This window comes from Melopsittacus undulatus, chromosome Z (assembly GCF_012275295.1).
Source record: "Melopsittacus undulatus isolate bMelUnd1 chromosome Z, bMelUnd1.mat.Z, whole genome shotgun sequence".
Classification (NCBI taxonomy): Eukaryota; Metazoa; Chordata; class Aves; order Psittaciformes; family Psittaculidae; genus Melopsittacus; species Melopsittacus undulatus.
The window spans coordinates 87,950,379-88,094,557 of record NC_047557.1 but is presented as its reverse complement, the minus strand read 5'-3'; the positions used below and the strand labels follow the sequence as shown (position 1 = coordinate 88,094,557).

Below are 144,179 nucleotides of genomic sequence, written 5' to 3'. Positions count from 1 at the left end.
TCTATTTTATGACAATGTTGGTATAACATTCCCAGCTAGGAGCATGGTCTTGAGATCATTTATTCCATTCTCTGGGACATGAGGACTATATATGTGAATAAGCCTCTGCAGGATGAGGCTACATTCCTGGAAGCTTAACGAGACTTTGGGATGAGGGGGCTGAGAAAATGGAGAGCTACCACTTTGCCAAGGCTTGCTTTTGGAGACATTTTTCTGCAGTGCTGCTTAAATCTGTACTATCTGAACTGTGATAGCAATAACGTGTGGCTCAGAAAGATAAATAGCTAGGCCCTAATGTAGCTAAGCCTGGACACTCCAACTGAAAACAAGGAGCAGTATATGTTTCATTCATTACAAATTAATAACCTTAAGCTTAAGGTCAACATTTTCTGTATATAAATAAATACTGATTGGATGTAGCAACAAGGTAGCAATCCTAACTGCAGAAATCACAGAAATTACCACCTTTGTTTTTCCCCAAGATTAGTGCTGACACTGTGTACATTAAAGCACATCCATGACTTCATGCTAGCTGCCATCCACCACATGAGTGCCTGTGAGTGCCTAGAGGCTGCTCTGTGTGCTTCCCAGCTGCCTGCTCTGAAATCACAAGCTCCAGGAAAAGCATGGGGTGATTGTACAAATCATTAGGTTTGACTGTTACTTTTCCTCTGCCTTCTGAGCTTTTTAACTATAAAGGAAATCACTAAATTGACTAAATATCCCTACTGAGATGCCTCTAGGTGGAGTGATTTAAGCTAGAAAGGTCACTGTAGTTGCTCTGTACTCACAGATTTTGAGTCTACAATGCAATGTAGATGTTACTGTCTCAAAGTCTTCTGTCTTAAGAGGGCTATCACTACCCTAGATATCTTTCCTCACTGTTTGCCTGCTCCTCTTTTGGGCTTGTGTTATACAAGCTAATTCTCTTCCCTTCTCTTCTCCTAAAAAGTTCTGTGTATGGGAGGACTCAGGACATACAGTGTTGTGGCTTACAAGGTAAGCTTACATGAAGCCTTATGGAGTGAAAGCAGCAGAGCTTCAAGCCGTGGATGATATGGTGAAAGCTGTGTCTTTAGTAGAGGCAGAATATTTTTCATGTGCAACTGAGGCATTTTTATCCTAAATCTCTAGAGGAATAAAAAAGCAAGGTGACCATATCCTTTGTAAGTGGAAAAAAAGTCATAATGCATTCAAATTTATATCTGTATATATGAAGAAATGTTTAAGAACCATTTTAGGTCATGAAACTGTGTTGGAGGTGTTTGTCCAGTCCGCACACTGTGAAATTCACTATAGTGCCAAATGTCTTCTCAAAAAGAATTTGTATAAAAGATTTGTATATCATTTTAGTCTCTTGTTAAGGTCACCTTTTTGTACTTCAGAGGGGGAGAGGTGTTTCAGTTAAAATGCAAATGCTTTTGCAGGGTGAAAGGTGTATTTCTAAAAGAACAGTATGCTTACTAAAAAAATCAGTGAAATTGATCAGCAATAAAGTAGAAAAACCTTTCGTGTTTCGAGTGCAACTCAGATTTTGATGTTTGCCTAAAAAAGCGTCTATACAACACCTGTTCTTCATTTGTCAGCACCTGGTCAGCAAGACTTCAAAGCTGTTTCTACCTCTGTCTCGCTCTCTCTCTTGCTCTGAATGTAGTTCATCGTATTCTGAACACAGGCCTATGTTTGCTTTACATTGCTTTGTATTAATGTACACAATTTTCATACTTCAGTCTACAGTATGCAAAGATGTATGATATAAAGACTTTGTGAGATTCACCCTGAAAGGTAAGACATTTCTCATAGAAGAGATGGAATTTGTAAGTCTCCAGGACAGAGTATTTCCAAACAACTGAGCTTACATGGCCTGTAGTTTTCTCCTCCACTGGAGCAGTATCCTTTACAAATTACTTTGAGAAGTGGGTTGTACTATGTTTTCTGTAAGGGATTTTTTTCAATTTCTTAATCCACTGCACCTCAGACAGACAATCAGTTTGACTATTATTCAGTTTAATTATTATTCAGTTGCAGAGTAAACCAGCCATTGGTTTAATCTGCAACATCAGGCATGTTAAAAAAGTACCACTGATGATGGAAAAGACAAGGTGATTGAGCTAGAAATCCCATGACTAAACAGCTTACTCCATTTGTTAGACTTATCTTTTTTTAATTGAAATATGTTGAAAACATTGCCTTTATAAGGGAAACTGGTACAGTGTAAACACATTCTGCTGGACAAGTTCAGTTATGTTTGCCAGCCTTTAGAAAAGGCTGTATAGTAAACCCCTTCATCTCTTTGGCTTTTATCTTCGGTTGTGAGGATGTGAACTTCAGGCTCCCCCTCAAAGCCAGACAGAGAAGAGACTGTTTTTTGAAGAAATTCAGGACTGTTTCCCTTATTTTAACAGTGTTTCTTAACTATTGTTATCATACTACAGTCATGTATTATATATTCATCAATAGCTTGTGAAAAAACATGCCTTGTGATGCTTCCTCTAGGTGTTCATTTCACATTGACCTGTCTACTTTTTATCCATTTTTCTTGCCTTTTACAGCAACCGTGCCACTAGACATTCTGAGATATGTAAAGAATATTCGCACTATAGTTGAACTCTTGACACTGGTGTTTAGAGACTAGCTTAAGCTTTGTTCTTCTCACTTCTTACAGAGCTTAAACTACAGTATGTGATATTTTAAATATGGTCCCTGAGCCAAGTTTTTTCCTCCTTAGACGATGCGTTAGGCATCAGCTCTCACCCGTCATTTGATGGGATTGATAATGTGCCAAGTCTTGAAGTCTTGACTCAGTTCTTACTCCAGCAAGACTCCCAAGGAAATCAATGGAAGTTTTGCCTGATTAAATACTTCTGGATTGCTCTCTAAAACACTTGGGTTATTTATATCAGGCATATTTGGAAAAATCCAACATTTTAGCCCCTGTAAAATAGAATTATCAAAATCTTAACTGATGGAGGCCCTTGTGAAGGCAAAATACCCAGGGGCATTCTTGCTGGCAGTGGAACACTGCCTATGTTTGAAAACCAAACAAAAACAACGCCAAAGTCTAACAGGACAATGCATTATCTATAATACAGTTAAACTTACCTGCAATATCCACTTACGGGCAACATGAGATGACAGTGTCTTCTTCCACTTTAAGATGATTGATCAATTATTTGTGTTATTCAGGGTTGTTTTGAAGCTAAAAAATTGGCTTGAGATATATATATATAATGTTACTTCATTTTGTGAAAATTAGGATAACTGTGCAATAGATTAATACAGAAAGAAGTATTGTAGATAAGTAAACATTTCATTGCAATTTCAGTTAATACCACATAAATATTTCAGGATTAATGTAATCACCAAAAATAAACAGAAATTAACTATAATGATCAGCCTTTAATGCATGAGTATCATCCAACTCTTATTTTATAAACATGCTTAGGTTTTCATGAAACTTGGCATGCCTTATGTCATACAATACATGTTGCTTTTAAAATAATACATGATTTTCATCTGAAAAAAAGAAGCAATTTGGGGGGTATAAGAAAAAGTAATGTGTATACATTCTCTATCATTCTGCCAGGATTAAATCTAGTTATTTTGAGACACATGCAACTTTCATTTATTGGTGAAAGCAAAGGAAGTGAAACAAAGTTTTCAGACAGAGTAAGAAGTAACACCACATGAACCAAAATTCAATGTAATTTTTTTGTTATTTTGCTAAATCTGTGGGACATTGTGGAGCCTGAGAATTCCATTCTGTATCACATACATCTGTATATAGTATAAGCAGTCAGGCCCTGCAGTTCCATGGGATGATATGCATCTTTGTTGTGTCTTCATTTGGAGCTGGATTACATCCTTGGGAGGTAGTTATACTGGTCCCACAATAGAGCACACTTTCCTGCAATGTAGATGCAGCTTATTTGAAATCATAGAATCATAGAATAGTTAGGATTGGAAAGGACCTCAAGATCATCTAGTTCCAACCCACTGCCATGCCCAGGGACACCTCACACTAACCCATATCACCCAAGGCTTCATCCAACCTGGTCTTGAACACTGCCAGGGATGGAGCATTCACTACCTCCCTGGGCAACCCATTCCAGTACCTCACCACCCTAACAGGAAAGAATTTCTTCCTTACATCCAGTCTAAACCTCTGCTGTTTAAGTTTCAACCCGTTACCCCTTGTCCTATCACTACAGTCCCTAATGAATAGTCCCTCACCAGCATCCCTGTAGGCCCCCTTCAGATACTGGAAGGCTGCTATGAGGTCTCCACGCAGCCTTCTCTTCTCCAGGCTGAACAGCCTCAACTTTCTCAGCCTGTCTTCATATGGGAGGTGCTCCAGTCCCCTGATCATCCTCGTGGCCCTCCTCTGGACTTGTTCTAACAGTACCATGTCCTTTTTATGTTGAGAGCACCAGAACTGCACACAATACTCCAAGTGAGGTCTCACGAGAGCAGTGTAGAGGGGCAGGATCACCTCCTTTGACCTGCTGGTCACGAAATAGCTCTGACTGTGCAAATCAAGATCAGGTCGTGATTCTTTCTATTGCCTAGAGAGATGTTTCAAAGAAGTAGAGCTTGGCATATCATATTTCTCCAAAGTTTTCCTCCAGCTGTCCAGAAGCTGCACTGTGAGACTGTGGGATTATGTTTACACTATCTTCACTGACATGAAGAGTGTTAAAGTCTACTGAACCCTATGACACATGCTTTCTTTCCCAATATCTATTATCCCAGCTGCACTTTTGACTTAGAACATTCACCTATTCAGGAAGAGTTGGCTTGTGTTATCTCTTGGCAGACTATTTTGTAGCAGGTATGGTTTGCTTGTGTCCCTGTAGTCCATCCAGACTTCTGGACAATAGCTTGGACCTATGCTGAAACACCAGGCATGCTTCACAACTATAGTCACTGTTTCCTTCTCTGGTATCTGCCTTTTATTTTCCTTTCTTTTACTGTCAAACAAAGCTTATGATCTTAGAACTGATTTACTATTGCTGTATAACTTCCACAGACAATACTTTTTCTTGTGCCTCCCACAAGTACAGAGTTTGGGCTGAAATAGGCTGTTACCATGGGCATGAGGTTTTCAGAATGAAAGTGGGGGGGGTGTGCAAAGTCTTGAAAATGCATCTAAACAAGTCAGCAGAGCTGTCTTTGTACCCATGCTCTGTGAGAGAGCATACGAAGTGTAACGGCAAAAAAGCCTTTCGGGGGAGGAATTCTTTAGGAGGGGAGCTGCAGAGTACAAGATGCAACAGGGCTAGGCAAGAGCCAGACTTCTGCCTGCAAAACTTTGTTCCCTGTCCCTGCAAAAGCAAGTTGAGAGAGAAGTTGCCTCCAGTCACCTCACAGCTGTGTTTGGAACCAGACTGTGCTGCAGCTTTTGAATGCTTCTTGCTTTAGTTCCTTTACGGCCCATTAGCAAGGGGAAGGACATATGCAATAGCAATGACAAATCTAGGGAGCTGTCATCTGGTCAACTGTTCTCCAGACCCTTATGCACAAAAAGAGTAGTCCTGAGGCCTCTAAAACCACGAGCATGATTGTACCATGAAATATGAACAAAGCTACCTTCTTTGAAGCAGGGTGATGTATTTTAAAGTTTTAATTCTAATTTTTGTCACTAATTTATTCATCTTTATTCTTTCCAATCTAATACCTCTGGAAATCCCCCTGCTTCCACAGGGCCTGTGGATGCTCGTCACAGGCTATCATCACTCCCTGCTAAACCAGAAAAAGTTAAAAAGCTTTATGCGACTTCCATTCTCTGAAGTTCTTGGAGTGAGTCTGTTTTATCTTCTCTGCCTTTCAGTACATATGATCTTTTGGCAGGAACTGTTGGCCTGATTCTGATCTCATCTGGTGTGTAAATCAGAACAAAGCCCCGTGATTTCAGTGAGATATTGAAGCAAACTCCCTGGCACAGTGTATGGCATTATATACTGTCAAGAATTCCATTTGGCTTCCCAACAAAACAGAATTCTTGACCAAGTTCAGCTTATACAAAGTGCAGTGTACTACTACAAAGGGAGTCAAATAAATAGAACGACTCAATACTGAAACAAAAGTGGAGGTAGGGATCACAGTGTGAGAAAGGCATTTATTGGAAAGTCCATGAGAGGAGAGGAAAGTAAAAAGCAGGATAAAATTCAGTTCAGCACAGGCATGAACAGTTAATATAGACTCATTCTCCTGGACAGATTTCCATCCATCAGGCTGAATGGAGGGCATCCATGGGAGTTAAAGTGAGCATAAGTAAAAGCATAATTTAAATAAGAGTGATTTTCAATTTTAAGGTTCAGTGTTCTGGCCAGCAGTGACTTTGGCAGGAATACATACAGCTTTTTGAAGTGACAGTATTTAGCTTTTAGTTTTGGACTGACATATTAATGAGTCTCTTGACAACATCTTTGGAATTTGCCTTTGATCTTAAAAGTGGGCAAGGAATTGTCTTTTAGGGGAAAAAATCTATTTCCAAATTTCTTTCTTTGCATTTTTGTAGTCAGTGCTTATGTACATATTTAGATTTACCAGCCAACCTATAATACATTATGATAGGTATATTGCTGTTAATCCTGGGTGAACTGACCTATTTTGGAGTGTCTTCACATGAGAAATTGCACCACTGGAAGTCTAGTGGCGAAATTTCAGTGGGATAGTTCTGATGGTAAACTATTATGCAGAGAAATTCTCAAAGGATGCTAACGTTTGCTATCTCAACAATTTCCCTGAACTGGAAAGTTTGAAAACATCCTGGAGATTGTTGCCACTAAAGTTGCATAAATGAGCTAGCAAAGCTGTGCTTCTTAGTCTCGCTTGCTTTCAGTACAGTATTGCTAAATCTGAGAGAGCTTGGTTTGTTTCCCTTCAAGTGAATGAAACACTTTTACATAATTTATAATTCAACTATAGCACTTACCACTACAGAATTTGGTGGAAACAAAGTAGGTTCAAGAAAGGATTAAACCTATGCCTAATTAAGCACCACTATGGGACTGCAGACTCTAATTCAAGGAGTTCCTAAATTTCCACTCTTTTGAATCAGGAAAGATAATGGAGATAGCCTTGTGTGTGCCTCATTCTTCCCTTTCGTGCCTCATTCTTCCCTTAATAGCTTTAGTGTTTAGAAACATGATACTGATTCTTAGTTTGACAAAGAGCTGCAGATCCTACACTTCTAATTCTCATGAGACTCTTCCTGGAGATGCAGAGTGAAAAGTTGGGAAGCAGTGGTCATTGGCTTCACCAAAGGAAATTCTGAACAGGCATATGGGTAAAAAAGCGTACAGGGTTTGGACTAGGTGACCTCTAGTATCCCTTTCTAATCTAGATTATTAAATAATTCTGTGTTTATAAAATTCAAAGGAACTTGGCAATATGCCCAAATCACTGCTATTGTAGGAAACGTCCCCTTTCTGTCTCTTCAGTTTCTTTCACAAGTTGGTCAAATTCCTTCTTCAAAATAATTGGTAGGGTCAGTATTAAAAATATGTCTTTGCAGCTTCAGCTTCTGTGCACTGCTCTTTTCCTCTTCAGGGTTAGGACCAGTCAAATCCAGTGATTTAAATGGCAGTTACATCTCATTGTTTTCCTCTTCACTTACAACTGAGCACCAGAGATCATGAATCTAGAGCTAGTGTCCTTTGACACACACAGCTGGGGATTCCCTGACTGAGGTGACTTCTCTCTTCCCTCTAGTAACAGTTTATGACAGTGTGTCAACAGAAATTTCTATTTGCCAAAATTAGACTTCAGTAAGCCTACTAGAAAGAGATTAGGGCATTTTCATCAGCTCCTTGCTTTGCCTCTTCATAAATATTAAAACTAAATTCATTTTCTGTTCATTGTACCTTCTGTTCCCAGACTACCAAATCGAGGATGCTCTTCTGCCTGCAGTTCCCCCGTCACAGTACTCACTCTTACCTCATTAAACAGCTGTATGAACTCTGTTCTACTTTGCTGATAGAGAAGCCTTAAGCTACTCAAGAGTCTGCAAAAGTGCAAACATCCAAACACGTGCATGTCCATGGGGAAAAAGCATCAAGAAAACAGTTATTTTTTTTCCATTATTAGTTTTAAACCTGCGCTATGATTTGCAGAATCCAAAATGTTATACATGTCACATACATTTCATGCTTTTCAGTATTTCCCATACTTTTAAAGAATAATTTATACTCATTAGTTCCCTTAGTATTATTCAGCCCTGAAATATTTTACTTTAGGAAAAATAAAAAATATTAAAGAGTCAGTATTTCAGCATGAAATGTAGGTGTATTACAGGGGTGTCCACTTGAATGAATGTTTAATTTAAATATAATCTAAATGTTAGAAATGTTTTTCTTTTACTTGACTCACCACCTTATTACAGATCATAAAACAGAGAAACGCATTTGTGGTACTTTAGTTTAGAAAATTGTTATTTTGAAAGTCTTAGTTCTTGCAATCTGTACTGCAAGTCACAAGAACAATGCAATCAGTCATAAGTTTTTACACGTGCCTTATCCTCTTGCTGATTTCTGGTTGATTTAATACTCTTCCAGATGATCAGCTGATCCCTTTGTCTATTATCTCATTTCCCAAGAGAAAAGAAGTGACCCCCACAATGTCCACTCTCTGCAGTCCAGCTGTGACAGAGCTCCCTGCCTGTGGCATGCTGCACTTCTCTCTCACAGCAATTTGCCTTTACAGGAATTTCTTTCATAACCAAGAACAACCACAAGAGAACAGAGTGTGGCTCTCCCCTGTGGGTATGGAGCCACTATTTTTGTTTTGATTTGTTGTTTGGGTGGGTTGTTTTTTTTCTTTGTGTCAGTGTCTTACATATTTGGCCTTGTCAACTATGTTTACTCCAGAGTAGGAAAAAAGAAGCTGGTCAGGAAATGAAATGACACAGGGTTGAGCAGTTGCTCCTTGTATCATCCTTTAAATGGGGTATCAGTTCATATTCACAGAGCTGAAACCTGATATACCTGTATTAGAGGTAGGAGGAGAGCTTTTGATTTGAAGTGTATGTTCTTCATATCTAATTATTTCTTAATGATATTCATCTTGAGATTTGAAGAGGAAGGTCAAATTGGAGATTTATAGATGGCTTTAAGCTTTGTGCTTGCTCTGCTCATTCACCATGTGATGCACCTTTCCAGTATCAGTGAAGTTCTGAGCTGTTCCAGAGCCTAGGGTGTGTACTCCAGTTTTCCCTGTTCTGCCCTCATTTCAGAGTGTACTGGCATTTCTGCTGCCTTTGCCTCTTTGAAGTGTAGAAGTTGGTAAGCCAAAGTAGGCTCTGGAGAGTGAGGGACATAAGAATGAAAAAATACTGCTCCAAAAAGATCATCTTAATGTTGTGTCCTAGTGTTAAAATTCATGTAGATAGCTGTCAGTGTATGCAGAGCAGGAGCTAAATCTGTTTATGTGCTGTGTAACATCGCAGGGGAGCCTTTTGATTTACTGAGCAGCTTTGTCTAGATTTGTAGCTGCTTCTTTGCATGCTTAATATTATCTTTACAGTTCTAAGAACAGATAAGCTGTTCTGACCCTCAGCAGGATCATCATCTTAACAGCTATTATACTGATTATTTTTTAATAGAAAAAATGCACTCACATTTCTGCATTAAAATCAGGATTATTTTCAAGATACAAACACCCTCAGAAGAACCTTCAGAGTGAGTAGAGCTTTTCCCATTTTGTTATCTTTATATCACCAAATATAATCTAACAATAAGTATATTTGCTCTGATCATCCTCTAAACATCAGTTATTATTCCCCCATAATCATGGGCTCTCCTTGGCTGGGTGCCCTACAGGCTTGTCTAGAGTATTAGTGTTTTGTGGGTATCAGTATTTTGCATACTTGCAAGATTGCTTTCAAGCTCAGTGAGTGTCCAGCAATTATAACTGGATAATTTGTGTTTTTATGGAAACATCTATCTGGTAAATACTTCAGTTAAGCATGACTGACTAATTTCCAAGCACCCATTTAGTGACCTACTTGAGGAATTAATCCTCTTATAAACTATAGATCTATTCTGTTATGAGTAGTAATTGCCACCTGATCACAAGCTAACAGTTTCTATTTCTTCAATATCCGTACTTTTGTATGTGACTACTGTTAAATATCTGAATTTCAAACAGCATTACTGCCTTGATGCTGCTAATGTGCTTCATCCTGTGCAAGTTATATGTGAACCTAGTAGAGTATCTTCCTTAACCTTAATGCATTTTAGGCTCTTAACTGGCTTAGGCAACGCAACTTTAACAATCTCTTCCACATAAATTCAGCATTTGTTTAGATTTTCTTCCTGAATAAGACCATAACACAGTCAATTGAGATTATCTTACAATACAGTCCTTCAGTGCAGGGGACTGCTCCTTATTATATACCTGACTTTCTTTTCTTTTCCATCATGCTCTGTCACAAGATGAGCCTGATGTTCATGTATTGTTAGCTGTGGCTATTTGGAATAATATGTATTTGAGGAATATAGGAACTGTAAGCAGGGAAAGATGGCACAGTGGCAGGAATGGATTTTGTGTGGATACTCTGAGCGGTGTGAAAAAACTGTGTCAGGGCCTAATTATGCTTATGTGTGGACCTACAGATTCAGATCTCTGAATCACTGTTGTTGTTTCATGTAGCTAACACCTTTTGGAAGGGTTTGAAAATAAGAAGGAAATGGAGATGACTCGACTGAAAAGCAGATACTGGAGGTGTTAGTCCATAGGTCCCTTGATAAAAGCCCTATATGTAGAACTTTTTAATGTCTGAGCAGTGTGAATGCATGTCTTAAAGACAAAAAAGTGTTAATGTGTCCTAGAAGTGTTTGTTCTAGATCTGGGACAAGCAAATCAGGGACACTTCCACTCTGCTCTGTTTTGGAAGTTCAGGATTGAAATCTGTTTTTCTTTCTTATTTGTGAAAGGAGGCCATACCTTGTATTTGCTGCAGTTTAGTAATCATGTAATCTTTGGTTAGTAATCACATAATATGATGAACAAACAGCTTCAAAAGAGATAGAGTGAAATATGCATTGTTGGTTGTTTAAAAAAACTTATGATTGGGTCTTTAGTAAGACTAAAGGCTTCATTGTTAAAACTAACACACAATATAAATGTTTGTCAGCTTGCCAGCTTCAGCAGACCTTTAACAGCAACAGCTTGAACCTGGGTATTTCAGTCTCTTAAAAGGACCAGGAGTAATTCATACCTCCATATCCTGCACCTTTATTTCAATTTGAAATTCAGGGATTTCCATCTGTGATGGAAAAAGCATTAACCAGGATTATCTGAAGATGAACTGCATATTGAAGTGCTCCATTTACCAGATGATTTCACTGCGGCATACTGTTCTGATACAGCATCCCTCTTAGGTAAGTATTTTAACACTCTACGGGCTGTTTGTTCTTGAAAGAACAAATCTATTGTTCCAGTCAATGAAGTGGAAACTTTTTCAGTTGTGAAAATTTCAGGTGTACTCATGCTTTTTGATGAGCCAATTCCTTCAGGTGTATTTATCCTAGATATTAACAGGAGTCAGCAGAGGCACAAGGGGTCATCTGATTTTTGTTGTATGTAGTTTTCTTTGGATGACTTTACCTGGTAATTGCCCTGTTTCAGATAGCATTTGCTGTTAATTTTTCAACCTAGTGATAACGGACAAAGCATTATTGCCATCCTTATATGTGAGTCTGTTTGTGGTTTAAATCTATAAAGCTACGGCAGCAGTGCATGGCTTCTCCAGATCACAAAACTGCTGTCCTGAAAATTCAAGTAGAAATGCCCTACTGATCTAACATGTGTTGCCAGGTGGTACAGTACTATGGAACATAAACATTACCTCTACTAAAGCACCACTCTGAATTCTGTTGAGTGCTCCCCCTCCATCACTAGACTCTGTGTTCAATCTGTAAAATCTTTGACTTGTGGGTAGCCTAAAAAAGGGCAGTCTTTGTGTGTGCATTTGTACGTATGTGTACATGGAAGGGATGAATGAAAAATGAAAACCGCCAAATCACAGTTCACTGACCACTGAAAGGGTTTTTCTTTCTTTTACAACCTATGCTGAAGTTTACACATACTGCCAAACTCACAGATAAGGCTTCAAAGCTCTGTGTTATCTATGATCAGTCTGGGGGACTTGGATCAGATGATTTTTTCATACTACCAGGTTTAATGATATCATTTAATGTTTCAGTTGTTCCCATTTACTCTTTTTTTCTACCAACTGAACTGATTACTTTTGCTAATTGCAGAAAAAGAACTCAAAATACTTCAGATTTCCTCTTTCCCTAAACACAAATCAGGCTCTGAGTTGTGCTGCATCAGCTCACAGCAATCAGTTGGTATCTTTTTCAGCTCCAGTTGACTTCCTGTTCAGTGGGCTGACAAAAACAAAAGATTCAAGTTCTATGGGCAAATCCACAACTTCATGGAATGACTGTTACTTCTTTTTCCCCTTGATCTTGATCTGCAGGTCCAGAGGCATCTGAGTGTGTATGAACTGGTTCATTGCCTGCTTATCTTGGAGGACCTTACAAGTACTTGAATATGCCAATAATAGAAGTTTCCTAAGTCCTTTGCCAGTTCAGGTGGGGTCTTTTCCTTCCCTCCTGACTCCTACCTCTTAGTTGTGCTGTGGCCAGCTGTGTCCTGTGCTGGCTGGTTCAAATGTGTCTGAGTCCTGGTCCTGGGTTGGAATGACTCTGGTTTTTGGAGGGGAAGAATTTTTGCGACATTATTGGTGCTACATCAGAGTAGCTCGCTGCTAAAAATCTCTTGCCCTTTCTGACCATCTTGTGAGCCATTTTGTTGGAGTTTGACATTGAACTGAAAAAAATGCCAGAACTTGCACTTTGGCTTAGCAGGAATAACAACCTGAAATATCTGTGCTTATACTTGAGATCTTATTGTGAACAACATTAATCCCTTTTTCACCTAAGGGGCTTGCCATTTTAGTCTGTTTCTTTTAGTAGGAGAAGTTGACTATGGAGTGAAATATTTCTCTGGGACAAATCTGTTTAGTTACAAAGAATACGCACTGGGCCTTGTTTGCCTGAGAGCAGATGGGATTAACAACAGGACTCGGAGATCCAAGCCTTTGTACAGCCAGCCCTCTACTCTAAAACTCTTTTTTTAAACTCTCCTCAGATCATGTCACCTCTGTTTGCTTTGGGTTTCTTTTTGCTGCCTTCCTTTGTTCTTTCACTGCTTCTTTTTTGTCTCAAAGATGCAGCACAAAAATCCAGCACAAACCCTTCTCTCACTGCATTTTCTCATTGAACCCCAATTCAGTTTCTGTCTGCAAGGATCAGTTCATTCCCAAGTTTTTCCAGGGCTTCTTTTCTTTCAACTGTCACTTAACCAAAGAAAAACTAATGGAAATTATCTCACACTCAGTAGAATGACTTGTTTGGTGCCAACCAGAGTATTTTGAAACAAGAGCTCTCCATTGATGTTCACTAGAGCAAACGGCCAACAAATGAAGTCACAATTCTGTAGGCATATGCTGGAAGTTGGTGCTTGTCTACAGAAACATACCCATTTATGAATTAACTGTGATTTTGGTCTTATTGTAACTAAAGTTATAGATATATGGAGGGGAAAGCAGAATGACTGCCTCACTTCACTTTAGTATTATGGTGCATTGCTTTTGTTCATCTACCCAAGAAAAGTCTTACCTCAGAAAAGTACACCTAAGAAATTGAGTTGGGAGTGACTTACTCTTGACTGTATGTTTTTTGGCTGGCTTTTAATGTTTGGGGAAGAAGGTGAGGAGAATGTTCTTAACAGAGAATGTTGTGTCAAAGATTATGTCATACCTTTTTCTGTCCTCTGAATTGCAAGTACAAAGTGAGAATGGGCATTGGGTTATCAGCTGCAGTGGTAGAAAAGAAGTTCTGTGACTGTTCAGCTGGCAAGTTCTGGTCATCTCTAGCAAAATTACCATCTAATCAAGACACCTGGTCTGTACCCTTTCTGGTTTTTAATAATAATTTAAAATAAATTTTGATGGTTTTTATCCTAGAGAAAATAGCAGATTACACAGAAGTAGTGCATCAAACACAAGGCTGTACATGAAGACGTATTTTTAAAGGTTCTTCTGGGAAAGAAAGAATCTCTGGAGATATAATCAGGAAGGTTTCTGTAGCACAATAGAACTCTAATATTTTAATGGTTATGATAATATTTCACTTTACTTCTCAGTATGAGCAGTGCTTGCCTTTCCCTCAGGGTAGGGCATTCGCTTATTTTTGTGGTCTAGAGCTGGAGCTGGTAGCTGCCAGGCAACCTCCTTGTAACTGACCAAACATAGGCTGCCTCATGTTCAAATAGTAGATTTTTATTTCATCAGTTATAACTGGGTCTATTATAAATGCTCTTCCTGAAGAGCTGGTAGGAAGGCCAGAGCCCTACTCATGGCAATTTGGAAGTGCTGAGGGTCTTAGTAATCACAAATTTTAAAAAAGTATACTCCAAAGAGGAACATGTTTAGTGAGCAAAAGTGACAATGAAAGGTTTAACTGTGAGGACCATCAAGAAATATATTTTTGGTTCTCAAGTAAAATCAGTGGAAGCTGAAAAAAGAAAGAATTCTAGGGCACAATTCTATCTCTTCCAGGTTTATGCTGACATTATTTTCTACATTCTTGATCTTTCTATAGTACTAAAAAAAAAAAAAGAGAAGTCCGTTAAAATGTTTTGGTGTTTTACCCCAAAAAAGAGGAATCTTTTCACAAAAACTGCTGAACAATAAAATTCCAGCCAGCATAATTTATTATTTTACATATATGTAGCTGTGGCTTAGGATGGTCATGTGTTCAGAATGCATGATGTTTCTGATGAAGCCCTAGAGTTTTCAAGGATCTTCAATTATTCATAAAAAAAGGAAAAGTAAATTTTTTTTTTCTCCCAGGTGTTTTGTTGCTACTGAAAAATCAATCTGGGAAACAGCAAGCACATGACTTGGGAAAGAGGGAATCTTTCAAACAGTTTAAGGTTTTGAAGGTTCATCATGATATACCAAAGGGGTGCTATCTGAAATGTGCCATGAGCAAGAGAACAGATTTTGATGGTCCCTATGATTATTTATTTTCTCCCTGAACTCTTAGTGCAATTTGTCACTCAACACTACTTCCCCTAAACTCTTATGTTCTCAGTAAACATATTTTGGATAGCAGTATGTCTCTGGCAATCAGTGTGTACTAAAAAAATCTGTCAAATTGGTTGAAGAAAGCCCTTATTTAAATATAAATTTTGTGAGGCACCACTAAAACCTCAGTCTGTCCAATAACACCAAAGCACACAAACTTAACCCAGTGCTGCTTTGGAAGGCCTTTGAATGAGAACGTTCAAATTCCAAATCATAATGGGGCTCATTGTCTTTCACCTTGTCAGTAAAGTGATTGAAATCTACATGGGTCAATAAAAAACCACAAGGTAAATATGTTCAAGAACACAATCCTGTCATCTAGCATTCATGTGACATCCAAACATCAGAAGTACCTGTCTCTCTGCTCCTTGAGAGACAGTTCAGAGTTTATCACTATTTCAGACCTTTGTGAAAACAGCCATAAATACATGCATTTGGGTGACAACCATAAATATATGAAATGCATTGCATACTTTAAAGTCTGTAGAGTTCAGCCCCGGGAAAAGAAAAATAACATATAAAGAGTTTATAGAAGTGTAAGAGCAAGGGAAGGAATTTGTTGTGAAAGTGAAATTCTCAACTCCATAAATGTCTGACCATTTAAAACTAGGGGAATCGCTATAAGTGCTTCATACTTCCCAATGTATCCATTCTCATGTTAGATGATGTCTGTAGGTCTTTGTACTCATTGTGGCGAATTGCCAGAAACAGCAATACTTTAGCTACTCCTTATTAAGAAAAGTATCTGAGGAAAATTTCTGAGAACTAGGCTTTCAAATGTATTTCTTCCACATTTTCATGTTCTTAAAAAAAGAATGTTTATTGCCACCAAAGGATCTTCAGCACAAATATTTCCAGGCTTGAAAGCAAGAATGGAAAGTATTGTTTACTGATAATTTGTAAAGTTTTGTGTGAATTTTAGAGCACATTTTATGTATAGAAAAAGTGCACATCTGCCAGCAGAATAAGGGCTCGTGTCTGAACTGCCAACAGCAATACACTGCGCATGTATCAGGAAGGGTTTGTCAACTGCTCCCTTCTTTTAATTTGCACGGTTAGTGCTGTGAGGTTTATGCAAGGCAGCTCTCAGGGGAGGGGACTGAATGTTCTTTGAAGTCCTTTGTGGTGGCTGTCTAATCTGGAGAAGAGGATTACTTTCTTTCTGCCAGAAGCACATGACAGTTTGGTAATTAATGAGCATCATAAAGTTCTCTTTTTCTATTAGATACCCATTAGTAAACCTGGGATGGTTGTCATTTTGGACAAAACCATGCATATCCTCATTTTATCCCAACATCAAAGGGGATCTCCTACTGTCTGATGCTGAATGCTCTAATTGTGTTTGTGTTCGGTAGAGTTGGTGCAGAAGGCATCTGAAACAAGTCTTGGCATAAACTCTAGGTCCTGTGATTGGACACACAGCCTGAGCCTTCCCAGAGCTAACAGCTTAAAGGAGTGGTGGGTTTCTATTATTTTAAACATACTGCTCTCTTCCTCTCCTGTCTGTCTGTTTATGCAATTTGTTTTCCTTTGAGAATACAGGAATTAACATACTTTCCACATCCATATCATGCTGAAAAAAAAAGGAAAGCACTGTGTTGGGCTATTTCCTTTTCCCCTTTTGATATAGTATTACAAAAAGTCTTTCTTTAGGATTTAAGAGCATTTCAGGTATTAAAGCTCTCTTGGGTTGTCTTTTTCACATTATTCTGAAAGTACAGAATGGTTTCCTGCTCTTTATATTTGCCTCTTTTATACTGAAACAGTTGAAAAGTCCTAGTCTGTGGACTTTTTCTTTTTGAGAAAATGTCACCCTTTTTTCCAAAGGGTCCAGTTTCTGAATGCAGTGTAGTTTCTTCAACTGCATTTAATCTCCTTTAGAAATAAGAAGAATGGCTAAGCAGCCTGTTTTATATATTCTGAATTTAAGATTTTTTTGAAGGCCAGATACTCATCCTATACTCTAAATCTATGCCTAATACAGACAGAAAAGAACTCACGAATATGCCTTTTCTGTAAGTGAGGTCAGATGAGAAAGCTCCACTGTAATGAAATGTGATGCATTCAAAGGGACAGTACACTTATAAAGCCAAAAGAGGAATACATGTATTTGAGATTCTTTTTGGTTTGTTTCCTCTTTTATTATCTTTTTAATATGGTTATGTCTGTATTATTTGTAGTATCTGATGGGGACAAAGTTCTTGTTCAGAGTTAGTTTGGATGCTGTATGTTGTGACTGATAACTCAGTATTAGCAAAGTATTATTAACTTTCCCACCTCATGAGGAAAAATTCCTGGCGTTCTAACAAAGCAACTGTAAACATTTCCATAAAATAAAGGCAAACTGGCTCTAGCTAGCCAAAATGTTTAGCACAATCGGAGGCACCCTGCAGTCTGTGTGGAAAGGAAGCTGGCAAAACCAAGATATTCTTCCTTTATAGTGAAACTGGAATAGAGAGACTGAAATGCTTCTGAAATGAAAATGTACTATCCTCACTAAAATCACAGAATCATAGAACATAGAATAGTTAGGGTTGGAAAGGACCTTAAGATCACCGAGTTCCAACCCCCCTGCCATGGGCAGGGACACCTCCCACTAAACCATACCACCCAAGGCTCTGTTCAACCTGCCCTTGAACACCATCAGGGAATCACTGGGAAGATAAACTTAGGTAAATGAAGAGGCAGATGAAACAGAATTGGATTTTTTTTTTCCGGTCAGATTATATCTTAAATCTTTAAAATATGATAAAGTAAGTATAATTATTATATTTGTTATAGCTAGGGCCTGGACTTTCAATCATGATTTTCTGAGTCATCTTTGCCCTTTAGGAGATGAAAGGGATGAGTAATACCATTGAAGATACAAAACCACTTGTAAATATAATCCCTGTATTTTCTCATGTTTCAAATTGGAGCTGATCAGAAAATTATGGAACAACTTTTCATTGCAAAATGGCAATCCATAGAAATGTTTCACTTTTGACCATTTTGAGCATTAAAAATATTAGAGCAGGCTATTTGAATAGACTTGAAACAGAAGTTCTTTATATTTTTTGAATAAAACATTTTGACCTTTTAAAGTAGTTTTTTAGCTCATTGTTTAAAATTAAGAAGACAAACTGCTTTGTAATAGCCTAAAAATCACAATGATCAGTTTGAACACCAAAAGAACATTTAAAAAAATATGAAAATCTCAAGAGGTTTTTTTCTTCTTTCTGATAAAATAAATATTTACGGAATTTCCTACAAAGTAGAAAATCTGCTTTCTGCTGCACAGCTCTGGTTCCAGCTGTATAAGCTTGACAAAGGCTTGGGCCACTGTAGCAGTATTTAAACTTTCACTCTTTTTTTTGTAATATTTGCTTAAAATAAATGCACGGAATCACATCTAAATTCTTTTAATTGCTAAAGTGAAAATTAGGATGGCTGGGGTGTTTCATGGTTCTTGAAAAATTAGTCTCCTGACAGTCTGTGCACGAAAGACCATTCCATGTTCTGAGATTGGTACCTTAAAGTTATAACTGCCTCTAAGCATGAATTCCAGGTATGTTCCACAGCGTAGCCTCTAGCAACCCACATCAACATCAGGATGGTGGTGGGAAATCCAAAGCCCACCAGGGTCTGAATCTGGCAAGGGATGTGAAGGGCAACAGAAAGGACTTCTGCAAGTGTATCAGCAAGGAAAATGTGGGTCTGCTGAATGAGGAGGTAGACCTGGTGACAGAAGACACAGAGAAGGCTAAGGTGTCCTCTTTGGATTGGTTTCTACTGGTAAGACAAATCTTCAACAATTCCTAGTTCCGGAGTCCAGTAAGAAAGTCTGAAGTAATGATGTTATCCTCAGTGGAAGATGGCAGGGTTAAGCAACATTTAAATAAAATTGATATACACAAGTCCATGGGAGCTGATGGGATGCACTCACAAAGAAGCTGGCTGATATCACTGTAAGGCCACTGAATATTGAGCCACATTTATCCTTAAAAGGTCATGGCTACTGGGGGAAGTTCCTGAGGACTAAAATAGAGCAAATGTCACTCTCATCTCCAAGGAGGGCAAAAAGCAGGATCTGAGAAATTACAGGCCAGTCACCTTCACCTTGATCCCAGAGAAGATAGTGGAACAAATAATCCTGGAAACCATCTCCAACCATGCTACAGACAAAAGATGACCAGGAGTGGTCAGCACTGATTTATGAAAGGGGGAAATAATCCCTGACAAACCTGGTAGCCTTCTGTAATGGGTGGATGTTGCGGCAGGTATTGTTTATCTTGACCTCAGTAAAACTTTCTACACTAATATAAGATCCTTACTGACAAACTGATGAACAGTCTAGGTGAGTAGACAGGGATGTGGACTGAAAACTGGCTGAACTGCTCAGTCTTGTGATCAGCAGTACAAAGTCCAGCTGGAGGCCAGTCATCACTGGGATATGCAAGGAACCTATACAGGAGCCAAATACAGTTTATCATCTGCATTAATGACCAGGATGAGGCTATGTTATCTTTTAGGTTGTTAATCCTGTTTGATATGATTTAAGACTGATATGTTTAAACTTCTTAGCTATTTGCCCAGGTGCCATAATTCTGAGTATAACTTCTAATTGTGTGAAAGATTAGCTATTAAAATATAAGGCTTTGTAGTAAAGAGAATATGGAATTTATGAACAAAAGTTACATTATCCATCTCATTGGTTTGTGCTACAGAAAAGAATTTGTGGAAAACCATAGAGTATTCAAGAATAATCAGCAGGGTAGAGCTGAAACATATTCTTTTTCCATAGAGATTTATGCTGATTTTTGGAATTTTAAATCCAGTTTTATTAATGCCTTCCCACTCTCAGTAGGAAATAATCAGAACATATAAGGAAACTGTCTTATGGAACAAGATTTTATTTTAATAATGTGGATATTATTGTACAGCTACTCAGACATAAAAAGGATGAAATCCACCTCATGGGTATCTTGAAATCAGTACGGAGTCTCCAGACCAGCTCAGTGGCTCAGTTGAACTCGGTGCAGGAATGGGGGCAATATTAATTGAACTTCTTCAGTTGGTCTCAAATGCTCATGCTATGGTAGATAGTTTAAGAATTACTGTGAAGGATGCTCATCTCTGAAAGTGACCAAAACCAGATGCCTGGGGAAGAACATAATAATAGAGTTAACATATCATGATACTTCCACTCAGTCATATCTCAGTCTCTAGCAAGTTGTAATTCAGGGGATTCTTGAATTTAAATGGTTTCTATGTATTTAGAAACTCAGTTGATCTCCCTTGTGTTGCTTTGCCCAATCTTTCCTTGAGCCTATCTATGTAAGCTAGGGTACTCCTACTGTTCAGTTGGGTGGGAATATCAGAGGACTAGAGGTGACATAGCTGTTCTTTCATGTATTTTGTCTGCTGCAGTTTGATAGGAATGGTTAGTCAGGTTGCTGGACAGTGCTGTTCCTGTCTGCACAAGAGGGCTGTTTAGAGAAGACCCTAATATCAGAGCAATTAGAAAGGATCTTATGGATGCAGTATTTTTTATACTACTTAAACTTTCTATGGTGACATTCTTAAACCTTGCAGAAACACAAAAACCACCTAAAACATTTCATAACAGCCACAAGTACGTGTACACGAATTGGTGTAACACATGTAACTTACACATTGTCTGTCTTTTGTGTTATAGCAAAGGTGTGATCTCTTAGGCTTTTACCTACGCTCACTTGAGCCTTGTTCAGCTTAGTAGCAGTTTACTCCCTCTGATCTCCTAAAGGTTTTGCAGTGTGCAGTATGCAGGATATTATTTTTTTTTTGTGTTAACCCCCCCCCCCCCCCCACCTCTTTCTTGAAGACCAGAGAAAAAGAAACCTTAAGTCTTACACTATGTACAGGGAGTGGAATGCCTCTCACCCAACTTTAACTGCCTACAGGATTTTCACTTGATTTAGTTACATAGTCTCCTCTTGTAGCCAAAGGAGGGGAACAGCAATTTCATCTGACCTACTATATTAAGATGAAACAAATCATGTCCTAATAGGTACTTTTAGAAAACATTTCATCTCAACTTTATACAGATATATAAAATAGGTCATAAGGGCCTCATATTTCTCTCAATTTACTGTACAGAGAGATGAATTCTACCTGTTTTCAGAAATTTGTATTTTTTTAAATCTTAATGTTGTTGAATACATAAGAGACTGGGTTATTATTGCATGAAGACAGTATTAGATTCAGTGATCTTGCCCACAGTCCTATAACTGCCTCAAAATACTGAAAGAGTTCTATAGGGAAAGGGACCCTTAAGACATGGCAAAGAAGTGCCACTGGTGAGGGCAACAAGTAAGGCTGAGAGGAAGCACAGGGTGTGTGATTAATGTGCCAGAGGTTTTTCACTTATCTGACCTTCTGCTGACAGGACAGAAGCAAAAGAAAAAGCCTGCTATGATGTACCCAGTCTTTGCAGGATGCTGGCTGAATTGCTGGTTAGACATAGTTTGGCACTTGTTCAAAACCACCACAGCAAAATTACTGAATGCCAGGAGAAGAACTGGGGGCTTGTTAGGTTTATGCAAATCCCAGAATTCCTGTAGCTTCTGTCATGTATTTGAAAATACACAATGCAAAAGGACACAGAGTGTGGAACACAGCAGCAAAGTGGATCTCCATGGGTTATCTTCATTCAAACTAGTGCTGCCTGTCAGTATGCAATAATTTTGTCATTAATGCCATAAAAAAATGTTGCAGACATATGGTGAAAAGGCCACCTATACAGCACACAAGATCAATGTGCAATGTGCTGGGTAGATGTAAACTCTTGTAACACTGACAGTTAATGATAAAAAACCCCCAACAAAACAGAGAAGTATAAATTAAGTGTTCAAAGAGTTTATTTGGTCATCTCTTATCTATACATCTTCCAGGACTCCTGAAGTTTCCTTGTAGGAACAATGATTACTTTGATTTGAAGCTCATTTAAGATAGTGGCTCTCTTTCAGTCAGTCTTCTGGTTTCATTGGATGCATCTTGTAAGAAAAACCTGAGTTTTGAAAATAAAGATGCTTTTCACAGCAATGTTTCGAGAATACAGGTAAATAATAAAGGCCATTTAAATCAAGCTGTTTGTGTTGTGCAGGTTGCACCAATGTAGTTGAACTGCTCTAATGATTTCTGTTCTTGCAAGGAATTTGTTGCACACAGGGCTCAGTCTGGGTCCATCACATGGGGTGGGTGTCTGTGATGCTAGGCAATGCTAAGGATTTCTCTCCTTCTGCTGCATGCCTCTATCTTCTAAGGTGACTTGCCTGAAACAAGTCTATTGCTAATTCAGCTTTAATAGGCTGCACAAACTGAGCACTGTGCCAGGCCCATGCTTTGTGTGCCCCTTGGATGAAGTTACAGAGAGCCTTAGTTAATGGTTTGGCTCTTTTCTGTTCAAGCTGAGTTTTGTGTTGTTCATCACCAAGACTGTCTCTTGGCTATGGGCAGCCAGGGTCTGTTCTGTGTCTGCTGGAGCAGAAATACACAGCCTAAAATGAAGAATGGCTCCTCACCTCTATCAGTTGCTGCCTCACAAGCTTTGCATCAACACCATTCCTTAGTGTGCACAGAGTATCTGTAGGGAAAATCAGTAGAAGTAAAGAATTCCACATGAAAGCAACTTAAAAATAGACCTAAAGGTTTATTTTGCCATATCTTAATGTTCAGAAGACAGCATTTTTTTTACAGCCAAGTTTATTTTAGAATGACAAATGACAAACTTGTGACAAGTTACTGGTGCCAGACTTGTACAGTGACGTAGTGGGCCAGGTGTATTTTTTTCAGAGTGAAGTTTTCTTTCGCAGGATGATTTGGGTACAAGTGAGTTTTCCAAAACATTTTGGAAGTGTTATAATTCACATGCAGCTTACAAGATAGCTTTACTAACATTTTTCACCCTTTTTTAGATCTCTCTTAAGTTAAACACTTCTTACACTTATTTACTTGTGAGCACAGCACCAATCCTGCTTACTATAGCAACAGAGCTTCAACAAACTTTATGCTTATTTTAAAAAAACACGCAAAACTAATATACAAATGCTGTACTGAACCAAAGCACATTGAATTCAAGCCTTTCACGCTTCATGAGAGTTTTGCAAAGGCTATCATAGTGAACATCAGACCTGGATGTCCATCAGACTTTAGTTTCAAATCTGCTGGTTCCAGAGATGGAAACTAAATACAAAACATAGGTGCAGATCCTGATTCTTACATTATCTTTCCAAGCTTTGTCAACATGTGATAATATAACTAAGTGTATAAGACTTCACCAGGCCACAGCTGTAAATAACAGGACAGCTATTTCAAGCTGTCTTTCTCTCTCCTTCCTCCACTCCTCACTGTGGGTTGCCACTTCATGAGAAGTGACTTTACATCAGCAGCTTGCTCCAAGTGCAAGGTCTGACTGGTCTTATTCTGTTCACATGCCAATTATTTTTTCCAGACCCTTTTCTTAGAAATAAAAGCAAGTTACAAAATGAAAAATGAAAACAAAAATCCAGCTTCTTGTAGCTTAAAAAGCCTCCACAACACTGAGCAAGCAGCAGTAGAGTGGAGGAGCTAGGCTGCCTTACCTGACAGCCGCCATTTGCTTTAATGCAAGACACATTTCTCTTGTCCACATGCACTGCGTAGCCTCTAGAACAGATATGAAAAGTAATAAGGAATTGTGTGATTGAATGGTGACCCTCAGTGCCATGCTTTGATCAGACCTATGCTGCCCATGTTGTCAGCTGTCAGGAGTGGGACTCTCTTCAGTCATCAAAGCATTTAGCTGAGTTTACAGTCGGCTGTTTACATTACTGGCCAGTACTTTACTCTGCTGAATACAGCTTACTATTCTACCACCCCTGCGATGAGTATTCTTTTCGGCAGCGGCAGTCCTCACAGCCTTGGAACATTGTTTTTGGACACAAACATACACTAGTTATTAGAACACAAGATCAAAGGAGGTGTCCCACTGTCTTCCTTTCAATGCTTCCATTGTGTTTGTATGCTGAAGCCTGCTAGAGACTTAGAACCAGAGAAGGGGGGGAAGGGGGGAGGAAACCTTTGTACAAAGGTACTTGTCACTGAGAGAAGCCCATAAAAGATGATGTGAAAAAAGACACCAGGTGGAGTATAAACCACCATTATTGTTAAGAAATGCAAATAAAAATCCTCTTCTATATTAAAACTTTCTTGTAATTTCTTAGATGCTAAAGGAAAGGTTCTGATTACTGAAGTAATGGCACTACTTTTTACTTTGCCTCTTTCCTTTTTATATCTAGCACACTGTACACAATATTGGCAAAAGTTATTTTTCCTCTTTCTCTGCATATTGTTCTAGTTGTTAGAAAATTTCTTCTCAGCAAAATATTCACTGGAAAAAACCTCAGAAAAATCCCAATTAAAAATATCTCAAAGATTGCTTACTTTTTTTTATGAAGGACATCCCCAGTTTTTCAGATTTGTAAATAAACTGCAAGGTCATTTTATTTGGATAGGAACTGTGTTTTCCTTGGGGAAACTTTGACAGGAAAAAATCATAGAATCATAGAATAGTTAGGGTTGGAAAGGACCTCAAGATCATCAAGTTCCAAGCCCCCTGCCATGGGTGGGGACACCTCACACTAAACCATATCACCCAAGGCTCTGTCCAACCTGGCCTTGAACATTGCCAGGGATGGAGCATTCACAACTTCCTTGGGCAACCCATTCCAGTACCTCACCATCCTCACAGTAAAGAATTTCTTCCTTATATCCAATCTAAACTTACCCTGTTTAAGTTTTAAACCATTATCCCTTGTCCTGTCACTACGGTTCCTAATGAATAGTCCCTCCCCAGCATCCCTATAGCCCCCCTTCAGGTACTGGAAAGCTGCTATAAGGTCCTCATAATTCTGTCTGATCTTTTAATTCTTTCTGGTGGATGTGCAGTCAGATTCCAAGCAGATAAATTGTAGATCCAACATCTACTCAAATTTACTGAAAAAGACAGTTGCTTATAAATTTCTGGGAAAACTCTGACCCTTCTTCCTTGGTTATAGAAATACATGGTAGAAAGAGTGTCTTTCTTGGGTTTAGGCACCATCTGTTGTTTTTTTCACCTTTCCACTTTGATGATGAGCTGAAGCCTGGATTATTGTGCTCTCTATGAGAACTCCTTTGGGAGAGGAGCTGCTAGACACAACAGGTGACAACTGGCAGTTCACAACAACAAAGCTTTTCTAACAGAGAAGTCTTGCAGCTGCACCAACACACAGGCCTTCACTGAAGGCAGTTGCTAATGTGGACTTTCAGAGTAGTAAGTGGTGAGAACAAAGATTAACCTGTCCTCCTACATCTTCATCATTGTGGATTCTTCCATTATAAGACTTTTTAGATTCATTTTCCTGTGAAATGTAATACAGCCTAAGCAGGAGTATTTTAATGGAGGCAGCATGGAGGACATCTAGCTGTCTCCTGGCGGTTGTGGTGGGAAGCAAGGAATCTGTGGAATCAGCACTTGTCACCCTAAACTACCAACTCTTAAACCCAACAGCTATCTCTTTGTGATGAGGTTTCTTGTTTTTGAAGAGAGGTGAAACAGAAAATACTTTAATGATGGAAACTAGGTCCACTAGAGTATGGAAATATAGAGTTTTAACAGTCCAGGACTATGAAGTTTGCTAAGGTTTTCTCCAGCAGATCATCACAGGCTTTAAGAAGCAAAGGGGTAATCTTGAAGAAGACCTGGAAAAAATTTCTCATGGTACCTGAGCATGTGCAATATCTGGCATGCTTGCACAGCAGGACAAGGGATGTAGTGAATGTGCTCATTTGTGATAGACATCTTTCTGCTGCACAGGCACTGTTTGAACTTGCTGATAAGTTTTTCTTCCCCTCTAGGGTCAGGGCAGTTGCTGACATCCCCAGTAAACCCCCCAAAACCAACAATAAAAACAACAAAGAAAGCCTGCAAAGCGAGTAGGTTTGGAGTTGAAAGGATGCCACAGTACAGACTCATGCCAAAGCTTTGAGGCAATAAGCCAAGGCTGCAAAGTTGCTAAAGCTAGTGGGTGCTGACATGCCAGACTGCAAATATGCCTGAGGCAAAAATTGCTGAAAAAACTGCCAAGACCATAGGTACCAAAGAAAAAGACCCAAGAGCTGAAAGTGTCTCATGACAGGCATCCCATTTGCATGCATTGGGAGTGAAAGATGAAAGCACTTATATGGTCACCAAACCAAAATTTAAATGTTATTAAAAGGATCGGTTATACGTGTAAGAGCAGGATTGTGACCCCAAATGCAGGGTAGCAATTGAAGCAATTGTTAAAAAGTTATCATTGCTGTGGGCAATTCCTTATTGATGGAGTAAAAGGGAATTGATTAGAAAGCAGCTGAAATGGAGGCTGAATGTGGTTTGTGACCCTCTGAGATTTTGAGAGGGATGTGGTTCAACATCCTCTATCAGCTAGATCTTGGAAAACTTCAGAGCTTAAATGTATTTCAGGTTGTCTCTGACAATGGTGCTGAGAGCACCAGAGCATCTCTGAAAACATGCAATTATATGTGTTTCCTTTCACAACAGAGCAGCCTTTTCTTAAAACACTTTTGTAAAATCTAGACATAGATTGTTTGCTGTAGAGGAGGAGCAGTACAGTTTGCATTTCACTGCCCCTGTGTGCACTGTTTTTTGAGAATTACATAGGAGTTTTTTTCCACTTTAAAAAGCACAGTTCATCCCTCACTTCTGCTGGTGGTGGTCTAGCATGACCTGCATGCCCCTTCCAGGTGGACAAGAACACCCATGTGAGACCTTAGGAGGCCTATCCCAGACTTTTCTGATCTTCAGCTGGATGGGCATATGGCAGGAGAGGGGAAGAAAAGAAAGGAGATAAAGCTGAAAAATGAGAAAGCAGTTTTCTGCCACTTACCCATTACCCACACAGGGAAACAAGTGTGATTCTTTCTTCCATTGTGCCTATTTGCCCTCCTCCCTTTACTCCTACACACAGGACACAGCAGCCTGGTAGAAAGGATGTAACACTGATGCCTTGTCCTGGGCACTAAGCATAGCCCCTCTCTGCCTTGGGCACTAGTGGTTCTGCCACATGGCTGGTGTGCTGTGCAGGCCTGGTCATTCTCCATCTATACAGATTTTTGAATGTGCATAGTGGGGAGGTGAATCCCATCAGCTATTTATGCGCTTGCCACAACAGGCTACATTTGTAGGTCTGTGTCTTATGTGATCTCTGACTACATCTACCACTCTAAAGGCAGGTCCACCATTAGTGTTTAGTGTAGTGTGGTGTTTCTATACTGGCATCTAAACAACCGGTTTTAGCACCCGTGTTTTCACACATCTTGTTACTGTGTTTGGTTGTCTTTAGGTACATGTTGAATTGCACCTTTTCAATGCTCTCTGACTTCATCATACACTAGGCTAGTACGTATTTTTGCCTGATGTTCTACAGCTAATATGCAAACACAGAATCAAACATGGGTTGGTTTGGCTTATATGACCTCATAGGAGTACTCAGCTCTGTCTGGACATCAGAACAGCCTTCATTACACACAGGGTTCCTGTCAATCTAATGGATAATCTAATGATATGACTCTTGCTATTGCCAGGTATTGTCATTAATTTTACTATGCTATTGAATATTGAAAATTAATTCCCAGAGTGGTCTTATTCACTTGTTCTTTGGCTAGGATACATTTATGTCCTATCATCAACTAGTTTATAGTATATCAAGGTTCAAAAGGCTTTTTCATCCTCTGAAAATGTAGAGTGTAGTCAGCACTAATGAAAGGGCAATGAATAATACTGTACGTCATGGCTTTCACTGGGGTCACTGGGTTGAATTAGAGACCCTTTAACCATTAGCTCAGTTTTATGAATGGTGTACTTTACCCTGATATTTGACTAGACGTCACTACTTAACACACTTCTGGCTCCATGGAAGGGAAAAAAAAAAGGCTTTGTGTCCCCTGAGGTCCATGTAGTTTTGGGGATCATTATAATTCTACTGAGTCACATCCTGAGGTCCCTGATCAGTTGCCATATCATGCTAAATCCTCCTGAAATCAACTGAAAACCATGCTAAGAATCTCAGGATTTGGCCCTTCATTAGTAGCTAAAACTCTCTCCCAGAGAAACAAATAGCTGCCATTGTGATTCCTACTCACCATAATGTAGCCGGCCTGTATTTGTGTAACTCCTAAGCCAAAGCATTGCAACCCTGAATCCCATCGTATGCAGTCAGTCACTGACATTTGTGCTTCTTTAGCCAGTTCGCATCTCCTGTGCAAATCTTGGTTTGCAGGGGACGTCACTGGCTGTAATTAAAAAGGGCTTGCTTTAAACTCTAACAAATGTTGCATATGGGCAAGCAGAGCTGCACAACAGGGACTGTGTTACAAATGCAAGTCCCTTCATCTCTGTAATGGGGACACAAGTGGACCTCTGTAATCTGTTGTGAAAGCGAGGGCTTCTTCTCCCAGGCACTGGTTCAGAGCTGCTGAACTCATGACATTCCTAAGACCTCATTCTGTTCCCAAGAGCTGAATGATGGGGGCACCACTTCACGAAATCAGTTAATAAATCCATACCATTGGGGGGCACTTCCTCTATGGTGTTCTCTCTCATAAACAGTGAAGATAAGTGATATCCCAAATAAAACCTTTGCCAAAGAAGTTGAAAAAGGGTAAGCTGAGGAGAAAATAAAATAGGTATTACAATTTCAAACTTCTTCATATGCGTAAGAGAGATTTTACAAGTTTTCACAGCCTAGGTGAGGATCATGCCCCAAGGAGTCTGCTTCATCTAAATTTCTTTCTTCCCTTCTTTCTCCCCAAAACAAGAGGCAATCTTCAAAGGAACAAATATGCCACTTTAAATACACAACATAAAAATGGGCCAAATAAATTATTAAAATACATTTAAAAGGAGATTCACAAAATACTCATGTGATTAGCTCTTTGACAAGCAATCGATGCTGTTGCAATGACTGCATTTCACAACACAAGTGTTTTCTTTGCTAGACAGATAAATAGTTGAAATAATGCGAGAAACGACTTTGCAGTCATCCAAAGACCAATTTGGCTTTAAATGGTTCATTTAACGGCTTTGGACTGGCTGTGCTGCACAGTCGCTCCATACCCGCCCTTCACCACAGCCATGTGCTTTGGAATTCCTTCTAAAACTGAGCTCCAAGCCTCACCCTCCTCTCCCCGTCCCAATTCCCTGCAGAAGTGTTACTACATATGCTTTGAATCTTTCTTTCAGATGCGCTCCCAAGTCTAACTCCTTCCTCCCTGCGCTTGAAACATATGGATTTGAAAGCACAGATGTGTTCTTGAAGTTTCTGGACCAGGCCCATCTGGGTCAATCCCTGTATAGTTTGACTAGTAGCTTCTTCAGGAAAATTCTCAGAAGCCTTCAGTTTTTTCTTGTTCTGACTCTACTATACACTGCCTTTTATCTCTTCTAGTTGAACTATAAGGATCTCGAGGGAGATATGATTTTCATAAACAGAAACATAATGACCAGCCAGAGGAAGAAATAAAATGCTTAATGACTGTGAGAATTGTCTTTATGAAACAGCAAATTTCCGTTTAGTTTATTCTATATGTAAAAAATATATCATCCATAGACTGGAGGAGAAAGAGAGGTTATTTTAAGATATTGTTATTATTATTGTTATCATTGATGATGATTGATCATCACCATCATCACTGTCATCGTGGTTTAAACCCGAGCAAGAAAATTAACTTTATCCCACCTGAAACCAGGCCACTTATTATTACAATGCTGATAGAGATTTTGTCCCACTGCTGCCAGCACTGTGAGTCACAGAGAAAGGGTTCTGGATCTGACCCCCAGAACTCCGTTTTGGCATTAACAGGGACAGAGTGGGGTCCCTTCTGTGCACAGGGGTGCCCGTAAAACACAGTTTGAGGACTAAATCAACCGCACAACTGCTTTACCGGACATGCCCGTTTCCTTCGCGGTCCAGATAATGCTAAAGAGAGACTCGAGAGGGTCAGGAGCACCCGGGCACCGCGTCCCAGTGCCCAGGGTGACGGGGCCGGATCGTGAGCAGCGAGAGAGCCCTGCTCCCTCCTGCACCCCGCCGGGCGAGCGGCGCCTGCGAGCCAGAGCCTGCACCGGGGGGGAACCGCTCTGCACCGAGCAGTGCCAGCTGCCCGCGGGGCTTCCACGGGAGTCCGCGGAGGGCGGCGCTGCACCGGACAGGACCCGGGCCGCTAGAGGAGAGCGCGGTGCGGGGACAGCTCGGCTCACTGTGTGCACCCCGCCGAGCTGCGCGGGGAGCAGAGCGGGCCGGCCCAGCCGCCCGTGCCTGGCTGGAAGTGAAACGCGCCCCGGCTGCTCCTTTTTCATTTATTTTCTTTTTTCTTTCTTTCTTTCATTATTTTTTTTTTTTTTTTTTTTTTTTTTTAGGCTCCAGAAGGCTCCCTCGCTCCTTTCATCTGCCGCCGCGGCCCAATGGGAAGGCGGAGGCTGCCTGCAAGTGGTCTAATCTCAATGAGGTGTCAATCATGTTCCCCGGTGGGTGAAGTAAGGTCTTTTGTAACCGCCTCTGTCTTTGGGAAAGAGAGGAGAGAGGAGGAAGACTGGAGCGGAGCGGGGGACGTCGGACCGTGCTGCAGGAGAGGAGCTCAGCTCTGATCTCGCGTATGCTGAGCAGGGGCAGCGGAGCACATGGATTTCTAAACACGTTGGGATTTTATAGATCTACAAAAAAAACCAAGAAGCCAACCTGACCCTACTGAAAACAGTCAAATGAATCGTAATTGCAGATCAATGCAGAGAGATGGGGAAACTTCACTCGAAACATGGTTAGTTCCTTTCACTTGCTGCTTCCTTAGCCCCTTCCCCTCTTTCGGATTTTACTCGGTTTGTTGCTGTGATTTTATACTGGTGTCTAATGATCTTCCTTTATTATTTTCCCCACACACTTTCCTCCGGATCTGCCTAGCTGCCGTTTGTAAACCCCGAGAAAGTCCAGAAGGTAGGGATGGTTCCTTACTGCTCTTAACTTTGAACGTGTTCCCCTGCTCTGGGTGCCTGCCCCCGGCCCCCTGCCCTGTCCCCTCAACTTTCCGCCGCGGTTTGCGCGCTCCTGCCCCGGCTCCGGGGGATGCCGGTGGCCGCGGGGGCCGGGCGGGCTCTGCGGGCGGCTCAGCGGCGGCATTGTCTCCTCTTTCCTAGGTGATAGTTTTGCGGTGAACGCCTCTCTGGCTCGCAGAGGGCTGGAGGACTGGATGGTGAAGCAGAAATACTCCGGGGGCAGCAGCAGCAGCGGAGGCAGCAGCTCGGGACTCCAGCAAGGCTGCCAGCACCGGGCTGTGTGCAGGCTCTCCAGCTCCAGGGTATGTCAGCTTCCTTGCTGCCCCCACCCCCCCCGTCCCTCCTTTTTGAAACGGGGAAAACCAAAACCTCTTTCTACATCCCTCTCTCCCTCCCAGGGGTCGGTTGTGCAAAGGCAGGGTTTGCTCTGCCCCAGTGCTGCTCCAGAGGGCTGCACTGTGGGTGGCTTCCTTCAGTCCTTTGATGAAGTTAGGAGGTGCAGAGCAAACTTGATGTTGGCACAAAAGCAGAGAACCTGTCTGCACTACGATTAGAACAAACTCCTTCACAAACAGGAACAGAGAATATCTGGGCAAAGCCCAACACCCTGCCAGTGTGCGCAAGCTTGTGCACCCTGACTGCTGTACAAGTTCGGCTGTGACATTTTGGCAGAGGAATTCTGGAAAGGAGAAGTCCCCGAAGACTGTATTGTTATTTATTTGCTCTTTGCTAATAATGGGGGGCAGGCTTTCTCCATAAGAGTCATTGCACATGTTGCTTGTCCTGGCAGTTAGCACACTGGCCACCCTTCCTCTTGCCTCTGGTCTTTCCGTGTAAAGTTGAGCTGGAGGAAATGTTGAAGTTGCTTTTTCTTTCTTTTTTTTTTTTTTCCTTTTCTTCCCTTCTTAATGTTGTCTCTTTAAACAAGAAGGCATGATGGGAGGTAAACAGGCTTAACAGTTCTTAGATATGGTCCTCATAGTGTTTCAGAGTATGATCCAGAGCTTATTGATGTTTACTGAAAGACTTCCATTGACTTCTGAGGGCTTTGAATCAAGCCCTGAAAGCTTCATCAGTGGAAAAGTAACCTGAGAGATGGGGAGATTGGAATCTGTGCTTCCCAGCAAGGAATGTGGCTCTGAAAGCACAAGCAGAGCCTGGCCACCAAACCTCCTGCAGGCTCTTTGCTTTTTGTTAGCCACCAGTTTTATTGTCAGAAGCCTGGACATTCCATGTCTCAGGAAAAACTATCTCGCAAGTGGAGAATACTTCATTATATTGGGTGTTAAAGTGTGTAGAAGATGCTTATGGGAAAAGATAATGATGACTTATTAGATTCCACCAGTATTGTACTTAGGGGAGGATAAGTTGTTTGGAAAGAAGTAAGACCGAGGTGGGGGTGGGGGGGAGGTGGGCAAGGTATTGATGCAAGTGTTTGTTTGATGAGCATAATCACTTCATGTGCAACTTGCAGGTGTGGTTGAAGTGTTTTTTGTTGTGCTTTACTTGGAGACAATGTGTCCAAAGAATGAAGGTCTCATCAACAGTGGTACATAGATCTGTGATACACATACAAAGAGTGAAACCATGTGCTTTTAATTCGTTCCATTATCCCCATTTTAGTAAGTCAAGCTTTTTAGATATGTTCTACCTTTCAAATACACATTTTCTACAAAAGAAGCTCTACTCACCAAACTAAATATGGGTTTAAAATGCAAGAGTTAAAGTCAAAAAATTCTGACTTTAGCTTTGTGAAACACATTTTCTTCCACAAATACGGTTTGTTTTCTGACAAGAAGGTAAAACCCCCAGCTTTGTCAGAGATACCTTTTTATTCACAAAGATTCAGGTTTCATTTCTATGTGGTGTGCTCTGCTGGAGAGACAGTATTTCTCTTCTTAAGGTGTCCTTTTACTCATGATAGCTCAGCAATTAGCGATCCATTAACTAAAAATTAGTCTACAGTTTTAGTACATTATAATAATGTAAATAGGTTTAAGTATGTTTAAAAGCAGTGTTCCCATGAGTCTTTTTACTGTCATCCTGATAGAGCTGTTGCTGAATGTTTGAAAATACAAATTTATTGCCTAATATGTTGGGTAGTATCTGCATGCATATATTGCTTACTAATTGACTTAGTTTAATTGTCATCCTGTCACAGGCACAGTGTGACAGCTACATTAAAGTTCCTCTAAAATATGCTATTTTTCTAATATGGAAGGGTGCATTTCTAGTCCTACATTGGAACCAGATGTGCCATATGTACAGTCTTTTTGACAAGGATTATGGAGTCTCAGCTATTTGCTGTGAGATTGCATGACTGTTTCTCTTCTGAGATCTCTTTGATCTCTTGTATAATTATACCAAGATAGAAAGAGAATTGTAGCCTAACCTCTTGGCTCTTTGTTCACCCCAAGATGCAGCAATAGCAGTCACTTGTAATGGTTAGTCACTTGGGATTGTGTGGGACAGTTGTGTATTCCCCAGTAATGTAGTACTGGTACATTTGAATTGACCAAGGGCTCTAACTACTTCAAAACTCTTCCTAAAATGTTCAATAAGCTATCAGGGCTCTGTGAAATGGTGAAGTTTTATTGTGTCACAGCTGAAACTTTGTCTTCTCATTAAATTTTTAGCCCTGACATAAGTCCTAATTGTTAATCTTGTGACTTACAGCAGAAAGAGTCAGATCAAACACTGATGAAAATATCTGCATTCAGAGAAACATCCAGTGAGTTTTAAAAAAATAATGGTCCAAGAAATAAATTCCTCCTAGGAATCCTTAACCAGAGTTTTGTTGATGGTGGTTTTATTGAATCTTATCTGCTAAAATCCAGCGTACAGGTTCAAACACCTGTTTTTATTGGTTTTGTTTTTGTTTTTTTTTTATTTTTTTGTTAGTTTTTTTGTTATTTTTTTTAGTAGAAGAGAGTATTCAGTTTCTTTCAAATCTGAAACTTAAAAGATTTGAATAATTTTGACTAGAATGTGATAGTCAAATTTGACTTATGCTGCTCTGTATAAGCCAAAAATTCTGTTTTGGTTCTAGAGGAATTCTGTTTTCCTCAAGAACACAGACACTGAATCATTTTGCTGAAGTTAGTCATCCAGTGGATATGACAATGAAGCTCAGGGAGATTCATGTAGCATTTTACAAGAGGAGTGAGTGACTAATACAGGAAAGCAAAAACATTTCATTTGTTCTCCTCTCTAGAAAAATTGAATTTACGATAGTCATGGAGGGGAAGTCTTTACATCAGCTCACTCAAGGGGTGTTTAACACAAGGAGGGCTTAAGAATACACCACCTTTTTTGCTCCTGAACTGAAGTTTTGAGAGTTTCTTGGCCAAAACACTTCCCTCAGTTGACGTGTTTTTCATGTTTTGTCCCATCCATCCATGTCTCTTGCTTCCAATTCGCTGGAAGAACAATTAGTGTCAGTCTATAGCCAAATGCATCAGGCATCTGAGAATGTTCTCATAGTATGTTGGGGGAATGCATGAGCCAGGGGAAAGGGAGTGTATCTGGAATACACGCTTCTGGTGCATACACAACTTTCTCTTCTAGGCTGAGCTCAGCTCAGCTCATTAAACCATTGCCACCCGCCCAGCAGGGGCTGCTGTGCTCTAAGGGTTTTAATTACTGTGGAGGCTGAGGATTGGGCTGTAGCCTTCCACATCAGGCAGAACTAAAGAAAAAGGGAATTCTGCTGCATCCATGAAAAGTATGAGCTCCAGAGTCATCTTCTAGTTTCAAAGCTAATTGAAACCACTGGGGCTGTAAATCTGTTATAGCAATTGAATACACTTCTTTTGCTGCTTTATGAATGAGTTAACTTGTGCCCAGCAAGGTTTTCTGACCCTGTGGATTACCCTGTATAATTCTTAAGTTTAATTTTATTTTGTACGTTTATGTTTGCAAACTATTTTTGGAGTTGAACATTGTTTGTAAGTATTCATGTATTTATTTATTTAACTGTGAAGTAGCTCTATGCTGAAAATATTAAATATGACATTTGCTTAGTTCAATTTACTTTTATCTTCAAAGCCATAAAAATTCACTGGTTTCTTGTGCGTCTCTTTGAGATCTGTGCTTGAAATTGGAAAAAAATGTCATATTCTTAATTAAATTTCAAAACAGCTCATGGTGAGCCAAGTTGAAAGTAATAATTTTAGGTAAAATAGAAGAGACTTTAGCTTACCACTTCTGCTGGGCTCTTCAGTGCTAGTGATTCTCATGTTCAACCCTAATTGATATTAATTAAAGTTGAGTATCTGGTCTGGGAATAATACAGTATGAAATATTGAGGCACACCACTACTTCAGAGGTGGGGCTTGTTCTCCATTTGTTCTGTGCCTGTAACTGCCAGTGACATTAATGGACATTCCTTGCACGGCTGAGAGGAGACTACACCAGTGTCAACTTCACTGCTTCTGTAGCACAATCATTCTTCAATTTAAAAAGGAGAAGAAAAAAAGCACTTCCCAACCCCCACTGTTAAATACCATGTGTGTGTGCATATAAAAATACATAGTCTTATGGAAGACACAGCTGGGTAAGTCATTCATCCAAAATGAATACAACAAACAGGAAATAGACTTTTTAGTGGGATGTATATACTGTGGCTTAAAGGCTGTTGAAGTGGAAGACTTCATTCTAGCAGTACTTTGGGGTCATCTCTTAGGTAGATGACATTTGAAAGACTGCCTTCTCACTGATATGGTGACAAGAGCAATTAAAATTGCCCTGGGTGCTGTCTTGTTTGACTGCTTGAAGTAATCTCTTAAACTGAAATATTTTCAAGTACATTAATGTCAATATTGTATGGATAATTATTTGCATTGACTTTCAGGATTAAAATAAACAAGAGACTCAGCAGAGCTAGATCTTGGTATGACTAAACTAGTATGCTGATGCACAAAATATTGTATATGTCGTTTAGAATGAAATGGCCCAACTTAATATTGAAAGAGAGAGAAACAGAATCTTATTTAGTATTGAAATTTGGTGCCAACAAACCAAGATAATTTAATTAGTGGTGGAAATAGTGTATCTTGACAGCTCTGGTTTGGGAAAATTATAATATGACTATTAACAATCAAAGAGTCTCTGCAAGTATTAGTGCCATGGTGATGAGATTAGTGAATTGGCCAATGCTATAGCAGAAAGCTAGATTCCAAGGGAATTATCCTTGAATGATACCAGTTGGTGCAATTAAAAGCCACAATTCAGTTGCCATATGGAAAGTGTTAGGCATCCTTACATGGTTTCAAAACTATGTGCCAGAGGTTAAACTGACATATGAAGAAAAGCATAAATTAAATATTTTGTGTTATGAAATTAGAAGTTGACTTTGCTTGAGCCATATGGAGGAGGTGGATGGAAGACAGTCTGTGTTTCATCAGGGCTTATTTGATAGGTGTTTCAGATTTAATGTGGTGTACTTTTAATTTGGCATGTTGGTTGGAAAGCTGAATGGCCTGTGAAGTTTCTGCAAACAAACTCATTAAAGTAACTTCTTTTTTTTTTTTTTTGGGGGGGGGGGTGGGGGGGGTGGAAGTGTTGATCTCTACCAACCCTCTTACTCCCATCCCATTACTTAGGTTGATGTTTGAAAGAAGGACACATGTTCTGTGTAGTAGCTGAGTGAAGTTCTCTAAACAGTACAAGCTCTGTCTTGGACTTCTCACAGTCCCTGTTGTAGTGAAACCTTAATTCTTCTGAATGAGGAGGGCTTGGTTATGGAGTATATTTTCATGTGTGAAGTGGGATGAAAAGTAACAACAGTATGTTCTTTAATGACTTGAATGTAAATAATGTAACTAGCTAACTAATGTAACACTGAAAGTTTGGTTGTAACAAAAATGGGAAATTTGTAGCACATGATTGTTGACTTATGGGAATATTCTTATAGCAGCATTCATTAACAGAAGGTTTTTCTGTAGATTTCCTGAGATCTGTAATAAGACCCAGGAGAAGCTATGTAAGTGGCTATTTGTAGACACCCTTCAGAAGATCTTAGTTGACTTTTATGGTTTCTTTTGAATGGGGTTATATACAGAGGAAAGAGAAGTCTCTTGAGTAGTCTCTTGAGTATTGAAACATTGTAAGAGTTAGTTTTTCCAAAGTTGAGGAAATAATTGTTTGTTGATGATATTTAAATCAAAATGGAGCGTTGCTCCCCATGCTGCAGATGTTGCCCTTTATAGAAATCGTTAGGATGGATTTTGCTTCATGAACGTCAACATCAAAACCTGGTTGGAAAGTGATAGATGTTGAAACACACAAAGTATTTGAAATATTTTTTTTGTAACTAAACCACTTTTCTAGTTAATACACCAGTTACTTTGAATGCTTTGGAGTTTTCAGACTGTGGTATTTATAGATATCTTAATGGAAAATGAGGTATAGTTTTAGTTCAAAAAATTACTGTGAAGAAATGGGCAAATAGACTTTCTCTGTGAATTTATTTAGTCATATCTGCCAACACTGGCAGCAAAACTAAGCTTGTATTTACTCCTACAGAGTAACTACAGCTATGGGAGACTGAGTTGGACTGTATTCCACTCAAGAGTTATTAACCAAGTTCCAAATGCAAAGTCTTCATTGTGTCTGATTTCTGAGCCAGCAAAGCATGTTTGTGTTGGAATATCTCATGACATTTGTCTTGCAGTGGTGGAACGCCAGTGGTGTTAGCTGTGGTGAAAGGGCTGTGCTGGCACAGATATTTTTACTTCTGCGTAATCTAAGAGAGAGGGGAAATGACTTGTGTAGGTTCAGCTATTGCTATTCTCGTTGTTCTCTAAGAGGTACTGCTGTACAGTGCATTTGCTTTTTGTAAACTTCTGGATATAGTGTCATCAGAGCAATATAGCAGATATTCTGTCTGGGAATTTGCAGAATAGTGATGACAGAACATGCAAGACATCCTTTTTCGAGCTGGAAAGTCCTGTACAGTTAGTGTCTTCCAAATAGACTGCTGTCACATAACAGCATGTCTACTGCTTAAGAAGGGCCAGACCATTTGTTTGCCATGGCAGTTGGCATTCCCACAGGCTTATATCTGCAAATATGTGTTCAGCCAGGTTCCTTAATAGGTGTGTGTCTCATATGATCTGGTGTGTGCCCATTGGATGTGAGAAATACTTTGGTTTAATCATACAGAATCTGTTGGAGAAAGGCAGTGATGATGCATTGTCTTGTTGGGAAGTCCTGTAACAGCTGTGAAACTGAGTACCACTGGGTTTGTGTGGTGTGGCCTATTGTATGTTACAGGGCAATAAGTGCTGCTATTGTTTTAGTCTGTAAAGCTTTTGGAGGAATAAATCCTTAAAATATGCTCAAAAGACCCTACCACACCAAACCCTCCAGGGATAACGGAAGACTCCCTGGTTACCTGGTTCAGACAAAAATCCTTGCCAAATGCATGAGCAGTAGTTGTACCTTAAATCTGAAGCTGTTGTTATTAATATTTAATACTTGGGAACAAGACTTATCAGACAAGCACTTTTTCTGTTTTTTGTCAAAGCTCTGATAGTTTGTTAATTTGCTCCAATAACTCTTCTCGATCTGAATATTCAGTGGAACTCTGAAGCTCATAAAGCTGAGTGTGAGAAGGCTTATACCTTAAATAATGTCACTTACCAGTCTTGCTTTTGGTCTTAATGGGTTTGGTTATAAATGCAGGCTCAGTGGCACTGGTCCCTTATGCAGTAAGAATCTCTTGAGAATCCTTGCTTAAAATGTGGGAAGAGATCAGTTATGTTTTGAGCAAAATTTGCAGCAGAGATCTCTTAAAGTGCCTTGAATTTTCAGCCACATATCCTTGGACTTCAAGCTAACAAATGCAGGCAGACTGTATGTTGCTTTAGCTCAGAGATGGTTTAGCATGTGGACAGAACAGTCTGTGCACTGTCCATCTAGAGAAATACTTTGTGTTTTGTGATTAAGGTGGAATTGAATGCATTTGAGGGCATTACTGTGGTACCTTTAAAGGGATTAAACATATTGAGGTTCCTATTAAAGTGCAATGTTTTGATTCAAGATCTGTGAAAGAAAATCATGCATGGGTGTTTGATCTTGGGGTGCAGCCGTACATGCTGTGAGGCATAAAGTAAGGGGATAGACTCAGTAGGGAAGTGACAGAACAAAGTACTGTCTTGCAGGAGAAATGGGATTTGGGAGCAGGCTTGGATCTTTTGATCCATACTCTGATATGAAAGATGAGTGGTACGGAGGTGACAGATTCGTCTTTGGGGAAGAAGCAGAATGGTGGGTAGTGTGTTGTATTGCCCTCAGAGGTAGTTTGCCATCTGATTCCCAAAAGGTTTGATAGTGGTAGGTAAGAACTAAGCTGTTTCTTGTCCTGTCTTAAAAATCTTTTACTATTCCAGGATAGTTAGTTTCAAGAGAGTTAGACAAAGAAGGTGGCATGTAAAGCGAAGCCTTACGCATTAAATGCATATAAAGAACAGATGCCTGGTTGGGGGAATGGGGGTTTTGTTTGTACATAGTGCACCAGTCCTGAGCCCACAGAATAACAAGCAGTCTCTGTATTGTATGAGATGCTGTGGTTAAGCCTGTATCAGTGTTTCTCTAATAACTACCATTTGAAACAATAAATAATCATTTTGCTTGTGATCTTTCAAAATCTGTGTTCACGTAGCATACGTGTGTATATACTACAGACACTCTTTCCCCTATAAAGAGAGAACATCATAGTCTAGCAAACAGAGTATCTGTCATTCCAGCTGAGCAAAGGTCCAAGGCAATAACCCAAAATATTCTGGAAGAAATTCTAAAAAGCATTGAAGAAATCAATCGTCTGATCCTAGAGGAAGGTCTTTGATGTAATCCTGGTAAGTTTATACTGGGAGCCTGCCTATTTCTTTATGGTCAGCCCTAGACTTTCTCTATGAAAAGTGGATCAAATAATTTCATATGCTTCTGCTTCAGAAAAAGATGGTTGATAGTTTCTAAAGCATACACACTGTTTAAATGTAGATTGTGGCTTTTAGCCGAAGCCCAGGTGGGGAGGAAAGGCTTTTCAAAACAAGTACTTACAGGAAAATAAATAACACTTTGATATTTTTCTCATGGAAAAACTGTGCCTCATTTAGCCATCCCGAATATTTAATTTTATGTTGAGGGTAAACTTCATAGGTTATCTCAGTTAAAGACATTTTTATTTATGCAAAGCTTATGTGCAAGGTCTTGTTCCTGATGTGTATGTAAAAGGAGTTCTTCAGAATGCTATAAGTTACTTTTAAAGGTGTGTGTATATATATATATATATATATATATGTATGTATATATATATATATATAACAATGTCCAGTTATGTGAGTCTGGTTTTATCATCTTGAAAAATTCTGCAATATTTCCCTGTTGTAGTTTGATGCAAATGTCCTTTTGTAACACAGGGGAAGCTTTTCATTGCTTTCAGTGGTTTTGTACTGGGTTCTCTGCCACATCAGTGGAAGATGAGGGAAGGTTCAAGTGGTGAGTATAAGAGTCTTTTTATCTAGCAGCTACATTGCTGATGGAATGGCAGTGTGTTTTCCTCTACAGATGCAGTTTATCTGATCATTTTATGACAGGTTCACAAAAGTTTTTCCCAGTTGTAGTGCCACTTAAATTCCCATTTGTAATTAGTGATGTAATTTTGCAGATAGGTTTATGAAGCATATTTTGAGAGAGGTTGTTCCCACAGCAGTACCCATTAAAATACCACATTTTTATTGTATGAAGGTGTTTTTTATCTAATTAGGTTGGTTTGTTAAAGTATTGCACCACAGTCTCATTCTTTTTTTCTTTAAAGCTGTTTTTAATTGTTTATTTACGACCAGTAGGAAGCATACAAAATCTTTAACTTTAGCCTAATGCATAGCATAAAGAAGTAAATGATCTCCTCCTGCCTAAGCTATTGTACAGGGCTTTTCTTTGAAAGGAAGCCGTTCATGGATTAAAACATCATGACGTGTAACAGAACAGAAAAAATACCAACCAGCAATCAGCATTTAGAAAGGAAGTATTGTATCCATTGATACTATGTGGACTTTGTTGGAATTTGGTCATCAGCCTTACCATGGCACACTTTTCCACATGTGCTGTTTGATTTTTTTATTTAATTTAAAAAAAAATAGAACAAAATCAAGTTTTGTGAGAACTGTGATAAAAGTCAAAGGTAAGGCACACTGAAGTAACTCTGTGTCCTTGGAGGTCCCTAGGAGAGCCCAGCTAGACTAAGCACTGCCTGTGCTTAGTCAATGAACATACATTTGCTGTTTAAATACAGAAGAAACCTCCACTAAACCAATTTATCCTTAACCTTATGGCCACTTCTGGTTTTCCCCATTTTGGAAAGACAGAAACCAAAGGCTCTGCAGTGAGAAGCCTCCTAGATTTGCCAGTAAATGAATAACAGACCGTGTGCAATGTCCTGTGGGAGTAGCAAAAGGATTGTGATGTCCTTTATTAGCTCAGCGACAGTAATCAGACCCTCCTTGGTGTGTTTCTGATGATGACACTGACAGTTCTGGTCTCCTCAAAAAATGACGAGAATTTCACCACCACTGGGAAAAATAGGAAAGCTTGTCGAATGCAGCGGGACAGAATGGTTGGACAAGAAAAGTTCTAATGTCATGTATTTAGGGCTATGTTTTTAGCAAGGAAAGAGTCCTGGCCTACTGTATAGTCAGAAGCTCTATCCAAAGACAGGGTGAGGCTTCCTTCTTCCACACTTTTAGTAGGCATGGGGTCTGGTCAAAAGCTATTGTTAAATGCCAAAATCCAGTAGTATCAGGCATGGATAACCAGTTCTGCCTTCAGTTAGAAATAGGCACAGAGACTCTTTTCTGAGAGGCGTGCCAGTCTGAGACATATGCCAGATCAAGGGTAGGATTTGGCTTTGAATTGTGTTGGCACAACTTACTGATGCCAGCGGGCTGGGTGCTAATAGCTAACAGCAGAACTGGGCGGAGGGAAGTAGATCAGCTGAAAAAGCAGTCTCATCTGCCTGTAATTAGGGTGTGGGGGGGCGTGGGGGGGAGGGGGAAAGTGTGTGCTGCCCAGACTTAGCCATCCACAGGCAAGAGCCTTTCTTGTGGTGGTGGTGACTAACAGCGAGTATTTTATGTCGTACCCAGCTGCACACCAAAGTATATTGTGAGTTTTGTGCCATACTGGCTTGCAGTGGCCATTCTTGCAGGGTGATGCCTTCCACCAGTGGCCACGCTGCTCTGTTCAGGTAGCACGCCTTTTCTTTGGCTGGTCAGTCCCTGCCATGGCAGGGGGTTGGAACTAGATGATCTTAAGGTTCTTTCCAACCCTGACTATTCCATGATTCTATGATCCTATGACCAAGTTCTGCTGATGGCAGACTTTACCCACACTTCACGTGCCTATTTGAACTACCTGCTTATGCTGTAGAGAGGGTGAAATGCTACACGTTTTGCCACACAGGTTTTTGACTGTGTGCTATTGATAGGACAGATTTTGGAATGATCTCTGTGGAGTATAAAGGGTTACGTTGTTGAAGTTATGCAGGCGCCAATCCACTGGCACACCGCAGGTGATCTTGGAGTGAATGTTGTTTAAAGCGCCTGTCCCACGGTTTCACAAATGTGCTCTGACCAGAGGATGTTTTTCTAACTTCAAAGGGCTTCTCAGGCTGGCTTGGTGCCTGACAGACTGAGTCCACAATTCCTCTCTGCTCGTGATGTGTTCTAACCATGTGTGATTTTTTTGGTATGTGATGTTTTCTTAAAGCGGCATTGACCTGTGTTCAAGTGAAACTTGCTCTTAAGCTTGTAAACATAAACTTGTCATGTGGGCAGTTTTCATCTTAACCTGATGTGTGTATTTTTTTAAGAGCAAGAATAGACATCAAAAGGAGGAGTAATTTATAGGAAAAAGAAAAAAATGCAAAAAAAAGGCAATAAACTTGCAGCAGCTTTTGATGCTACATGGGCTTTGCCACCATCCAGAGGCTTTTCCTTGGAGTTCCAAGTGTCGATCCTTTGCTAGCTGTAAGGAGAAGAACGTGTTCCCACCTTGCACTGCTAGTGTTGTAGTAGGCTTCTTTCACATGTGCCTGTGCACAACGGGTATGCAAAAGGGGAAGGCAAGGCAAAAAGAAGTAGAAAGTGGAAAGGACCTTGGACACGTATCACTTGCCTGATTGTTATTTTTTTCCTTCTCTGCCTCTTAAGCAATGTCATATTAAAGTAAGCATTTAGGAACATGTTTGCATGTTTTTAAATATTAGAAGTTTCTTTTTCTCCTGTAGTACTTTGTAGTAGAGTTTTCTGAAGGTTAATACAAAATGCACTTCTTTTTAATGCTGAGAATCAGAAATGACTGTATATGTTTATATGAGTATATGTGGGTCAAATTCGTTTACTGTTGAAGTCCACTAATTCTTCATCAACTCTGTTGAGAGAAGCATTAGGCCATGAAACATCTCCTGAGATACACTGTACTATGTTAACTATGGTTGTGAGTCTGGAAATATCTGGTGTTCCACCAATTTGCACTGGTGGGCACTGGTTTTTGCAATGTTAGTGCATTCATTAAGACTAGAAGAAGTAGGCTAGTTTGAGGCTTTAATGTCATCATTTTTAGTTTACTCTTATTACTATTATGGGTAGTTTTGCATATATTTAAAAAAGCCAAACCAACAGCAAAATAAAACTTTTCTTCTAAGAAAATGGTACCTTACAAACCAGATCATAACACTTTCTGCTTGCCAAGTGATTGAAGATCATCTGCTATGGGAATAAAACATCATACTGTGAATGGCATGTCATGAGCAACGTATCTCAGCTGTGCAATGCGTTTTTGCTCCTCATGAGTAACATTAGTGCAATCTAGCACCTCGTAATTAATCCAGCTTTCAGATGCAGTCTGATCCCAAGGTCCTCATCCAGACAAGATTCTGGAGAAGTCAGTGATGTATAGGACCTAAGCCCTAATGGCAAACAACCTGTGCTACCCTGCCATCCCCTGGTTATCGGCAGGAACCATTCCACCACGTTTATTTTGGCTAGTTTTAGAGCAGGTGGCCAGGGTGAATTCCTAGTTTCAAAGTCACAGCTGCTGCTTTGAAATTGTGTAAGAAGGGCTTTGGTTTCTTAACACAAAATAACTGAGCTGCTGTTTGGTATTAGAGCATCATTATTCTGGGAAATGTGCTTTTCATTTTAAAAATATCTTCTGTATGGAAGTTGAAAGTTTATACCTCATGATTCTAAGGGCAAAGAGCTGAAAAGATTCCTTGTTTGACTGATGATTGTAAATACTTAAGGATTCCTCAGTGACTCAAGTGAATGGAATCTGAAGGTAGTATTAAAAATTAATACCAATATTAGAAACACAGAGTTACTGCAGAATGTCTTGTTTGTTGGTATTAAATAATTTCTCAGGGTAACTATAATTTAAGATTTTTCTCTTATAACTGCATGTCTTTGTGACTGTTACACCAAAAATGTCATGTCTTTATCACTGAATGAATTGAAGGGGCCAAGTGCTCTACTTAATCAAATCAATTAAGCTGTAATTAAGAAGAAGGAAATGTTCCATTACAAATACCCTTTTCCTCTCCTTGTAAAATTTTATTTTTAAATGAGCCTTCTTGGGTGAGTTTTTCAGTAGCGTCAGCAACAATGTCAGCAGAATAGTGAATTTGTGTCGCTGAAAGTATAAAGAGAATTCATGAAGGAGTTTGTGTTAAGCATCATTTTCTTTTTTATAAAAAAGGATTCCATTCATTGTGTTTTTTTCTTCTTTTGTATTCCTTGCCACCTTATGATATTATAATGTTTTTTGCTTAGTTTCAAAATTTCATAGATATATATTTATAAAAAATATATGTCATGTAAGCCTTTTTCTACTCTAAGAGAAAGTACATTTTATGCAAGGTACACAGCATGGGGTTTTCTGGGCCTTCAATCTCATATGATCCTGTCTTACAGAAAATACATCAAACAGGAAAGAGCGGAACACAATCCTCTCAGACTGGGTCTGAAAATGCTCTTAAGAAAAAAGATGAGAGTGGGCTGGCTGGAGGAAAGGCTAGACCTTCCCTGTGAAAGGAGTCCTGAAAAAAGTGATTAGACAGAGGATAGATAGTTTCTTTAGCTTATGTAGACATGCTTGATAAAGGGTGGAAAGGGAAAAATTAGGGTTCATTTGGTATTAAGGACACAGTCAAAGAAATGAATGTCGGATTCACATGCATAGGATGTAACAAAATTGTTGACTGAGTTGTTCAGTGGAAGGGGTGAGTTTGGGCACATCCAAAGTACAGGCAGTACAAAGAGGAAATTGGTCTGTGCCCATAAATCCTTTTTGTTTTAATTATAAACTTTTGTTTGTATTTCTGTCTTGTGAGAGTAATGACTATTAGCTCTCTTATCTGTTGGAATCTGCATGTTCTAGTGCAGCACTTCATAGGTGTATCTTTTAACAAGTGGTGCTGGACCATATTTTATATAGAGGTATGTATGGCATAAAGATCCCTACTGCGTTAAAGCTCTCAGTGGTGGGGACACAGGCTTACTGTGCAATCTTTGTGTCTCTGTGTCTCTTTTGGTGGCCTTCTATGATGGGGCTACGGAACCAATGGACAGGAGTAGAACACCTGACATAATTTACCTGGACTTGTGCAAAGTGTTCAACACTGTCTCACACAACATCCTTGTCTCTAAATTGGAGATACATCAATTTGATAGATGGACCACTCAGTGGATGAAGAGCTGGCTGGATGACTGCACGCAAAGGGTTGTTGTCAATGGCTCAATGTCTGGCTGGAGATCAGTAATGAGGGGTATCCCTCAAGGATAGGTGTTGAGACCAGTCTTGTTCAACATCTTTGTTGGTAACATGGACAGTGGGATTGAATGTACCCTCAGCAAGTTTGCCGATGATACCAAGCTGTGTGGTTCGGTTGATACGCTGGAGGGAAGGAATGCCATTCAGAGGGACCTTGACACGCTTGTGAGTTGGGCTGATGCCAACCTTATGAAGTTTAACCATGCCAAGTGCAAGGTCCTACACCTGGGTCAGAGCAATCCCAGGCACAGCTACAAGTTGGGCAGAGATTCAGAGCAGCCCTGTGGAGAAGGACTTGGGGGTGTTGGTCAATGAGAAAATGAACATGAGCCAGTTTCAGTGTACACTTACAGCCCAGAAAGCCTGGGCAGCATCAGAAAGAGGATGACCAGCAGGTTGAAGGAGGTGATCCTGCCCCTCTACTCTGCTCTCATGAGACCTCACCTGGAGTATTGTGTGCAGTTCTGGTGTCCTCAACATAAAAAGGACATGGAACTGCTGGAACAGAGGAGGGCCACGAGGATGGTCAGTGGGCTGGAGCACCTCTCGTATGAAGACAGGCTGAGAAAGTTGGGACTGTTCAGCCTGGAGAAGAGAAGGCTGCATGGAGACCTCATAGCAGCCTTCCAATATCTGAAGAGGAGCTATAGGGATGCTTGGGAGGTACTGTTTGTTAGGGGCTGTAGTGACAGGAAAAGGGGTAATGGGATAAAACTTAAACAGCAGAGGTTTAGATTGGGTATAAGGAAGAAATTCTTCCCTGTTAGGGTGGTGAGGTACTGGAATGGGTTGTCCAGGGAGGTAGTGAATGCTCCATCCCTGGCAGCGTTCAAGGCCAGGTTGTACAGAGCCTTGGGTGACATGGTTTAGTGTGAGGTGTCCCTGCCCTTGGCAGGGGGGTTGGAACTAGATGATCTTGAGGTCCTTTCCAATCCTAACTACTCTATGATTCTAAGTTTACTTGCTGTGTGCCCTTTTGACTGTGCTGACTAGTGTAGCTCCCTGGGTGGTTAGGATTTTCATGGGTAGGATGTCAGTCTTGTTGTACTTAAGGAGATAGAATAATAGGTTAAATACAGCTCTCTTAAGCACTCTGAATCACAAGGTAGGTAGGCTTTGAAGTTATCTGATACTATAAGAGTCGCCCGTGGGCTTGGATGTGAAGGTGGGAGGTGTTTGAAATGTGGGTGGTCAAAGATGGATAGCCATTGCTGTGGTACTACCTGGTCTCTGTAACTCTAAATTTATGGCTTAAGAAAGAAGTGTAGGGACCATGTATTATAGTCCAGACTTTATTGTATATCCTTTCTCAGGTTGCTCAAACATGAATCTTCACAGAGGCCCAACATAGCTTGAGTATTTACCACTCATTTAGTCTTATCTTAGTCTCATTCAAAGTCTTCTCTTTGAAACTGCCGCTTTTATCCACTTTGTTTTGCACTTCCCCATCAGGGAAGTGGGAATTGGTTTTATCCTTTTTACCTACCTGTGCTGTTGAGGTAAACAAAGAAATATTTAAAGTTCACAAAGAACTTCAATGCCAGCTTAACACATAAGCCACTTACACTTAATTCATTGCTATGTTTTTACGAATAAGCCAGGCATTTATTACCTCCTTTCCCCAGCAAAGTAAAAAAACAAGAGCAGAGTTTGTATAATTCCTATTTTCAGGAAACAAACAAACAAATGAAAAAAAAACCCAAAACAACCCACAAAACCCACTCTTAAATTGTTTTTGTTTTTTTTTTTTTTTTTCTACAGTAATCTCCCTAAAATCCTTTTCAGTAAGAGGACTTTTTGAACTGTTGCACTCTCATCGCAATCTGGGGCCCCAATAAATCTAATTCTAAAATGCTAATATCAATCAAAACAGTTTTAACATACAGAGAAAATGCATGTTAAGAAGAAGGGGACTTTGGACAGGGTTAGAAGGTGGTAGGACACAGCTTTAATGTAGCCTTTAATTTAGGAACTGAATCTCTACTCCTAGTGGAGGCCTATGCAAGGACAAATGCATTAAAGTAATGTGGACTTCCTGCTTTTTGCTGTGTCTTGCTTTTGGTAATGCATATCTTTTCAGTGCAAGATTAATAGAAATTAGGGACAGAGCATGTGGGTAGCATATATGTAAATCATAGTAGGTAGGAAATATAGGCTGCCAGACTTTTACCATTGTTACTAGATGAAATGGACTCCACAGTCACAACTAGAGAGTGAAGGAAATCGTCTGTTAAAAATTTGACTGAAGGTGAGCTCTGATGCACCAGCCTGACTTGAGGCTTTGCAGGGAGATGTTTTTTTTCCCTGGTGTTTGCTTGAACAATGAAATTACCCTTTTTGGAAGGTTATTCTTCAGAGCAGCAGAGTTTGTACATGAGTGAAATTCATGTCAAAATGTTTACAATAAACTGGAGTTGTGAGTCAAAGCAGTAGGCTTTGTTTGCCCTGGCTTTGTAATGGAGATCCTTATAATGACTTTTCCTCCTATTCTGGTAGCCCTTTGTACTATCTGGACCACAAAGTGGGGTAGGTTTACAGGTTAATTAACACCTCTTCCCTCCTTGTGGTGCTGTCAGTGATGTATCTACCCACAGTCATGTTTAGAATGGTGGCTGGTTAGTGATGGATACTCTCAAGCTTTTTGTTGCCACTGAATTCTCTGCTGGGAATGGCATTTGTCTTTTTAAACAATATAGAACACAGTCAAATGTATGGTGCTGAAGAAGCCTGGCAGCTGCAGGCACAGCCCTACAGCTGTGTGTTTGCAGCCAGGCACACTGTAGCCTGTAGCTTCCCCTCTCCCTACTCATAAATATGAAGAGAATTCAGACAAATTCTGCCCTCCTGAAGAGGATTTAATGGCATCTCAAACCCATCATTATGTATTTATGGATGATTTCTCTGAATACTGAACTGTAAGAATGGTTTTAAACTGGTGGCTCTGTGGTTTTGGAGAGTTTGGTCAATCTGGCTGAAATCCTTGTGCTTCAGTCTATGTGTTGGATATGGGCATTTGTGGTTGGTTCTTTTGTTTTTTTGTTTGTTTCTTCTCTCTTTGGAGACTTAAAGTTTTCTTTGCCACCTATTGCCTGCAGCTAACACTTTCTAGCAGTTGCCCTATGCTTCTTTCTTTCCGTTCCTGTTCCTCAGGTCTTAACACTGTGTGTGTTAGATACTTCTATTTTAACACATATTGTCTTTACCTTAGCTTAATTTAAATGCTACATTGTTCAGAAACTAAATCTTGATGGCAGAGCAAAGCCATATCATGCTATAACTAGCAGGGCTCGCATTAAGAATCCTTTTGCCATCTTGGATTAGCCAGCACACTGCTGTCGCATTTGGGGCATAAACCCTAACCCTAACCACACCAGGCCCACTGTACAGATTGCTAATGGAACCCATGCGTAACTTGTATTTTTGGAGCTTACAGGACTTCTTCTCACATCTCTCACTTCCTTCCTTTTTTGTGAGTGGAAGGACAGTGGAGCATAGCACAGCTGAGAAGCAGAATTGTTTTGAGAAAAGGGCAGTGCAGAGGCAGTGCTTGCTGCTTTCCTTGAGGCAATGGGGAAATTGGAAAGGAAAATTGTGATACAGTGAATCATAGTTGTCTCTGACAGCTCCAGGGGCAGTGCAGCTCTCAGCTTCCTCCTTGCTCGCAGTGAATTATAGGGTCATAATACAGCCCACCATGCTGAAGCAGAAAAGCAGTAAATTCGTTCTCAGGAGCTGCTTTATGTTGTCTAGAAATTAAGAATTCTTCTGTAAGAAAGTTATGCTTTTTATCTAACCTCCCAGTTTCCATGTTTCAGCAGCATATTTATCTTCACCCTTTTCATGCTGTGAATGAAGGCCAAGAAACATGTATAAAGGACTTCCTTTACAGCCAATGACATTTGTGGCATAGCATCCTATAAAGTTAACAGGGATTAAGGTGAATGACCATGTGAGTGAGAGAGGCATCCCATCAGGAAGTATATCTGTTTCTGTGTTGCAACTAAAGCAATACTATGTACAGACTTTGAATCAAAGGCTTGGACAGCTAAACAAAGCTAATCCCCAAAGATGAACTATTTAACTCATTTCCTGTGTATGGAACAAATATTGTAGGAGTTTTGAAAGCATTTTCCAGCCATTGTTAGGAGTTGGATTGTGAGCTATAAAATTATGATCTGGGTTCAGACTTTCTCCATATTTGTGGTTTTGGTTTGAGCCTGTGTCTAGTTAGCAGGGGCACAAATGTTAACATTTACCCATGTGGATTGAGAGCTGTGTTGTACAGTAGTGCAAAGCTTGCTTTTTCTTTATTTTTGAAAGTTTTTCTTTTTGCTGGAATCAGATCCTTTCTTTTACTGGGCAGACTCTGTATATTCTGGCAAATAAGGCAACTAGGCCTAGTACAGCTTCAAATGTAAAGTTTTAATTGTCTATGAACGATTATGTTTCTTTTATAAATTTTCTCAAAGTGAGAACTAAAATGTCCTATCATGTTATCTTTTTAGCAAAGCTTTAATTTCTCTGTTTCTTTGCTTCAGCTTTGATTCCTTGCTATATTTCATTAGTCAAGCAAGTGAAATTAATAGATGGGAAAAGGTTTAAACTGAATAATGAATATCCTTGGTTTTGGAGAACTTTAAGTGAGAAAGATGAACACTAAGAATTAGGTCCTGTAGGAAGTGGAACTTTTTTTACTTTCAGCCTAAATTGAATTGCAAGAACAAGTGTCATGTTGGATAAGAAACCTGCCTGCTCAGACCTGCTGGGCTAGGTCTGACTGTGCAGTATGGTTATAGGGTGGGAGGTTAGGGCTCTAAGTCTGAATTCTTGTCAGAAGGCATAATTCAAGAATGTGTCAGTGAGAAATGCTTACCCAAATGTGATCAGAACAAAGCAGCTCAGCATTGAACATGCTTTCCCCTGGGCTGTCACCCATTGTATCTGTAGCCTGCTGTAAGGCACTTAATGTAATTTCAGACTGGCTTCATTCTGAGCAAAGGCTGATAATGTGTGAACATATGTAAAGGTCCTGAGCTGATGTCAGGCAAGCCCATCAGATGTTGCATGGTGTCTGTTTTCAGAAGGGATTTTTGTGCTGGCTTTTGTAGAGTTAGGCTCTGGCAGTCATAATTGTGTAGCAGTGAATATTACAGAAATGGGTGTACAGCCATTCTCAAATGCTTGGTGCTTCATCATAAATTTAATCCATTTCCATATTTCCTATACAAGTAGACCAATAGGCAAAGTCTTGAAAGCATTTTTTCAGGCAAAGCTCCAGCTGATACCAAAGAAGTTGGGACTAAAGATAATCTCTTATTTAGAAGAATTTGAATGTGACCTTTAGAGAAATCCTCGTTCCTTCAACTGACTTTTTGAACCTCTGTTTAGGGAGTTACCAAAAATCACTAGGAAATTTCAATGAGTTCAGGCTACAACCCCAGCTGAGTTGTCGTCACTTGCTGTTCCTTTTTGAGCATTGCGGGGGACATTGTTTCCTCAGAAACTAGCATAAAACTACAGGTATTCTACTCTTCCCTCTTTCTCATGCCTCGTTGAACTTGCAAGTACTCCTCTGTTAGCCTTCTTATATCTGTGGGTAGGAGCATGTGTGGTGAGCACAGAGGTGCTTCAACACAAATGCAAAGGCCAGTGAGCCCTTGTAGTGTTTTGGATGCATGTAAAGATCTTACCATGTAAGCAGTGTGCAATATATGGTTCTCTGCCACCATTACAATATATTTTGCTCCCAGAGAAACTCCCCAAAAAATACCAGACATATATGAATAAATTCATGGAAGAGCTAAAGATGGTTGGACTAAGATGACTGAAAGAGCAAGTTATTTGCTTCTTGTGTATGTAGGAAAACTGGTAAGACTTCTTGTACTAGACATGGAATGAAAGAATGAAAGAATAAAAAGTTGTATTGGTAATATATGGTTTGCTTATACAACCTTTTATTGTGATACAGAGTGTTTGCAAAATGGTTATTCTAGAATGCCTATTGCAATCAGCTTGCATATGTAAATATCCAGTAAATACTGCTGAAGCAAAGACAGAATGAGAAATTAGGCTGTGGTGTTTGAAGCTTGGAAAAGATTATTTAGAACTGTGAAGCAGTATCATTAGGAATAGCAGTGGGGGAACTTAGGAAAGATTTGGTGTAAAGACAGGGTAATGGAGGCCTCTTTGAATGCAGAATTTTTGAAAAATGGTATGGGTTTCATTTTCTCTCAGAATTTAGAGAGTGCAACTTATGTCTCTAAGTATGTAATGGAAAAGGGTCTTCAAAGTTGGGTCCATTGAACTCAGTCCATTTTAGTTTCTTCTACTGAAAACATAACGTAGTTGTGTGCATCTGCGTCAGCAAAACTGAGATTTATGGGATTTTTCTCCCTTTCAGTGAATATCTTGTACATGATACCAGACAACATAGAAGTGCTGTTACTTTAGACATGGCTTTAACAGATTATGCTGACAGTAGTTAGATGTAACTCAGAGCTCTGTCCTTTATACAGATTGATTCTTAAAATAATAAATAGATTGGATATGCCAACCATGGAAGTTGTTTTCAATTCTTAAATAGAATCATTTGCATAGCAGCAGACATATTCCCCTGCTATTCTGTACGATAGCGCAGGAGTAAATGACTAGAGCAGTAAGGTTCCGATATCTCAAAGGTGCTATTGGAGAGAAAAGATCCGTTCACAAGGAATATATGTGTTGGGAAAGGGAGGAAGAGGGTGATGACAAGCCATTTTGCAATATCACATTTGCTTATGGCTAATGGGGAGTGCTGCAAAGAGCTTGAAGCTTTTAACACATCTGAGCATTGCTGACTTTTGTTCTCATAGCCATCATTAAGTAGGCAGGAGTCAGCTAAGCAGGCAAAGGGACCAAAAGCTTGCCTTCTGTGGGTGGGCATTGTTTTGAGGGAGAACTTTTGGGGGAATAACTTACTTTTAAGTTTGTTACAGTATAGACCTAGCAGTAAATGAATCATGGCATTAAGAGGGAGTGCATGTATAGACATGACTTCACAGAGTTGTCATAAAGTCTGCTCTTGCCATATTTTAATTTCCAAGGCTTTTGAATCTCAGACAAGGTGCTATAGATGTAGTTATTAAATTCTGCAGAAATATTTTTATTGGGCAAGACATTGCTTGATGATGTAGCTGTGAAAGCCAAATTCAGAGACTAGCAAAAGGTTCTTTATCCATGTTTTTAGGAGGAAAAATGTCATTTTGTAACACTAACTTTTTATTGAAATACTTGTTTTAAATTTGCCTTCTTTTTCCTCAATGTGTGCATGTGTGTATGTATATATGTGTGTGTGTGTATGTTATATTGTGCCACAGTCACGGCAATGTAGGGTATATTCTTTTTGTTATTTGGTCATCAGTAACATTATGTAATTGATAATACTGACATCAGTAACACATAGGTGGAAACACAGCTTTGGAAATAAGTGACTAATTCTTGCAGCTCAGTAGACCCTTGGTATTGCAGAGTGACCTGAGGACGTAGTGCCCTTTTCCAGTTTTTTTGAATACTCTCGAGAGAAGACACTGGATAGGTCATAAAGAAAAAAAAAACCTTTTAAAAATTTTATACAGTGTACCTCTTTCAGTGCAAAAGTTAACTTATGTGGGGGCTGAGTTAGACTAAATATTGCTGGAAAAACAGTGTCTAGTTCCCTGCTTTTCAAGATTTTTCCTTCATGTGCACTGAAAGGGCAAGCCATGTTCTCTGCACCTTTCTGTACCAAAACACATGTTGCTAATTATTTGGTTTCTCATGGGGGCTGTTCTTTTGGATGGTAGTTTGTCTTTCCCGTTAAGCGTATAAGGACAGCCAACATCAGAGGAAGCTTAAAATAGGCTGTCTGCACTGAGGATGTGCTGGCAACAAGGCAAAGAATGGAATGGCGAAGCGCAGGAAGAGTTAAACCCTACCTCATCCTACCTAATCTGTCTAGCGAACTGTTCCTGTCCAGGAGGGAGAAATCCTAGGAACAAGTACCATGAAGGTTCATCTGTGAGTTTCAGTTGCAGTCTTGGAGCAGATGGTCTCTGGGTAAGTGAGGCTATGGACACACCAGTAAATGGCTGCTCCATGGAGTCCTGTCTGCATTCCCGTATGCCCCATGGTAAATACAAGGTAATTTGAAGCAGCTTATTCCTTTATTTACCCCAGTGGAAGTGCTGACATGAGCTATTACTGTGGAATGTCTGCCATGTAGCCATACTCTCATATGTCCTAATGTTGAGAAACTGTCCTGAAGCAGTTTGCTGAGGTTCATCTATTAAAATTTCCTAGCTCTTAGTCATTTGCTCCGTGATAGCTGAGCTGTATTAGATGGCAAAGTCTTACAGCAACTTTCTTACCGCTTGGAACAAAATTTAGCAGTTATGTATCAAGTTTAATTTGATGTACTAATAATATATAGTGTAAACACACTAAATATATATTCTGTTGCTGGAATTAATCAAGAAAAAGTCATGTATGTAGAATTCTCCTCTTCATCTCCTAAAAACACATATTTTGTAAATAAAGATTGGTTCACATTTAACAGCACTGGTAAATTAAGTCCTTTGTCCCAAAACAGGTGTAAGCCACTGTCTTGCCCTGCCAGCACACCTCGGTCATGGCTTGGAGAGCCAGAGCTTGGCCTGTCTGGTGAAACTGCCAGTTGTGTTGCAGACACCTACTTAACAGAAACTGGAAGTGAAATTACTATTTCATTTAACATTGGCCACCTATTGGATAATGACTTTCAGCCACCATAAGACTGGGCTGGATTTGAAACAGCAACCTGTCAGTGAAAGACACTGTTTTCTGTTCTGATCTGAGTCAGCTTGTCATCCAGAAGCATTTTGAGTGGAAGGTAAGAACATGAAATTTCCCATCCACTTCAAATGAGTCTGCCCTTGTCTCGTTCTCACATGCAAGTGTTTAAGCCTTCAATTCACTGTTCAGTCTTTAGTTCTCAGGTGCCGTTTGGCATCAATTTCCATGCAAAATTCTTGGAAACCAGAGAGGATTAACAAGGGGGTGAAATCCTTGTTCTACAAGACTTCCTGAAGCAGGCAAATGACTTTTTGCCCTCAGTCAGCTTGGTTCCTCGCTTTTGACACGCACAAGTCAGGACACTTCTGCCAAGAGTTTTACATACATTTATGTTAGCGGAAATGTCCCTGATAAGTCATAGTCTTGTTGAAGTCTTGTGGCTTTGACTGTGAAGACTTTTATATTTTTTGCATGAAGACTGCTGATCCATTTATATTTGTTGTTGTTGTGATATAAAAATGTGAGTGAGAGTTTATCTTTTCCTTTGAGATGTATGGCTCTAGCTCTGGAATTGCTTCCAAGTTTATAAAACAAGTCTGTGGTTTAGACCTCTCTGATAAACATTTTTTTTGTTGTTTCAAAGTTGGATCAGATTTTTGTTGTCATAATGGTTGGTGCACTTGGCAACTTGCATTTTAAATAATTAGGAGATAAAATTGGACTGTGCTCGAAATCCAACATGTCTGGTATTTTCTTGCTTTACTTAGTGGTGTTTTTAATCCCTCTTTTAACTTTGCAGATTAATGTAAGGCAGTTAAGAACTGAGGGTTGATAAATTTTTTGTCATTTTTGAAACCTAAATCCAAGCCAGCTTCTCGTAATATTTCAGCCTCACTTCCCACGACACTTCGAGATAAATGCGTCTTTGTCAAAAGAAGTAGGACTTTTGTGGTGGTAGCATTGTAACATTAAATAGTCATTCTAATTTGCAGAGTTGGGAGAAGTTCCTGATAAACTCTGGGATTTTTAAGCTTTAAAAATGTGCCACTTAATTTAATTCTTCAGTAGCCAGTAAGGGAGATTACTGCTCAGATGAGTGGGAAGCAAAATGTTTTGGAAAGCCTATGGAAGGTCTTCACCACCCTTCATGGCACATGTGACAAATTGAAAGGCAGGAATTTATTAAAAAAAATTTTTTTTTAATCCTTCACCTCTTTTTTTCCTGAATATAGTGCCATGGGAGTGGTGTGGGAGAAAGCACAGGAAAACAGAAGGCTAAATTAGGAAACATTCTTCCCACTTAAGGAGTCTTTGCTGCATGAAATGTATACATTGAAAATATAATTGATGTAATTTGAATCCAGTCACATTGAGGAAAAGGAACTATATCTGCAATACTGTTCTACACCTCTTAGGAGCTATTGGTTCCAGTTCTGGTCAAGAAGCAGATGCATTTTAACAACTGGAGAGGTAATTTTCTGGATCATTAGAATCAAGTTCTGAAAAACTGACCATAATTTAGCTGTACACTGCATTCAGAAGAGGATTAACAAGACAAGATTTGTGAATATGTTTCTCAGGCAGTACCTTCTATATCCAGGCTTGGGAAAGGAGGTATATTTTGGAGTTAAGTAACATAGATGGCAAACATCTAAGCCTAACTTGCACACATATTTCTGTTTATTTGTTTGTTTTTAAATGATTGTCATGGTTTTAGTGAGTTAATTTCTTAGATTCAGAATAAATCATCTAAGGAAGGAGAACTAGAAGTCTCTGGTTCATAGCTAGCTGTATAGCTACAAATACCACTTCCAAGGAAACACTTTTTGTTCACAGTCTACCAAATATGCCACAGAAAGTGGCACTCTTGCTTCACATTCTCATAGGCATCTTCAAACAGAAAGCACAGAAATTCAGGGACTTTGAATTCACCTTATTTCCTTTGTACTGATGGTCCCTCAGGTACAGAATTGAACATGGCAGCATGGAAGAACATAACCTTGCTCTCATCTCAGCTGAGTGTGTTCTGAGGATAAATTGACTACTCAGTCTGATTTCTTTCAAAGGGTCTAAATTCACTTTATTCTCTTTACAGTTGATATTCTGTAGAGATTGGGCCTCCCAGTTTTTAACTCTGGACAGCTTGTGGGAGGAGATCCAGATGCATAGGCAACTGGGAAAGCAGTTTTGTCCTTTGCTGGTTGCCTTCATTAATTGGGCCTAGATTAATTAGCTGATCCATTTGTGGATGCAGTGTTTAAAGAAGAAAGTTACTGGAAGTGTTGCAAGCCAACAGCTGGGGCTCTTGCCCAGATATGAATAAGAAAGCATACACTAGCTGATATTCTCAGGGCAAGCATGCTCCCTTTTCATGCTTACTGTATGTACACATATACAATTTTAACTGGTGAATATAGAAGTTTAAAAATACCACTGAAGTTTAAATGGTACAAGTATATACATAAAATCAAGCTGTTTCCCTGTGGAATGTGACTTATGGAGAGGAACACCCAAGTTTTGAACTTCCTCCTTCAAAATTTATGGAAGCCTCTGAAACTTTCCTTTTTATTTATTTTTTTTTTCGTTGTTGTTTGTTTGGTTTTTTGTGTGTCAAGATCTCTTTCAGGATTTAACTTTTTTTTTTTTAAGACATGTTTAACCACCGTATGTTTCACAGCTTGATTTAATGTGGCTTCCATGTGTCTTGAATACAATAGTAACTTCTGAAACCAATATTTCTTTAGAGAGCAGTAAAGTTGTTTCTTCATGACACCAGTAAGTAGTTTTCTTTCCAAGAAGTATATTGTAAGATTTATTAGACTCTCCATTGCCCTCCCCCAAGTAACCCAGATTTTAGCTTCAAGTAAAGCAAACATGCTCAAAAAGTACTCTTTAACTTCAGGCAAGGCGGATACAAAATAAAATCCTCCAGGGGTACATTACAACTAAAAGATTCACAAGCCCTCCAGGGGGTTTAACTTTTAAAGTAGGCATTTCACAAGTATTTGTTGCATAAACCATTAAAAGCTCCAGGCTGGGGTTCTTGGAGAATTTTTTTTTTTTAGTGTAAGACATGCAGCAATAAATGTATTTTTGTGAAAAATAATATCTCATCTTTGATTAGAAGTTATGTTCTGTGCTTTAGAGCATGTGTTGTCTTGGTTTAATATTTAATATAAAATTTCTTGGACTGTCATTTTAGTCGATTCAGTACCTTGAGGTGCTGCTGTATGGACATGGGGATCATACATTCCAATTAACTCCCTTCACTCAGTTTTCTGAATCGAGGATTTTTGGTATACTTCAACTCCATCTTTGGCATTTGGAAGAACAGGTTTTGGAGACTGCAAAGGCAAATGACAGCCATTTACATGTCGGTCTTGCATAACTGAATAGACCAGATGGGTGCAAAAGCCCTAGAAAACAGCATATCAGAAAGTGGAGACACCCTTTCAGTTTTGGGAGATCTGGCTTCACTTTCCAAGGGTTTCAGAGACTTTCTTGTGAGCTTGGACAGTTCGTGTATTTCATATGTCGTTCATCCTTCCTTTGTTTATTTCAGTTTTTAACTCCTGGGGCAGACCCCCTCTATTCTAGTTATGTAATGTGCAAACTGCTGTCTACCATTTCACTGGGACCTCCATGTGCTACTGAAATGCAAATGACACATAAGAATACAATCAATGGAAAAGAAGTAACATAAGAAAAAAAGGGTCCTTTTAAGACTGTAACAGGAAGCAAAAGAAGTTTAATCTAACCTTGAGCCTTCCAGAAGTGAATGAAGAGCTGTAACTCAAAGAGATTTTGCAATAGAAGCCCTTGAGTATTATGGGCTACCAACTGACAAGAAAATGTAGGGAAAGGAGACTTGATTGTCTTTTTAGACAACTTGTTAGTTGAAATGTTGCATTTAAGTAGGAATGATGATCAGTTTGAAGTAGAAAGAGTAATAGAAACTTGCAAGAAGGGATGTGTCTCTCAGAACAACAATATTCAAATTGTCAGACTTGAAGAATAAAGATGATATGCCAAAAGCTTCAGAAAACAGGAAGGGAATATAAACCCCAGCAAATTTCATTCTTTCCAGATCTGAGGCCCATACGCAAGAAAAAAGTGAGCCCCAATACCTGCAATAACATGAAAGAGGGATTGAAGCCAAAATACTGTGTGCACCAGAGCTAAGAGTGATGTAATATAAAGACTTAGCTATCTGAAAAACTGACAGAGTTCTTGATGGACAGAGCTGACTATCCTTGGTAGCACAGGCTCTAGAAGTGGTCACTTGCTACACCTTTATTTCCCCAAAGGAACCAGTTCTGCCTATTTTTTGCAGGACTGTCCTCTTCAGCAGGAGCTCATCAAGTTCTGACAGCAGATCAGCTGTAAGTTTGTTTCTATCAACCCCTCTTTTCAAAAACATAATTCAGGATCAGGCTTTGCTTTAAAGGCCCAATTTGAAGGAGAAAGGTGAATCTCTGCCTGCTCTATAAGCATAAATGCTTCTACCCTGGCTGCATGAATTTCAGTGGTATACTGTCTGATTTCTGAAGGACTTTGCTTGTGCTTTGCCTCACAGAAATTTGAGAACTATTAATGAGAGAGCAAGTTCAGTCAGTTATTGATTCATTCCATGTGCTGCACGCTTTGTAAGTCGTATATTGCATAAAAGCACACGGCTGCTACAATCATGGGGACATCACTAGTTATTAAGGCTGGCATGGTACCCTGCTGGACTTGGCAAAAATGTGATTGGTTTTGGTACCTGGAGAAATTATTCCTGGTGTGGCATGTGATGGCTGGGGAGGAAAGTGGTATCAGTGGAAGGTTATCATTAATTAAAATATGGTTTAATTTAATTTTATTTTAAGCAGAAGCATACTACTTGTGATAAATCAATTTTCACATTCCAGTTTCTGTACTCTATTTTGACTTTTTTGCACTGGAGGAGTTAATTATATTAACAGGCTTATACTCAATTATTTATCTCCAAGGATGTTTTTTGTATTCTTGCATTTGAATCTGGTAAATTGTATCTATTTCTGTTGTGGTTATAGCTGATGCTGGTTCTCCCTTTTATAGGCCAAATAAAGTCCTTCAATGCATATATACACTTCCCATTGACCTCAATCTCCTGTATGTTTTATTTTCAGTCTTCCCCCTCCTCCCCCGACACTCATCATTTCAGCATGATGGTAGTATCCAAATGTTGCAACCTCCTGGTTTCCTATGCCTGAATTAAGTGAAAATAAGCTAAATTCTTTTTGTGTTTACACAAACACAGTGTTTCACCTTAGGAACTCTGAATCGAGGGTTTTTGGTATACTTCAACTCCATCTTTGGCATTTGGAAGAACAGGTTTTGGAGACTGCAAAGGTAAATGACAGCCATTTACATGTTGGTCTTGCATAACTGAATAGACCAGATGGGTGCAAAAGCCCTAGAAAACAGCATATCAGAAAGTGGAGACACCCTTTCAGTTTTGGGAACTCTGTGTGAAAAGAGATATTTGTTTCAACATGCCTGAGGCTTTTATGTCTCATCCCTGTTCATGCAACTTCTGCAATTTTTGCAAAGTCTAACTACATTAATGACAAAGCAGATCTGATTGTTAGAAAGTGCTGTCAGTCACATAATATGCAGGAATGAGATGGTAATAATAATTGTTTCAACAGGTTCAACTGTTTCAATAATAATTATTTCAACTTTTATTGAAATTACTAAAGTGAAACGTAAATTACATAGAGTAAGTTACTAAAGGGCTTTTGAGAGCATCTTGTAGAGCAGTCCATTCATTGTTCATCTCGGATGGAAAGAGATACTTCAATTTCAGATGACTTATGCATAGCTAACTGAGGGGACTGTTCTGCTTATTTAGATATGCATTTCTGCTGTTTTAATGACACTAACAGTTTTTTGTTTGGTTTTTTGTTTGTTTTTTTTTTTTTTTTTTTACCAGATGCTTACTAGAAATGAAAGGCATTAATACTTTGCATTTAGCTTTGAAAGTGTTGCTCATAACATAGTCTACAGAACAGTTTTACAAACAAACTGGAGATTCAGAGCACAAGATCAGGTTTTCTCAATCTGTGGGAGGTTCATTGGAAACACAATATAGAAGGAGGAAAATACCTTAGTTACCTTTCTTGTGAGCCTCTTGGTTTCTGTGAATTATTTTCTGAAACAGAACAAAGACAGGATATATTTGTAGCTCTAAAGGTGCTAGGACACTGCCCCATCTTTGGGTCCTGATAGCTCACTAGCTCCTCCATAGAGTGCCCCTTTGATTGGGGCAGTCCTCTTAGAGAGCTGAAGGAAAATTTAAACCAACTTTAGATTGCATTATCTCTTCCTTGGGACTAAAGATTTGGAAAGGAGCCAGCATGATGAACCTCATGGGTTTTCTTTGATCTCTTCCTGACAGTGTGTTATGAAACTTTTCTTTATGACTGCAAAGGAGCAGTCAGTCCTGTGGATGCAGTTGAAATGCATTTTTGTGTTACAGATCCAGCTAGTCTTCTTTCTACATTTCCTTGCAGAATAAGGGGAAAGATTAACCTTATTTTCCTGCCCATATATTATCTCGAACAGGATGGACTGAAATCTGAATGGCTTACTTGAATTCTTGTGGTTGCTTTCTGAGCAGAGCCTGCATGTCTCATTTTAATTTTTCTTCATTTTTTGATTTTTCTTTTCCTTTGATTCTTCCTTTTTTTTTTTTTTTTTTAGTAATTTCAAATAGGGAACGTAACTTGAAACTTGAAGCAAAAAATTTGCTTTGAGAGATCAAGAGTCTTTTAAGCGGCTTATGAGATCAGCAGTTGCAAAGTTATCATGAGGCCTGAACTCTTTCTATGGAAGCAGCACAGTGCAGGAGCAAACATCACAACTCTGTATCCTCAAGGGAAGACTTAGTGCTTTCCAGATACAAGCAGAACTAAATACTGTACTTTGATGTACTCAACTTTTTTTTTTTTTTTTTTTTTTTTCTGTTAGTTTCAACCTGTTGGGAGTAAGTTTTTCTGTACTCCTGGTTAAGAATTCCCTTGATGTTTTGTGGGTCTCATGTACATTATATAGACCTGGAAAGGACACTTCTTGTAAACGGTAGCCATCCTGATAGCTATAAGCTATGGATTTGTGTCAGTGTGGGTTTCATACAGTTCCCTGTGTAAAACAGTACTCATCATGTGGCAGGAATAACGTAATGTGTAACATTTGATGTTTGCCTGGTATTCTTTGTGCTTGATGAAAACAGAATGGACGTTTGGTGTCCCTTTCACTAGGGTGGGATGAGCTGCTGTTCAGTCTGTTGAGTCAGACTCAATGGGACTCTGGTCAAATACAGTACTAGGACTCTAGTTTTCAGACTGTATGTGGTGAGTAGTTACTACAGCATACGGCACTCTGTTGCTAGTCATTTTATTAGCTGGGTGCAAAGCTGGGTGTTGACTGGTGGGATACATTGGACTTCACTCCTGTGAAAGTCTATTTTCAGAATTCAGGGTGCTAAGTTGTACGAGCTATCATGAAATAAGAGCACAGTGAAGAAAAAGTGCTTCAGCTTTATCAGAGGGTTGGATACCCAAGGTCAGCAGAAGCCAGGGGATGGCTCTATCTAGTTTGCCATAAATTTGAAAACCTTTTATCTGTAGCTGGTGCATTAGAAAAATGAGGCAAAAGGCTGGAGTATCCTCTGGGTTGCCAGGGTTCTCCCTTGTGGTCACAGTCAATCATGCCATATAAGCATATTAATATATTGACTAAGACCAACTAAAATAAGCTGAACAATACTCAGGGTTTTTGACTGATTGTTTGTTTCAGGGGCAGGGGAAGATAAGATTGCTCCATTTTACCTGTAAACAAGGTGTTTTGCCTAACTTTTGGGTAGTAATCTGCATCTAATTTCAGCCTAAATTAATTATCCTGAAATACAGAAACACACCTTTCTAAAAGCAGCAAAAACAAGGCCTTGGAGAAGGAAAACTGATAGCTGGTTCACAGAAGCATCAGGTTTCAACCACTGAAATGCCCTGGCATGATAAACCCAAATCCTGTCCTTCAAACGTAAATAAATTAAGCACCATGGATTTCATTGGCTGGGAGGCTAAAATTTCCTTTTGTTAATCTTTTTTTAGGCCATAGGATAGCATATTTAATAAACAGAAATTGTCCTGATGTCCCTGTCTTGATGTGCCTGTTCTCTTTCCCATTCTCCACAGTGTAAATAATGCACTAAACTGATTCCATCAGTTCACTAAATGCTAAGTGTCAGGTAGAGCCATGTTGAAAACTTTCATGATATAATGCTGGTATGCTGTGGAAATTCAAATGCAAAATAATAACTAAAATATCTTTATTATAACAGCTGAAATAAATACACTTGTGCCAATATAACAAAGAGGTACTTTAGGCCATAGAACCGAATATGAACCTCTCTCAGGTTTTTTGCAGAATGGAAAAATTTACAGCAAAAAATCTGTATCTGTTTCTTGTGAGGTTTTGAAATATCCGGAGTACTCCTTCATGTCCTTGAATCTGGACTTAACCAAATTTCCTACCGAAACCAGTAATCTTGCTTAAATATCAGTAAAAACAATAGAGCCGTCTTTGCTGATATTATTTGTATATATATATTTATAAATTTATTTGTATATATTATAAATTCAAAAGCTGATTTGGAATTCTACTGTGAATATTTTTCTCCAGACAATATGATTTATCTAAATCAGCAGACTGTGTGATAAAGCTTGATTTCAAAACAGGTACATTTTATTCAAAATTGCTGAAACATCTGATTTTTAAATGTTTGAAATGAATCTTTATTTCCAATGTTTGAGCAATTTTTTGTTCCGATATTTCATTTATAGTAAGTAAACAGGCAGAGAAGATTGAAATTGAAACAGAATATTGAAATAAATCTCTAGATTCTTTGATTGACCCAGGAATATTTTCAAGAAAGAATAAGTAATGCCACTCATAACTTTTTTTAATCCTTCCTTAAGATTTTTGTGCAGTTTTGAAAATCATTGTTCAGCTCTCCAAGTTTTTGGCTTGTGTTACTGTGTAGAAGTCCACACTTGAAGTCTTCTTTGATCTTTCTTTGTGGGTAGAGCTATACACTGTGAACATTTTATAGTTTGTTTGCTACCCAGAATAATTGGGACCTGCAGTAATTTGTATGCAACAGCATTGCAGTGAAATAAGGCTGAACTTCCCACGTGCAACACAAATGTTGCCTCAAATACAAGGACTTGCGTGACAGCTCTTCAAGAAGGTTTAGCTGTACTTGGCTTTAAAGGGTGTCTTAGCTAATTAGTGTATTAGAGCTCATGGGCCACGGCTTGTGAGTTCAGAGCTTCTGCTAATTAAGTTTTGAATGTAATTTTAGTTAAACTATTAAAGCTTTGTCCCAGGGCTGTTCTCATTAAGCAGAACTCCAGCTCTCCTGGATATTCTTTGTTCAGAGCTCTCTTGCAAGTGCATGGAGGCACATCTGGTATTGGCTATGGCATTCACATGGGTCTAAAATGGCTGCAAAAGAAACAATGCAATGAAATTTATCTGGGAAAACAGTGAGATCACAGCATAACATTTCCCTGGAGAAAAGCCTGAACTTTTTTTATGATCTGGTTTAGTACTTAGTGTGGTACCTTTAACCATCAAACTTCAGGGCATATGAAATCCCAAAGGATAGGAATGGAAATACTTTTCTGTTTAGTGAACTCTGGAGTATACCAAGCTAATGATTTCATCTCCTCTGCCAGGAATCATTTAGGGGCCATGGGTAACATGTACAAAAAAAGTACTGTAGGTACTTGCTGCAGATGGGTATGTATGGGATCAGTTACCTGTGACTTGAGTTACACTGAAACCTTACAAATCACTGTTACATTTCTGGTGTCATGGTACCACTTTGTTTACCAGCTTTGGGCTTTTAATTAAATTTTACAGGATACTTGCCCACAATATGGATTAGGCCCATTATGTTACTTGAGGAAAAAAAAATATCAAACATGAAGCTTTAAAATTGGCAGTTGCTCAAATTTGTTTTTTTCTTAAGACTTAATAGGCATGTCCAAATGAACATGGCAATTTCTTTAGAATAGAAATGAATACTCTGTATTGTTGTATCTCAATTCCATGTAATGGACTGTGACATCTCCTACTGTGATACCAGGTGAAAACCCCCTTTCAAAAGGGCCCAAACCCAGCTGTGCCCATTGCCCTGTAATGCCTCGTTTTCTAGCAGGCGGGTGCTGAGGAGGCTGTGGGTTGCTGCACTTGTAAAGTGACTGAACTTCCACACTAGTGTTGCTGCATAGTACACAGATATGCAAAGTGGAAAGACAAAACTAAGATGGAAAAAAAGAGCTGATGCTCTGTGAAGGTGAACAGAAATAGTTTGTTCTGATTAGAGGCAAACTTTTACCCTTTGCAGCTCTATGGAGAGCACTGTGTAGCAAAATACTTGTTGTTCATCTTTGTCTTCAGTTCCTGTGTAACTCGCTCTACCTAGCCTCCCTACCTCTTATGAATTACTTGTTTTCTTTACTTGTGGTTGTGTTAGTGTGTCCTCTTCCTGATTGTCTTGCCTCCACTTCCCTCTGTACCTGCATTTCCCCAGACTTTTCTTTTTTCCCTCTCCGCGTCTTGTTTTTCCTATCATCTTTTCATTTCACTCATGGAGCATGAAGACACTGGAGTGACAGCACAGTTTGGACTGCTGTGCTAGGGCTGCAGCTGCTGGTCACTGTGGTGGTTCACCACTTGAAGGGAGCTGGAGGCAGGCTACCACTGGGAAGTGCAAAGGGAAGCCAGGAATGTGTATTTGGTTTGCCACACACGAGCACTGTTCAGCAAACAGCACTCAGCACCTCTGCATGGACATCCTGCCATGTAGAGATGCTAACACACCATTCCCTTTCCCTGGCTATAGCTTTACTAGGGTGTTTAGCTGAGTTTCTGTGTGTATGATCAAAGTGATTTTTTTCTGGAGTGTTGAGTTTGGCTTGGAGTTTCTGGGTTGCGCCAATCTGAAACTCCGAATGAATGTCAGAAGCTGCTCCCTCAGGAAACCATAGCTGTGGTCTTGGTTTATCTAAGCAGTGGGAACTTGGAGTAGTTTGCTCTTGGAGAACCTTTCAGTCATGTTCAAGGACAGTATCTATCCTTACTCCTGACTCGCAGACCTGGCCTCTTAACTTCTCTTCCATGTCAGTCATAGTCCTCCTGGTTCTTCCTGAGGCAAGAACTCAGCCCAAGCACCAGCCTCATTTCAGATTCCATCTCTTTCTTCATGTTGTTTCTCTGGCAGCACTTGTTGAGACTGTGGCATGTTTTACTCAAATTCTGGTTTTCTTTTTCACCAAGGAGAAACCACACCATTACCTCAGGTGGCCTGGCAGGCTACCACAGTGAGTTAGCAGCCTAAGGCTCCTGTTGCTGCTCAACTTTTTAACCCTTTTGTTGTGTATCAGGGAAGAGTTGCTGCTTGTGAGACTGTAGCAAGACAACTCTCATCCTGCTTAGCTGGTGGGCTGGTTTTGCATGTCTTTTCTTCCTCTAAATTGACAGCATTGAGAAATGATTTTGCCCATGAGGTTTATCTATTTCACCTTGTATTAACTTTTTACATGCCCCAAGTTAAACACCAAAAAGAAGATAATGGGTTATGGATTTAGTTTGTAGTAAGTCTTGTCTTTACTTATATCTTTGCTAGTAATAAGCCTTGATTCTTTTTTTTTTTTTTTTTTTGGTGGAGCAGGTTTTAATGACCAGCAGAACTTGGTGAATATGAGACCAAACACAAGGACAGTGCTTGTCCTTCTGCAGAGCAGATCTTTGCGTAATGGATGTATTAGTGTACTTATTAGATGTTACCTTGGGATAAAGCTACAGCTCTTGGAGGGAATAAATAATTCAGCTCTCATTTTCTGTCAAAGACTAGCACCATGTGATTGATGGAAAATGTAAATGTATCAGCAAATCTATGTAATGTAAAATCTAGTTATTGAATTCTTAACTTTGTCTAATCGTTGTTCCTAAGAAGTGTCATGGTCATGCTGAGGCAGATGCTCCTGTGAATTTGGTGGTGAGATTATGACTTATAATATTTATTGTGTCTAAATAGTATTTGGCATGGTAGCCTGAAACTGTGAGTAGTGTGGATGATTAGAATATTACTGTGCCTGGCAAAGAAAATATTCTTTGAATGGCTGCAGTTGTGGTCAGAATGAGCCACTGTGCACTTGTATGCTGTCATGAATTTCCTAATGTAAACCACCATTTTTCCATTGTCAAAGAATGAGCTGGAGCTGGAAATGTTTCCCCAGGCTTTTCATCTTCTTATTCCTTCCCACCGCTGCAGTAAACTACTAGTATGGCAGCAGGTCTGTCCCCCAGCTCTGTTACTGTGAGGCTGCTCATTCTCCGTTATGCTTAGTGCAGAGCTGTTTCTTACAGCAGCCTGGTGTTACTGGCGTATCATTGGAAAATGTCACAGGAAAGAAAACACCTTGCTGAAGTTGTCTAGGGAACCTAGTGTTAAGAGGAGGAGTACTCCTATAGCCATGGGCTAATACTTTAGTTGTATTAGGTCTTTGCACTGATATTTCCCTTTCCTGTATCTCCCCATTTTTTCAATTTCTTTTTTCCAACTTGGTGTCTAACCTCAGTCTGTCTTGAATGTGCCTCTTTCAGTTCCTCCTTCTTTCTCCATGTTCATCTGTGTCCACATCTCTGCTCTCTGAAAAGCAGCAGAATCTCTTCTGTATCCTAGGGCAAAGCCATACCATAAAAGACTTCTTCTCCAGCACCACCAAAGCTAGACCTGAATCTGCCTTTTCCCTCTCTTCTTAGGCATAAAATATCCAATACAGAGATGTGGGAAAGAATAAAATTTAACTTTTCTTTGAATAATGGTAAAACTGCCTGGCATTGTGTCTGTGTCCATTCAGAAGGGGAGACAAAGTGAGTATTATATGGAACATTTTAATCATATTTCTGTAATTATATACAGCCTCAGGGTCCTCATTCAGGAGATGGGGTGGAGGGACCTCCAGAATATTTTTGGTCTTATATTGAACCCTTGTGTGACTGGGAATAAGTAGTTTCACTTCTTTTGCATCTTTTTTTCCGCTACTGTGTTTACTTATGTCTCTCACCTAGTAAGACTGTGTAGGGCAGGATATACTTTCCATTTGTATTTAGGGTCTGTATATACTTTGGATTTTTAGGCCCTTCCAAAATGCAGTGGTTATTTTCAAAGTTTGCTTAGTTGTGTAATCGAGTGTGTTTCTATGACCATAATTTTCTTTGTTGTCTTACCCATGAAAGATACTCCCGAATCTCATGTATGTTCTGTTTGTTTCAGAGGAAATAGGCTCCCTTTTGTATATACCAGATGTGTTTAATGGAATTAACTGTCCTCCTTACCAAAATCATTTTGATGATTTAATCCTTATGGAATTTGATAGGAAATGTAATCTTGTTCTTGTATGTATCACTTAAGTGTTATGATCTTCACAGCTGTGAACTGGGTTTCCCTTATGCATGTCTTCCTTCCCCTATCTCCGTTAATACAAATTTGGCTAAGTGTGGTTTATAGTTAGATTTCACGCTCATTACAGTGTGACATGAACTGGTAACCTGCTGAAATGGGCATTCAGAGGCTTAAGAGATGGGAGGCTTGCTAGTGTGTTCAAAAAATAAACAGTGAGGAAGTTTCTTCATTAGATGGAGCTGGGATCTGGGAATTTGAGAATTATCTATGTACATATCTGAGCACTTAGAACTAAACCAGGGAAGGTGTGAGATTTCTGCTTTAAGTCATACCTGTCAAGGGTTAATGGGGGTTGAAGCTGGGCTACTTCCTTTGCAGCAGTATCCTTTTACATACATGCTTTTAAAAACCTTCTAACCAAATACACTCTGGCCCTCGCTTCAAACCCCATTCTCACTTTCCTAAGGTTTAACTAAGGCTGTCTGTCCAAATCTGCTCACGTACCATTTGATACCACATGGGAGAATCACAACTACCAGTGGAAAAGGCCACAGATTTATCCTAAGAGCAATGTTTTCCAAGAGTTTGTATCCTATGTGACACCTGAGCTGAGAGCTCAGGATTATTACCGACTTAGAAACATTCCTTTGCAACTTCAGTTTCCCTGACATTTGCTATTTGCATACAAATGAGCCCAATATTTTATAAATGCATTTTTTAAAAAATCTTTTCTTAATGTGTTTTCCAGAATGTGCCTTTATCATATTTGTTGCTCTGCTTGTAAATTTTTAATGAGGACATCTAATTGCTTGCATGATTGACACAATGAAAGGAAAACTCAGAAATGCAAAAGCACACTCAAGCTGATGAAAAAAAAAGTAATACATTATAAAAAAATAGAATTTTATTTCTTATGAATTTTCATTTAGGAAGATATCTTATTGAATGGGGTGTAGATTTGACTGTTAGAGCCTTCTTTTATGACTAAATTTGCAAGAGGCAACTGTTCTCTTTAAAATCATATCCATGAATGAGTATCATGAGTATTGAGAAGAGCTGCTGGTCAGAAGAAAATTGGGTTGTAAAAGCGAGAGTTCTACAGGTTACCCTCGTTTCAAAGTTTGAGGTTTTCTAATCCTTTCTCTGTGATGGGTATAAATGATTGTCAGAGCAGTTCGAGTAATGTATGTAAAACCCAGGCTAGCTGTTTGGTTTTAGCCTTTACAGTGGATGGTGAATGGTGAGTTATCCTGCTGTTGTACTGCAAGCCCAGCATGTGCTAGAAAACATTTAGTGCCTGAGTATCCCTCTAACCAAATAGGGTGAGAGATGTTTTCCTTTTTTGCTTTAATTAAAGCAGATTTTTCTTCCTAAATTGTGTAACAATTTTCCAGACATCTTGGTAGTTCAAAAAAATTGCTTAATGTTTGTAAAGCAGAGAGAGATAATTTGACTCCATCCTTTAATTTTAACCACGGCAGATGCTGCTAACTATACTCTGCTTCCCCATGAAGTAATTTACTTTCAAAATGAGAAGTGGAAATACGTTGTTTAAATAGCTGACTTGATTGCTCAGAAATGAGGCTGACCAAAATGTGCTGATGACTTTTATCTTAGGACTAAGCTATTAAACGAAACTAAATGTACAATAAGACCAGCAAAACCTGTCTGGGAGAATCAGACCTCATAACAATGGGGATGAGATATTTTATTTTTTTTTAAAGCAAATAAGCATGCTGAGTCGAGCAATGATGACTGTAATGCTGTGATCGCCTGCAAAACTACCGTTAGAGCTCAGGAATAAAAATAAGTGGGGAAAACAGTGGATTGCCAAAAAAAGAAGGTACTGGGGTCGTGAATGTTGTCTATAACAATGAATAATAAAGACAAATGTGCTGCATATGACACAATACAGAAAATTAGTCTGGATTCATTAGTGACTTGAGATGTCAAGATTTCTGTAAATTATAACTAAGCTGGAAAAGCTTCAAGTGTTCACCTGAGGAAAGTTGAGGTCAAAACCTGCAGCACCTACTCAAATAAATTGCCTTAGTTGTCTTTATCCTAATATTTTCAAGTTTCAAAAATAGCAAGTTCATTACTAATTTGGTACTGGCTTTGTGATCTTAGTTAAATAAATTTTGTGACTCAGTAAAATAAAATGGGCATAGGAAAACTTGCAGATATTTAAACTACTCATGCAAAATCTGCTTTAATTTATGATTACCCTTTGTCTTGCTAGCACCCCTCATCACAAATGCTGGGGCACTGTGCCAGTACTATGTATCTCTTGTCATGCCTTGAGCTTAGTTCATCTTGGCTAACTTTAGATGTCTACAAGGTAAATGCTGACATCTGAGCTAGTCATGCTGTCTCCTTTCATCAGTGGAAAGAAACAGAAACTTAAGTGAAGTCAGTTTTAACACTTGTGGGTGTTTCTGGTAAGCCATGTGAGCAAGAGTGTCTATTCTGATGTCTATGTTACACCAAGCAGAATAAGACCTTGTCTCTGGCTGGATCCTCTGGGTGGTACTGTTATATATAGACCATGGGTGAGAATTTTCTTATAGCATTGAGAACGCTGTTATTTTTGAATATATAGCAGGAGGTAAGTAAGGTAGGATTAGCTTCTCAGTGTCTAGCTGCTTTGAAATTTTACAGTTAGTTGTGCTATTTTAACTGGAGGAGATATATCAGGTTTCCATGGATAGACTCATGCCCACTGTGTGTGCTGGAAGTGAATGTTGTGTCCAAAACTGTCACCCTCTTTCAGGGAAACCAAAAACCCCAACCATGTTCAGTGGTTGAGAAGGAAGAAGTTTACCAAAAGAAACACTGCAGTAAAAATCTCGGAGTGGATATGTATGTATGTGTATATGTATGTATAAAAGGAGAAGAGCAGATGACAGAAAAAAAAGACTGTCCTTATTAATTGCTGCTTTAAGGAAGGCCATTAAGCTGGAGAACAAATTGGAATTTCTGCAGCGACACACAAGCATTAATCTGGTGTATCTGAAAGAGGGTAGATACAGGAATCTTTGACTGTTAAGCTTGGCCTCTGTTGCACTCTGTGAAGTGTGAGTGTTTAAGGGATGCTGTGTTTGTGTGTTTATGTGTCAGAGAGAGAGAAAACAGAGGCCCAATGACTTACCTTTGCAGAACCAGAACATGGCACACACTGTCAACAGTGGGTGCATCTCATCTGCAGATAGAGGGGGTTTGTCTATTCATCATCTTGTTCTCTGTGTTTTCAGTGTTTATCTGTGTGTCACAGAACTGGTTAAGCACTCATGGTACTCCTCAGCCTACTGCTACAACAATGACTCATATCTCTTTGTATCTACTTTTTACATTGAACAGAGAAAATCCTTGCTTCTTCTGCAGCAGCACAGGTCAAAGTAACAGCTTTATTATGTTAGAGGTGAGATGTGTGCCAGTAGGAAGAAAGTGTGTGCATGTAAATAACTTGAACAACTTTAAGCTGTAAATTTTTCTTTGCAGAATAGTGCAAACTTTTGAATGTCTTTTTCACCATGTGTATAACTAGCTTAAGGCGCAAGCAATAACCCTGTCACTCTGCTTTGGAAGGATTATTGGCCATTGGTTACAGATTAGGTGAGATTATAACAAGTCCTGGATTCTTTGACCAATCCTTTTGAGCTCTTTAACTCATGTGCACTATGCTTTATCTGTCTTAAAAATACCTTTAAACATTTTCAATCCCCATTGCATCCTGTACCATCCTATCACCTGCCATCACTGCTCACTAGCACAGCTAGTTGCCATACTTACTTTAAAAGGTTCTGTTGATGTCTGTAAAACAGTTTGTACTGCCTTTGTCATGGATTTGAATATTTCCTTAATACTTTCCCTGTGGTGTGCTATTTAGAAGTAAGATTTTGTCTGTTGAGTAGCTTTTCACATGAGAGTGAGCAATACTTGAGTTTGAGACTTGAACAAAAGATGATATTGGCCTCTCACAGGAAGGAAAAATCCTTGCCTGTGTTTTAGTAGCATAGATAAAGGGAGGGGAAAAGAATTCCTTCCCTGATTACTTGTGCTTGAAGTAGGAGGAGCTTCTATTGCTCAGATCTTGAGCTGCTTTATAGTAGCCTGGTCTTCCTCTTTGATGCCTTTCTTTCCCTTTAGATTCCTGTAGTTAATTAACTGACTTGATTAAAAGCAGAATGTCCAAACTCATGGGTCACCACACTTGAGCAGTTTAGATGTCCTGTTTAAAAATAGGCATCAGCACCTGATATGCCTTTTGAAGACAGCGGGAGCCAGTCCTGCATGAGCTGGCTAAATATAGTGGCAGCCCCACCACTTGCCGAAGAGATTAATAAAGGGAAGATATTCCATTTGTGCAGGTAGGGTGCAGCAGATCCAGAAGATCTCCCAGCTGTGCTGTCTGGTGGCATGGGATATTAGGAAGCAAATAGCTTTGCTTTTTATTTTTTTAATATAGCAGTACAGAGAATCTTGCTTTGTCAGATGTTATTGTGAACAGGAAGGATTTTTTTATACCTTTTACTCACTTATTACTTGGACAGAGCAGAAATACTTTAAAACAGCTATTATTGGTTTTTTATTTTTTTTGCAGAGGTCAGCCATTATGCAACTTACACTTAGTGAAATAATGAGAAAAATAAATTGCACAGCAATTCCATGTTTCAGCTCTTCTTTATCTTTGTTTTATATTTACTGCCACTCCATGCAAATCTGGTTTTTGTCTCATTTGTATTATGGTATATTATTGACATCAGCTAAAATGGATGATGAAGGTGAAGTTAAAGGAGCTGCACTGGTGAATTACGTAAACTAAAGTTTAATTCTGCAAATGTATTTATGTTCCTCAGTTTAGACATACGCCTGTGAGATTTGGCAGGTTGGAAGGCTTTGATGTATGTTGACTTTTGTACATAAACACGAGCAACCAGCTGTCCAGAAAAGGATAAGTTAATTCAATGAAAAGGCCAAGATCTGAAAAGAGAAACAAAAACAGTGGGGAAGAGGAGAAAAGGGAGAGACTAGCCAAATTACAGATGCAAGAACAAATTCTGAAGGCTGACAGCTAGCTTTTGGAGTGCTTGTACTGCACACACTTACACTAAGTAATCCATCCTCCAAAATAGAGTCTGAAAAGTCTTGTTTGTGTCAGGAAAAAAAAAAAAAAGCTTTAATTGAAGGATGGGGAATTTTTTATCTGTATGATCAATATAAACTTCCTTTGCCTGACTGCAAAGTTAACCTAACCTTCCAGCTCTGGACAAGAGTACAAATGTACTCTGTCCACGCGTCTTAGTATCTGCCTTAGTTTGCAGGCAACACCAGACCTTCTTCTTGTTGCTACAGTACTCTTACATTTCAGAAGTGTGAGCACTAAGAGTCCAGGACAGTTTGGAACAGCATAAAATAATTGTCTGCTGCTCAGGAGAAATCTGTAAATCCTTTATATGTTACTAAAGCTGTAAAGTAAACTTAGTATGGACCAGATTTTGACGCACAATGCAGTACAGTAGTCCACTGTCATCATTCAGATTCATCAAGGATCAAACGCAGCAAATAAGTCCAACACAGGAGGACCTGAAAAACTGCCAGAGACAGTGCACCTCTGGGAGTGTGACACTTCCAGATACTGAGAAAGAGAAAGTTGATTATTTACCATGATACTATCTCTGTACAGATAGAAAAATATGTTGATATAATATCCTTTGACCCATCATTATATTCACTGTATAATGAACAGCATGAGGTTACCATGTTCTCCTTGTAATTATAAAGCAGATTCCTTGGGAAAGAATTATATCTGAAAAAAGAACTTTTTAACCTTGATAAGTAGGGACAGTATTTGAAGTATGTAATATGAATAAATCTTTCACCTTTGTATTTGTAGATTATTTCATCTCTTCTCCAAAAATCTGATCTTTAAAAACACTCGTACTTACTGCATGCGGATGTTCTGATCTGGGGCACCCTCTTCAGTTAATAATTTGTCCTCTTTGAACATAAGAGCTTTTTTTTTTTTTTCTCCCCACGGACAACCTGAAGCTGAAACAGGTGCATGCCTGACCAGGAGGGCATGCTGATGAACACCAGACTGTCTAAATACTATCAAATGGAAAGAATAGTGATAGGAAAGGATGGGGGGAAAACATTCTTTAAAAAAACTTCCATGGCCTCTGAATACATGAACAAAATATGCTGAGTACTGCTGAAACACGCTTGACACAAAGCTGGCACTTCTTTGGTGAACTGTGTCCTGTGCTTTCTCCTAGTATATGTATGATATAGGCAGGCAGATCCACCATTTCAGGTGGGGTTGAAAGTCAGAACTACTTTGCTTTTATTTCTGAACTTCAATATCAGTTGCTGATGGGAAGTGTTTATCAATGTCACCCTCTCCTCCCACACTGAAATATTGCTGTTGAAATAATGTCACTGTAGGAATTAACAAAGAAGAGAGATGGAGCTAATTTTGTTCTGTCAATATTGGTGCTGAAGATGGGTGATTTCATCAGTTGCAGGAGAGACTTAGGATTCAGATGAGTACAGCAGCTGAATGAAGAAGAGGCTGAGGGAAGTATGTGCTCCGTGGGAGCCTATCAAATCATTCTCGCACGTTTCTTAAGAAGGAAAACAGAAGCATATTCCCCAGGTTCTGTTGCCATTCTGTCCATTCTTTATTTATTCCTTTAGTATGGAAATGATAGAGAAGCTCTTTCCAACAACCTGTCTGCATTAGGCAAAAAAAAAATGTATTTTTAGTACTTGCCCTGCCCTGCCAGCAGCTTGTCTCTAGAGAGCCTCATGGAGAGCTGCTCCCCTCTGAGCTAATCTGGTGGTTAAGGCAGGGTGGTGCTGATTCCTGGGGGAATGCTTTCTGCATGGGATGACAAGGAGTTTGCACACAGGACAGCTGGGACCCTGGTCAACACTCCCAAGATCATTTAAGTGGTAGTTCAGTCCTTAGTGAAAGAAGGTTCCAGCTCATTGCCAGGGTATGTAGGCATGGCTGCAATGCAAATAATTATTGTTCCTGGCCTGTCACATTTCAAGAGTAAAGAGACATGGAAGCTAAAATGCCATATTAAGTGAAGTTTAAAACAGAGGCAGTAAGGAAGAGCTCCACAACCAGGACTGCATAGGGCAGCATGTAAAGGCAGTCAATCTTATCTATTTTCATGGGGTCTTCCTTTGTGTAATACATTTGCATAGAAGTTAATACACTCTCTCTAAATATCTACTTTTGTTCAAAACTTCTGGACTCTTCTGTTAAAAGTTTTACTGTTGGGAAGCTTGAAGAGAGGAAAACTCCCTTTGTATTCAGAGTGTATGCTGGTGGTATTTTCTGGATTCTCAATCTTCTCATTTTCCCTTTGTAGTTACATCCTATCCCCCTTTGTGGAAGGGGTTTAAATATTTTAAGACAAGAACATGTGATTGGAAGTATGCAAATTTCAGGTTGATATGATTGGTTATTATTCTCCCAAGACATTGATGGGATTTCTAATGATGGCTTAATTTTTACACAGATAATATTTAAAACATTAAAACCTCCCAACCTTTTGAGTTTCTTCACAACCATGTTGTTCTTCTGCCTCCGCTTCCTTTAAAAGTAGCCACGCAAATCAGAAGTTTCATGAAATTGCAGAAAGTACTTTTTTTAAATGACATCTGGTCTTAAGAAGATATTTTCTATTATCCGTGCTCCTAAAAACAGTATTTCCCTTTCTGAACTCTTGAGCTGCTTTTGTTTCTGCTGAAAAACTTAGCCAGATCAGATGTTAGAAAAAGATAACAAGAATAAGAGGCTGGAAGTTCAAGAGAAAAAGAAACTATCTACTGGCATCACTAGTTTTAAGGGTGTTATAAAAAAGTACAGTCGTATCAGTCTTTGCGTAGTCTGTGCTTCTGTGTAGTGTTTGTGTGTGTATCATGAGTTTATGGTAAGGAATCTATTAATTACTTTGTTTAATAGAAGTTGTTTCTTTGGAGCCTTTTCCAACTTTTCTTTCGGTCTCAAAGAAAGTAGATAGAAGCTTTTGGAAATTTGCAGCATTCTCCTGTGTTAACTATAGAACAGATAGACAAATCCTGATAAACCAAGACAAATCACATGCACTTGCCTGTGTGTAAGAGTCAGTAATATACTGGAAAAATATTTCTTTGCCAGCACCTTTCTCACATTGATTCATCTTGTTCCAGCAGCTTAATCATGGCCATTTGAATGTGCCATTGCAGATATTAAGTCAGTTTGATGCATCCATTTTCCATACACTTGGGAAGGATATTTCTTTTGACTGATTCCCTACTTGAAGACACAAAGGAAAACAAAAAACAAAGGAGTGTTCTGTGATTGGTACCAGCACTAGTTGCTCTGTTTGTTTGTAAATTCTTGTTCTCTTTGAAATAAGATTTAGTGGCAAGAGAGGCCTTCAGACAATCTGAAGGGGATATGAAGAATGTGCTTTGTTTATATTGAGCAAAAATAATTGAGCTTTTCTGTTGCTGCCTGGGAGCCATGTCTCCTGTTTCCGGGACCTGTTTACTATGTACTGTACAGAGCCTGCAGCCTTTCTGCAGCAGACTGGGACTCCCCTAGCCTTTCTGCTGTTTCCTTTTTTATGGTTGGGCTTTTGAGCAGCACTGGTATGCCCCAAACACCTGCCAGATTTGCATATCATCCTTGCTTGGCTTGAGCATCCACTGCAAAGTTGGCACATGAACTGTGGAGAAGCAGGCCTAGTGTTCTGATTTTGCGCCAGAGCCTGATACTGAAATAGGCAGTGGGAAGGAATCCAGTAATTGTTGGACTCTGATCAATGAAAACTGTCGTTAGGCCAGTAAATCGTCGGTATGTGGGCTTAGTTCTATATATCATCTTTGGGCTGGTGTCACCCTGACTCCAGGACGAGAACATTATCAACATGTCATCAAGTCTGCCAGGAGCATTTTATTACTTTTTCTCCCTTTGATTTATACTCATTCTCAAATTTCATACGGGTCAGGTTTGACAACACACTGGAGGGATGTTGAGGGGATTGTTTCTTTGGTGCAGAAATAGATCTGCCAGCCCTGTCTAGCAGGGTGCCTTCTCCTTCCCATGTACACCCCACATGGCTGCTGGTTGAGCTGTGGACTGGCAGGGCCTCCCTCGCTCCTTGCTAATTGCTGTGGCAGGAAGCAGAGCCTTCCATTATCTCCGCTCAAACTGTTTGCTGGGGTTGTGGTGAGACAACACCTGATTAGCTTTGCCCATGTCCACACACATGAGTGGCATGACTTTAGCTTGAATAAACTGCTACTTTAATTTAGATTGAATGGTGAAGACTATTGTGGGCATTAAGGATTCTGGCTATCTTTTTTGTTTGACTTAAGATGATTCTGAATCAATCAAGCCAAATAAAAATAATCCACATGAAATAAATGTCTACCCAGCTTTTTGCACTTTAACTCAACCAATTTAAATCCAGAAGAGGGTTTTTTTTTTTTGCAGAGAAGCCCATGCCGCCTGTAGTACAGTGGGAGTAACACTGGAGCAGCCCCTTCAAGCAGTGCAAATGTACCAGCTCAGGCAAAACTCTACTCTGTTGCCACTGGGAAATTTAAATCTGTCCTGGCTGCAAAAGCTGCAGCTTCTGTGGCTTTGCTTGTATTTTTCCAAACAGGTAAATGGATGGTCATTACTACCTGTGGATGTAGCAATGTGTGGGATAAGGTAATTTCTTCTTTAAGGTAAATTTATTGTGAAATAAAGACTTTTTCTGCAGTACCACCTGCAAGAGGGAGATACATTGCTAAAGCAATTGCAGTATAATCATGGTGAACACCTAAACCTGCTTTAAAGGAAATCAGGAATATTCTCAGTGTAAAATAGTAGCCTTCTCTTTGAGCTGGAGGTAGGGAACTAGGTAGTATTTCTTCAATAACTTTTTCCTTTATTTCTCAATGCATCCTGTATTTTGAAGGTGAAATAGGTTATTTCTCAGTTACTGCTCATGATAATGATGAAAAAGTGTTTAAAGATGTGTTGTATGCAATTACAGCCTATGGTCGTATAAAGGTTTAGATTGAACTCCTTTTGCATGCAAGTAACAACTGAAATCTGGAAAAAATCGTAGCTGAAAAGAATTTGGCCAGAAAATACTGGTGTTGCCTGTTGGATTACAAAAGCAAGACAGCACATCCAGAGTTAAGGCTGAATGCACGAGTGGCTGTGGTATACCAAGGGATTATATGCTGCTGCCTTCTACATATAGGAGAAGCAAGTCTGGATATGGTTAAGAGCCCAGGCCCTGATTTTTCCCACATTTAGCTGAACTTGAAATGTTGTGTCTAAAATAACTTTTTGTGGATTCCTTTCTTATATGTAAGTGAGCTTTTTTTAGAGGCAAAGTGAGATAAAAAGTTGCTGGTTAAGGGGAATGGCTAGCTTTTTACAGGCTGAGTGGCTTTTTTGAGGTGTTTTATTCTAATGGATAAATCCTCATTAAGGGACACTGTTTAAATTTGATCATGGCCCCATTTCAGCAAAGCACTTAGCATGTGCTGAAGTATGCGGGAAGTCAGTGAAATTACTTGAATGCTTGAAGTTCATCAAATGCAGTGCTGAATTGGGATGTGCATGAGCGCAAGATTAGTTGCTGCACAAGTACAGACCTTATTATTCAAAGTTAAATATTTTGAATTCTTTTTTAATGGGGAAGTGAGCAGGCTGTATTGAAACTCCTTTCTTGCCAAATTCCATGTCTTAAATCAAAGCTTACATTGGGGTTACATGACCACAAAAAGCATTAAAAACTAATAAAAGTCTGAATTTGTTTACTGTTGTGTAAATTGAAAAACAGACAAAACATCTTACGATTTTCTTTGTTCTTATTTTCCCTTTTCTTTTTCTTCTAGTATTTACTTTCAGGCTTGGGCCTTTGAACTGTGTTTTTTCCTTGGCCACATTATGCTCTTCCCTAGGTTGAGCAGGCAAGGAGGGTATGTGACAGCTGCTTGTACTGAACTACACAGCCAGCCTTGTTACCTCTGTGCACACAAACTCTCTTCAAAGGAGCTACTGTTTTCTGTCAGTAGAGTTTAATATGTCCAGAGTGACGTACCTCCCTGACCCAGTTTGTTATCAGAAGGCTTAAATGAAGCCCTGATCAAGAGGGCTGCACGCCTGCTTCCAAGTGTCAGTGTGGTGACTTACTGGATGTATAATTAGGTAACTTGTGTTCTCCCTGACTCCCCTCCTGCTTCAGTGAAAAGAGCAGAATGCACATTGTTAAGTGGAGAGCTGAGACTCTATGTGCAGGGGCATAACAAAAATAAAGACAGTGATAATAGATTAGGGAAAGGGAAAGGAAAAAAAAAGACTAGAGGTCTCTAAACAAGCTTTTGTCTCCAGCAAGCTTATGAGAGAATCACATCGTGAATTTGTGTACGTGTGTGATCATTGGCTTGAGCATGTAGGCTTTAAAGCCTGATATAAATTGTATTTGTTAGTATTGTCTTTTGTCCTAAATTTTATTCAGAAAGTGAGATATCGAAGCCATGATAGTTTCCTATTCCAATAATTTATTTATTTTACAGTCTTGAAAGTTTGTTACTTTTAAATGGAAAGGACACCAAAGCAGAGGAGGAGCTCTGCCCATCAAAATAGGTCTATGGAAATATCCCTAGCTAAAATAAATAGAGCTCTATTGATTGAGCACATTCAGGAGTCAGTCAGGATTCAAAGGAATACCCAATCCATAAGAAGCTCAGAAGCTGCGAAGTTTGCTTCCCAGGCATTGTGTAAGAGATGCACAACATTAAGTTGTTAGCAGAGATTCTGCCACTGCACTACAACTGGTAGATGTTGGGTATGGATAGTTCTTTGCCATAAAAGTGGAGAAACTTGAAATAAAGTGGTCTGTTAAAGATGACAGTATAAGCCAATTCAGAATATCTCAGACTTGAGTGCAAAATCTGTATATGAAATCTGCCAACCTATATGAAACACCTCAGTCCACCCTAGGGCAGAGAATTTTTGAACTGGTGTGCTAAAACTATTCCAACCACTGCGTGTTATGATCTAACCCAGGCTCCCCTGCAGTATTTGAGTCCACAATATTCATCAATTCCAGCAGACCAGAAAGTTGTCTAAAGTTCTGTTCCTGTGCACTGCAAACCCCTCTGTGCCTCATTTGCAGAGCTGATAAGTCTGCAGCAGGTGGCTTTTTAGGGACACTGTTTTCTAATTCAAGATGCTGGGGATTCTGCCTTGGCTCTGAAGACCGTGGAAAAAATAGGCAATGAGGTTTACAGTTAAGATCTGAGCATTGCATTTTCCCATAAACTTGATGGATTAAAGCCTTTACTTCCATCAGAGTATGTGTTTTTTCAAGCCCACCTTGGGCACTTTTCCCACTCCTTGGGGTTTTATTGTTTTCTAGCATCCTTTTTATGGATTATTGCCTTTGAGCAATGTCATTAGAGACAGTTACCCCTTTCTGCGTCATATAGTGCATCTGAAGAGGATGTCTGTACTCTAAACACCGATGTAAGGGTAGCTCATGTAGAAACTTGGAGGATTGCTTTAAAATGGTTGCTCAAGTAGTACTCACAGTGCATGGCAGCCCAGGGGCACTTGGTGATGGGTGAGGTACTGCCCTGTCAGCTAGCCAGGCTGCTTCAACAGGGTGATGCTCTTAACAGGAATTTGTTGTGGCAAACAGAGAATTAGTCTGCCTCTTTTTTCAATAGTATAGAGTTGTAGAAGAGCTTCATCAATAAACACCATCCATAGAATTATCTTCATACTCAGTTAGCTTTTGAGTTCTTAAGAAGGTTTTTCTGTTTTTTTTTTGTTTGTTTTTTTCAAGGCAGCTCCATCTATTATGTTAGGTGTTGATACCTACCTTTATTTTGCGTATACATGATTTGAGGAAAGTTCATTTACATGTTAAAGAAACTCTTCTCACTGGGACAGTGTTCTCAGTGCTTTCTCAAGTATTAGCCAGGAGCCCATCTCATTTCTGTCAGATATATGGTAGAATTTGTCAAAAATTTCTTAGAAATCCCACTGGATGTCTGTCTGTATTGCACCCCATTTTGTCATGCTCCCACCAACTCATTCTCACTAGGATGAGGTTGTGTTTTTTAGAGCCAAGTTGTAAGAAAAACACAACCCTGAAAAGGCTGTGAGCTGATGACCGAATCCTGTCAGAGCACGTGTGTATGTGCATGTGCTGATTCAGAAGAGAAGTCCCTGTAATTCCTAACTGGGAAAGTCTTTAAGAGTTAAACCCAGGTCATTGACATTCACAGCAAAGGCCATGGCTTTAGTCTTTTCATCAGGTGTTCAAAATTTGTGGGCAGTGGTCCTGAGTATATAGGGGATAAAGATATCTGGGCATGTTCTTTCTCTACACCTATTCCATTTTCTTTCCTGCCGTAGTCCTTGGTTCTTCACCTTGTTTTTGCTGCAGTCTTTCTGATTACTCTTTTCACTAGATATTCTATTACATACCTTAGCCTAGTTTCTATCATCACTTTTATATCTTGCTTATATTACCATTCAGTATTCTTGTTCCACTTTGAAGTTTATTTTTAATGAGGGATAATTAACATCAATATTAGTGTGATATGGTATTTCATGTGTTGTTATTCTCTTACAGTTACCTTGCATCATTTTTTCATTGGTTTTAAGTATTTGTTTTAGATGGTTTGTCCTGCAAACTGTAAAATTTACTCATTTTAATGAGTCAGGTTGTTTTTAAAGGATTGTTGTTTTGAGTAAGCTTTAGTGTCTGTGCAAAGGTTTCCATGACTGAACGCCTTTAATTTCTTGTGTGTATCTGTTTTCCAGTCTTCTTGTGTTATTAAGCCTTGTCTCTAACTTCTCTCGACCTGATCTTTTGTTTTTAAAAATTATAATTATGTGTATATTTTTTTTATAATTATGTGTATATTTGTTTTAATAAATTATAATTATGTGTATATTTTGTGTGCAACCTTCCTCTGGGTTGCTTACTTTATCTTCTTCCACTGTTGTTGCCATCCTGGTTCTGCATGAAACTGCCTTGCTTCTTAAAAGAAGTCAGTTGGTAGCTTCCAGGAATAACTAAGATAATTATTAAAGCATATAAAGGCAGATTGATAGCAGTTTGTTCGGGGGGAAAGGCAGCTGTGATCTAAAGTGAGACCTGGAAGGCATGTGGCCTAGGAGGTTAATCTGCAGAGGCTTAAGCTATGCAATGGAAATAAGGTCAGCTTCCATTAAAATCAATGGCAAAACTTCTGTTGACCTAAATGGAAGAAGCTGCAAATCCACAATGCATATTTTGTATAATTACAAAATTAAGTAGAGTAGAGAGAGTCATACATTCAAACTTCTGTTTTAATCTTTTGAGGAAAGCATGTATTTTCTAATGCAGTGCATATGTAAGTTAAAGTTAGCATAGGAGTACTGGTGGCCCAGCTGGGAGAGTATGGAGGTGAGCAGTAATGTTCCAAACACTGCTCCTCCTTTTGCAATGGCCCCAGATGTCTTCTTGCTCTGCTTGGTCATTCCTCTTTTCTCTCTCTCCCTCTCATAGCATTCTCTTTTATAAGAGGAAGGTAGGCTTTTATACAAAGCAGGTAAATAGAGCAAAGTCTGTAACACTTTAAGGCCTGTCATGGTGAAGAACACTAGTTTTGGTAAATAGTTCAGGTATTGCTGTCCTCTGTCTTTTAGGACCTGAAAGTGTATATATGCAAGAAATTCATTAGGGACAGTGTTGGTGAGAAGCTGTGTTGGAGCTGTGCCTATCTTGCTTCAGTTGCATCTGTCAGCTACAGAATAATTCTTTGAATTTTGTATAACTATGTGCCCACAAACAAGATTGTACAGCAGAAGACTTGACTGAAATCAATTATGAGATAAAAAATCTGTCAGGCAATCTTTAGTCCATGTGCAGAGGATTGACCAATCCTTCTTCTGCTTTTTCCATAGAACACTGAAGGTTATACATTTAGATTATTGAATTTTAAATTCTGTGTCCCTCTAAATCAAACTATATTCAGTTAAGAATGCCAGTGTATCTCTTAATTGGAGAGCTATAACCTTTCGATAACCTTTGCTGGGATTTATAAATGAATTTCTATCTTAAGGCAATACTTTATTTAGCTATTGTACATGGTTACAGCCCTAGGCTGCGGCAGTGTTAGTGCTAGTGGCTGGGACAGCTGGCGTAAATCTTAATGGCATCAATAGGAAAGACTGCTCAAAGTTTAAGGTCATTTGAGAAATTCCTGAATTTCTCACTCTCCACCCCTCCCCCCTACCCCCCTTTTTTTTTCTTTCCTATATTATTCTTTATGGTCAAAGAAGAACCATAGCATTCCAAGAGGCAAAGAAAAAATGGGGAAACTCTTTAGTGACTAGGATGAGTAGACAACTCTGCAGATAATGAGGTTCATTAAATATAGTGCAAATAGTGGTGTAAATGCCTTCGTCAGTCAAGAGGCCCTTTAGAATACTTTGGAGACAGGATATTTCCTTTCATCATTGGAGCTTTTTTGAGGTGCACTCTTGATTAGGAACACGAATGTCAGGCTGTCAGTGTGCTGAGTTGGGAAAACGTGTCTGAACAGACTCCCAGCAAGAAAATCACCGAGATACACTTAACAGGTGAAATAAGGTGGGAACTGAGAGAGAAAACCACTCTTAATAGAAGGCAGATGACTGGGGAAGAATAGTGGCAAAAGTCCTCATTATTATTATTTGTTTCATGATAGATGTCATCTTTTCTTAGTACATAGTGTCTTCTGAGGAAAGACAGTACACAGCAAACTGAAAGTTTACTTTTTGCACCTTCACTGGGACTCTGCACCAGTCACTTCTATAGACACTGGGGATGCTCTAAGAAAGCCTTTTTGCAAGGTGCTTTTCTGCATTACACATCTATCAGGCAGAGTGACTGTCCAATCAGACAGTCAGTACTATGGTTACTGTCTGGCTACTCAGTAGACTGAAACATGAGGATGAGTCCTGAACAATACAAGGCAGTAGGACTTTTATGTCTTTTTAAGTCTTTTAAGGTCAAGTCAGGTAATTAAAAAACTCTGTTGTATGGCTTCGTATTTTTTCCTTGTGTCAAAAAGGAATGACACACTAGCTGTAATTATTTCTTAAAAGAAAAACCAGGTGGCACAATTTTTCTAACACAGGGGTGTCAATATGCTGACCTCAGTGCTGAGGCAATATGATGTGCCTGGTGTTATTGCAATTGCTGCTGGTCATATTGCAGTATACCTAAAGATTGTAAAGCTTACCTACCCATGGCTGGCAGGACAGAGACTTCCAGCCTAATACTCACTTGTGCTGTCACGTTCATGGAAGTATTGGCTTATGCCTGAAAACATTTCTGTAAAGCAGTCAGAACTAAAATTTGTCCTTACAGCTGACTTAGAAATATAAGCTACAGCAGACTAGACCACAGTCAAATGTTTATTATACTGAGATCTTTTAATGGGATCTTTTAGTACAGATTTCTTAATCTCTGCTGCTTCTGACATCTTTGCTTGTGTTGGCTGCTGTGTGTCCTTCTGGCCTGGTCTGTTATTAGATCTCTAAGTAAGAAAACCTCAGGTGCACACAGTAATTTGAACCATTAGGCTTTGTGCAATGCAAGATAATGGCTACAGCACACTTGAAGTGGAGGTGACTCTAGTATTTGCAAGATACTGAGAACAGAATGGCTGAAAAATCCTTTTTGTTAAATCACTCTCCACCACCTGTGACAAGCATGGCAGTTGAAGGGCTTTGCAGTGGCTTCCTACCTCTTGTCAGTGCCTGTGCTTGCTTACACAGAGCCAGGCAGAAGCACAGCAGACGGTGTAAGGTGGCTGGGTGCTTCATTGCTCGCTGTGGTGGGTATGTTGTGCTGTGATGTGACCCTGGTACTGACAGTTATGGCAGTACCCATAGGGTGGGTTGCTCCAAAGGATGGCAGTTTAAACAGCAGCCTGGTTTTGGAGCAAGCTAATGGCATTGGCTTTGTGCATGTTTAGTGGAACCGTTCTCCAAGTGGCTTTTATCCCTTATTTCAGTGTTTTTTAAATTAATATTTTCCTTTCAAGAAAGGGTGTCTTGTGTGTGCACCTATTTGCAGAAATGGTTTTCACTCTCATCTTCTTCCCCTGTCCTTTTTTGTTGTGTGGTTTGATTCTTTGGGGTTCTTTGTTTTGTTTGTGCTGAGACCTTTTTTTATTCCTTTGCAATTTGATTGATTCTCCTTCCTTCAATTCTACATTGGATGGCTGCATATGGAACCCCACCTGGCTTTAGCTGAGACAAAATCGACTGCACACAATTTCTCTCTGACAGCTTGTACAAGAGCAAACATTTCCGAAAAGCTGAAAGTCTAGAAATTCAATCAGCGGAAAACCTACTGTGTGGAACAGCTTTGCTAGTGCTACAGCTCCCTGCTGGGTAGAAAAGCAATCCAGTTACAATAAATCCTTAAGAGTGGAGTCATTTGGGTAAAAGGAAAAACAAAAGCTGGTTTATACAAACTGATTGAAGTCAGACGTTTTGACTTCCCATTCAAAAAAGAGTCAAGTCCCAGGCTTGCTTGGTAATTTAAAGGGGAGATTGGCTCCTTTCATCTTTCTCTAGGGCAGGGTTCTTAATATTTTGCTTGTGGAAGAAATTTAAAGGCTTTTCAACTTACGTTAAAATATCTACTTTGATACCGATATCGATTCTGTAGCTCACTGTAAAATGAGTTGGTAGTGAATGCCCTGGCAAGAGGTGAAGGTACAACTCTCTTTCCAGCCGCTCTCATTCTGTTCTACTGCAATTACAGAAATGTGAAACTAGGGTAAACTGGGATCAAAATCAAGGCTTGCATGTCTTGCCAAGACAGCTTGGGCAACAGTTTGTGCTATGGTGCTGGTGTGTCATGAGCTTATGAAGCTGTTATTGCAATCTGGGCCGCCCAACAGACTCTTTGGACTGAAGTTATGAGTTGTGCCTAGTGAGAAAGTTCTATTTTGTTTGTGTTCAGTTTCTTTCGTTCTCTAAATACAAGCAATTAAAAATTAGCAGCATTATTAAACATTTGACATTAAAATAATAGTGTTAACTGATATGCCAGTGCTGCAGTATTTCTCCTAGCTTATATTTAAAAATTTAAATGAAGGCTGCTTGGAATAATAAAGTCTTATTGTCATTTTCCTTCATTTTAATTGTTTGCACCACTCCTCTTTGGGTGCCTTTCCTACTGGAGAATATGAAATCGACCAACAGGTCTGAATCTAAAAATTAAGGAAACAATCTTTGTGAAGTCAAGTGAGCCAAGTGAGCTGACTGGGAATGCTGCAGTTTCCTTCCTCTTCTAGTGCCTGTCAGGTGTTTACATAAGACTAGGTAAAACTTTTCTGGGCAAATGTATATTTCAAGATGCTGCTGTCTCTTTAATAGATGCATGGGGTCAGTCAAGCTTGCTGCTCTGCATGTGATCTGCGTTGAGCTATCATCCCTTCTCCCTGCCCTTGCAAATATGTCTGGTCCTCATGGAAAACATTAAAGATTGTGTAAACATTGTAAAGGATTTTCACTGGCCTTTCTGTTTAAATAAGATGTTATAAACAGTAGCAAATGAGTACAAAACCTTGCCACAGAGTTGTTGGTTTAAAAAAGAAAGTAAGGTAAGGTTGTAACATCTCCCATTTTGTGTGAAGTCTGACACCATGGACAGCTTTGGTCAGAAGCATGTGCTATATCTGAAATCATAACATTGTGCCTGGAGATGGATCCCCAGCACTCAAGGTGGATCTTGGAGTATCCATACACTTGTAAAACCTGTACCAAAAGACCCAATTTGGTTGCCCAAGACCTATGCACTCATCTTTCTCTGGGCTTGGTTACTGCAAGAAGCAAACAGAGCTGCTCCAGACAGCAGTGCTTGATGGGTCTTCTCTACTGTAAGCACATACAGGTGGCAAGAAATAAATCTTTGCATACCTTTGGAGCCCATTCTCCTGTGCCAGGGGAGAATTTGTGTGTCTTCATGTCACTGGGAGGCACAGGCTGTGATCTGTGCTAGAGTACTGCAGAACTGTAATAGGTAACAGTAATACTTGCTAATGAAAATGGTGCAACAAAGGGAAAAAAGGCATTGAAAGAGTCCTACAAATATTAGTTCTCATAGTGCTTCAAAAGCTCAGGCTTGGCTTTGTCACTGCAAGATAAATCCTTTGTTTCAGGCTAAGGAATTGCAAATATATTCTGTGAGACTGGAGGATGTTTCTATGTGTATCTTGAGAGGGAACTTAAAGTTTGGCAAAATTAATCTATTTTTTTCCTTCAAATTTCTGTTTTTGTTGCAATGTAACCAACAAACATAAGCATGCTGACACACAATAACAATCAGAAAACCAAGCATTTTTGCTAAAATGATAAAAATCAGCTATAAAAGCCCTTCCAAGGTCTTTGGATGTCTCTGGGCATCAATCTGCCCAGTTCAGGAAGCAGAACCATACCAATGGCCCAACATTTGTAGTTTTGTGTGTCTGTGTGCTTCCTTTTGGTACCTCAGAACCTGCTGTTGGACAGGGGTGGTGCATTCGCTGCAGCAGAAGCACCACAGGCATGTGGCACAAGTGGTTCTGGTAGAGCTTCTGGAGGGCTTTGCAGCCTTTCCGTATGCTGAACAGCCCTCTTAGTCTGGATGCATTGGGGTGTTTTGAGGGAACTTAGGACTTGGATCTTACAGGTGCACTGTTTGGAGAGTTTAGTAAGCTTTTGAATATACAGAATAGAATCTTAAATCTTCTAATTCCGTGTGTTTAGCCCCAATGGCTCAGTAATGTTTTCTGCTTCTGTGTTTTCCGATTCTGTGTTTTCCCCTGTCTTCTCCTGACGTTTTCTATCTCAGCCTCACTCTGCCACTGTGGAAAGTCCACAGAGTAGATTTGAGTTACCTGAGAGTCTCTGCTGCCTGCTCTCCTGCTAAACTTCACAGCCACCCTGGTGGATGACCTCAGTAATGTGGTATTTTACTTACAAAGCCGCAAGGCTTGAGGACGCCTTCCTTGTTACTCCCTGGAGGAAATGATCCATCCCAAACAGTGAGGCAGGAGAGATAACAAAGAATTATTTCCTGAGGAACCACAGTTTCTTCTGAACAAATGTGATAGCAGATTTTAGTTCTGGTTTTCCTAAGCTGTTCACCAGTGTGTTTGAGGGGTAATTATTCTGGAATGAAGGTTGTGCATGGGAGTAGCAGCAGCTGAAGTGAGGAGACTATGGAGCTGCTACAACAAAAATTTTTGTGCAGGTGAGAGTGAATGCAAAGTATGGTACTCGAAAATGTGCAGCAGTGAAAACCTAACAATTCTGCATGTTGTGCTACAGTACTATGCCTTGTATTTGAACCATACAGAAAAAGAGACCACACGCTGTTTCTGCTGCAGGAGTAGGGCTGACTGTTTCTCCACTTCTACTGAAACCTCTGGAGAAACCAAGCTGCAGGACACACCTGTTTGTATAATACCTTTAAAACTCTTCACATGTCCATTGTCAGATGGGAGATGCCTACAAATGTGTAGTGGGATAGATTCCCCCTGCTCTCCTCTGATACTTTCTTACTCATTACTTTTGTGTGAAGTCTGCAGTTCACTGGTAGGAACTTAGTACAGACTTTTATACAGTGAGTGCAGTGCTGGATTTTTAGGAGTTTGTGTGCGAGGGGGAGAAGGAATTTAACATCATTGTTATATTTTTGCTTGTTTTGATTTGATGTCCATCCCGACGGAGGGCAGAGCACCACCGACAGAGGTGCTGCCAGGTGTGGCTTCCTACTGCTTTCTAATTCTGTGATCACAGAATACCCGATTCTGCAGTCCTTGCACAGACAAGCCTCCCACTGATTTCAATGTGGAATTTGCCTGCATCAGGGATAAAAGAGCAGGCCCCAAGTTGTGTACAATGATGCAATCTGATCCTCCTGCTGTGGAAATTGATGTAATCGCATTCTCGCCCTCCCCCCTTTTCTCAGCCCTTCTACCTACCAATCCTCGGTGACTCCTGGGGGGCTTCTCACCAAACGGATTGGAGGATGCAGCTGCGAGCTGCAGCAGCAGGGGAGGGGAGGAGACCTGCTAGAGAAATTTATGAAGGGTGGCATCCTAGAGGTAACCCTAGAAAACGGCCAAGAACACTGGCCTACCTTCCCTGAAAAACGCTGTCACCTGCTAAATAAGCAAACGTTTCTCCTCTAATTGTGACATACATGACATGCCCTTTGCCTGTGTTGTAAGGCGGAATTGAAGTGCTCTGTGCATTGAGTAATCCTCACTGTTGCCTGCTTTCACTCTGGGCAGGGAAAAGGGGTAGCTTTTTTAGGGCTCTCTATATTGCTATTGTTGAGAGGCTCTGCTTTTCAGGAGTACCTTTGTGCCCTGGTACAGTGCAGGTTGCTTGGGAAAATCAAACCTCGAGAATAGTGCACTTTGTTGCTGTATGTGCCAGGTGACCTCTCTGATGCTCCCCTCAGCTTTGCTATTTATATGGGCTTGGCTCTATTTTTTTCCTTTGGGAATTCTAGGCTCAGCTAAATTTGTTCTGTGTTTTGCGGAAGAAAGAGCTTGTTGAAGAATTCCCTGATGACTTTGAAGTGAACTATTTATTTTCTCTCAAGGCTGATTCAGTGTAGCCATTTGCCCCTCTCCTCTGTTTTTTCACCCCGGTGTTTCCTGAGCTACAAGCATTCTTGGAATATATTAGTTGTAATGAGTTATGTGGGCATCAAAAGTTTTCTTTGAAACTATATGGCATCAACATCTGTTAGCTCTTAGAGAGCAGAGACGCAGACAAAGGGGCTGATGGGGGGAGGGAGGAAAAGATTAAATTCTGGAGTATGAAGTCTCTGAGACTCAGGGGGAGGGTAAGGGGAAATCTTCTCAGCTCCACGGCTTTGATGTGGTCCTCTGGCCCTCTGAGTCCTTCTATCCTAAAGTGTGTGGCAGACGGGCCCCCTGCCCGCCCTGCCTGCAATGCAAATCTTGCGGCAGCCCTTGTTGCTACAGTAACATTTTCAAGGGAAATGCCGTGCGCTCCCTTTTCAGCCTTTGAGATGGGGAATCAAAATTCCTAATAATAGAGGTAACTCTAAAGAAATTAAATAAACCAAATGCTTGGAAGTGAACTTTTTATTTGCTTGTAATCCTTCTGACCCTTTGGATCAACATGAGACTGTTCATCTAAATCAGGTTTTTAAATGGTGTGTGTCTGCGTTATTTTATTGCCTGCAATTAAAAAACATGTGTCTGTTTCTATGTGAATGGCATAAATCAGCATTCAGGCATGGTCACTGATGCTATGCTAAATGCTTACAGGAATTTGTGGGGACGGGTTCTGCTTTTTCTTTTATCTCTTTCTGCAGAGCCTCACAGTGTCCTGTGTGTCAGGGAGAAGAGTAAAAGACACCTCTATGTCTGTCTCTTCGTCTTGCTGGCTCCGTTTTTAGCCATAATGCCGGTGGCATTGTGCTTCACTGTGACTTCCTGGCCTGTGAAAACCCTTACCAGTTATAAAATGGCTATTTGACATACCTGGGCTTTGGGGACAAAGAAGTTGTTTAAAAAAGGAATGTGAACCATCTGTTTTGCCAGCACCTTTTGTTGACAGATTTATGGATCAACATTAGCATATGTGTCCAGGGTCACACACCTGTGCATCCTAACAAGGTAATATTATTTAGCAGGGTATGTTTCTGTCCTTGGGATTCAGACCTCTTTGCAAAGGTGGGCACCAAAAATTCTGTTTTACAGTTGAAAAATGAAGGCACAGAGAGATTTAAGTGACTTACCCAACACCACACAGTGAGTCTGTGGTGGAGCAGTTATTGAATCCAGGTTTCCTCCAGCTGCATAAATATACGTCATCCATTAGCAGGAAAAGACTTAAAGCTATAAACATAATAGAGGAACACTGATTATCATTCTAAGGGAGCTTTAAGTACTTGTGCCATATGAAAACCTGAGACATGTAGGAAGGTGCAGGCTATTATAATAAGAAAGGTTCAGAATGCAGTAGGTTAAAGTGGCAGTAGTGACTGAAGTAGGTGGAAAGAGTATCCTTGATTTCAGTGATCACATCTTAAACAAGCAGGTCATTCTGTAGTTAAGCTCTGTAGCCATTTTCTGCTTGCTTGTTTCCCAGCACGTGCCTGAGTAAACTCACCTCAGTGCACTTCAGTATGTTTATTAAAGAGTTTCTGGTAACCAAATTGATCATAAAAGGAAGCTGAACAGAAAATCAGATTTATTACATTATTATGCCTGTCTGTCTGCTGTGGTGCAGAACCTCAAAACAAGCAATTTGGAGGAGTTATTGAGCTTCTCCAGGGTGAAAGGTAGATGAAGATTTGTCCTTTTTCATTCATGTCCTTAGACTTGTTCGTCAGTATAATCTCTGTTGAAGATCAGATCTTGGGGGACATAGGACAATTGATTTTCCAATCAGCAAAGAGATTAGAGGATAGATAGAAGAACAAAGTAAGATAAATAGCTGAATTTGTAGAGTTCTTTTCTTCTGAAGTAGCTTCAAAGTGAATTTAAATATAACAAAAAGCAGTCACTTCTTGTTTCAGTCCTATATAGTCTTGAAGACTGATGACATCTTTCAGCTGGAGGTGGTTGGACCCTTCAGCTGTAAAGTAACTGCTGAATTCTAATGTCTATTCATACAGCTGCTTTTATCTGGCAAAAGTCCTTGAAAAATTGTCTCACCCTAACACCTTAAAAAGTAGAAGCCATAATATAGCTCAAAATTCCAATAATAGTGTTAATGGAAAATGTCATGCTGCAACACCTAGCATCAGAGTTTCTAAAGATCCATGAAATCTAAGGTGAAAACAGTAGAAACAGAAATGCAGTAATGTTCTGTCTTGAAAATGGAATGATCAGAATAAAACTGTCCCCTAAATGGATCTTCTGGCTATCTACAGGCCTTAATGTACATTGGATAATTGTATGTGTTAAAGTTTTTCTGCTGGCTGCAAATAATATTAAGCAAGTCCTTAGTATTTTAAACTATTACTGATTTTGTTTCCTCTACAGACCCTTCTTTTTTTATTTGTATACAGGATATGAGCATGCTTAACTTCCACAGCACGTATGAATCTTATGATTCAAGTTAAATGAGCAGGTCGGTGGCTTTTGTTGAGTGTGCATTGCAGTGACTGACCATTAAAAGAGGATGCTCATTTACCCTCTGCAGCAGAGCTGAAAGAGCTACCTGCGAAGAGGATGTTTCAGTATTGCCACTACCTGCTTTTCATAGGCTGAAGAAATATATCACAAAAATAAAGAAAGGATTTGTGGTTTATCCAGCTGGAAAGCCTGGTCCAAGTGTTGGACTAGGACAAGAGATGCTGCATGTTGCAAGCAACTTGGAGCAGAAAGTACCACACTTCCTTTCTTACTTATTCAGGTGTTTATTGTAAAGGTTTTGAGTAAGTGTCCATTTACTTTGCACATTCACTTCCTCAACACAGCCTCATGTTTGGGTTCCTATGGATAGGATATCATTAAAAGTGTATCATACATTTGCTTCTTGTACCCATTTGAGGGTAACAGGGATATAAAGATACTTGGGATATTTTTGCCTCATAAGCCTCTAACTTGAACCTTTGTGACTGGAGATTAAGGGGGATGGGGGAGGTGGGGGTGGGAGGGTGTTTATGTTATCCCGAATTTATCTTCACAATATTTTACCAGCGGCTGGAATTTCTCTCCAGTCACTTTCCATGAGATGAGGCTGCAGGGGCTGCACTTCTGTCAAACTGGTGGATATAGATGCATCGATTTCAAACACAACTACCACATTATTATGGCTGGGAGTTACTGTTCCTAGAGCAGAGGCAGCCAAACTGAATGTGTTTCACAACATTAGTTTTTGAACTGGTGTATTAGAATGAACTTTGTGCTAGGATACCAAAGGACGATTTTCTGTTTCTGTTGTGCTATACCCATTGTGTTCTGCTGTCTGTGTTGCAAAGACCATAACTTTGGACATAGAGGCCATCAGGATAGATTAAAGGCAATAAAATCCTAAACCGAAGCAGCTAAACCCATTCAAGATCATCTGTCAGAGATCCTAAAGGAAAAACCTGTTTTCTTAACAACTCTACCTGCTGTGATTATATTATGAAGAAATGTTATCTGAGAAACGCTTCCATGATTAGTGGAGGAAAAAAACCCTGTCTGTAATGGATCACAGAGCATCGGGTTCTTATTTCAGACAAAGAAAACATCATAGAAGTTGAGCTTGCTTCTTCTGCTCAACAAACTACATTATTGCAATTGCAATGTATATTTGAATGTTGATCTAAAAGTTAAAAGTTACCTTGACTTCTCCAAGTGTGGGTTGCTTTACACATTCTTTACAGAAAGCTGAATCCTGGTGAGTTGTCTGTATTATTAAATTATCCAGAATGCCAAAGTCAATGAGAAAAAGTAAAACTTCATGGTTACAGAAGGAAAGGTGAAATATGCTGTAGGCTTAAACCAAGCCATAAATGTGTATTGCTTTATGGTGCTTTTCTATGTGGTATATGCTTTGATTCTTAATTGTATTTGTAACATAACTTTCATAGAAGTGAGGTTAGTAGCATATACTTTATCTGCGTAAGGTCCTAGGTATATAGATTACTTATGAACAGGTAAGGAAGGGAAGCTCTTGTTCTAAATAGGGCACTGAAATACAAACTGTATAGTTTATTTGAAAAGGCTTATGAGGGGGAGCTTCAAGCATTTTTGAAAGAGAATATTAATAGGAAGATTTCACTTCCAGATGCAGAGAGCCAAATGAATGCCCAAAATGCATTCTTATCTTTTGTCTGTAAGTAGTGATCAGACAAAATTGTGTGCACGAACATCCACTTTTATGCATATTTGACTGCCAGGGATTGTATGCGTGAAAGCTGCTAACCTAGCAAAATGTCATCTCCAAGAATGTCTTGACTACAGACAGTTTGTTTATTTGCTTACTTTATTTTGGAGTTTTAAGTCTGTCTGAAAAGTAGTATTTATAAAGAATGATGGTCAGATAACTGAATATCTACTTTCACCTGCATTATCCTAAAATAAATTATACCAGTTTTTGAGGTGTGAATAGGTTTCCTACCAGGGAAGTGTAGGCTTGGGTTAATCATAGTCACACACGACTATCTTTCTAGTCCATGGGAAATTTCCGCCAAATGGGAACTAGATTCCTCCCACCATTTTTTTTCCCAAAAAATTCTTTTACCTTTTTTAATTCAAGTCTAAAAAAATTAAAAAAAAATAATAAAAAATAATGTTAATAACTGCTTTGGGATTTGGATAGGTTTTCTGAACCATCTTCAAGAGAATGGGTTTTTCAGATCTGCTAAGGACTCACTATATGAAAATCAGACTTACTCAGGGAACTTCTCTCCTGCAAGTGAGACTGAAGCCTTCTCAATAGCCACTTTGGAGGCGACAGAGCTCTCTGTCATCTGGGTGAAAGGCCAAAGGGCATCTTTATTCTCTTGAACCTCTATTTCTTGGGATTGTTTTTTGTCTACATCATGAATGAAAGTTTGTGCATAGGTGACATGGCATTCTTGTCAGCATCTACTTTAAAACCATTCTAAAATCTACTCCACAGATATTAGAGTTACCATATATTTTGTCCCTTGCTGTTGTGAAACATGTTCAACTTTGCTCTTTCCAAAAGTACTGGTTCAAAATAGGGAGGAAAGTTTTCTTGGTTGATAATTTGTCATTTTGCACTTGTTTTTTCTTGGGGAAAGTGGTGGATATGATACCTTGATAAGAACTTCACTTAACCAGGCAAAATGCATATTTTCTGCCAAAAACGTGGAAAATTGAGTATCTTAGGATAAATCAAAGGATTTTAATGAGATATTTGAAGAAGGAGAGGTAAAGCAACTTGTTTCTACTTGAGAAAAGCAATACCTTTTTAGAGAAATGTTAATTAACATAATATTGACAGGGACGTAATACAGAGAGTAAGCGGGTCCAAACCTTAAAAATGTGCTTGCTATCATAATAACCTACTTAAATCAAAAGTTATTCTTTAATACCTCTAGTTACATCTGTGGATGTAGCTGTCTCTACTTGCACCAAAACAAAAAAAAGCAAAACAAAACTGTACTTAATGTCATGTTAGGTTGCTAAAATATGCACTCTGCATTCTGTAGTTTTGGTTCTTACATGCTGGGTGTCATGGAGAGTGGCCTGAGAAGGCCGAGCCAGGACAAGTAGAAAGAGTCATGACCAAGATCAAAAGAATCAGTGGGCATAGGGGCTAGAGACAGGCCAAGGAGTTGTGAACGCAAATGCAAATACAACTGTGTAAAGCCTGGAAGGTGAAGGTGAGGAGTTTAACCCCAATGTAGAAGGAGAAAAGGAGCCAGCAAAGGCATCAGAAGAATAAAGTGATGTTGGCAGAACATTGGGGTGGTAGCATTTTCAGACAGCTGGTAAAAAGGAAGTCAGGAGCTGGAAACAGCAGTGCCTGGACTCTCCAGAAACTTGCATCAGTAAGAAACTGTCCAGGGTGGTTAGTGCTGATAATAGGGTTAAAGAAAATAAATTTCCCAGCAAGTTAGGATCTGATTGATTAGAGTCTGATTGCATGGCAAAGGTGGGAAGCAAGTGATAATTGCCTGACTTGTAACCAGCTGAATAGAAGCCCTGGGGTGTGGGAGCTCTTAAAGATTGTTTTTCTTCCTCATCTATGTATATACTCAGCAACATTTCTAAGGGAGTTTCAGTAATTAACTCTTCTCTCCACCTCCACACTCTTAAATCTGAGTACAGCAGCACCTATCAGAATGAGATATGTGGGACACAAGGCCTGTTCTACCCAGGCCAGTCACCCAGCTGTTCAGAGCTTTGAAGCAGATGTTTGAGCCTGAATCATAGTCATTCTGTGTGATTTGTGATGGTAGCTGACAGAGGCCAACTTATTTATCTGGGAAACTCCCAGAGAGGTAGAGACACTTACTCTAGATGGGTTCCTGTTTAGCAACCTATAGAAATAGCATGCTGGAATAATCCTTCTATGTAAATATTTCTTTTCTTTGTTCTTTCAAGTGCTCGCTGATCTCACTTATATAGTATTTAACAGGGTACATCTGGTTTTGGTTGTTTCATGACTCAGTGTTGCAGTTTGAAATTGCAGTGTTGTGATTTAAAACATGGTGTCAGGACAGTGATATACAACTACCTATGACCTAAATGTTGTTGCTTTTACTCTCTGGCACCACTGCTGCCACAGGCCTGGCTCCTGCAGCTTCGCAGGGTGGGGGGAGGCCCATGCCGCCTAGCCTGGCCAAACAGCAGAGCCAATGCAGGTTTATCATCCCCTTGAGTCTGTGTCACCTTTGTGTTCCAGCACACTTCTCCTGACTGTTAAATATCTCCACCTGGCAATAGCATTTGCTACCCACTGGTATTTCTTGAGCTACAAGTTCTGTTTTATGCATTTCTTCTTTCACTCTAGTCCATTTTCTGAACTTGGGTTGCTGGAGTTAGATGTATTCTTATATTCATGTTAAGGCAATTTGTACAGGTCATAGGGAAAGCATTCCATTATATGGTACTGGCTACAGTCAGAATTGTTTTCATTGATACTTGTTCAGCTTTTGTACTTTCCTTTTGAGTGTGAGTTTACATACACTGTCCAGAATCCTTTTTTCAAGCAGGTGCATTTTGGTATTATCCAGTTTGTGGTATCTGTCTCAGTGCTGCTAAAAATATTCAAGTAACTGTCTTGCAGGTTTTTTGACAGAAGAGATAATCACAGCAAGAAGAATGATAGTTTCTTTTTTTCCTTCATTTTTTCCCTGTAAAATCTTAAGAGCTGCCCACACCTCTTGCAGATACATATCTGTCTATGAAAGATAATACATGTCACAATCTTGCATACACAGAGGAGTACATCTGAATCAGAGCTGATAAATTCCGCTTAAATGTGCCACTAAAATGTTGAAATTATAGTGTCATCAGTTTCAGGATGGATTGTCAGTTTGTGCTATCTAACAGTTATGTTATGGTTCAACATAATAAAAACTCTTTCCTAGAATTTGGTAATCTATAACAATTTGGTTTAAAGCAGAAATACTTACAGGAAATTTGCCTGCATTAGGTTACTACTTTGACTTAAATAAGTAGGAGATGGAGCAGAAGTAAAACTAGGCTATAAAATATATAACTTTAAGATCCATATAATGATTAAAAGTAAGAAAATAAGGAAGCTAGCTTAATGAATATTACTACTTTCTGCTGTTTTACACTTCCACCTTCCACTCTTTTCCATTGAGTTTATTGGTAGTGCATTTTACATCAACAAATGTATGCTTATTTTTAAGTGATGTCTTTTGAAAAAAAGCATAAAAACTAATGGCTTGTGGGTTTTGTGGAGGATGAGGTTAATGACATCCTTTTAACAGCCAGTATTTGATACTCAGATGCACTGCTTGCTTTGTGAAAATTTTAAGAGATAAAGGCTACCGCCTAGCTAGTGTTCCCCTCAGAGGTACCTCACAAGTAAGATCATACCTACACATTGGATATTTACTGATCAGTCTAACAGAAAACATTTTTTTGTTTCCCAAGACAGTGGGAGGGAGCAAGAATCCTGAGTTTAGTAAAAACCAAACAAACCAACCAACCAGTGATTAAATATTTAGCATTGTGGGAGCGAGCAGAGTCACTTCTCTGTATCTCATTATATCTATGAGAGCAGTCAGAGCTGCACTTTCAGAGCTTCATGGAAAATGATGACATGGGGGAATTCGATAAACAACAGTATACTAACTTTTATAAGGCCTGGAAGTATCATCTTCTTGCAGAAATGTAAGTTATGCCAACATGTAATGGCTCCTTTTCATTCACTGCCCATTTCTTCCATAATTTTAACATAATGATTGATATTCATCAGCACATGCTCAAAAAAGAGAACTTTTTGCTGGAACAAAAACTCAAGGAAATAAAATGTTTTCTGTTATTTGTTTCTTGGAAAGCTAATCCAGAATGGCAGCTTTTATAGCAGCACTGTGCTGTGCAGAATCCTAGCATTCTGAGACAGGTTGCCGTCATTTCTGAGAGCTGTTTGACCCTAGAGTTTTAGCTTTATTTCAGGGTATCTGCTCATGAAAAGAACGGCATTTGCAGGATCTCTGGGCTAGCTATCCAGTAGCATTTGTGAAATCTGATTTTTAAAATGCTGTTGCAGAAACTGATACTGAAGAATTCCTAAGATATGCTTTTTTGGCTTAGTTACTTTCTGATAACTAATCTCAAAGAATAACATTTGGGCATGTGGAAGGCAGAAAAGAGTCTCTGTCAGCTTTTTTTGAGAAAAAGAGGTGAACTGTTTTTATCAGATTAAGTTGCTTAGCAATAGAGCTAATGGATACAACCAAACATAAATTTTCACAGGTTATTCCCTTTATTTTTACTTTGTGCAGAAAGCTCTAACTGTCAAATTCCAGCTCACAGATTGATGCTGAGAATGCTGGCTCTGTGTTCCTGGTATGTTTTACAAGTGAAAAAGTGGCAATGAGCACAGCACACCAGCTTTTTAGGACCATATCCTTCTTTATCACCATAACTGTTTATCAGTGCCAGAAAGTGTTTGTGTAGAACTCAGGGAGCCAGACTATAATGTAAGCTCAGTGATGATATGGTGATGCCAGAGCCTTTGGAATGAATGGGAGAAGGCAAAATATGAGAATAGCTATCTCTGCTTATGGTTTAGCTGGAGGTGGCGACTGGAGCGGGAAGGATCTGCTAATAAGAGTAAGAATGCTCTTCAGGGTCTTTGTAAGTGGGATTAGCTCCAAATCCCACTGATGCCCTACTTGAGCACCATTAGAGAAATGTTTCAGGGATCTGAGATTAGATCATCTGTGTATCTATGACATCTGCTTCTGTATTGTTCTAGACGTCCTGTGGCTAACAAAATTTCATTAATTGCAGGACTGAGAGATCAGGCAGCTCTTCAGAGTCTGGTATCTGCTTTTCTTGTGTGACCTCTGGCATATGAAGGTTTTTTGTTTGTTGGTGGAACCAAGTGATAATATTCCTCTGTAGGCAGTGAAGGGCTTATTTCTCCTTTATCATTTCTATTTGGAGTTTTTTTATCTTGTTTGATTGACAGAATTTTGAAATGCTAAATATTAATCTACTTGTAAAGGAATTTGAATATGAACACTTCTTTTTCTTTCCCCTGTACAATCTATTCATCTCCATTGAATTTTTGTCTTAAAGTATGTCCAGAGCACTGTAAAATAGGACGAAATTCATTGACTATCACTAATAAAGTGATTGATTTCCTTCCTGGAGAAGTCTCTGCTCTTGTTAGTGGTTTAAATTAGTCCTAATCGAATTAAATAAAAATTCTTAACACCTCAACACTTTGTATATAGTACATTTGTGATTTTTTTTTTTCTTTTTACAGGATTTATCTGGGGAAGGCTACAGAGATGCTATTGGTGATGAACACTTTCATCTAGAAGGTATGTAAAGAACAAAATTTCTTGGTTAATATTAAAGGATATGGCAGTACATCAGTGAACAATCAGTGTGTGAATACATATATGAGTGTGTGGTTCTTAATATACTGATGTCTTTTGCCTGGAAAAACTTTTAAGGTGGGAATAGGGTATTGTTTCTGAATCTCCTACCACTGTCTTCCTAGTATCAAAAAAGTCACCCAGTTGGATCATAGGGATCAAGTGTTTTAGTTCAAGGTCTCACAATATTTTCTAGGTACTTTTTTTTGGCAGTAGTAGCAGTAGTGAATATCATTGTCCCCAGCAGAGGTGGTAAACTCAATCACTGAAAATGTTAGCATTGGGTTTTGTGATACACTGCACACCCTTCAGGGTTACACAAACCAGACTCAGGAACTCCTGCATTAATTTCTAATAAAGACCAGAGACTCTTATTCTATACATGTCTCTTGAACATGAATGGAATCATTATTGCCTCAGAGAACTTCTGAGGCTCATCTGATCTCTTCCTCTATGATCAGGTCTCTCCTTGAAGTGGAGGTGGAATTACTGTTGTGGTGGGAAGGGCCTTTGGGGACCTTGAGTATGGACAGAGAACACATCTGTGGTACCTTCAACACCATTTGGGCTAGTGGGAGTTGATGAATGGAGGAGATTAATTTGAGGACATTACTGCTCATTCTGTTAAAAAAACAAGAAAATAAGACTTCAGAAACCCTGTAGTGTTACAAGTGGTTGCTTGGAGCAGTGTGCTAGATTTTTATTATAGACTAGTGGAAATAATATGCCCAACTTATTTGGAGCAATGAACTCTGTCAAACTTAACTGGAAAATTTATGTCTTTTTATAACCCAGTCATTTGTTTCTGGTGGTAGAGACGTCTGTCTAAACAGAACTTGAAAGATTCTTTACGTTAAGAATGTCTGTCTTCCAGTTCCTTACCTGTGAAATGTGTTAATATACTGTGTTTCTTGGATCCCATGTTTCTATCACATCTGTAGTTTGCAAAGAATGTTCCCTAGTATGTGCCTGTAACATATGAGCTTGAATTCAGCTCTTGCTTGTAGGCTGCTGTTAAACATAAAAGCAGGATTTACTTGCCATGATGGAGTCGGTGTTTGTTAGAAGTGTTTCCATATCTAACTTCAAAACAGTTTGTTTTTTTTTCTGCTCATAGTAAGCATAACTCTAATAAAGGGTGGGATTTTAATTTTCAGAACTATAGGAGCAACTACTTAACACAGGATATTAAACATCAGTGAGGTGAATAATTTCATTTTCCTGTGTCTCATTCTACTTTCCCTTGTCTCTAATTATTTCTTCCTTTGTGTGTAGAATTGCCTTGCCTAGCAAGCATAGTATTCAACGTATGTTATTTCCAAACTAGTCAGCAAAGGGACTGTTTTTCTTAAACCCTTTTAGACTACTGTAATTTCAGTCTTCCAGCAGTTTTACGTTATTACTTCTGGTGCATCTCATTTCTTATGAAGTAGGTGAGTAGTGCAGACAAGATTTAGGACAGGTGGTCCTTCCGTCGTCTGCTGCCACTGAGGAAGAGCTGTTTGGCATCTTTCCAGCTAGGAGGCAGGTAACTGTTCCTCCCAGTGCTCCAGCAAACACGTACAGATTGCTAAGGCTTGGTCCTTATCTCTTCTGTTTTCAGATCTTCCATCTGTGCTTCATGCTGGGGACAGTGTCAGCCACTTCCCTCTTGAATGGGGCATTGAAAATCTTCTAGTTAACAGATGATACTAGAAGCATTGTGTTAAAGCAGGATCACCCTTTTCGCATAACTTTGTACATTTTACAGGCATAACATATTCGGATGATTGTGCTAGTGCTAGCATAAACTTGTGATATTAGCATAAAGTGAGGCTGAAACATTATTTGAGACCTTTGTTAGGGCACAACTTGAATTTTATGTGGCTTAGGTGCACGATGATCACTCATAGTTCTTTTCTGCATAGAAATGTTTTGGGTGAAAGTGTACTTAATATTCTAGGAAGTATATTAATTTTCTATCAAAAATAGTTGTTCTGCCCTCATTTTGCTACTTTACAACCTTTATGTATACACTAGCACAATACGTGTATGTTGCATTATTATACATTCGTGTGTCATAAGGTAATATCAACATCCCTGAAAAGTAGTTTCAGAGACAGGGAGCTGTATCACACTGAAACATGGTTGGTTGGACGAAGCACACAAAGGACATGAATAACAAAACACTCAAACCCAGCTCTTACCAAGTAGCAGGCAAGTGTCTAATCAATGAACTGTATTCTGTCTTCATAAATACACAGTAGGGATGGAAAAATGAAAAAGAAACATTTCTCAGATTTGCAAAAAAGCACAGCAGGTGCCACAGTTCGTCTAGGTTCAGGGAAAGTTACAGCCTCACCTCTAAGACTTTACTGGAGAATAAATCTGAGTTCTTTAGAAGACTGTCACTGAAAAGACAGAGTGGCAATGAGAGAAATAATTGAATTCTTTATTTTGTTTTACATAGCCAAGTTCATTACCTTTTTTTTCTTCTCTCTCTCTTTTTTTTCCTCTTAGCCGTCTGAACAGTACAGATAAAAAGAGCTCTCTTTGCTGGATTTAACTTCTGTGTTGTTATGTAAAGCTTGATCAAATCCTTTCATCTTAACAGACTTAACTGGCCAACAGCAAACGGCTTGGGATTCTGGGATTAAGATTGTATTTGGTAAGAGGACTGGTGCATTAGTGCTTTTTTTCTGAACTATAGAAAGAACAAAGTAAACATCAAAAGCATTAAGCCATGAGAGCGGATTGTTGACTCAATGCTACTGCTTGACAAGAGGTTAGAACTCAATAGCGGCAACTCTGTTTACTGAGTACTGTGCAGAAACAGTTTGGCCAGTACTGTCTATTATACCCAGCACCTGCCTTTGATTTTGCTGCTGGGCAAGTCACTAAATTGAAATTTTTTCATTTTCCCTTATGTGGTCAGTGATTTTCTTAGATAAGAGACAACAATGGAAACATCATTTTCTTCCTATGTATTACTTTGATTCTCTTCTTTCTCTTTCATTCATAACTGAACAACTGGACATACTGGATATAGGTTTTGTAGTGCTTTCATCTGCAATTTTCATTCCAAGTTCATCAGTGTTTTCCCACTGCACTGCAGAGATTGTCATTTGCCAAACTTAGAGTTCTTGTGAAATCTGCTGTGGCTGTGTACAAACTTCTTGTGCTTGAAGTTTCTTGTCCAACAGCTTCTGCACAGGAATGATGTGCTTCATCAGTCTTTATGTCTAGGATAAAAGAGCTTGAGATTTCACTTCGTTGTCCCTAGATAGAATAGTAGGTTGCTGGAACTGAATGACTGGAGGTGGCTCTGGAAGAAATTGCAAAATCTAGAAATGACATTGGGAGATACTTTTCACTTCACTTTGGGAAGCTAAAATGGCAGGCAGGAATTGAATGTAGCTTCAAACAGCAAGTCACTCTTCCATCACTTGCTATCAGTGTGTTCAATAATGACATCCAGGTTCTCTCTGCTCTTTAAGGTGTAAGAAGCTTTTCAATTAGTTGTTCAAGAGTTCTGCTCTTGTTTTCCAGAGCTTTCTTCACATCCTTTCCCTTAATAAATGATCCAGGGAAAAGGTAACTTTCACAGCTAGGAAATTTTCACGGACACAGCCTGTAGACCAGGAGAGCTTTCTTATCTTGACCACTCCATGTCTTTATGAAGTGAACTGAAGTTCCTCCATCTTGTCACTTGAACAGTTAGCTTTTCAGTGCAGGCTGTTTTCTCCCTGCTTGTGACATCTGAACCAGAAGAAGGAAAATCTCTCTCTGACACAGACTGATTGTGGGAAAGAGGCAATTTCCTACTTGTCTCAATACAAGGTCTTTAAAGCCTAGTGGGATCTAGCTATCAGTCTACTTTTGGAGTTCAAGGTGAAGTTTTCAAGCTCAGGAGGCACCTAACCTATCACGCCAATTAGTTATGTGATAATGTGATTTCTCATGTCACTCTTCTCCTGAAAATTATGACTTGTTTCTAGTAACCAGAAATCTTGCATCTCTGTGTGATCCATTTAGTCCTGTACCTGTCAGAGAAGCTGCTTCTTATGCTGACAGAAATCTGTTCCCTGTTCCATTTGTCAGGAGAGGATGATGTCTTGATTATTATTCTCTCAACAGAAGACTGGAGAGGATCCAAACCTTCCCAGTGGAAGATCTGAGCATGATATCCAAACATGATATCTGAACATGATATCGAAAGTCCTCCTGAAAGCTGTGTCAGAACTTGAACTGTATCAACAACCCCCTTTTTTTTATGTGTTTCCCAAACCAGATATCTAGATGTGAGATGTTCCCTTGCCTAGTATCACAGAGGACAAAATTATTCATGTCATCTTCTTGCCTGTAAATATTGGAGAGCCCTCCAGCAGAGTTCAAAGCACATGTTGTTGCTGAAAAAAATCTATCATATCTGTAAGAGAACTACTTGTAGCATTTTCACACCTTTACAGGACATTATGGAATTTCTAAACCTGCAAGGCATGCTGTATTCAGCAAAGGAGAAAAATAATTAATTCTATTCTTAACAGTATTATCTGGTTTTTATATCCTGATTACATCCTGTTTTTTCAGAATGTTGTCAAGGTGTGGTACTTGGGCCCAAATTGTTTATAAACTTGTCAGCAAAGGAAAACTTGAACAATCAGAATTTTAACTAGTGTTAGCTAACCTATTTGCCTGTGAGACCATATTTACCATAGCTAGATAATCTCGCAGCTATAATATGTGTTGTGCTGAGCTATGAATGGGTAATAAAAGCTAGTTATTTCAAACTGGATACTCCTTCCTAGTTAATGCCTTATGAGAGTTATTTCATTTATTTTCTAAGGCTTAAATAATTTTCTGTATATTATGTACATGAAATTCCAGTGTATATATAGAAATGACATAGATTGCATCTTGCACACAAAGCTGCTTTATCTCAGCACCATTGTTGTTACCTGCCTAGTATTCTTGATACAGGCTTGGTGCTTTGCAGAAAATGAGGGTCCTGTCTCTGTCATGTTAAACCAAATATCTAATAATCACTGACACTGCAAACAGAGTGCTAAAAATTCTACCTTAAAAGTGCTCTTGTGGTCAGCTTTGTGGGATGTTGCATGGGAACTCTGCATTTTAATGACTTGCTGCTAATCCTGTGCATTTACCATAGGTTTTCTATGCATGAGTATGTGCTATGTGATCATCTCAGACTGGTGATCACGTGCTCAATGGCTGTATTTTTTTGGCTGCCAAGAGGTTTCTGCTGTACCTTTTCCTACTACTCAGTATGACATGAAACAACTGAAAAAAACCTCCAGCTCCAGGGTGATCCACTGGCACAGTCACCATTACCTGCCAAAGAGCTAGTCCCTGCTGAGGCTGGATGCTGATAAGCTGGTTACTGTGAGCTGGAAGCAGTACCAAAGAACATGCCAGGGTGGGGGGAAGGAGCAGTGGAGAGTGCCAAGAGAAAACTGCTTAGTTTGGCAGTTAGAATAAAAGTCGCCAAAGAACATGAGACTGGTAGGATTAGCAGAAGTTTTCCTGTGGTCATGCACAGATCCAGGAAATTGTAAGAAGCAGGTAGGCTGTTTGCCATGAGTGGGAGGAAAATCTTATGGCATAAGGCACTTAAAAAAAAAAAAAAACGAAAAAAGGTAAAATTGTACAAATGTTTCTTAACATTAGCTGTTCCAGTTGATGGGGGTTGGTGTTTGGATCAGAATTTTTTCTTCTAGAGCTGCTGTTTCAAGTGCAGCCAGGTCAGCAGTGATGAAAGACTGTTACCATCCAATGGTTGCCCATGGCCTCTGTGTAATGAGTTAGTGGTCTCCAGGTGTTTCTAAATGGACCTTTACAGTGTCTAACAGTTCCCACCCATGTTGGCAAGCAGAGCAAGGAAAGGCAGTGAAAAGTAGGCTGTTAAGTCACCTCAGAGAGTGAGCTTTCCTCCTCAAGCAGAGCTGCTGCTCATTACATACATGTTAGGGTATCGTTCTCTGTAGCTGACAACCCACCAGCTCATATGAGTGCTGCCTCACAGTTTTTGATAGATGGTGTTTTGTGTCTATGATTTGAGAGTTTTGTTCTGGGTTCTTAATCCTCTGCATTAGACTGGGAAGATCATCCTTTCTGTAAGTAGTAGCTTCACATTGATCTCTGTAGTCAGATCATCCTACGTTACTATAATTCTGTTATTCCTGAACACAACCAATTTGCATGTTTTGTTCAGGGACACTACAGTAAAGCAGAGAGCAGAGCCTGGGATTTCCTGCATCCATGTCTGTCCTTTACTTATATGATGGAGAGCCGGTTTCAGAGCACTGTACATAAGAAAACCTTCCAAACTTACAAGTGGTCTCTGTTCTTTATGGTGGCCAAAGAAAGACAAATGTAAATGTTAGTTTATTTGTGTGAGATGTATAAAAAATATTTCAATAGAAAACAAAGGTAATGAAAAGGGAAGCAAAACTAGCACCTCAAAAACATCGAGTTGATCTTTAGTGAACACCTTAGACATGGAAAGCTTAAAATAATATTATATGCATGCTTGGTATTTATAACAAAATTGTTTTTCCATGCTCTTTCTACCTAAGACTGGCAACTTTTCCTTCTTTCACAGAGAAGCTAATGCTCTTTCTGAGTGATCATTAAAAAAGAATCAATTAACAATAAAAATATTCATTTACTCTCAGCTCTGGGGTAGTCATGAGCTAGTTTTCTCAAGGTGCTTCTCTTGTAGCGTGTGAGATCCAGACCACCAGGGTACGTGCTGGAAGCGGGAGAATCAAAGGACAAAAGGACTTAGGAAGATCTCATCAAAGGCAGGAAGGCTCTTGCATTTGTCTTCCACATCCCAAAACTGAGTGAAGCATCATGGCAGAACTTAGGCAGCAGACTGTGGGCAACCAACCAGTTGCTCATGTCAGGGAGTGAAGCTTGAAGGAAGCTACCACGTAAGAGGACTGAGATGGGGTGAGAAATGGGTGCCAGTGATACAAGGCTTATGATCTGTGTATGTGGTTTGAAAGGGCTGAGCCTCAGCAGTTTGGACTCGCCCAATCAGGCTTGGTCATTGCTGTTTCCCTTGGGCCGTCAAGGTTGTGATTCAGAGAAGGAAGGAACTGTACCCTTTGTAGGCATATCTGAGCTGTTCATCTAACTTAGGCTGATTAACACTCACGCTGAGTGCACAGGAATGCAGGATGGTGCCCAGCTCTGCACTAGCTGTCCACTGCGTGGGTAGCCTATCACACCACTACCACCACCCAAGGTGGCTGGGTTACAGCTTGCCACATCTGTGTGTGTGTCCTGCTCTCCTGCTTCTGCAGTAGTGATTAAAATGGAAGGCAGAGTCTAACATCAGGTAACACCTCAAAAAAACAATGGACTCAGGCGTATCCGTGAGAGACAACTGATCTGGTGTATATGGTACAGAGATAAAGCTGCGTTACTGTACACAGCAGTATAAAAATGTTCTTGAACTTTGCCCCAGGACATCTACCACCAAGAACAAAGAATGAAATATGGGTACAAGTCAAAAGTTTGAGTACAATCTCTCTGGAAACATGATGAATACCAGTGGTTTCATTTATTCTACTTGAAGAACAAAGGTCCTTTTCTACTTTTAATTTTCCAGCAACGATTATTTCCGGTTATTTTTCTTGTAGCTTTGACCACAGTTCATGGAGACTTTATTAAATATGTTTTGAAAACTGAGTCAAAATGCCATTCTTCTAACTCCCTTCCCTCCCCTTTTTGCTTTTTTCTATTATTTTTTTTAATCTCTTTTTTTAATCCACCTGAAACTAGAGGATATTTCCATGCAATGATTTGGGCCCAGATAATACTCTCATACTGATGTTCATGGAATCATTACAGTTTTGTGCTCTTGTAACTGAAAGAAGTATTATTCCTTGCTATTTCAGAAGATGATATACTTCTTTCAAATCCCTTGTCTTTGAATGAAACATTGCATACAATTTTAGAAATCTTGAATACTGCATTTAATAGGCAAAATGTTCTTCTGCAATCCCCAGCTATTCCTGAAGTCACCAGTTCTCTTGCATTTGACTTGACCTTGACACAGCCAGGCAACCAAGGTTCAGAGTGCTCCCTTTACTGGGTTTTGAGTAGCTCTCTGAAATAGGCTTTTGTTGAGATCCCATGTCTGTGCTACTGGAAGGCCCTTCTCTCCTGCCCATAGGGATTTCATATCCCAGACTGTCTCATGTGGGGGTACAATTTATGACAGGATCGAATTTAAGGGTCATGGTTTTATACAGACATCTAGATGTAAAGATAGATGCCTGAACCTTCAGGCTGGATAGTTTAGACACAACAACCTGTCATCCTCCTGAACCTTACAAACACAGAAGTGCAAACCTGCAGCCTTAAAGTGGCAATTCCAGTGAAAAGCATATTGCTTTTGCCAGTTGCTGTTCCAAATTCAAAGTGTGTATCAGAGTGCTTTTGTGTGCTTCAACTCCACTTCTGCTGCAGTAGCTACAGAAACCCAAAGTTTTACCTCACCAGGCAGAACAAGTGCCCTTTGTTACCTAGACAGATTACAGCTTTTTCTAAAGTCTGCTCTTCATAAAAGCCCAGCTTGAACAGTGGAAATTCTGACTTGCCTCAGATACTGAGGAGACTTTTACAGTTTCAAGTAGCTCCAGGGTTATATTTTAAAAGTTGAATTTCATCACATGTTTCAAGTTTGGTGAAAAAAAAAAAAGAAAAAAGCATGATATTTTTAGCAGAAGAAAGTCCACACACACCTTTTTTCTTAACAGATGTTTCATCTCAATCATGTCCAAGCCTCAAAGCACAAGTAGCAGTCAACCTTATTCTTCTGTGGTAAAAAAAGATAAAATGTCATGTGTTTGGAAGAGGGGGTTTGGGTTTTTTTGCTTTTTTTGTAACCACAACTAGTTTGTGAGTAAAAGCAAATAAAAAATGCAGCGCTATGGGGTTGTGGAAGTGAACCTGAAGCAACATTTCTGTTCTTGAAAGAGCATGGAGTCCAGCTGCTCTTGTTAGATGGAAAGTCCCAACCCCCAGCCCACCAAAAAAATAAAAATGCCAGTAATCAGGTTTTTCTTGGTTTATAAATCTGTTCCAGCAATCCAGGTTCTTTTCCCAGTGAAATATGTCATACAAAGTGCCCAGATTTGTACCAAAAAGGATTTAAACAGAAAGAGAGGGAAGGAATAGTAGTTGTAAAAAATATTACCCAGAAGTACAAGAGGTGCTACCCAAGGAATTTTCACAGGGCTCTGGAGGGGCAGAGAGCTTTGCTGTGCTTGGCAGGGGGGTTGTGAGCTGGGCTTAAGCTAGCAGGGGAGCGGCCAATGGCAGCCAAGACAGTCCCAAACTCTGTGTGCAGATTTATCTAGGAGGGGGCTGCAGTCCCTCTACAGACTTGGAGGTACAAGGCTGAAGTGTGGTCCTGCACACCCTTGTTCTGTTATTTTAATGAGCCTTTGCACAGCATGGGGCCATCCACCATCCATATGCGGAAGGATATTCTTGGAAAAAGGGCGTTCAAGTGCAGACTGCTCCCTGTGCCTGCTGCAGGACTCTGGGAACTGCTCTAAGCATCCACCTTCTCTTCTGCCCTGTGGCTCTGCAGGGTGGCTGCCCAGGCCCTGTTATTCCCCAATTTCAGGACACTACATTGGAACAAAAATCCACAGTGACACTGTCTAGGAGGATATTGCAGGGTTTTCCACCAAAGCGGGAGCTCAGAGAAGGAAGCTGAATCTTGAGTTGCAAAGCACATTGGGCTCTCTAGAGCAATAGGAAGGGCTGGCTCCTCCTCTAAATGTGCTCCAAACCATGCTCCAAAATGCCTCATCTTCTGTATTTTGAGCAGTATGTAGCACAGGATGGCTCCATCTCTGGTTGTTGTCTTTAGGCTGTACTAATTAATAACAGTTAGCAGTCACCTGCAGTTATTCTGTGGGAATAATTTCTTGTGTTGCGATCCTAGGTGTTCTGTAGAGGTTAAATAAGCTGGTTGGGTCAAACCTTGATGAATTTTATTCCTCTGCGTGTTTTGCAGCGTGTAATGCATCACCTCCGTACTGTTCCTCACTCCTTCCTTCCATATGAAAAGAGAAATTGTATGTGCTGGACTGTGAATCGCTATATTGCTCTTCAGTTGTGTTGTGAATCAATCTCCATTCTCCTTCATTTCTCAGAGTAAGTTGTAGGGCTCTGAGGACGAAAAAACTGAACTTGCTACTGAATATTAACTATGAGAGAGTTGTCAGATGTACAACTGATTTATCACAGCCAAAATGATGTTACAGTACAGGTCCACAACACTGCTCTCTCTAAAAGACTGGCTTTATGAGGGTCAGAGTGACATTCCTCCTCATGGGAAGCAGTTCCGATGAAATAAGTATTACAGTTCAGGTGCCTTCAGAGGCCCTGTTATCATAGCAAAGGCAGTGGAAACATGATTTTCCCATTGAACATCTAAGTTAGATGGGAGGGAGTAGATATCAAAGCCTACATTATTAATAACATTACCTACTCAGCCTTCATTTGAAGAAAGAGTTATGTAGTGGATGGGGGGGGGGGGGGTAGGGGGTTCTAAAGAACAAGATTCTCTTGTGAAGCTCAGGGGGAAAAAATCCAAAGAGGTAAAAAAAAATTAAGATAGAAAATCCATTGTGAACATGCATATCTGCAACTTTCACTGAGAAGGGTTTTGTAACAAGCAAAATTGTTTCCAGTAACTAACCAAAATCAGTGTTCTTCAAAGAAGAGAAGTCTTTCTTCTGTTGCATTAAGTCTCAAATGATCAGTTGGTGTACCCATCTGTCACTGTTCAGCAACAGAATTCAACACTTTGCAGAACCATTCAGAGTTCCAGGGACACATAACGCTATTAGAAAGTGGTAAGTGGTCCATATGACAGTGACAGTTTTCACTTAAGAAGTACTTGCCCATGTTAAATGATACAGATAGTTACAGCAGATTGCATTCTGTTAATGTGGTTTTGATATGCTTGCTGATCAAACACCAATCTTGCTGCTACAGGTATCATCCTGAAGTATTCTGACCAAAGCTTGTGGAGATCCTCCCCCTGTTTTTATTCCCCCCCTTCCCACTTTGTTTTTTTTTTGAGACAGGAGAGAGAAATTATCTACTTTGATCTCCCATGAGGAAGGAAAGAAAAAGACTATTCTGTTCAGGCTTTTGGCTAACACAACAAACACTGTTTAAAATTTAACTTTGCTTAATTAATTAGTAAGTCTGTTTAGTGCTGTCTGATCTTCATCCAAAAGGTATTTTGAAGCTTGAGAACTGAGCATCAAAGCATAATGGGTGAAGATGGTCAAGTAAGGCATGTAATCTGGCAGTTGCTGTTGATGAAATATAGCCAGTTGGGGAACTAATTGGAAAAGCGAATCATAATCTGGCAAAATTCAGCAAACTCCCTCCCTTCAGCAAACTCGCTCCAGAAGGAGTGTGAGGAATCTAGGTTTAGTGTTTAAGCATGCATGAGTTACACCCTAGGTAGCAAAGAGAGACCATATTGTCCTTTGTATCTGTATCTTTAGTGCAAACCTTTTTTTGGTCAGGAGATAGGTAGTAAAAAAATTTTCCCACCCACCTCAGCAGCCAGAAAAATATAGACACTAGACCTAGACAGAAACCTGTGATTCTGTATCAAGGCTTGGAAATAATTTTGCTTAAATATGTCAAATTATGGAGCTTTGCAAAAGGAATCAAAGTTTTAAGGGAGGTGGTGTTGCATAGACATCTGAGTTTGGCTATTTTTTATTAAGGAGAGAAAATGGTGTTCCAATGTTTGAGTAGATTTCAGTCTACCAATTCCCAATAGTGTCCTAATGGAAACTTTTCAAAATCATTATCTGAGGCCTGAATGATTAGGAAACATTTTGTTTATTTTTGTTGGGTTTTTTTGTAAGCTATCCCTCGGTCTGAGTCACCACCCCCCTGTTTTGCAGTTAACCGTCCTCCTCCAGCCAAGTCCTGTCAATGGATCTTGTCACATCATGAATCTTTTTTTTTACTCTGTGGTGTACAGTTGAACCTTTAATTTGTGTTGTGACCATCAACAGGAAACCATGAAATAGAAGATCGTGACTTCTCTCCATATTTTCAGGTTGACATACACATCCCAGGCTTGTACAAAGCATTACTAGTACAGTTCTTGCTAAATTGGTTTTGACTTGTCCCACTGGACTTAAAATGGACAATTAATTTCCCTACAGTAAGTTTTAGAGAAGGCAGCTTGATCTTTGTTGTTTTGAAGGGTGTGTCTAATTCATCTGCTTCAGCTTTCAGACAGAGAAAGTTGAGTGCATGCTTCTGGCACTGACCCAGGACGAGCCTGTTTTTCTGTGCTTTTTTTCTGGTGCCTGTGGAACAGGAATGTCGCACCCTTCCTGGCTGTATTCTGCCTATTCATTTGCCACATTCATTTGAGCAAAGAGGACCTTTGGTCAAACAAAGTTATCTCCATCGAGGATGTATTTCAATCAACTCTGTGCCATAAAACCAAAATGTATTCTTAATGGGGGTGATATTTCTCAATCCATGGCCTCCAGGAGAACTTAAAAGTGAAATCTGAATGTGAATGTCATTTTTAATTAATGGACAACTTCTCAATTTAGACTTTCAAACATAGCTATTGCTGTGGTTGTTGTCATCATGCAGTCAGAGGAATGTCAGTTATGTTTGTCAAACCTGACTTGCAATGAAAAAAAATGCCGACAGAACCAGATAATTTAGATGTTAGAGACTTCTATCCCTTTGGTCTTCATAGTTTCTGATTTTAAGTTCTGCTGCATCTGCTAAATCTGGGAATTGGAAGTGAAACCCATAGCCCATTGACGCCAATAGGAATTTTAGTACTGAGCTTGGTTGGGCCAGCTCTTTGGTGCTCAATTCCACCAGTCAAATATTGCTACTGAAGTTCAAATTGAGTGCTACAGAAGTGCTTATGACTTCATCTCCTTGTCTTGATATGGCTATATGTTCTTTAATTTTCCTTTTATCTTACTCTCCCACAAGTCTTAGGTTCTAGTGTGTGGTTTGTTGGTTTTGCCCCTGTACAGATAATTCTGTCCCCTTGTTTCTGGTAGTAGTTTTAAAGAAGTGCTGTGGAATCCAGTCTATCTGATTTGAGGGGAAGGCTAGTAATACTTCATAGGGTTTGGTTTCATGAAGGACTTGGGGGTGTTGGTCAATGAGAAAATGAACATGAGCCAGCAGTGTGCGCTTACAGCCCAGAAAGCCAACCGTATTCTGGGCTGCATCAAAAGAAGCGTGACAGGCAGGTCAAAGGAGGTGATCCTGCCCCTCTACGCTGCTCCTGTGAGACCTCACTTAGAGTATTGTGTGCAGTTCTGGTGTCCTCAACATAAAAAGGACATGGAACTGTTGGAACAAGTCCCGAGGAGGCCACGAGGATGATCAGGGGGCTGGAGCACCTCCCATATGAAGACAGGCTGAGAAAGTTGGGGCTGTTCAGCCTTGAGAAGAGAAGGCTGCATGGAGACCTCATAGCAGCCTTCCAGTATCTACAAGGATGCTGGTGAGGGACCATTCATTAGGGACTGTAGTGATAGGACAAGGGGTAACGGGTTGAAACTTAAACAGCAGAGGTTTAGACTGGATGTAAGGAAGAAATTCTTTACTGTTAGGGTGGTGAGGTACTGGAATGGATTGCCCAGGGAGGTTGTGAATGCTCCATCCCTGGCAGTGTTCAAGACCAGGTTGGATGAAGCCTTGGGTGATATGGTTTAGTGTGAGGTGTCCCTGGGCATGGCAGTGGGTTGGAACTAGATGATCCTAAGGTCCTTTCCAACCCTAACTATTCCATGATTCTATGGTTCTATGCCAGATGCTGACTTGCGTAGGTAGCATTTTTGTCAATACTCGTATTTTACTTTTACTCTGCTTTCTCTCAAAAAATACAGTAATGACCCTGATGTTAAGATAATAGTCACTTGTAATGTCCAGCCATAATTTATTATTATGGAATTGCATAGCTTCTTCCATAGTTCTGCCTTCTGAATTAAGGCCTTATGATCCATCACATACCTTTCAGAATGGCTGTCATCCCAAGGAGGCTCTGGAGCAGTTAATCTTTAGCCTGAGTTCTCCTAACTGCTGTAAAAATTTGAACTTGGAAGCTGCAATTTAGACCTAAACATTCATCAGAATTGCATCCTCTTTTGTTTCTGACCACAAGATCATCTCAATCCATCTGATGAAAATGTTAAATACAACTGAAAACCAGAGTGAAATTGTCCTTACTTTGAGAAGGCAGAGCGTTTGTTAAGGAGCTTGGAGCTTTGCTTCAATGAGGCTTTGAGAAATCTGAAATGACAAGCCATCTGAGTGAGGGTGAAAGTTTAAATAGTCACTTTTCCACCTGAGTGGAGCTCTGGTTTGATTCTTTTTTTTTTTCTCAAATGCAGGATGGAGGTGAGTGACAAATGGTTTGGCTGGCTGAAGTTTAGTATTCTGACCTCATTCAATAACACATAGCACAGCAGTCCGTTTTACCTCATTTCTGTGATTTTTCGGTAATCCCTAAGCAACAGTTGGAATTATTCCCCATTTTTCTTAGGATTAAATACACCCCTGAAGAAAAGATCTAATTCTTCAGGGATGACTCTTAATACCTTTAAACTGGTATTCATTCTCCCCTTCTCTTCCTCCCCCACCTCAATTATGAGCAATTGGGTGGTAGTAATTAACAATCTTAGAGAGAAACATCTGCTAGTACACTTAAGCCAGTAAGTTTGTTTTTCATGAAAGAATGGTATTTCACAATTTTCCAAGTTAATGTTTTTCCTTTATTGTCTTTCCAATTTCAAATATCGTCCAGACGCGTTTTTATAGTGTCTTAAGGTTATAGAAGTGACTACAAGACCATTAATAATGAACAAGAAAAGAGAACATCATAAAGAAAACATATGCAGTATTTCAATTCATGAAACATTCTGTTAGGGAACATTATTTCTGAAAGCATATGGCTATTCCCATGAGAAGCAATATATATGTATCTATTTCCCCCCCCCCCCCTCCGGTTGTGGATTCCCACAACAGGCATATTTTCCTCTGTATATTCATCTATGTAGCGCATTCTCTTTGTCAGGACTTCTAATTTGAGTGGGGAGGTAAGTAAGTATTTTTGCACAGATGATATGCGGACCTATTTCTGATGGCCTGGGCTTTGGAAACACAAGTCTATTAATTCTCCACACTCCTTTGAGATAGCTGTCTTGTCTGGTCTAGTTTAGTATCATTGGCAGAGCTGAAAGGAAGTTCACATTGTGAATATTTCTGAACCTTGGCATGCAGCTCACTGATGGAGCTCTGTTTACAGGCTGCTAGTTTTAACTGTCCCAGGCAGACATTCTCATTTTATTTATAAGTAGGTTCACCATGTGTTTGTATCCTTCATGAAATCAAGTGCATGTCAATAGTCAAAACTAAGTATAGAAACAAGATACCAAACACTTACCCTTCCCCTCCCAGACAAAACAGTCATACTCCAGTATGGATTTTTAAATGTTCATTGGGTTTGGATAAGGCACGTGAGGATATATGCACAGACACATTATTTGATCACTCATAAATATTATTTAAACACCTCCATATTCCCCTTTAAACTTTCCTCATTTATATTTCATTTTTCTTTGCTGAATGAAACTTGACATCAGGATGAGATCACCAGATTTTCCCATTTCATGTGAGCTCCAAAATGAGTAATTTCAAAGGATAATTCCCCAGAGCAACAAGGCCAGTAAGTTCTTCAGATCAAAGGTCAGCGAAGCTCAAAGAGGATAATTTCTGGCATACAGTATTTAAACTCTCTAAAGGAGTGTACTGCAAGATGTATCTCCTCCTTCCCCAATAGTTGAACTCTTGTATTTTGAGAAGACTAATTTGTCAGAGCACATTTTTCCTCTGTTACATAAATTATACATTAAAGTGAAAGCTTCCTATCTGAACACACAAACTGTACATCCAGAAAGGTTATTAAACATGCCAGTGGAAGGGCTGTGCCTGAAATCAGAAGGTAACTGTGCCATTCCTCTCTGAAGCATCCCATGGACTGGGGAACTCTGGTGCTCTTTGAGGATGCCAGCAGCTTTCAGCACAATGCAGGAGCATGGTAGTTTAAGAGAGGGAATGCTCTGTGAGATGCTTCATTTTGATAGTAGAGCCCAACAAAGAGCAGGGAACAATCACCTTGTATAGGATCTGCTCCTCATTGCTCTCAGGCATGAGAGCATGCCATGCCAATGTAGCAGGGGTGCTCTCCCTTAGAGACAAAAGACCACTGTAGAAGTCTTCTGGCCAATGTGTACCTTTATATACTTAAAAGTATGTGTGATAAGAAGGATGGATTTTGTTTTTAATTGGTTGTCCATTGTTTCAACACATCTGGGGGTCATACCAGCCCTCCTTTCATTTATTTCCTGTTCCCTAGACTGAGATTGTGAGGGGTCGCAAAAGCCCCTCATAAAAATGTTTCTGTCCTCTTAGAACTGTTCATGTGAGAAACTGATCACTGGTACAAATGAGCCACTGAAACTCTAGGAGCATATTTAATAGTTATGAAGAATTGCTGTCAGTGTAACCATCCTTGCTGTGAAGGCGCATGTTACCTTTCAATTTCTTGTTGCTTTTAGAAGGAAAACACAAGGCTGGACTATGTAGACAAGCAATGTCATCTCTTGTTTTATGGGGGTCTTCTGTGGCCTTAGCTTTGAACTTACAGGAATATGGAATTGTATTTATGGACAAAGTCAGTACAGCAAATGGCTCTTCTACAGATATACTTCAAATTTCTGTATTGTAAGTAATATTTATTTTAATACATGCCTTTGTTGATAAATACTATACAGAACCTCCTTAAGAAACAGCCCCTGCTTGTCCAGTAGCACCACATTAAAAAGACAAGGGAAGAAACAGCCATGAAGCAAACTTTCTCTTCCTTCAGCTGACCTTCTTGCTTAGCTTATGTTTGGTGTGGGGAATCCTAACATGGCTTGGAGCAGAAATTCAAGTGTGTCAGTGTGTCAGTATGTGTATCATAAATGTCGTGTCTGCTTGCATTTGTGCAATGCAAATTGCATGTCTGTGTTGGGAAGCTGGCATTAGTCAAAAGTCTGCAAATAAGTATCAAAGTCAGGAAATTCCAAAGGTTAGGGTTTCTAGCTCATTCCTTCCTTTCTTTACTGTACATTCAGAATCTTTCATAGTATACTGCAGTTTCAAAAACAAATAAACCAAAAAAGTAATATAATAATGTTAAATTTAAACAAAGACATAAGACTAGAAAATGTGGTATATATTGCAGAATGGCAACATGAATATCGTGACAGAAATCTTAGAATCCAAAATCTTTTGGAATTTCTGAGAGCATAAAGCTATGGTAAGGGTAGATTTTATATATTTTTAAGGTAATTGTTTGGTTTTAAATGTGAAAGAAAATGCAGAAAAATGGCTAAAATCATACCTTAATTTCTAGCATGTTAGTGACTTGCTTTCCTGGGAGAATGCCTGGGAGACACCTTAGCAGTGCTGAATGTCAGGAGGGCCAGTTTGAAATGGGTCATCCTGAACTGGAGGGGATCCTTCTTTGAAAGGAATCTGACTTCACAGAACTTGCACTTCCATGAGATCTTACTTACAAAGGTATTCCAAGAATGGTTCCTATATAACATTAGAATAAAGACTTTGGGAAAATGCAGATGCTGCAGTACAAGGGAAAAAGTGCTAACTTAAATACTTCCATTCTCACAATATTTTCTGTTTTTTTGGGGAGTAGGCAGGATTACCGCTATGCTGAATAAGTATGGGCATAACATTGTTGGCAGAGGTATGTGGATGTATAAAAATAAGGTTTGAGGCTATGGTTTAAAGACCTGTGTATATTTTCATACCACTGATTCATATAGAATTAATTTTCTTCAGGTATACAGCTTCACCATGTGCGAAGCTGACTGCCTCTGCAGGAGCCAAAGGCATGGCTATTAGGTTCCTGGGCAGTTGTCTTTTAATCCACAAGAAGTATATCTTACTGTTACGTATCTGATACATGTTGTGTGTTGCAATATATGTCTGATAGATGCTAACAGTGGTTCTCTTTATGAGTGCTATTGAATTATGCAAGTACAAGATGTTTTGACTTGAAACTTATGTGAAATATACTTTCTCAGACATACATGAAACTATGCAGCTTAATCTTTTTAGCAGGTAGTATTACCTTCTTAGAAGGGAGTAAGGTTTGTGTATATTTGGAGAGGGAAATTGCAACAGAATGAGGACTTCATTTCAGCTTCATTACTTCATTCACTGCTGGTGAATGCAATGTGGTTTTGCAATATGCCACAAACTTTCAGTATTTTGCAAATTATTCAACCTATTAACAGTAACAGTTCTGCTGATTTATATTCTTATAATACTGTGTTTGAACTTCCTGTGACTCTAGTGATGTTTTTGAGAGAGGCTGTGTATCAAAAGCTGTTGGTAGATTGTCTGCTGAAATTATCCCAGATGTATAGTGAACAAAAAAGCAAATCAAGTATAATGGTACTCTCATACAAGTTTGCTGAAATCAATTTCACCCTGTTTATAAAGACAGATTTGCAAATAGAAGACTGCTTTGACATTTCCTCATGAATTTTTTGTTAAATACATTTTTTGCAGTGGCTTTGCCTCCAGAGAAGACAGACGGAGTTTGCAGTGGAGATGAAAAGAAAGTAGAAAAAGAAAGTGACACACACACAGGTTCCAAGAAGCAACTGAAATTTGAAGTAAGTCCTCTGTATTTAAAAGTTTCACTGTACTGACAAACATTATGGTAAAAAAATAACCTGTGGACCAAATAGTGTCCTCTGATGCATGTATATAACTCCCAATGATTGTAGTGGGTACAGGAGGGAGCAAAATTGGCACAAGTTAGTGTCTTGCTCCTGATGTTCCTTATGAGGTGATTAGTGGGATTTATTTCCATGTTTGCATGGAAATAGCATCTGTAGCATCTGAAATGTGTAGTAAGAACAGGCATTTGCTTTAAAGCTTTATCTATGAACCTTTTGTTAATAATTCATTATGCCAGCTACCATGTTACCAAATCTTTATATTGACTTTCATGGACTGTTACACTTTGTTACATCTGCTTAGTATAAAAGCTGTTTGTGAAAGCTGCCCTAACCATTGGTCTTCAGTGCCTGGGGCTTCAAAGTGAAATAAACCTGATGCTCTACACTGGAAATCCATCTGATTACATAGTAGGAGGAAAAGGATCCTGCAGAGCAATGAGTCTGATGGTCTATTTCCTTGTGGACTTACAAACATCATAAAGCTGCCAGACATTGTGTGTAGTTGGCAAGTTTTGTTTATACAGGGAGTGATTTAATAAATATGAGCATTGAAACATGCTGTCATTCAGCTAGAGGGTTGTCTGTCTTTGTGAGGAGGAAGATACTCTGGTACCAGCAAGATACAGTGTGAATTTTCATCTCTGCACTCCAGCAGATGTGGCAAACTTCTGCTTTTCAGTGCTGTCAGCCTGTCACAGTAATGAGCTTTGCGTTGCTCGATTGTTATTTAAAAGAACATGTAGCCACCTTGCAGCAGCTCGACTGTTCATTTCCTTCTCTAGAGCATATTTAGGCATCTGGTACAATTTATTTTTTACTGTTTTAAGGCTGATTAAAGGGAAGTTGCTTTCTCATAGGCAGATCAGGTGTTGCTAAGTGCTTGTGTGCCTTCTTGGTGGAGGTCACTTTTCTTGCCTTTTTTTTTGCATGGCAGTAACTTATTTCTAGGCATATTTTATATACTGCCTTGAGTAGCAGATATTTGCAGACAGGAAAGGCATGATAAATTGCAATTAACAGTGCCTTGATATTTGGATGTCGGAGGGCACCTGCCAACATGGCTGGTGCCAGAGTAGCTGGAACTCAGCTGTGCCGGCAAAGTCTGTGTTTGTTCCCAAGTAGTTCTTGGCATGCCATAAAGGTTAGCAGTTGGTACTAGGCACTGTGACTAATGCAGGGAAGGTTGCCATGGCTCTTCACTAAGCAGAGCACATCCTCACACAAAGCTGTTATGTTAGGCAATGTGGGACAGGGAAGTATTAATATGTGGCAAGAAACCAAGTATTGATATTTTTTCTCCTTGCTCTACCATGAAAGTTTTCCAGCTATGTAAAAGAGGAGCCAAGAGATTGGTACACATTTCAAAGGTATGAAAGAATTAGAAACGCAAGTGTTGAGACAAGAGGTCTAAATCTGAGGTGGATGTGATTTGGCTTTTAAAGGTGCCGGGAATGTTTATGTAATATGAAGCTGTGTTTCCACAGTAGAGTGTGGGGCACTTGGCAGCTTTCAGCCAGGCTTGTTACAACTGAGAGAAGACTGCCTTTCAACTCAGCAGGGGACAAGAGGTACCGGTAACTGCTGTAGGGAATTGGTTTCAAGTCAGAAGATCAACCAGGTATTTTGAGCTCTATCATGCTGAAGCTATTTGGAGCTGTTTATTTTACTTGCATACAGTGGCTTTCATTTTAATTGCATTGTAACTTTTCTGTTTTGCCTTTTTGTGGCTCTGGTTAATTCTGATTGCACAGGTCTTGAGAGAAAGCAAATGGTTTGCACCCAGGTGACTGGAGTCAGTCAAAGTGCATCCTTTGTTGTTGACTGAAATCTTGGGCTTGCTTTGAGGGTTTTTCTTCCCTTTAACAAATTGATTCTTTCAAGCTTTCTAGAGATCACACGCTCACTAACAGAAGCACAGTCAAAATAAGGGCCAGGCACTACTCCCAGGTTGTTCTTAGCTACCAGTTCCTAGGCAGGACCCATGGCTCCATTTCAGGGACTTATTGGCATGATGCTGTACTGCACTGACAACCTTTGGGTATCAAAGGGATGCCTGCATCAAGGACAGGTTTCACAGGTGCGGATTTGTGGCATTTGTGCAGTGTGTATTGATGGCTACTCCTGCCACCGTGGTGCACCTCCTCATTCTGTGGGTCTGTTTCTCTTCCTGAGCTAAGCAGTGTTCTTTCTCACTTTTAAGTGGGAAATGTTGTTATATTTCAAGAGCTTCAGGGAGCAGTTTTCTTACACCTTTTTTGTGTTTTCTACAATAAAGTAAAAAGCATCTTGCAGATTCCTCGAAGTCTATCCCATGGGAGTTAGGATTATCATATGACTGTGATGAAACGCCTTCGCTGTAGTGGACAAGAGGCCTCCCCAGGACATATCCTGAAAGCTTCCTCCCATGAGGGAAGGAGGAAGAAAGCAAGCAGCCTCCTTCTATGGAGACAGGCCTATTGCTTTAGGTAATCAGCTGCTCTTTGCATGTTTCTTAGGAATTGCAATGTGATGTGTCTGTAGAGGAAGATAACAGGCAAGAATGGACCTTCACACTGTATGACTTTGATAACAACGGAAGAGTCACACGCGAGGTAAGCAAAGTACTGCTGCCCCTTTGTGTGCAGCATTTGCTAACAGGAGACGTGTTTTATAACAGGAACATTTTTTTCATCTATGAAATAGAGTTGTCCTGCCAACTTAAACAGCAGTTTCCATGGACCCTTCCCTCCTAGAAACAATCCCACCAGTAGTTTACTGTTTTCAGATTTACTGTACGTCATTTTAAGCTGGTTATTGTTTAATACCTGGGATTTGCCTGTAAAAAATAGTACTGGCATTTGAGGAGGAAAGTACCTGAAACAACTAAACACATTGTCAAAATAAACCCCTGCAAATGTATATTGTTCTGGCTTCTATCCTGCTTTTCAGTTAAGCTAACCAAATAGCAAGGTTGCTTTCTGACATTCTTTCCAGTAGGACTAACTATACTGTTCTGTTGTTTTCATGAATGTTAGGCTGATTCCTGCCTTCTTCCTCCAAGTATAAATAACGTGGACAATATTTGCTGGCGGACAGTAGTGAATGGCTGTCAAAGCATACCCACGTATATTTTTTATTGCTAAGTTGTCTTCAAGTCATATTATCTGTGCAAATAAGAAGCCAAATAAGAGTATGTATAGATAAAACATGGTCCTTTTCCAGAACTATTTCTATCCAAATTGAATGATACTTCCTCTAGAAGAATGCCTTTTACTGAGCTATACTGCAATGTGCTGTTCATTCCTTTTTTTTTTTTTTTTCTTGGTTAGGTGTGTTTGCTCCCATGCCTTCAGGTAATCAGCTGAAAATTGGCAGGTTTTGTCTCTCCTGGCTCTGGTGCTGCTGTCTGTGAAAATCGCCAAGAGCTGGTTGAAAGGAACAGGGTAAAGACTGAAAGAGTAGTGGCCTTAGACTCCAAATGAGGGCAGAATTTTTCCCTAAAAGACTGAAGCAAATCTCTTCTGACATTTATGAACAAATTCCAAATGTGGTGGATGTTTGGGGTTTTTAATATGTATATAAACATCATTACTAGGCTTTTTTATTATCTCTACTCTGATAATGCTTTGAATAATCAAGTCAAGTCTGTGTCCCTCAAGCAAGAGAATAAGCAGATGAAAAGTTACAGTCCAAGTCCAGAGTTTCAAGTGGGAAGATGGGATATATAGAGAGAGGTTAAGGAGAAGGGGTGAGTGGAATGAGGAACTAGTAGTGTATTTGTTAGTGTATGGGGAACAGAGACCAGAAAAATGAAATAACTTGCCTGAAGTCTCACAAGAACCTAATGGCAGATTGAACCCAAATCTTTCGAGACCCAAGGCTTAATCTTCATTATAGGATTATCATGACTCTTGAAGAATAGGGCAAAAATGCACAAAACCCAAACCCACGCACATGGGTGTCCTTTATGTTCAGGCATGGAATTTCCATTAATGTCAGTGTGAGTTCCATGTGCTGAACATAATGAGAATGTGCTTTCAAGTATGTATACAATAATTATTCGTGATTATGTGGTACACCAAAGAGCTTAATTTGACTGTACTTAGAGAATGTATTACAGCCAAATTCTAGCTCTCCCTCCTCCAAGAGCAGGCTGCAGCTTAACTGAAACCAAATCTGTTCAGGGATTGAAAATCATACTGCTCTAAGGTCTGGAGGTTGCTACGTTCAGGCTCAAGCCTGTGCCAAAAAAAAAAAAATCTTTTAACCAGGGGACCAAATATGTTGATAATTTTCAGCTTTTTACATGTGAGCAAAGATAGAAACAAATAGTATGCACCATTGCAGAGTTTTTCAGTTATGTTACACACTTCTTTTGCAAGCTGTTCCAGTGTCATTGTATCATCCATCTTGTTGGTTGTCTTCTGTTTAATCCAGATGAAATTTAAGAGTTGTTTGTGCAAGAATGACTAATGATAGCAGCTCATAGATAATCTTGGCAACAAAAGAGGAATTTTAGTCTCTTCATGTGACATAGAATTTGTTGTTCTATTAGCCCCAGAGAGACTGGCACTCAACATAGTGGGCCTGATATTGTAGTTTATTAAGCAGCTCTACTCTTGATCCAGGAAAAGACTTAACGATGGTGAACATTAAACATGGGAATAATTTGAATGAAAATGAATGGGACACATGCTTTGAATTAAAATTATGCAAAGCACATTGCTGGATCAGGGGCAGAACAGAGTCTGAGGCAGAGGGCTATCTCTACCGGTGCCACTTAGTGAGGTGATGAAAATGCTCTCAGCTGGTCAGCTTTTCTAAACAAAGGTCTAGTGTTCTGAGAAAAGCTTAATGTTCACCTTTTCTCCTTTAAAAACTGTCACTTTAATGTCTCCTGGATTTATAGCTGGATTTAACAGGGAGATGAAATTTCTTTAGTTAGATTTCTACCTGTAGACGTTGAGGTGCTGTACCAAAAGAAGTCAGCCTTATCATTCTATTTTTCATCTTGGTAAAGACAGACACTGGAAAAGGATGTGACTTGCCCAAACACGTCACAGAATCACGGAGTCACAGAAAGCTTAGGGTTAGAAAGTACTTTAAGATCATCTAGTTCCAGCCCCACTCCCAAGGGCAGGGACATCTACTAGACCAGTTTGCTCCAAGCCCTGTCCAACACTGCCAGGGATGGAGAATTCACAACTTCCTTGGGAAGCCTGTTGCAGTGCCTCACCACTCTCACAGTAAATAACTTCTTCCTTATTTCTAACTTAAATATCCCCTGTTTAAGTTTAAACTGATTAACCCTTGTCCTATCACTACAGTCCCTGGTGAAGAATCTCCCTCTGGAATCCTTGTAGGCCCCCTTCCATTTAATTTGCTTCAGTTATTGTGTTTAAAATAATAGACTTCATATCCAGAGACTTTCCAAAGGAACAGAGAGTGTTAAATTAAGTTTGTAAGAGACATGTGGGTGGGGTGCAATTTTACATGTGCGCCAAATGTTTTTTTCATTAAAATGTTTGAAAATTGTAAATGAGATATGGATTTAGTTACTGGATAAAATTTCCCTTGGGCTTTACACAATGACAGATCACCGCAAGAGCATTCAAATTCCATCTTAGTGGAATTTCTTCTGGATCTTAACAACATTGTCAGAACTTAATACTGCTTTGATTTCCTTCTAGAGTTTGCATGACTTATTCATAGTCCTTATAATTAGAAATCCAGATCTAGTAATGCTTCTTGAAGAGATACACCCATTATGAAAGCATAATTATTGGGATAAAATTGGTATTACTGTATATTGTTAAACTACTGCTTTTTCTGTCATAGAGTACCACAATTTTCAGTCATTTTAGTTTAGTGGGAAATAACTTTTCCTTCTGTAATGTGTATATTACAAAACTTGGCTAATGATGTTTCCCTTCATTCCATAAGCCATAAGAGGACAATTCATTATGTACTGCAGGCCTTTTTAGAACTGACAGCTGCACTGTAATTATCTTCACACAGATACTTGTAATCGGACTTGAAACTTGGATAATTGAACTAATGTGTTTTGATCCATGAGTTTTTATATTGAGCTCTCTGAATGTAATTATACTTCATAAACATGAGCATTTTTTGTTTTTTTTTAATCAATCAATTCTTAGAAAATTAAGTTTCTTTGGTGAGTGGCTGCACAGGAATAAGAACACAAGTTTGCTTGTGAGGAGTGAAAAAAGGGAAATTCTTCTAAAGTAGCTGTTGAGTAGATAGCAAGCGAAGCTCCTTTCAGGCTCCAAATAAGAATGATTCAAAAATATATGTGATCAAACAAAGCTGATGTTGCAATAAAAACATCCCACTCTGTGTAGAAATCAGACTACAAACAAAGTACAAATGAGACATTTGTACTTTTGTTGTTTTTTTTTCTGAGGGAAGAATAATGAAGTGATATTGATACTTTTCTTCATGCATTTTTAATGCTAAAAACTTTCTATCTTACATTAAATACTTGATTTTTCCTGTTTTCTTTGTTTTGTTTTGGGTTTTTTTTGTTTTGTTTTGTTTTTGTTTTCTTTTCTTTCCAGTTATTTTTGCTCATATCCTCTGTAATGAGTGAAAAGGTTTGAGGTTATTTCTTCGTTCAGATCTCAGCACCAGCTGTTTGCCTTGGGGAAAGATGCTGGCTCTTTTGGGGCTACCATTTATCTATTAGCTTGACCCTTATCTTGAAATTTGCTTATTGCACTGTGGTTGTCAACATTGTATTAACTTATGGTGAGGAAAGAGCAATGGAACCAATGGCTATAGTAGGTTTTGTCTCTAGCAGAGGGGCCATCATTTCAACCATTAGTTTTTTGTGGGTTTCTGTCAGGGAGAAATATTAAGAGAAAACAGAAATTTTCTTTCAGTTTTGAAGGGAGCTAAAGATACAAAGACATCTCTCCCAGAGAAGTTACGAAGAATAAAACTGAATGACTGAATGTTTCCTTTCAATGTTATTAAATGTGTTAAGGTTATTTTGTTTTTGTTTTGATGTTTCTTTTTTGTTTGTGTTTTTTGTTATTGCTGACGGTATTTTGGGGTTGGTTTGGGTTTTTTTTTCTTCCTTTTTCATGGGAGGCTGTAGGAGGTATGTATGTGTGTGCAAATGTCTCATTCTGTCAAATAAATTCTGCTGGAAAAGCCTCTCAGTTTTCTTTTCAGAATCTCTAGTTTGCTGACTAGTCATACTGATGACAAGCTACAATAATACTGGAAAAATAGTGTTGTCCCTGTACCACTAATGTTCCTTAGAAGTAAAATGTTAATACCTGGAATAGGGACTTCCTCAGTCACTGTAAGGAATGATGTTCTGTAACGAATAAGAATACTTCAGTGTAATTTGCTCTTGTTCTTTTTTTTTTTTTCAGACCCGTAAGTTTCTATGAGTGTTTTAAATTCCTTCTAATCTCCTACTGGAGATCTGTAAAGTATTCTGTGGATACATGTCTGAGGGTGGCATACATGTGTAATCTCAACTGTTTGTTTTTTAGTATTTTTAATGCAAGTATTTCTGGCAATAAAAAGTTGCTCTTTTCAGTATACTTTATTGTAATATACTTTGTGTTTGTTGTGTTAGCTGCTTGATAAAACAGGATTAAAAACATACAGGTTAACGCTGTTAAGTCTTTCAGGCCTGGAAAAAACATCATAGTGTCCAATAAAGAGGAATAAATCTGGGTATGACATGTGCTGTCCATTTGAAAATTACCCAGCAAGCATTTATTTTCCCCTTTGAGGAAAAATATGATTGTTTCAGTTTTCTTACTTGATTAAACTAGCTATTCCAGCAGAAAATCTGCACACTAGAAGCTCTTCAGAAGTTAGATTAATGCAGAATACTTCCCCTCTGAATATAATGTTTATTGTTTCTTTTGTGTTTCTCTTATTCTTGCTTCTCTATATCCATTTAATATACTAGTTTAAGAATCCACAATGAATTCTAACTAGAAATGGTGTAAAAGTGCAAACCAAAAAACCCCAAGCAAATTATATTTTTTGAGAAATGGGAGACACTGAAAAATCTGGTTTTGTTCACTTTTCACTTAAAAAGGAAGGAAGTCTGAGAAAAGTGGGATGAAACTTTTTATGTGGGAAGTTCCAAGCAGTCTTAAGTAATGCAGTTGCAAAATCACTTGACTAATAAAAATCATAATTCGTGGTACAGAAAGGTTAGATTCCTTGGTAGGTGGTCTCCAAGACATGATGATTGGTGTACCAGGAGAGAGAAAGATTTAAACAGCTTTTATTCTTGATGTTTGATGCTAAATTCCCAAGCTGGTGTGTACAAAGTAAAGCTATCTCAATTTTAGGCAGTCCTCTAAGGAATTTAAATATAGATAATGTTCAGTGGGACAGGTTTCAAGGAGAACATAGATTTCCTCAGTCTCCTGGCAGGCTACTGGCAGATGAAAATTCTTTTTGGGGTAAATATAGACATAGTTATAAAATACAGATTTTGTAATATGTATTTTAATGGTCTAGAGCTCCTGATTTGACAAGAAGCTATTAGCATATTAGCTGCCAAAAAAGGGCTGTGAGAAGGTAGTTTTAGTCACAGCTCAAAACTCACTGATAGAGGCCATTCCTAATAGATTAGTGCCTCAGGAATTTGTATGTTGCAATTGTGAAGCAATAACTGAAAAGCAATAGGAGGTTCAAGCTGCCTTGTAATAGGTACGTACTCAGCCAGGACTTCAGCAGATGACAGATTAGCGAATGACCCAAGCAGACTTGTTGGACCAAATCAGAACTGTCAGTTTACTAGAATTCCCAACCCCAAATTAGGACCACAGTTAAATGAAACCTATAATAAAAATGTTGTTGACAGTATTTAAAAGATCAGCATAAGCATTAGGCGGCTACTTATGGATATCCCTAACCTCGATCTTGGTATATATCCAGTCTGACGACCACGTTCATTTACTGCCAGAATGCAGAGCAGTTCAGGTTGTTGTTGAGGAAGCTGGGTATTAAATACAGAAAAAATGCGAAGGCAGTAGAGTATAAGGCCACAAGGTGTCCTGATTATTATGTCAGCATCTTAAACTGCTTGGAGCTTGGACATTGATTTAGGTTAATTTGGGCCTGTTTGGCTGACAGATTTAAATTGTTCTGGTGTGATATGTATGTGCACATATTTCTGACTTGCCAAGTATGTGTCACACAAATGCTGCATCTGGCCTTCTCTGACAGCATTTGGAAGTACGTTTTAAACTACTGAGTCAAGCAGCTTGTTGAGAACGACCCTCAGAGAATACAAGGGGCAGATTGTATGCCAGTTAGCAAGTTAGCCCTCATCATTGGAAAAAAAAATATGTAAAAAGACAGTGGGAGCAAAAACTTTGTCTTCGCCTGTTGAAGTTAAAATAGATTAGATGGTCAGCTTGTACAAACATCTGGCATAGCTGAAAAAAGGAAAGAGGACAGATGGTTGGGAAAGAAAGTTGATAATAACCTCTTGATAGTAGCCTTGTGTGGAAAGATGCCATGTTGGCTAACCAACACTTGTTAAGGAATGTATGGAAAAGGCTCAACTCACCAAAGTGCTGAGTGTGTGAAGCCCTGTTTTGAGTAAATACGGTGCTGAAGTATTCTGATGAAAGGGGTGGTTTGGCTAATTGAGTTGTAGGATTATAGCACCATGCTTCTAGAATATAATTTATGTATGCATATAAAACAACCGATAAGTTTTGTTTGTATGTCTGTGTTCTTGCTTTCTTGTTTTTTTCTCATAGATGAATAAAAATCCAGCTCTTCAAGCTGGCCTTTAGATATGTCTGTGTGTATTTAGAGGTCTGGCTAGGTTTCAGTTTAGTGTGGAAGTGTGAGAAGTGAGATGTGTTAAAGAGCTGTGACGTGTCCACCAGATTGTCACTGAGCAGTCTTTCCCTCATTCCAGCTTTAGACCATGGTTCTTGTCCAGAGGATGGAAAACAGCTACTAACATGGGTAGTAAAAGTCCATATATAAACAATTTAGCAGCAATTCCACTGAGTGCAGAATGGTTAGAGAGGGTACATGGTAACGTGAAGTCTGAAAACTCTGGGATTTAGTTACTCATTCTGCCTGTTGAGCTGGAAAATCATCTACTCTAAAATAATTTTTCCTGACCATAAGGTCAGTATTCCCCTAAACTCTATGTGAGTAGAAATTAGTATTTCTCTATCACCTTCAAAGATGGTTAGACAGTGAGGACTGTGTGGTATATTGACTACTAAAATGATGGGACCCACTAAAGCATACTAAACTTTGAGCTGCCATGGTTACAGGTATGACCCCTAGGCAAAGGAAAAGTTGTAGAGGTTTTGAATTTTTATAGACCTAACTTTTAATCCTCAGAACCAGTTATGCTTCACAAAAGATGATTTAGGTATTTCCTTTGTGCTCACAGGCATCTGGAAGGATGTTAGGTACAAATAGTGCAAGAAATAGGAAGACCAGTATGGAGAAATTCTCATATATACATTGAATGGGATCTTCATAGCCTACAGTGATCAGTATGCTCTGGGCTTAGGTTAGTGCCTAAGATCAATTTGGGTGAAATCCCTTTGAGAAAAAGTAGTGAGCCAAGAGCTCTCCTTTTCATCCTGGCAATTTAAGATGGTACCCTTTTTGAGCCTGAATGGATTAGATCAGTCTGAGAGACCTCTAAGCTGCTAAACAGTGTTTCTCCTGTTTGAAACAATCGGCTTACTAAAATTGACTAGTGTCCTTTCTGATGTAGCCAGACATGCAAGCATTTGTTCACATCCCTTTGCCTTCAAAGAGACGTGTGATGAATGTTCTGTAATAGGCCTGACTGTATAATCTCTGCATAATCTCTCTTCAAAGAAGAAATTTTAGGATTGGTTTGAATTTTGCAAAGTAAGCTAGACCCTGAAATGCATATGTTAGAGTGACATTCAGATGTTATTTGTTTCCACACCTGAGGTTTACAGTTCTGCCACGTCTTTTACTGGTTTTCCTCTATATAATCGACCATTCAACTATCCCAAGAATAAACACATGAGACTGTATTGCTGTATTTGTTTTGGTTATGTGAACTCATTTTTTAGTGCAGTATGAATGGTTATCATAGAATCATAGAATCCCTGGGTTCTGAGGAAATCACAGAGAAGAAAAGGCAGAACAGAAGTTTGCTGATTCACAGTTTGGAAAGCCTGAATATCTTGCATTGTTGTTATTGTTTTGATATGGTTTGCCCCATTTCAAAAATCTTATGCCAAGTGTTGTAGATTGTAATGTTCTGTGCAAATTCAGCTCTTTTAAATTCAGTGACTTCTGAGACTATTTCAATATTAAATAGTCCCAAGTCCAAAATAGTTGTATCAAAGCTGTAGATTTCATACCATTTTCACAACAGTGTCTTTATGTGTTTCAATCCAACTATAGGATATTACCAGCTTGCTTCATACCATCTATGAAGTAGTTGATGCATCAGTAAATCATTCTCCTAGTTCCAGCAAAACTCTGCGAGTGAAACTTACTGTGGCACCAGATGGCAGCCAGAAGAAAAAGAGTATCTTGTTAAATCATGCTGGTAAGGATGTGAAATCAGCCATTGAAAAAAAATAGAAAAGATTTCAAGAATCCCTCAAAAATACAACTTTGTATTTTGTTACTACAATTAAATATATACATAAAGGCAAACAATTATGTGGGTATTTGAAACCCCATGAATCTGCTTTATGGGTGCAAAATTGCCTACCCTCCTCCTTTCAGTGTCCCTTAAGCTTTCATTACCTGATTGATTGTTCTTTTATGGAAGCAGCAGTAGCCCATATGGTATGTAATTACCTTTGTGTACCACAAGGCAGATTTAAGGCCTTTTTCAACTTATACCACTTTAACTCTGCTGATACTACAATGCTCAGCTTCTGCGAAAACAGGTGTAGTGTATAAAATATTTTTTGCAAGTGCAGAACTGTCACTGCTGCTGGATAAGAGCAAGCAATTCAGCATAAATAACCTTTATGAAACTATGAATAAAAATTGAACTTTTCTATAGTGGCAGAGTCTGCCAGTGAAAATTATGTATACTCTGATGGCTAATTCACATTATATTCACTATAATAATAGTTGTATAATTACTTCAGTAGATTAACTACTAAAAATACTTATTTAAAGTAATTTTAAGTATTTAAAGTAATACTACACTAGAAAATGTGGGCACTTTATCCAAAAGGAAAGCCTTGTTACCTCAGGTTTAATATATCCATCTACTCAGTCAAGTGGACACATAAGAAAAATTTGTGCTTCTGGGGAGCTCTGTGATGCATTAGTACAGCATGAAGCTCCAAGCTGCTGAGCCTTCCTGAGAGACAAGTATATCAATGTGAATGCAGCTCCATTTAACCTGCCATGTGGCTTGCAGACTAATGTCCTACAGTCAAGGTTATGCCTGCCTAAAATCTGTTGTGTGGACAAAAGCACTTTTGAGAAGGATACATGAAATAGTACATTATATCTTGATCTACCAACAAGAAAAATGCATTTGCAATGCGGAATGTTAGTTATGCTGATTAGCAAGGACAGTAATGTGAGGATAATGTCCTTTCTCTTGGCAGATTTGCAGAGTGCCAGGCATAGAGCTGAAAGTAAAGTTAACGAAGAAGTAAGAAGCTCTGAGAAGAAGCAGCGGGCTTCTCTCAGGTAAGGGGAAAGAACCCTATGTCCTAACAGGCACGGGGTACTTCTGTTGAAACCTCAGCCATTAATTTCTTGTTTGCTTTCTTGCTTTAGTTTTTAAAATTATGTTAAAACAAAGGAATGACAGGATTTTCACTATGGAGCCATCAGCAGATTCCAGGGGTGAATACTTTGTACATTAAAATGAAACCCAAAAAGCAAATCTGTAGGATTGATGACCCATGTTTTCTTCTGTTGGCTCTTTGGAGGACATGCAGTGCCTTTTAGATGCTATCTGCAAATATTGTACCTACTAGTGGAGTTTATAGCACAGCATTTGGCTAAAAGTGTCCCAAAACCCTTTAATCTCCACAAAGGCCACCTACTGCCTTTCTCTGTCCTCCACAGTGACTTAGCAAAGGAGCCATCTCTGCTGACTCCCAGTTGCTAGAAACCATGCTTCCCTGCTCCCGCGTCAGCTTTAGGTCAACTTTCCTTTGCAGAATTAGTTATTTGGTAGTACACATGAGGAATTAGCCTACTTGCTTAGAACTAATATCTTTAATATAATCTTACAGGAAAATTTAGATTTTTTTTTTTAATTTGTAAGTTTCAGAATACATTTCACCACTCGAAAAAATATGTCTGGTGTCTTTCAATGGACTCCAGCCTGTGTGACTCAGGGTGCAGCCATTTCCAATAAAGCACAAGCACAGTGGGCTTCTTTTATGAAGAGATGCAGCTAGACTTGCAGCCATCTGTGGATTAGATAAAAAGAAGAACAGTTTTAGTTCTTCCCTAATAGAATGCACAATATTATTTTGGATGCCAGTCCAGAACTCCAGAACACACCTTATTCCTCTGAACATGTGTAATCATGTGTATTGGGTTCTACTTACCCAATAGATACTACCTGCACTGAACTTCAGCATATGTGATAATCATTTGCAATGTATTTTTCAGGTACTAAATTTTTTTTACAGCTAAGAAATATTACTCTCTCAGTCACATGTAATCTAATGGATAGAAAAACAAATCAAAATCAGATAATTTTGATAGATTTAAACATAGAGCAGTTGCTCCAAATAGGCCATCTTGGTGTATAGGTTTGAGCTGGTTTAGGATTTTAAGTTTAACACTAAGGCAGAGGGAAGTGCTCACTGAAGTGCTACAGAAATGACATTGAATCATTTCTTACATTTGTTTCTTCAGTTGCAAATTTAAGAAAAAAAAATCCACTCGGCTTTCCTTGGATTTAGGGATATTTGTTCAAATACATAATATACTTCTCGAGAGAAGGAACATTCAGTCTTATTAAAGATGACAACAAGACAGTGCATTCCTTTTTTGGATGGAGTAAAAATGCCAGTGAGTTGTCCCAGTGAGTATATCCCAGTACAATCAAATTTCAGATTAAAAGAAGACTAAAATGACTTCTAATCTTCTGTTAGGAACAAAATCTTCTGTGAACTAAAGAATATTCCATGGTTTTGCTTGCTGGCCTCAATGTAGTATTCAGATTCTCTCTGCCCATTAGCAAAGGTTTGCCCTGTGTGAATTTAAAGGCCCGTTTTTTGCTTGATAATCTGTTGCAAAAATCCCCTTTCAGTTGCAAAAATCCCCTTGAAGTCCTGGTTTTGCAAATGTAGTCTACAAACAGTAGCCATTTCCTTAAATACACAGTCACAGAGACATCAAATGTTGGGGTAGAATCTTGGCTCAGCTGTATGTCCTTCTCATCCCTTTGGATAGAGGCTTCCTAGGCAGAACAAATCTGTATCTTGAGCTCAGTAGATCAGCATCAGACAACTGTCAGTACCTAACAGGTTTTGTTGCATCTCATAAAATGTGGATGGGACAAAGAATGTCCTGTTCACACTGTGTGTGTTGCAGGGATATTTGCGTACACTGGCCAAATTACTAACGCTTAGGAAAGCTCCCTGAGGCTCATAACAGAATCTCATGATATTAATGCAGAGGTTTCTCCTTTGAAAGCAGCAATGAGGACTTTTGTGGGAAGTGCACACATTTCAGAAATTCAGTCACTTAGGAATTCTAGGCAAGATGTGATTAATATTCAAGATAAAATAGATAAAAGTGTTTTTATCCTGAAGGTGGGAGATAGATGGGTTAAATTTTTCATCTGCTGGAAGCTACAGGCAATTTTCCCCTTTAGGGCTAATACAAGTATCAAGATAAGTAGCTACATTCATAGCTAGTTTGCCTGGCATGTGTGGTACAAAATGGGTGGTGGAAGAGTACTGACAGGAATCTTTGTGCCATTCTGGTTCATATTTCACATCAGCCTCTAAAACGTCTTCTTTTTACCCACAGATACACATTCTCAATCTTTCTTTCTTTCCTGCTGGAGTGGTTTCTTCCTGACTGGCTTAAATTCTATGTTAGCAATGAGCATGGCTTTCAGGAAATGTCCTTGCATTTTTCTACCCTGGGCTTCATCACTGAACTATTCCCCTTGCTTCTATATCATTGTGTGCTTATTACCATCAGCATGATACCCTAGGGTGGAAATTTTAGAAAGGGCTTTTGTACACTCCACAAACACTTAAGCAGATGTTTTTTTTTAATTAGAAACAAAGCCAAACCAAAAACCAGTACCAAAACTTTATATGTTTACACACTGTGCTTGATGCATGGCTGGTGCATGCCTGTGTCTTCCCATCTAACCATGTGTACACAGAAGAGCATCATGGGGCTGGATGGCAGATGCTTCAGTTCTCTGACTTAAGTTCTCTGTGACAGTAGAGCACAGCTCTCATCCGTATATAATTGCTTCACCATTTATTTTTTTGCCTGAATATTGTTGAATGGGCATCTTCCATGTAAGAAAGCTATTGGAATTCAGGAGTGTGGCAGTATTGACATAGTTTTTCTTTACTGTTTTGATGAGAGAATTTATCACAGTAACAAAAAAACAGGTTCCCTGCTAACTTAATTTTCAACAGACAGTGCTGTATACAGTGTTACTTTATTGTGTTGAATCAAACTCAGTGATGTTTCTTCTGGATTAACTGTGTGTTGTATTCAGCATGTGTGTGCAAGTCCCAGTGGTTTCCACAGGCAGTTCGTGCCTGGCAATTCAAATTACCCAGGGCCTAGCCCCAGAGATCTTTTATGTAGACCTGTGAAATTGTAACAACTCGTAAAGGTGTGTCTGGGGCAGGAAAGGTACTGAGTTGGCTATGTATCCAAAAGAATAAGGGATATCTGGACATTCCCTCGTTTTTGACAGTACCGTATGTCACTTCTGGAGTTCAATCTGACTCAGAGTCTTTAAAGCTTACCTGCTATCCAGGCAGACTCTCCTCCATTCAGGAGACTCTACCTCTATCAAAGTAGAGCAAAAATCGTCTTCCAGGTAGGTCAAGTCTTGTGGCTTTGTACTGCAGACCTCTGTCTGACAGCGGCACAGGGGACTTAGTTCTGTAATGTCCCTGAACAGTACTACACTAGACCAGGAAAGCAGTTAGTGCCAAAGCTCAGTGGGATCAGCAGCCTTTGGAAACCTGGAAATGTGTTAATAAACTTAAAGTGCAGTATTAGGCACCATAGAGTAGAGAGTCCAGATTTAGCAACTGGTGTAGGATAGAAGGCCAGATTCTGGTCTAAGGTTGACATCAGTGCAATCTCACAGGGAAATAGCAAAGCCTATCTTGTGGCCTTGGAGACTGAACTATTTAAATGCCAGGCAGCAACTTATTCAAGAGTTGTCTGCTTATCCTGTTTGTTATATTGAAAATATTGTTCATATCTGCAGACATCCATTTAAATTGCTGAATTAAATTGTTCGGCATTATGGGCTACAATACTGTAAACCTCTGCCTGACTTTTTTCTGCCTCATAAATGAATGGTATTTCAGATATTCATTCTCAGGAAATAGTTCTGCTATAAATAAAATTGCAAAGCTGAGCAGGAAAAGGAGTTGAGATTCTGAAGCCAGCTTATTATCTGACCCTATTAATTGTATTTTGGAAAGTGGCGGTTATCTCTGGGTGCTCTACCAACACCTTTGCTTCTCAGTCTCTCTCTAGTTACTAAACCTGTACTGTGACCTTTCTGCAGCAGATACACATGACTAGCCTGACATGAGGCTTGCCCCAGTACTTCTTCACAGTGGTGGGAACACTCATGAATCAAAGAACAGGTTTTCTTTGGCATCTCCAGATTGGGTTGAATGGTTTGGCCCTAAGTCACAGTGTAATAAACCCTAGGCAGAGTTTTATTTGTTTTTGCATGCATAATGCAATTTGAAGGCCTCCCTTGCTTTGCAACATCAGGGTCGATTTATAAGAGGGGAAAGAACAGTCAGTTCAGGCCTATCAAGTCAGCAAATCCGGTCATCCAGGATTTCAAGCGTTTGTTGTTTCTTTATGAGCAGCTCATGTCACTTCAAAGGGGCCATCAGTTGTTGGTTTGCAGATGGTGATAACAACTTTAAAGAAGTTCTGCTGAACTGTAATTTTGCTTCCTGCTGACAGATATCAGCAGAGTGAGAACAATCCAGAGCAAAGTGGGTGCTATCGTCATTGTGTTGATGAGAACATTGAAAGGAGAAACCACTATTTGGATCTTGCAGGAATAGAAAACTACACATCAAAGTTTGGGCCAGGTAATTTGGTAATTTACCTTTTCATCTTTCCTGTCTTCGGTCGTATGTTCCACATCAGGGGCAGTGAATTCTGAACCTGTGTGATTTGTCTGTAGTGACTTACTGTAAGGAATTGGACTGTGTGAATACTGCAAGATAATTACTAGTGAAGGTGGTATCACAATGGAGTGGCTAATGTGCTGCAAGCCTGCTTTGAAGTGCTTGTTTGTGTAACTGAACTTGGAGGTGAGCCTAGGAGAACAATCTCTACATCTAAATAATTAAGTTTAGTCTATGGGTGAGGTGAGGGCTGATTTTTGGATGTTAGAGTTTATTCCCAAGATGATACCAGCATATATTTTGTACTTGATACTGACCAAAAAATAGGAGAGTGTGGGTTCGTACCTGGAATTTTGGCTTTTGTCCCCACATGAAAGAGATTTAATTTTTTTCCCTTTCCCTGTCCTTTGCCAAGATTTTGCTATTCCACTCACAGTTATTTTGGTGAATTTCAGGTAGATGATGACCAAAGCAAGATAATATGAAGACCTTTATACATACAGACAGACGTTCACTCCTATATAGATATGTACTTGTCTGTGTATTATTTACTAGCCAGAATTATTAAGTGTAATTAAACTAGACAGCTATAATTGCATTCACTTCCTTAGGAAAAAATCACTCTGCCAATAATGCTATCCCTGCCAACTGCATGCTACTAATTAAAACTTTGAAATACTAGATGACTAATTCAGCTTGTTATTTCCTAGGATCTCCTCCAGCAGCTCAAAAACATGACCCGCCATGCAGAGTTGTGAATCAGACTAGATCCCGTTCTCATGAACCTGAAACCTTCCATGCGCACCATAGGAAATCTCAAGTGGTGGATCCAAGCCACATCAATCTGTCTGAAAGTTCATATGCCAAGATTGCAGAAATCCAACAGAGGCTGCGAAACCAGGACTCCAGCAAGCACTTTGTGAGGTCTCCCAAGGCCCAGGGCAAAAACATTGCCCCTCTGCATCCTGGTAGGGCAGTTAGAAATAAAACTTTTCAAGGGGCACCCATGCCAATGGCTTCCCCTAGTGCAAGGGTGGGCCAGAATCTTCCTTACCTCCCCTTGCAGTCTCAACAGGTTCACAAGAAGCATAAGCAGAGGGCAAAGGAGAATCACCAAATGTGCAAAACCTTCCATTCTCCAGGGACAGTTGTGGAAAAGGAACATGTGAGAGACCTACCTACAGTCATTTTATATGAAGGCCAAGTTGGACAGATGATACAAAGACATGAACACCACCACCACCACGAGCACCACCATCACTACCATCACTTCTACCAGACATAGAAGAGATCCCACCAATATCCTCCAAGAATCATCCCATATGAAGGAAATGTGTTCTTGTGATACCAGAACTAAGGCATTACTATGATTAATATTATTGTTACTCCATTAATATTCAGCTAGCATATATTTTAGAGGTTATACAGAACTCCTGAAACTTACCCTATTTATATGTTGTGGAATGGCAGAGCTTACTTAAACACCTTGTGGGTTTATATTTTTTTTAAGTGGCTGTAAAACAGCAAACAGCCATAGCTTTTTGAGCTGTGATTTAATGCAGGTCATCAACGCACTTCTTTAAAAGTACTACTTCCATTGTAGTAGGAAAGATACTTCAAATATTCTTGCAGACATCTAGCTTACCACTCTGCTGTATGTCGGCTGATCGCACACAAGCCTTCTATCAGGGGAGCAATGTTCGAAGGGTTGGACTCCAGAGATACTCGGAATAATGGAAAATACAAACAGCTGCTACCTCTAGTATTATTCAGATTTTATTTTCTTTTTATTGATTGTAATGTGCTACAGAAGGGGAATTTAATATACTGCGTTTGTGTAGCCTGTTTGTGTTCACATCCTTTCAAATTATCTTAATAATTACAAGGAAATATTAGCTATACTTGTCAACAGAGCTACATTTGTACGACTTACACTTTATTTTCTTGGAGATTCTTCACTGACACAAATATAGTCTGTTATATATTGGGTGATATTTAAATATACTTCTTTTTTTTTCTTTTTTTTTCTCTTGCTTACTCTCCATTCTGTTTGGAGTAACTGTTTGAAAAGAGGAGGATGTGAAATGGTTTTTTTTCAAAAGCATCACTAAACTTTAGTGCTTGGGCCATAAGTACAGTTCTTGGGGGTCTGAGAAGGAGAGAGGTTGCTTAGGGTTTTGTTTTGTTTAAATCCACAGTTCTTTGTTTTGAGAAAGAATTGAGGAAAATATACTTTCTCACTTTAAATGTTGGCAAATATATATAAAGTATAAATATAAATATATATATATATAAATATGCACACTCTCAGGTACATTTTGTTGTGTTTTAGAAATCTGTGGTTTGAGAATTAACATTTTTTTTTTCCCACAACAGTGACTTTTTAGAAGCATATGCCATGGCATTTTCTTAGGTGGTTCCAATTTAAATTTCCCCAGCACCTACCAATTTCTGAGACAATTCAATATGTAAAAAACCATCGTTCACAGTCATTCTGGCCTCTTTTACTTTTTCCATATTGTAGGGCTTTCATTCCATGAAGGAGAATGAGACCATACTCACAAGACCTTACTGGCTGCTGAGAAATATGAAAGGTCAAAAGTAAACCAGAAAAATGAAAAAAAGGGTCAGTAGTTCTAGTTTCAGGTCAAGTTCTAGTTTCTATGGGGCCCACATCTGTAATACATTCAGTTGTGTTTTGTACAGCTCACCATTTTGCAGGTAGAAAGTGACTGAAAAACACCTATGTTGGAACATTAGAGAACTCCTGACATCAAAATATAATTGTTCTATAAAAGTATTTGCTTTTGGTTTTAATTATTTAAAGTGTTGTGGTATTTTGTCTATAGTATATATTGTAAAATCTAATTATCCCACATTGTCATAAGCCCTTTATGATTAGGTTATATTTTTCTGACTAGAGCTTTGATCAGTTCAAAATGGGATACTACCCCATTACTGCTGACTAGTTTTAGAGGACTGTTGTCCTTTCTAAGAACATGGAGACATCAACCTTGAAAGAAAAATTTAAAGCCTTGCCTTCTTGTGGAATTGGAATAGAATCACTGCTTTGTGGTAATTAGGTCCATCTCTTGTCTCTCTGGATCAGCAGTTGTTTAGACTTATTGTCCTCTTTAAAAAATGTGGTTTATTTTATTCATTTTTTTTTTTGCTGTCAGCAATGTGTTCTGTTAAATCTAACAAACTAGTTTTAAAATGTGTTTGATCTGTGTGACAACTATACTGTTCTGTTTATTTTTAAAATTCCTAAAGTCCAAAAATATTTACATGCAGAATTTTCTGTACTGAAAATATGAAAAGGCCACAAATTTGGTTAGTTACCACTGAGTTGTTCTATTCTAAGCCTTTTTGCTGCTTGTGTATCATTCTTTTTCAATGTATATATAATTATGGACTGAAAAAAAAAGACGGCATTTATATGTCTAGTAGAAGGAATAAGCTTATTTATATTATAGTGTTAACAAAGTCTGATGTATTCAAGTAACTTACATTATACCGCATGCAAAACACAAAAGTGTACATTCCATCTAAGAAGGGATGCCATGCTATTTGTTTTGAAGCTGTAATTAAAGCTGTTCTCTTTTCAGGGGAGCACCTGCCAGAGAAACTGGGAGGTGGGAATTATTCCTTAGTCAATATTTTTTAACACAGATTGTTGCCGAAAGCCGGAAAATGTTCTGGAAAACAAGAGTGCTTTCAGAACTGTGTGTTATTCTAAAAAGGGGCAACAGAGGGGGATAAAACTTTCACCCAAAGATATTTTGCTGGAAAAGATAACAGCACAAACAACAAAATCCTATCTGATTGAAAAGCATTCAGTACTGGTTTTACCAAGTCAACTCTGAAGTGTAACACAGCTGACCATTGGTAATAACCTTGCATTGATTTGTTTTGGTTTCTTGTATTTGGGGATTCAACATACAAATTTACCTTGCTCAGATTCTGTGAAAGACAAATGCATTTTAATAACGTGGCATCCCCATGCTAAAACTTTACACCAGCCATCTATGGACATACAGTATCTACATACTGTGTTGCAGTTGTGTTACGTGTACTAAGTGTGAATAACATGTAGCACAGCTTCTTTTCACAGAATCTTAAATTTCTGTATCTTTTAAAAATGTTTGCTTTTCAGTATTTTGTATAGTAAATATAGATGGTTTTGACTAAATGCTTTATTTATTTAACAGCAAAAACTGTGCCAAGAGAACTCCTGGATAATTAAAGTTTTGCTAGTTCAGAAAGCAGATTTCCTTCTTTGGATTTCAGGGGCTTATTGCAATTGCTGTCAGTGGTTGCATATCCCACTGATGAAAGAGCTTGCATTAACATGTTTGGGAACAGGATCAGGCCATAAGGTATGGACTGGGGATGCTTTGGTTTTATATTTAAACTATCAAATTTCAAAGTTAAATTTCGTGTCCCTTACTGTTAGACCTGTGTTGAATAACTGATTTTTCATCTTGTTTTTAAATCTGAAAACCATTTAAAATATATATGTATATATTTCTTTAAGTTGCTCAAAACTGTGGCTGAATCTGAATTTAAAATAGATTAGTTTCTGGATAAACAAAAAATAGCATTTCTGAGTAAAAAAAGAAATTATTATTATTTAAAAGTAACATGGAGTAACATAAAGTAATTCCAAATAAAAACTCTAGTTTTTCCACTTACTACTTCTGTTTTTACGGAAAAGCAATCCAGCAAAACAAAGTGAATCCCAAAATTTGCACTACTTGCTGAAAAAAAAAATCAGTGGAAAAATTTTGCTCACCTTTACCAGCTGCAATTTTTGGGAAGCCAGGTTTATTTTTAAACGAAGTTTGATAAGCTCATCTCACAACTTCATGACCAGCTTACACAAAGTAAACTAAGCTAGCGTAATGAAGTAAAATCTTTGTCCTAGTGAAATCTTTGGAAGACTGCCAGATTCCCACTGGCTTCAGTGTGCCTATAATTTCATTCCAGGAATGTGGGTTTGAAGTCTACATAATGTGCAGACAGTGATTTCAGTATTTATTTCTTATGCATTTTACTGCTGATGGTTTTGTAGTAGCTAATATTAAATGGAAATTTTACTGTAAGAGATCAAGCTGGTAAGTTAATGAAGATCAGCAGCAAATATTGTGCTTTATACTGATGTCACTGGAGGTCCTCAAGGCACTTCCAGATGTTTTTGAAACATCCACATGTTCTTTAGTTACTATTAGATATGAATACCCAGTTCTGCCCTCTGATGAAGTACCAGTTCTCCTGGCATGTTGGCAGACCAGCCTCTTAAGTCCACACCAAATTAAAAAGCCAAATACATGACTGCTATAACTGCCTTCCTACTGTAGTCATCGTAAGCACAGAACAGCAAAGTATAGCTGGAGTACTTTAAAGGTGTATATGTGTGTGTATATATATATGTGTGTATATATATATATATATATATATATACATATGTGTGTCGTCTAGCAGAAGTTAGTGAATGGCACAAGGTGGATTCTGACAGAGATGATCTTTTGTAAAGGGATAAGTACTGTGTATGTTCAACAGTCTACAAGTTGCCACATAAATATACAGATACGACAAATGCTTACTGTTCTCCATATCATTGTGTAACTCAATTATTGAATGACAGATTTCATTTGTGTTCCAATTAGCAGAAAGTTAGGCCCTCTGTGGCCAAGACTATACTCAGCAAAATTCATCATGCTAAAATATTTGCAAAACATTCACCATGTTTTTTGCCTGGAGTACAGGCAAGAATGTTCATGTTTGGAAACGTGTCAGCTGAGCAAATCTCAACTTTAATTACCTTGATGCAATTCATCAAGATCTGAAAATATGTTTTCAAACATGACTTATTCATGGTTTTCCTGGGAACCAAGTCATATTCAGCATCCTGTTAGTTGTCAGGCTCCCTTTTTTTTTTTTCAAATGTACCAAGCAGAAACATGTTTGAAAATCCAAACACTTAATGTGTTTTCTAAAGATCTTCTGGAAGATTTCTTTTTTAATGCACTTAGCAGCAAAACCAGCCTCAGTTTATCACTTTTCGGGTTGTTTTTTTTTTTTTTTTTGCATATTTGACAGATGTTCAGTTGATTTAACTTTGAAGGGGCTGGTTTTGTGGGTTTTTTTTTGCTTGTGTACATATAAAATGTGCTAAAAATGAGCTAAAAAGAGCAGGCACAGAAAAGCAAATGACTTTATATTGAAATTATTTAGTAGACATTGAAATGCATCTTATTTGAAATTTGGATTATAGTTATTAAATAATGAGGTTTTCATTTATGCTTTAATTTACTTTTATATTTCTATATAATTTAGATAATTTGATCCTACTGAGCTAAAATGATAGAAATCATATGGATGAGTTTTAAAATATGCTTTAAAATAGCAGGACTTAAGGACTATGAGATGGATTACTGTGAAAGTTAGAGATGTGAAGAAAGACTGACAAGGGAAGGATGGAAAGATTTGAGATATGTATGGATAGCATAGAACTGTCTGATAGAGGTGCAGAGGGAGACAGACAAGAGGCAGGAAAACACTGTATGGAGAAACTATATCCATGTTACTTTTTTTAATCTCTTATGGTACATTTATTGCTTATAAAACAGCAAGAGTAGTTCATAGAATGCTTTTCACTGGGAAAGCTTGAAGACTTCCTAGAAGAGGTCAATCTCCAGTGTGCAGTGGGAGACGCAAGGAAGAGAAGTTGTAGATAATCACCACTAGGGCTGTAACAGGGTAATAGATGATGCCCCGGTTCCCAAGTCCCTGTCGAATCTGAGGGAAATTTTTTCAGAAGCAGAGGAATGTGTTTCTACAGATGTTTTCAATATTCCTGTAGAATGTGTTTTGAATAGTAGCCTCAGTTCTTTTTCTGTTTGATTGCAAACATACATAAGTTGGTCAAATGTTGCCCAAAGCTTCTATATCTTTTAAGGGGATTAATAAATTTGGCAATGGGCAAACGTTAACAAAAACAGGCTTAATGGTAATGATGTGCACTGTGCTTTCTGGTTTTCATGACATGCCTAGAGAGTGGGGTCTGTGTCTTCCTCTGAGTGCCTAGTCTGTATAGCCAAAGCAGCCTGTAATTGCTACCAGCTAAGGGATATACTCTTCTGGTGAGCCTGTACTTTCTGGATGAAGCTAGGGGTTCAGATCCTTCTGGTTCTGAGTGTTTATTCTTACACTTAATCCTCCCCATTCTGTTCCATTCAAGAAGTATAGCACTCTGAGGCTTTGTGAATTTTCTAATAAAACACTAAACAAACTGGGCCAAATTTGTCTTCAACTTCACAAATGGAAGCCAGAAATACCCCATGCATGTCTTGGAATTTGGACCTTCAAATGCAGTTTGCTGTATGAGTCATCATTTTTTCTTGTACTAATTTCAGATATTTGATAAGCTCTTTTTATTGTTTACAAGTTTAAAAAGACAAATAAAACTTTGTAGATTAAAATGTTGGTTTGGAGGTTGTATTTTGTCTGTTCTCAATGGAGCTCTGTGAGCCATCTTTCTGTGGGCTTTAGCTTAAACCTACAAAGTGTCTTTGGAGTGGGTGTTTATAGTTCTTCACTTGCTTGTTCACAGGATAAGATGTTGATAGATGAATAAAGTGCCACTTGAGTTGTTAACAACCAGGACTGGTAATGCTAGTGCAACTAAGATAAACAGTGAAATGCTATGGCAATTGAGCATTAAGGTCTCACTTGTCCAGTGCTGATTTTTTAAAGCTGTAGATATGGTGCTTTATAGATACCCATGGCCATGGGGACTGGAGGTATTTATTCCACCCTTCTCTGAGTGCTGTATGGACTCCTGTGCAATGCTTGCCCAGGGCATCCTTGCATACTCAACATGACATTAAGAAGTAAGAGTATGAAAATTGCAATGTTTCAATCTGGAGCAATTAACCCTCTCACCCTGCAAGGAATAGAGGGGAGGAAAAGCTCAATTAAAGAGACTCAGAGTTTCCAGTAAGTACAAGAGTATGAAGAGAAGC

General features: G+C 39.2%; 1 protein-coding gene across 1 annotated transcript; it reads left to right on the top strand.

The window, feature by feature from the left end:
* The first annotated feature begins 30,793 nt into the window (after positions 1 to 30,793).
* Positions 30,794 to 142,095, top strand: NKD1 (NKD inhibitor of WNT signaling pathway 1). The gene is made up of 10 exons (XM_005152213.4): positions 30,794 to 31,018; positions 31,159 to 31,191; positions 31,392 to 31,552; positions 99,857 to 99,914; positions 118,665 to 118,771; positions 121,336 to 121,431; positions 130,247 to 130,394; positions 131,422 to 131,506; positions 135,983 to 136,113; positions 136,863 to 142,095. Exons 1-10 carry the CDS (start codon positions 30,994 to 30,996, stop codon positions 137,435 to 137,437), a joined length of 1,419 nt encoding a protein of 472 aa, XP_005152270.1. The 5' UTR covers positions 30,794 to 30,993; the 3' UTR covers positions 137,438 to 142,095.
* The last annotated feature ends 2,084 nt before the right edge of the window (positions 142,096 to 144,179 follow it).

Excerpts from the sequence above, each read along its gene's own strand:
- NKD1 (XM_005152213.4), top strand. The coding sequence starts at position 30,994 with ATGGGGAAACTTCACTCGAAACATG. Across the intron at positions 99,915-118,664 it reads TGAACACTTTCATCTAGAAG|TGGCTTTGCCTCCAGAGAAG; the intron begins GTATGTAAAGAA and ends CATTTTTTGCAG. Across the intron at positions 130,395-131,421 it reads TATCTTGTTAAATCATGCTG|ATTTGCAGAGTGCCAGGCAT; the intron begins GTAAGGATGTGA and ends TTCTCTTGGCAG.